The following is a 144179-nucleotide window of genomic DNA, read 5'->3' as shown; positions in this document are numbered from 1 at the left end:
TTTTGGGGGGTCGTGGTTGAGTTCCAGCATCTATTGTTTTTTTAGGTTTTTTAAAATAAAAAATAAAAATAAAAAATTGACACGGGGTTCCCCTTAATATCCATACCAGACCTGAAGGGCCTGGTAATTGAATTTGGGGGACCCCCACGCTTTTTTTTTTTTTTATCAATGACTTTCAATGAGTGTTCTCTGTATTACGGAGCCGACAATTCACAATAGCTGCGAAGGACTTTTTTTCCTGCATAAATGACACTTTGTGCAGGGACAGTTCTAAGCACCAGAAACATGCGCCCCCTTCACAGGCATACTATAGACACCAACCCCCCCCCCCCCCGTACAAAATTTTAAGGAATATTACACATTTATTGTTTCACTTTAATCATTATTAAAATCACTGCTCCCGAAAAAACTGCCGTTTTTAAAACTTTTTTTTGCATTGATACTTGTCCCCTGGGGCAGGACCCGGGTCCCCAAACACTTTTTAGGATAGTAACTTGCAGAATCTTTTCTCTCTGTCAAATCTTTTTTCTCTGTCGAATATTTTCTCTATATAATCTTGGACTAATAGAGGTAAGGTTAGGCACATTCGACCAGAGGTTCTATAGACACAGATTGTTATTGTCAGAGTCACGTCGAATCTCCTATTCTATATCGAACTGTTGTAACAACGAAAATGAAAATAAAGCATTTATTTATGTCGGATCTTTCATTTTTCGGATTCTGTGCTTTCGTTATCTTTTGTCAAAACGAAAACGAAAATAGCTGAAATTCGGACGAAAATGCATTCGGACGAAAACAAATGCACATGTCTAATATCAACATTTGTTTGATGATCTGAATCATTTAAGTGGGACAAATATGCAAAAAAAAAAAAACTGTAAGGGGGCAAATACTTTTTCACAGCACTGTAAAGCCCCATACACACTGCTGATTTTTTCCTTCAGATTTACCAAAACCATATAATATGAGGTCAAACCTTAGGAGTTTCAATTTGTATGCAATCAGGCAGGCCCTTGTACTACATGGTTTTGGTAAATCTGAAGACAAAAATAAGCAGAAAAACTGATAGTGTGTATGGGGTGTGGCAGAGCGTTGCCCTGCCAGGGTCTAGAAGGCGGATGTAACCCAGAATTCTCAACCAGACGGGTTGAGGGGCTCCAGGGAGCATGTAACATGAAGAGGAAACTGGCCTTTCAGTTTCCTCAGTGCTTTCTAAAGTCCACTTTGGGACCGGAGCTCAGGGATTTCTGAGAGATCCGGGTGGGATGGAATCCCTAGTCCTGGGTCCTGATTTTGAGAACAGCCAGCATACTGATTGGTCAGCTGTGTGTGGGGCTTTTGGTGGTGGCTTGACCATGGTTCTGGGCTCCACCCCAGCAGATAGGAAGTCTGAGTACCAGGAGTCAGGAGGGCTCCATGGGGGAGCCAGTGCAGCAAGAGGCTGCTAGCTGTGTGCACCAAGGTGGTTGGTGAAAAAGTCTGTATGAGACAGACAAGGGCCTGGAGGGTAAGGCCAGAGCTGCAGTGCTGCAAGTGAGAGCCAACTAGGCTGAATATAGTTTTGTTGATGAAAAGGAATGCTGAAACCCCTGCGAGGGAAACCTATCTTTGTTTGTTGGACTTTCTTTTAATAAAAATGGGCAAACAAAGCCCTTAAAAAGAACCAGTGAGTGGTGGTGTCATTCAAGCACTACATTTGATGCCAATCCTTTACAGGGGCTTTAGGCCTCTTTCACACTTGTGCGACTTCGCCGTGATTTTTGCTGCGATTTTGCCCCGATTTTGCTGCGATTTCAAGGAATGCCTGTGTAAGTGGCATCAAAATCGGACCAAAATAGTGCAGGGACTATTTTGAAGTCGGAACGACTTGAAGTCGTACTAATATGAATGTCTGTCTTTGAAAATAATGGGGAACGACCTGTCATGCTACTGTCATATAAGTGTGAAAGGGGCGTTAGTGTTTAAGGGGTAGTCTGGGTGGCACTACTACTTTATAGTTTTTTTTTGTTACCTTAATGCAGAGAATGTATTAAGGTAATAAAAACTTTTTGCCTTCACAATCATTTTAATCTAAAACAATTGTAGTTCCACATGTTGAGCTTCATGAGATAATCTAAAGTCTAAGCAATTAATTTATATGGATACACTGGTAGTTTTGAAAAAAAAAAATATTCCTGTAAAATTAAGTAAGATACAAGAACTCAGGAAGAAGGTATTTCAACAGATACAAATGCTTGCCAAATACTTCCTCCTCAGGAAACTTCCTTCTGAACCAACAAGTTACAATACAATAATTTCACAATCTAAATCTAGGTTATCCAAACACAGAATATTTTCAAATCATACATCATACTGATAAATGATCCAGATAAAGGTGAAGGTAAAAACACAGAGACAGAAAAGATTAACCTGCAGAAAAAGTCCATATAATAGCCTTACGCAATCTCTTGGAGCAGCAGTGTACATGTGCAGTGTGAAGAGACCATTTTTCAGAGGAAATGTTGTGTGGTTTGAAGCAGGGCCACACCGTGAAAATCACTGCATTGGCAAATAAAACCAAGTGGGCAATACTCAAGGCGGTTGGGTAATTACTTCAGACAAAATAAATTGTTTGCAAAACCACAGTTGTCTGTTAATGTTGTCGTTGAGACTGTATATATTACATTTTCTTTAGTCTTAATAATGAAAATTGTAGAAACCCACAGTAATAAGTCAGAACACAGATTTCACTGACTGCAGTGCTTTCACTAACTATTGCAAATGCATAAAAATACTTAGTGTAAATTGTTACAAAGTCAATTAAAAAAATAAAAGACACACATCCATCAAGTTCAACAAAAAGACAAAAATAAAATTTTAAACCTGAATGTATATCCTGTCTCTTTGGCGCTCCCCTAATCCCCCGACCATAACAAAATGGTTCAAACGTATACAACATTTTGCTGATATGGAGGAACTCATCCACCAAGCAAGAGACACTCCTGCTAAGTTCAGGAAAACTTGGTATTGTTGGCTGCATTTTAGAACGACAGATGACTAAATAAAACACTTAAATTAACCACTTTAGGACCGCCGCATGTAATTTATACGTCGGCACAATGGCACGGACAGGCACAATCACGTAACCGTGATTGTTTCGCTTCAGGAGCGATCCGGGATGAGGGGATGGCCGTTGGTTTCTGGCCATCCACTCTCGATCGCTCCTGGCGAATGAGAAGCTTCCCCTGCCTGTGTAAGTGTAAACACAGGCAGGAGGAAGTGATGTCACTCTCCTCGGGGCGGTCTTTTTGACCGGACAGCGAGGAGAGAAGACATCCTAGTAAGTGCACCAACACTACACTGACATGTAGGTACACATAGGCACACAAATCACCCCCAGTCACCCCCTGATCACCCCCCCCCCCCCCCGTCACAGTGTCACTGATTACAGTGATCATTTATTTACATTTAGTGTCAGTTGTGACTGTAAAAAGTGTCAGGGCAGTTAGTGTTAGGTCCAGGGTAGCCCCCTACCCCACTAATAAAGGTTTAACCCCTTGATTGCCCCCCCAGGTAACCCTTTCACCCCCTTTTGCCAGTGTCACTAAGCAATCGTTTTTCTGATCGCTGCATTAGTGTCACTGGTGCCGCTAGGTAGCTAGTTATTTTTTAGGTTCACCGCCAGGTTTTTATAGCGTTAGGTACCCCCATATACTACCTAATAAATGTTTTAACCCCCTGATTGCCCCTAGAGTCAACCCTTTCACCAGCGATCAATGGTGTCACTGGTGACAGTGGTTAGCCAGTTAGTTATTTAGTTATTTAGTTTCCCCGTCAGGTTTTTATATAGCATCAGGTACCCCCATATACTATCTAATAAAGGTTTTAACCCCCTGATTGCCCCCCAGGTAACCCTTTCACCCCCTTTTGCCAGTGTCACTAAGCAATCGTTTTTCTGATCGCTGCATTAGTGTCACTGGTGCCGCTAGGTAGCTAGTTATTTTTTAGGTTCACCGCCAGGTTTTTATAGTGTTAGGTACCCCAATATACTACCTAATAAAGATTTTAACCCCCTGATTGCCCCTAGAGTTAACCCTTTCACCAGCGATCACCGTATAAGTGCCACTGGTGACGCTGGTTAGCCAGTTAGTTATTTAGGTTCCACGTCAGGTTTTTATATAGCGTCAGGGACCCCCATATACTAAAAAAGAAAGAAAAAACTGCGCTAAGGTAAATTATAAAATATAAGTAATAATCCCAAAGACCTGGGTTCAGCTGCGGTTTAACTGTATCACATAATTACAGAAATAAAACAGAAAAAAGAAATAAGCTGCGCTAAAGTGCACTATATAATAAGGCAAGAGCCTACTATGTGGATGTAAATAGTGTTACAATACATATGATTCTATTACATCTCCAATCAATGAAACAAATACCAAAATACATAAACAAATAATGTAAATACTTTCTGTCCTACCCTTAGGTGGGCAGGAAACCACTTCATTGAAGAGTGATACAAACAACGTATTTAAATTAATGTAATAAATAAATAAAACACCCCGTGAAACACAAAAGAGTCTCTGAAAAAATAAATACACAGAGAAAAAGTCCTGCTGTGACCAATTAAACGAAATCCTCCATAGATGAACAGTGTTCAATCCACCACCAAATGTCTGAATTAGCTTCTTACCAGAAATTCATGACCCCCCAGCACAGAGGGTCACAATTAGGGATGAGCCGAACACCCCCCGGTTCGGTTCGCACTAGAACTTTCGAACGGACCCCAAATTCGTACGAACTTTAGAACCCCATTGAAGTCTATGGGACTCGAACGTTCGAAATTAAAAGTGCTAATTTTAACAGTATCTAATATGCAAGATACTGTCCTAAAAAGGGTTTGGGGACCTGGCTCCTGCCCCAGGGGACATGGGTAAATGCCTAAAATGTTTTTAAAAATGGCAGTTTTGGCGGGAGCACTGATTTTAATGATGATTAAAGTGAAAAAAAAGTGAAATATTCCTTTAAATATGGTGCCTGGGGGGTGTCTGTAGTATGCCTGTGAAGTGCCACGTGTTTCCCGTGTTTAGAACAGTCCCTGCACAAAATGACATTAAATGGAAATAACATCATTTAAAACTGCTTGCGGTTTTAATGTTATATCTGGTTCCTGCAATATGGTTGAAAATCATTGAGAAAAATGGCATGGGTAGCCCTCCCTGCCCATTACCAGCCCCTTTGGGTCTTGTACGCATATTAAGGGGAACCCCGTACCCATATTAAAAAAAGGAAATGCGTGTGGCCCCCAGGCCCTATATACTCAGAACAGCAGTATACAGGCGGTGCAAACAAGACAGGGACTGTGTAGGTTTGTTGTGTTAAGTTGAATCTGTTTGTAATTTTCAACTGGTACATTTTTAAAGTGTAGCTCCAGTCAAAAAAAACTATTTTTAAGCTTTTTGGAAAACATAGGGAAGGGTTATCACCCCTGTATAATTTGTTTTGTCGTCCATCTTTTTTCATCTCACTTGCTGTTGTCTCCTTCCGTTTGCAAGTAGGAGATGTTTGTAAGTTGCATGTTTGAAAGTAGGGGCCTGCCCTATATGCGCTGCAGAAATGGCGGAACAAGGTGTTGGCTTTGCCACAACATTGTAAGCCCTCAAAGTGACTCTTGGTGGGCGCTGGAGCGCCCTGCTGTGAACGATTATATCAAGAATTGTAATTACATGCCATTGTTGAACAGTGGTAGAAAAATTGACCTTTGGTGGTTGTGGTGCTGGTGCCACAACACTATAAGTCCTCACCGTTACTCTGGGTGGGCACAGGAACGGGCCCCCCTGTGAAATATTATATCAAGAATTGTAATTACATGTCCCTGTTAAACAGGGGCAGAAAAATTGGGCCTTAGGCACTGGTGCTGGTGCCACGACACTGCAACCTCTCCCATATACTCTAGTTTTATTGCAGGAATTAGCCCTGCTGCAAAGCATTGCATCAAAAATTGTAATTAAACGCCCCTGTTAAACAGGGGCAGAAAAATTGGGCCTTAGGCACTGGTGCTGGTGCCACCACACTGCAACCTCTCCCATATACTCTAGCTTTATTGCAGGAATTAGCCCTGCTGCAAAGCATTGCATCAAAAATTGTAATTAAACGCCCCTGTTAAACAGGGGCAGAACAATTGGGCCTTAGGCACTGGTGCTGGTGCCACAACACTGCAACCTCTCCCATATACTCTAGTTTTATTGCAGGAATTAGCCCTGCTGCAAAGCATTGCATCAAAAATTGTAATTAAACGCCCCTGTTAAACAGGGGCAGAAAAATTGGGCTGATGGCATCACCCAGAACCAGAAATGTTCTTACAACATATCAGCGGAGGAGGAAGAGGATAGACAATCAACATAACAGGACAGTCACTCAGCATCAGCATAGGCAGTCTTGAAGGGATGTGATATTTAAAAAAAAAATATTCGGTTACATCAGCTTCAGGTGCTTGGTAGTTGTGGGTGATCCAAGACTGATTCATCTTGATGAAGGTCAGTCGATCAACTGATTCGGTGGACATGCGCACCCTGTGATCGGTAACAAAGCCACCAGCAGCACTGAAGGCGCGTTCCGAAAGAACGCTGGATGCAGGACAGGCCAGTAGCTCAATTGCATACTGTGCAAGCTCTGGCCAGTGATCCATCCTCAAGACCCAGTAAGCCAGAGGATTTTCAGTGGGAAAGGTGTCCAAGTCTGACCTTGCCCCTAGGTATTCCTGCACCATGTAAATCAGACGCTGGCGATGGTTGCTGGAACCGATCATACCTTGGGGCTGTGGACTAAAAAATTGTCTGAAAGCATCAGTCAGGCGGCTACCTTCTCCACCACTCCTTCAGCAACACGTTGTCCAGGACCAGGAGTTTGTAACTTGTAACCTCCCAGTCTCTGGGAACGCGTTGCACAGACCTTTCTGCAAGGCCTCCCGGAGATGTCTCATCCTCTGCTCCCTCTGCGATGGCAAGATAAGGTCGGCAACCTTACCCTTGTACCGTGGATCAAGGAGAGTGGCCAGCCAGTAATGGTCCCTCTCCTTGATCCGAAGAATACGAGGATCCTTCCGCAGGCTTTGCAGGATCAGGGAGGCCATGCAGCGTAGGTTAGCTGAGGCATTCGGTCTGGAGTCCTCTGGGTCACTAAGGACAACGTGATCCGCAGCTACCTCCTCCCAGCCACGTACAAGTCCACGTGTTTCTTGGGACTGTAAATCATCCCTACAAGACTGCTGCTGCTGCTGCTGCTGATGCTGAGTGCCAGCCTCCACCTCCATGCTGACACAATCATCCTCCTCCTCCTCTTCCTCCTCCTCATCCTCTTCCTGTGTGATGGGTGGCACAGCAGGAACACTGTCTGGATAAAGGGGGCCTTGAGAGGCAAGGAAGTCCTCCTATTCCTGCCTCTGTTCTGCCTCAAGTGCCCTGTCCATTATTCCACGCAGCGTATGCTCCAAGAGGTGGACAAGAGGTACAGTGTCACTGATGCATGCACTGTCACTGCTCACCATCCTTGTGGCCTCCTCAAACGGTGACAGGACAGTGCATGCATCCCTGATCATGCCCCACTGGCGTGGTGAGAAAAAACCGAGCTCCCCTGACCCTGTCCTGGTGCCGTAGTCACACAGGTACTCATTGATGGCCCTCTGCTGTGTGTGCAGCCGCTGCAGCATGGCCAACGTTGAGTTCCACCTGGTGGGCATGTCACATATAAGGCGGTTCTTGGGCAGGTTCCACTCCTTTTGGAGCTCAGCCAGCCGAGCACAGGCATTAAATGATCGGCGGAAATGCGCACAGACTTTCCTGGCCTGCTTCAGGACATCCTGTAAGCCGGGGTACCTGCCCAAGAACCGCTGCACCACCAGGTTAAGGACGTGAGCTACACAGGGCACATGAGTCAGTTGTCCCTGTCGGAGGGCGGAGAGGAGGTTGGTGCCATTGTCGCAAACCACCATTCCTGGCTTAAGCTGGCGTGGCGTCAACCACCTCTCGGCCTGCCCCTGCAGAGCTGACAAAACATCCGCCCCAGTGTGGCTCCTGTCCCCCAAACAAACCAGCGTAAGCACGGCATGGCATTGTTTTGCCTGCGTACTTGTGTAGCCCCTGGAACGCCTACGGAGCACCGCTGGTTCTGAGGACAGAGCACTGGAAGAGGCCATGGAGGAAGAAGAAGAGGAGGGGGTGGAGGAGAGAGGTGTGTCACAACCAATAGTAGCATTTTGGAGGTGTGGTGGCGGAACAACCTCCAACACTACTGCACCTTGTCCTATATCCTTCCCAGCTGCCAGAAGAGTGACCCAAATGGGCCATGAAAGACATGCCCATGCCTGCTGGACCATGAGTCAGCGGTAATATGCACCTTACCGCTGACCGCCCTGTCCAGCGAGGCAAGGACATTGCCTTCCACATGCCGGTAGAGAGCCAGAATCGTCTTCCGTGAGAAAAAGTGGCGTTTGGGGACCTGCCACTGAGGAAACGCACATTGTACAAACTCACGGAAGGGGGCCGAGTCTACCAACTGAAAAGGCAGCAGTTGAAGTGCTAGCAATTTAGCCCAGCTAGCATTCAACCGCTGGGCATGTGGATGGCTGGGAGTGAACTTCTTTCGCCGGTCCAGCAGCTGGGGCAGGGACATTTGCCTGCTATAATTGGACGTGGGTGTACTGCTAGCAGAGTGCCCGGAAGCACTTGGCTGTGACACACTAGCGTCCCCAGCAGTTTAGGGTTTCAAAAAAAGTATTGTTAGTGGGATCAGCCCAGATATCTGATAGCACCTGCGTTTTGCCCCTCCGCCCAGCCTACCCAAGTGCAGTATCGATCGATCACTGTCACTTACAAAATACTAAACACATAACTGCAGCGTTCGCGGAGTCAGGCCTGATCCCTGCGATCGCTAACAGTTTTTTTGGTAGCGTTTTATATTTAAATCCTGAAGGCGGTGCTTGGTTTTCGGGGTCCCGTGTGCAGCTAGGCTCCCAAAAAGTCCCCCACATGTGGTATCCCCATACTCAGGAGAAGCAGCAGAATTTATTTTAGGGTGTAATTTCACATATGCCCATAGCATGTGTGAGCAATATATCATTTAGTGACAACTTTGTGCAAAAAAAAAAGTTTGTAATATTCCCGCAACTTGTGGCAAAAAATAAAATATTCCATGGACTCAACATGCCTCTCAGTAAATAGCTTGGGGTGTCTATTTTCCAAAATGGGGTCATTTGGGGGGGGGGGGGGGGTTTGTGCTATTTTGGTATTTTATGGCCTTCGAAACTGTGATAGGTAGTGAGGAGTGAAATCAAAAATTTGCACCCTTCGAAATCCTGAAGGCGGTGATTGGATTTTGGGGTGCCGTACGCGGCTAGACTCCCAAAGTCCCACACATGTGGTATCCCTGTACTCAGGAGAAGCAGCAGAATATATTTTGGGGTGCAATTCCAAATATAACTATGGCATGTGTGAGCAATATATCATTTAGTGACAACTTTTTGTAAACTTTTTTTTTTGTCATTATTAAATCACTTGGGACAAAAAAAAAATATTTAATGTGTTCAACATGCCCCTCAGCAATTTCCTTATATTTCCAATAAATATACCCTTATTGACATTTTTTTTTACTAAAGACATGTGGCTGAATAAATTTTGGCCTAAATGTATGACTAAAATTGAGTTTATTCGATTTTTCTTATAACAAAAAGTATCTTTTTTTTTCAAAATTTTCAGCCTTTTTCCATTTATATCGTAAAAAATAAAAATCGCAGAGGCAATCAAATACCATCAAAAGAAAGCTCTATTTGTGGGAAGAAAAGAACACAAATTTCGTTTGGGTACAACATTGTATGACCGCGCAATTACCGGTTAAACCAGTGGAGTGCGAAATTGTAAAAAGACCTCTGGTCCTTAGGCTGACAATTGGTCTGGGGCTTAAGTGGTTAAATGAATCTGCTTACACCCCTAACCAGAGGGCGAGGGAGAAGGCAGGAAATCCCGACCCTATACACCCTTATCATTTACCTCTTCCCACTTTTGGCAATTCTGTGCCCCCCTTCCAGTTCCAATTTCCTTGCCAACCCCCCAGCATAATTCCATCCTTGTGACTTAACTTTAACCTGTACCCCCATATATATCTTAACTTTTTGTATCCCTTGTGCGCTCTGACGCTCATACACTCCTAAACTATGCATACACCCCAGCTAATGTGTGATCCCACTTACCTTCAACCTGAGGACCCTTAAAACCATTTAACGACACCCAAGCACCAAAGCCTTACATGCCAATTATCCTTGAGCATTTGGTGACACCCCTCTTTTACACAACTATGTATTATAAAGTATTACCATGAGTACATGATGTGTTGAGTTCTAAGTGCTTGGTATGATATAGATCCACCCACGTCATTGGACGTAGGCATGGCATCTTCGGATCATTCCTTGTATACCGATATTTGACTTTATCTCTTTGATACAATGAGGAAACAGTAAATAATGTGTTTTTTTTGTAGTTGATACCATATGCTATATGATCGCTTATGTGACTGTGATATGCTCTAAAAGTTGTATTTGCATTTGACAAATAAAGCTTTTGGGGAAAAAAATAATAATTTTAAAACCTGCATCCTCAGAACCTTAAACTTAGTTTCTACTTGGGACAACAATCTACATTATTTTATATAAGTATTAAACAACCAATAATATTTTGTCAGGGCCAAGTAAAGCTGCACTTCAATGTCTTGCCACCAGGAAATAATGGGTCCTAGCTCAGAACCTGCCTCTGTTCACCTCTGCAGTAGTGTATGTAGAGCAATTCACAGATGAAATAAAGAAACATATATTGTAAAACCATTTATTAAAATGTCATAAAAAACTGCCACTCATAGGTGCTCAACATGTTTCTTCCCATAAAGACTTCATCAGGATTTGTGAATATAGAAACACACCCAACATGTTGTTGAAGCAATCTACAGGGTTGACTAAATATGTGTACTTTTTATCTACAGGAAAACTTGTTGTTTTAAAACTAACACTGGACAAACTTGAAAATAAATATCTTTTATCTTTTTTTCTATAGATTTCATAGACAATAACATACATTTTGAAAGAAAATATTGGCAATAAAAGAGAAAAAAATTATATCTGTATTACTTTGTTATCTTAAGTAATGGTAATGTTATCGCCAAATAAATAAGCTGAAATGTGACAATTGCTCTGGTCCTTAAGGGTATATATGAGTGTGGGAGCAGAAGTGGTTATTATAGTTGCTGTCTTCACTCATATTAATACCTTACTGAGTAAATTTAATATTGAGTTTAAGGCCTCATGCACACGGACGTTTTTACAGCCACTTTTTTGAGCTTTTTTTGCAGCTTAAAAACGGCTGTCCATGTTAGTCTATGGCTTCATGCCCACCTAGGCGTTTTTGAGCTGCAAATGGCATAGGCGTTTTTAAGCTGTAAAAAAAACCCAGGACCAGTGCGTTCCGTGGCGTGGAGCTAGAGCTGTAAAAATGCGAATCGCGGGAAAACGCGCAAAAACGCGCATAAACGCGCAAAAACGCCAATGCAAAACGCGGTAAAAATCACGTTTTTAACAACGATTTTTCCAGGCATCGGAGCTAGCTTTGCAGCCAGTTTTTTAAAACGTCCATGTGCATGAGCACTAAAAGATAAATGCACTTTTAGTGCAGATATACTTCTCAAGGGCCTTTCTTTTATTTTTTCATGTTTTTCTCTAATAGAAAACTCTCTGAATATGAAGAGGCTGCTAAAGATTAGGGATGGGCCAAATGAACCCCTGTTTGGTGCGCACCGAACACCACAAAAGTTGGGACCCAAATAATGAACCCCATTAAAGTCAATGAGACCCAAACGTCAAAAATCAAAAGTGCCCATTTTGAAGGCTTATATGTAAGTAATTGGGCATACAATAGTTATAGGGGTCCGGGTCCTGCCCTGGAGGACATGTATCAATAAAAAAAAGTTTGTGAAAAATGTAATTTTTAAATGAGCAGTGTTTTTTTGATTTTTAAAGTGAAAGCTTAAAAATGAAAAATTCCTTCCAGTATAGTGCCTGGGGGGTCCCCTTAGTCTACCTGTAAAGTGGTAGATCTGTACCATGTCTAGCCGCATGCTGACCAGCCGCCGCAGTTATCCTGCGGCAACATAGCTCGGCCGGTACCATAGACGGCCACTAGGGCCCCCTGCTTGCCCACGGAGACTATGCGAGTGCCCGGTGGTCGCGATCATCGCTGGGCTCCCACGATCGATTGGGGCACATGAAGAACCGGGATCTCTGTGTGTAAACCCACAGTTTCCAGTTCTCTGAGGGGAGAACAGACAGATCATCTGTTCATACAGAGTATGAACAGACGATCTGTTATCTTCCCTGCACAGCCCCAACCCCCCTTCAGTTAGAAAACACAATAGGACACACTTAACCCCTGCACTGCCCCCTAGTGGCGGGCGGCACAGTGGTGTAGTGGTTAGCACTCACACCTAGCAGTAATAAGGGTCGCTGATTCGAATCCCAACCACGGCACTACCTGGCTGGAGTTTGCATGTTCTCCCTGTGCCTGCGTGTGTTTCCTCCGGGTACTCCGGTTCCTCCCACACTCCAAAGACATGCAGGTAGGTTAATTGGCTTCTGTCCAAAATTGTCCCTAGTATATGAATGGGGACCTTGGCTTGTGGGCTCCTTGAGGGTAGGGACCGATGTGAGTGTGCAATGTACAGGGATAGGGACAGTTGTAGACACTCGCTCAGGTTGAACTGGATGGACTGGTGTCTTTATTCAACCTTACTAACTATGTAACCCCTTCACTGCCAGTGACATTTTTACAGTAATCGATGCCATTTTATAGCACTGATCTCTGTAAAAAGGACCATGGTCCCAAAAATGGGTCAAAATTGTCGACCATAATGTCGCAGTTCCGATAAATATCACAGATCACCGCCATTACTAGTAAAAAAAAAATAATAATAAAAAAGCCATAAAACTGTCCCCTATTTTGTAGATGCTATAACTTTTGCGCAAACCAATCAATATACATTTATTGAGATTTTTTACCAAAAATATGTAGAAGAATACATATCGGCCTAAACTGAAGAAAAAAATTATTTTTTTTATATATTTTTGGGGGACATTTATGATAGCAAAAAGTAAAAAATATTGAATTTGTTTCAAAATTGTCGCTGTTGTTTGTTTATTGCTCAAAAAATAAAAACTGCAGAGGTGATCAAATACCACCAAAAGAAAGCTCTATTTGTGGGAAAAAAAGGATGTCAATTTTGTTTGGGAGCAACGTCACACGACTGCTCAATTGTCAGTTAAAGCAACGCAGTGCCAAATCACAAAAAGTGCTCTGGTCTTTGGGCAACCAAATGGTCCGGGGCTGAAGTGGCTACAATCTTCAGCAGTAATAATTGTATTTATAAAGCCAACAACAATTATATTTTCCCTGCAATGCCTTTATTTTGCTCAGCAGCAGCTAGGGAGCCAGTGTGTATGATGAGGCCACAATGTAGTGCACTGGGAACAAGATTAGAGATTTTTTGGATACATTCTGGTGTCACTTTGACTTTGGATAGAAAGAAGCCGTGCGTAAAAATTGGTCTTTGGGTGACGGTTTCGCCTTCTCACAGTAACCCTATAGAGGTAATCTTGATGAAAGCAAGAATTGGCCTTGCTGTAAAAAATTGCAATGATATGCACCTGTCAAACAGGTGCAGAAAAATTGGTCTTTGGGTGTTAATTGTGCCCATGAAACCTATAACAAAAACATTCTTCCAGATGAAATGATTGAACACCCTCAAAGCTAGGCAGCCTCAAAGTCCTGCAGAGATTCCACATCCCAAAAAGACTTAATCAGTGACATCGACATCAGGGGCTTTATATCTGGTTATCCAGGACTGATTCATTTTTATAAAAGTCAAATGGTCCACGGAGTCTGTGGACAGACACGTTCTATGATCAGTAACGAAACCTCCTGCAGCACTGAATGCCTGTTCTGAAAGCACTCTGGGTTCAGGGCAGTCCAAGAACTCAATAGCATACTGGGCAAGTTCTGGCCAGTGGTCTATTCTCATGACCCAGTAAGTCAATGGATCGTCAGCTGGAAAGCTCTCAATCTCAGGCGGACAGGTGGTTTGAGCCAATCAGGGCTTGCAATGCACTGTTCAGAGCCACAAAGCATTGTGGTCAGTTTGGGGGGGGGAAACAAAAGTTTTTTCAGCTGTTCTCCATATGACCAACCAACAAAAGTTCGGCCCCAACTTATGCTCGGGCCGAACCGTTTGCCCATCCCTAATAAAGATCAACAGCACTAAAGCACAACAAAAGATGAGTACTTTTTAATTTCTTTTTTTAAGTCAGTTTTTATGATACCCAATTTGTTAGCAAACCAAGGGTCCCTTCACATTACAATGCAGTAGGCTGCACACATGCATGTTTGTGCATTGAGGCAATGTACCTCATGCTTCCTAAATTAATGGACTACAACCAAAATAGGGTCAACTGATGTCCAGGGCCGTCTTTAAGGCAGGGCAAAAGGGGCAGCTGCCCAGGGCCCTGTCATTGTTGTGGGGCCCAAAGCAGCTGCCTCATATTTTACAACTATCCCAGTTTACATTCCCTTGTCCCTTGAAGTTTTAGTCCTGTGCTGCTACTAATGCTACCCAGCTCTGCCCTATTGTTGTGTACAGATGACTCACCTGCAGACCTGTGTTTACCTATAAATACTGACATTCATATGTAAATAGCAGTAACATGCATATGTAAATAGCCGAGGCCAACGGCATTGATATGTAAATAAAGGCAGCATTCATAAGTATATTATACCCCACTGCAGTGAGAAGATGTGCTGTAACCTATTGCAACCAGTGAGCAGTATTACTGTACAGTAATCTCTAGCAGCCAATTAACAAGCAGAAATGTGCTGTAACCTCTAGCAACTAATCAGTGAGCCTTAAGGAGTGCTGTAACCTCTAGCAACCAGTCAGTAAGCAGTAATAATATGCTGTAACCTCTGGCAACCAATCGTAATCGCTGCCTGATCTGATACAGTAAAGTGATTTTAAGTCTTGCTGCTATTTATTGTATGTCTCAGAGAAGGTGGAGAGCGAAATTGCATGGGGGGGGGGGGGGGGGGGGGCTAAGAAAATGTTTGCCCAGGGTCCAATCAATATTAAAGACGGCCCTGCTGATGTCCTAAGCACAGCTCAACAATGATGACCCCCTCGGCCCCTCCATTACTTAACCACTTGAGATCCGCGCTATAGTCAAATGACGGCTACAGCGCGGATCTCAAATTCCGGGACTATGTCTATTGACGTCGTCCCCTTTAAGAGCTCCCCGCGCGCTCCCGGGAATGTGCATCGGGGAAAATCTGTGTTGCCCGTGTCCCCTGGACACAGCCAATCACAGATCGCTGTAAACGGCCAATCACAGCGGCCGTTTACAGCGCGATCGCCACCTCCAATGGGTGATGATCTCAAATGTAAACAAATTAGATCATCACCTATTGCCGAATCTGTCTCCTCACACAGGGATAGCGTGTGAGGAGAGAGATAGTGTGAGTTAAAAAAGTTGACTGTTTTGTGCCATCTGTTGCCATATATACCCTGCCAGTGCCCATATATATCCTGCCAGTGCTCAGATCTACCCTGCCAGTGCCCAGATCTACCCTGCCAGTGCCCATCTCTACCCCACCTGTGCCCACCTGTGCCCACCTGTGGCCACCTGTGCCCACCTGTGCACCGCCAGTGCCCCATCTGTGCACCGCCAGTGCCCGCCAGTGCACCGCCAGTGCCCGCCAGTGCCCGCCAGTGCCAATCGGTGCCCATCTGTACCAATTGGTGCCCATCTGTGCCTCAGCAGTGCCCATCTGTGCCGCCTCAGCAGTGCCCATCTGTGCCGCCTCAGCAGTTCCCATCTGTGCCACCTCAGCAGTGCCCATCTGTGCCCATCTGCTGCCTCATCAGTGCACACCCGTGCAATAAATCTGCACATCTGTGCAATAAATCAGTGCACATCTGTGCCGACCCATCAGTGCCCAGTTGTGCCACCTCAAAAGCGCCCATCTGTGCCACCTCAAAAGCGCCCATCTGTGCCACCTCATCAGTGCCCATCAGTGCTACCATGGCTAAACGTGTCTTTTCCGCTGAGGAGGCGTACCAAATTATTTCCACGGCCGACGAGAGCAACAGGGAGCTCTCCTCTTCAGATTCCTTTTCAGATTCGGATTCTGAAGCCGACGTAAATTATGAGCCAGTCGTCAGCAGTGAAACACTGACTGAATCCGAGGAGGAAGATTGATCCCATGAGGAAGTCTTGTGACGAAACATGTCGGGGGCGTGGCTATTTGGCAACTATTCTGTGACACACTAAGGAGCACAGCTGAGGCAGAGAGAGGAGGAGACACAGGAGAGAGGACTGGACGGAATTGTTTGGCGCTGACTTTAACTTGATGTTCTGCTGTCAGGTACCAAACAGCAATCATTAATAGAGACAGTGTTCATATTGCTAACCCTGCCAGTGCCTATTGTGCTTACCGATGCCTCTGAGGAAATAAAGCTGTTGTTGAGGAGTGGAGTGTTTTGAAGTGCTTTCATTCAAGTTTGGTTCATGTGAGTGTAATAATGATGGGTTTTTACTAAGATTAAAAGATTTTTACAGTGTTACACTATGAAAAGTCTTTTTTCTTCTTGAGGTACTTTGAGATGAAAATCTATTGATATCTGAAGGGAATCATACTGCAAGCGATTGCTGGATATTGAACAACACCATTCATAAGATCTTTAAATGCTTTGTGGCTCAACACGAGAGTGCTGAGCAGTACAGCTGGTGAGTGCTCCATACGAGGGGGGTCACGAACACCAAGGGTGTGGTGAAGGCTTTGTGTTATACGGACACTGAATTTGCACATAAAAGAAAAACTTTTTCGCATTTTGGATTTCTTTTTATGGACTCTATATTTATTCTTTGTTCTTTACACATTTGTTTATTCTATTTTTTCACATTTGTACTTTATTGTAGTAGAGTCTATCTTTATTGAGTCATCACTGACTATGCACATGTGAGTTTATATAATTGTGGGGTTAATATGGTTTCACTATTAATATGTGTAACTTTGACTATTTTTTGAGCGCTACTAGGTGATGTTTTGATTAATTATTTATTTTATTCTTGCATTTACCTTCTGATTTACACATATTCATTCATGGTGTATGAAGGGAAGGACACCCAGCTGCAGCCCCCTAATTGTCCGGACTACTTGGGATCCAGCGGAAAAATTGTTTGGGACCCATATACCCCCTACTGGATAAAGGCTACCACCTGTATGTAGATAACTTCTACACATCTCTGCCCCTGTTCCACAACCTTCACCGGAAGAAGACGCCAGCATGTGGCACCGTAAAAAAGAATCGGAAGGGCTTTCCTCAAAGTCTGGTGAACAAGAAGCTGCGAAAAAGAAGAAACCGCAAGTCTGAGAAACAAGGAGGTTCTGGCAGTGAAGTGGAGGGACAGAAGGGATATGTATATGTTATCTTCTATCCACAACGATACCTTCGTGGAAATCCCCAGAAGGAATGGCCCCGTAAAGAAACCCAAATGCATTTCCGAATACAATTTGTTCATGGGAGGAGTCGACTTCAACGACCAAATGATGGAACCATATCTTGTCACAAGACGGACATACCATTGGTACAAAAAAGTAGCAATTTATTTTTTTCAATTGGCCATTTATAATTCCTATGTCATTACCGCAACGCCACCCAAAACCCCAAACGTTTCTTTGGCTACCAGGAGGAAGTTTTCACTGCCCTTATTTTCCCAAACGGCACACCAGAAAATATCCGATCTGACGTTGTTAGTCGACTCTCCGAGCGCCACTTTCCCGATAAAATCCCCCCCAAACCAACAGGCCAAAGACGTCAAAAAAGATGTAAGGTGTGTACCAGAGCAGGAGTCAGAAGAGACACATCTTATTATTGTGCACAATGTCCTTCCCAACCAGGCCTCTGTATAGGCGACTGTTTTTGGCGTTACCATACTTCAATAAATTTTTAGTGAAGTATGGTAAACATAATCCTCAGTTCCTGCCTTCATACACCTTCACACCCCTTATGCCACTGCCTGCTCTGTAACTGACCCTGGCTTGTTATTTGACCACTCCTATGCCTGCCGATTCTGTACATACCGCTGCCTGATCTGGAACTGACCCTGGACTGTTATTCGACCATGCTTCTGCCTAACGATTCTGTACATACCTCTGCCTGATCTGGTACTGACCCTGGACTGTTATTCGACCATGCTTCTGTCTAACGATTCTGTACATATCTCTGCCTGATCTGGAACTGACCTTGGACTGTTTGACCACGATATTTACCTGCCTCTTGGACTGATCTTGTATTCTGCACCTGGACTAGTGGGATTCAACACGGGGTCTCACATATGTGAGGGGCTCCAGTATAGTTTTTCTGGAAGAAGAAAACAATTTTCTTTGTTTTCTTATTCCTAGATTAGGGTCTGGAGACTCGGAGGCTTCAAAGAGATTTGGGAGGGAGAAGCCTCTACCCCTATCCCCATTCTGTCCTGAACGAGGCTCTACTTCTGTCTGCTGCCTGTAGGACTTACTGCCATCATGCCGCACTGACCACACCACAAGGACCTGCCTACTACCAGGACCAATATTTTTGGCACTGCTGACATCTCTGCACTGACCCTGGACTGTAATATGGACAGTATCCCTGCCTGCTGCCTAAAGAACTGTGTTCGCTGTTGCTGACCAAGTCCCTGCCTGCTGCCTGGACCAGTGATATCCTCCTGTGGACAACTGCGCTTCTAAAACCACAGGTAATCTTTTCTTTACCCTTTGCTCAGCATAATGTATTTGGGGGTGTAATTCTTGGTATGTGCAGGCTATATGTCCCTGGAACGCCAACGGTGTTTCTTGCATGTTGCGCCTCTGTATGTGGCCAGGCTGTGAAAAAACGTCTCACACATGTGGTATTGCCATACTCAGGAGGAGTAGTAGAATGTATTTTGGGGTGTTATTTTTGCTATGTAAATGCTATGCGTTGGAAATATCTTATAAACGGACAACTTTGTGTAAAAAAAAAAATGCGTTTTCATTTTCTTCCACATTTTCCAAAAACTTCTGGAAAAAAATGAACCATTGAAAAGACTCATTATGCCTCATAGATTATACGTTGGGGTGTTAGCTTTCCAAAATGGGGTCATTTTCTGGACGTTTCCATTGCCCTGGTGTTCCAGGGCCTTCAAAACTGTAATAGGTGGTTGAGAAATGAAATGTGTAATTTATGCTCCTAGAATGCCTGAAGGTGCTACTTCAAAATTAGGCCTCTGTATGTGGTCAGGCTGTGTAAAAGTCTCACACATGTGGTATCGTTATACTCAGGAGGAGTAGGAGAATGTATTTTGGGGTGTTATTTTTGCTATGTAAATGCTATGCGTTGGAAATATCTTATAAACGGACAACTTTGTGTAAAAAAAAATGCGTTTTCATTTTTTTCCACATTTTCCGAAAACTTCTGGAAAAAAAATGAACCATTGAAAAGACTCATTATGCCTCATAGATTATACGTTGGGGTGTTAGCTTTCCAAAATGGGGTCATTTTCTGGACGTTTCCATTGCCCTGGTGTTCCAGGGCCTTCAAAACTGTAATAGGTGGTTGAGAAATGAAATGTGTAATTTATGCTCCTAGAATGCCTGAAGGTGCTACTTCAAAATTAGGCCTCTGTATGTGGTCAGGCTGTGCGAAAGTCTCACACATGTGGTATGGTTATACTCAGGAGGAGTAGGAGAATGTATTTTGGGGTGTTATTTGTGGTATGCACATTCCGTGTGGGAGAAATAAGCTATTACAATGAAAATTTTGTGGAAAAAAAATAAAAAATCTTAATTTTGCAAAGAATTGTGGGAAAAAATGACAACTTAAAGTGGAGTTGCCCCCCAAAAAATAAAACTACTTAAAATTCTTTAAAAAAATCAAAAAAAAATAATTGGCAAAAAAAAAAATTTTTACTCACCTCTAAATACCGGTTGCTAGGGGGTCCCTCGTAGTCTGCCTTCTTCATTGCCTGGGCTGGTGACATCACTTCCCCTCGCGCCGCACATTCACCTGGGACCTGTCACGTGTCCCAGGTGACTGTACGGCGTATCATGCGCAGTGGGTGCCCGGCTGTGAAGCCACAGCCGGGTGCCCACAGTATGCATGACGGCACCGCGAGCGGAGCGGGGAGCGAGGGGGGGGCTTCGTTCCCCCGCATCGCTGGAACCCGGGACAGGTAAGTGTCCGATTATTAAAAGCCTTTTAATTTTTTTTTTTTAGGGGGTACCCCACTTTAAAATAACTCACCATGCCTCTTACTAAATACATTTGAATGTCTACTTTCCAAAAAGGGGTCATTTGGGGGGCATTTGTACTTTCCTGGCTTGTTTCAAGAATGGAGATAGGCCTTAGTACATCAGATGTGATCTTTTTTTGCAAATCTTTATGATTTGCACCATAGCTTGTAGACTCTATAAATTTCACACAGATCATATAATATGCAAAAATTTGGGTTATTTTTACCAAAGATTTGTAGTAGTATAAATTGTGCCCAAAATTTATGAAGAAAAATTGCTAATTTGCTAAATTTTGTCACAGAAACGAACAAAAATTCATTTTTTTTCAACATTTTCGGTCTTTTTTCATTTATAGCGCAGAAAATAAAAAACCGAGAGGTGATCAAATACCACCAAAAGAAAGCTCTATTGGTATGAAGAAAAGGACAAAAAAATCATTTGGTTACAGTGTTGCATGACTGAGTAATTGTTATTCAAAATGTGAGAGCACTGAAAGCTGAAAATTGGTCTGGGACTGAGGGGGGTTTAAGTGCCCAGTAAGCAAGTGGTTAACAAACAATACATTAATCACCTCAGGACTGCCCACCACACTTAGACTACAATAGGCAGGTCCTAAAGCGCTGGATCAGATACGTGTACATGATTTTGTAGTTCCAGGCAGGGGGCGCACACACTGTACTGTCAATCACTACAGCACAAGCCGATCAGTGGGTCCCGGCCAATGATTTATGACCAGAATCCACTGATGGGCTGAGAAACTAACGGAAGAGAGCCCTATGTTGCTAAATAACATAGGGCTCTTTACAGACAGCAGCAATGTGCCGTTTTTTTCTCCCTGCCAATCAAGGATTAATTAATAATTTTTTTCGGTATCTTTTTTAATTTATAGCAGAAAAAAAAAACTCAGTGGTGATCAAATACCATCAAAAGAAAGGTCTATTTGTGTAAAAACATTATATACATTTCATTTGGGTATAGCGCTGCAGGACAGCACAATTGCCAGTTAAAGTTGTTCAAAAAATGCCCTGGTCGTGTAGGGGGTAATGTCTTCCGGAGCTGAAGTGGTTGAGACTCAAAAAGTGCTGAAAATGAATTCAAAGTTTGGAAATATTTAAACCTTCTTCAATTTTCTGTTAGGTAACCCCCAGCTCAGACCTCATTGAACAAAATCAAGCAGTTGACTGAGGTCTTTTATTTTGAAATGATGAGGGAGATTATTCCTTCAGTAGCAAATTTTATGAAAGTCCATGGGATGAAAAGGAATTACAGGATTTGGATGTAAATAAACAATGAAGGCTGGAGCAGTCAGATCTTGGTAAGTATAGATCTGTGTAAGGGGAGGGTAGAATCGTTTAGCTCAGGACAAAGCTGAAAAAAATGATAATTGCACTTTGTTTTATAGTGCACTTATCTTTGAAGGACATGATAGCTGGGCAAAAACTGTGTAGCACCCCCTTCTCTTAATGTGCTAAGCAGGGCGAATAAAAATAAATGATTTAAAAAAAATCTATTTTTTTTTATTTAAATCAGATTTTTTTGATTTAAATTGATTTTTTGGATTTTTATCAAATTTATTTGAATAAAATGCTTTTGGAGTAAAAATCTAAATATAATTTCTATTTAAGATACATTAATAATTTAGTTTATTCAGCATGAAATTGAGCTTAGTTGTGTAGCATGAGGCTGTACATTCTGCAATATTGAAATTTTTGGTAAACATATTCAATTAATACAAGCTCTGCAAGCTGAGATAACATGCACTGCATTGATGCATTTACACAATTTCACATTAACCATGAGATAAAACAAAGTTCAGGAATATTCCTTTATCCCATTGTTTTGCAAATCTGTGTACACTACAAACTGTATGATTCAATCAGTTCTGATATTGCTGTTTTACTAACCTGACAGCTTATTATTCCAAATAGGAAACCTTCATTTTGTTTGCAAATATTAAAGATGCTAACTACCAGCAAGAATAAGTTCTTACATTTAAAGAGCACCTGTCATTCCAGGTCTATCATGGCAGCGCCTGTTAGTGGGCATCCATTCACCTGCTGCCGCCACGTCCCTCACCTTGTTGTATTACTGCCGCATCACCAGCCATTCCATTAAAGTGAATGGGACTGAGTCAGCAGCGGGTCAGAGGAGGAACAGAGACGAAAATAGACTCTGGACTACCGCACTCTTCAGAAGAACCACCTTACACATTAAAACCCAGCAAACACAGCAGACAAAGAAAAATCTGACATTTCGCACTAGCAGTAGTGCTTAATCATGGGGGTGCCATCAATGCCAATGCTGCCTTTCTGTTAAAAGGAAACACATTTCTATGCATGATGGGAAAACTTGATTTTTCAGGGATGGGTCAATATTCTATCCGTTGTTGGGTACAACCAGCCTGTCTGATATTGTTCAGATGCTATTACTGTCTGGATAGAAGCTAGCAGTAATCATTGTGTTTTGCCAGCCATGAAGGCTCCCCACCAGCAGAACACAATAGCTCCATGGGGGGATTCTTCCGTAAACACTGACTGTGTTGATGGGGGAATCAACTGATTTTTTTCCTTCGACCCGTAGTGGAAGGAAAAAAAAATTACATAATCGATGCGCTGATTATCAGACACATATAATACTCAGCACAATCGTTAAAAAAAAAATGAAACTCTTCTCATTAAATATGCTTTTCACCATCCCTTACAGAAGAACTTCATAGACTACTTATCAACCTTCACATCAGAGTCCCCTTTCACTTCAGGAGTCCACCTTTACATCACACAGCAGTCCTCCTTTACATCAGAGTCCTTCCATACACCAGTGTGCCATCTCACAGTAAAGTCCCCCTTTACATCAGTGTCCCACTTTTTAATCAGTGTATAAATGAGGGGAATTTGTGGGACTTTGAATAGGGATGGAGGTGTATACTCCTTTCACCATCTACCTACTAAAGGGAGGGGGGATTTGGGACTTTGAGTGAGATGTGTGTTTGAACAAAAATAAATCTAAATAATAAATAATTTGCACAATAAAGAGGAATTGTATTCATATACATACACATGGGACATTGTAAATAGCAGATATGACAAGATGATGGGCATATAATAGACAAAAAATAAAAATTCCATTATTGCACATAATACGTAAAATCAAAAAACAGGGTATGATGTAAATGTATGATTGAATGAAAGAACTGCATTTAAAAGCTAGACGCCTTTCGTGGATGAAGTTCCACTTCTTCAGAAGCAAGTGCAGAGTGCCTATCTATAAAAAATATTCCAAATTACTCAAATGAAATTAAATAGGGATGTAAGGGGAGGAGAAAACCAAACACCCCAAAGTTACTTACATATCAGCTCTAAAGTTGGTCATAGGATGCTAAAACCTGATAGTTGAGGAAAACTGGGAAGTATCCCTGCCGGGAGCTGTGGGGGCGTGTGACTGCGAGCAGCCAAGGTGTCAAACACCACAATCGAGGGGAGAGATGGGAGGTGTCCATGTTGAGTTGCATAAAGATGCCTGCGAACAGTTTCAATCTGTATGAATGTAAAATTAATGTGGTCAATGGAAAGTGTAAGGTATAACTTACAAAGGGCATAGTGCCTGTATTAGTTTGGTGAATGTGAGAGTGATAGGGCAGAAAAAAGTGTAGTTAAGACCACCAGAGACCCTCACACCAGGACAAACAAAAAGTGATGGGGTACAACATCCTGAATTTCTAAACAGGAGTGGTCTATCGTGATCTCAGGACGTTATACTCCATCACAGCCTGAAGAGGGAGCACGCATGCTCCAAACGCGCGCCTGGCGGGCCCTGTACCCCACATTCAGTGACGTGACAGCCGACAGGGAGATGACTTGCCATCTTGACTTGGAGCCTTGGAAACACCTGCAGCTAGCGAGACAGCAGCAACACCCTACACCGTTGGCTACACAGTGAGCCTTCCCTTGTCACAAGCTATTTTAACCCTTACCCTATGAGTTAATTCTTGTTGAATTTTTTTATCTTAATAAATTCATCATTAATCATTTTAATATACTGCACTCAGATTAGTGCCGCTGTTCACTCCTGTCAATGAGGCAGTAGAGCCATGAAAGCTCCCAGTGTACCCCCTCACTGCATATTAGGATAGCGCCCAGGGCAGGTGTCCCTGCTGCCCACCCCTCCTCCCCGGCCTTGAGCATACTGCACCCTCTGGAAAAGTATCCTGATTTATTTCCTGGGACAGGTTGAGGTTGCTCCATAAGTTCATTTGGTAAATCTGCAGCTGGGAGTCATGGAGGTTTAGATTGTATATTTACCCTGGTTTATTAGGTTATTGAATCTCTATATTTTACTTTAGGTGCCTAGATGTTAGTCTAGCTTGGTGGCTCATTTATACACTCAGCATAAAGGTAAGTAATGCCATGTACACATGATCGGAAATCCCGCCAGCAAACGTCCGATGTGAGGTTTTGGTCAGAAAATGCAACCAAGTGTATGCTCCATTGGACTTTTGCTGGTGGAATTCCTGCCAGCAAAAGATTGAGTGCAGGCTCTCTATTTTTTGGATGGAAAAAGTTCCGATCGGAAATTCTGATCGTCTGTAGTAATTCCGCCGCGCAAAATTCCTACCCATGCTCAGAAACAATTTGACGCATGCGCGGAAGCATTTAACTTAATTTTCTCGGTTTGTCATAGTGTTGTACGTCACCATGTTCTTGATGATGGAAAGGTCAGAGAACTTTTGTGTGACCGTGTATATGCAAGCCAAGCTTGAGCGGATTTCCGTCGGAAAAACCATCCAAGATTTTTCGGACGGAAATTCTGCTAGTGTGTATGGGGCATAAGGGTTAGGATATATTCTACAAATCTCTCTTTTTATGTGTTCTATATAATTTGACAGAGTAGTCTGAATATAAGATACAAAATTATAACCATCACAGTTAAATCTTCAGAGATGCACCTGTTCTTGTATTTATTCAGCACTATGTATTTGGCTTTGAATGTATGTTCTCCAAAAACGCTGCCAGTGCAGATTTCAACATTATTGTAACATAACAGAAAGTACCAGGTTAGAAGAAAACACTATTACCAGGATATTTTGTAACAGAATTTCCCACTGAAGGTCAGCATTTACTATAAGATATATTATGTATTGTGACATCATGACATATAAGTATAAATAAAGGTATCTGAGGTTTCAGTGCACAGTTTTGTGTTCAAGGAACGTACAACGCTGCAGCATCACCCCCTGCTGAAGTAAGTCTCATTTGTTCTATTATAAATATTTGCTCTAAATTAATAATAGAGACTGTAATATTCTTGAGTTATATAATAGGCATATTAAACAGACAAATTGTCAAGGGAAGTGGCAGATTTTAATACAGAAAATTCAACCTGCTAACCATTGCCAAGTGCCTTAAACCTATCCCAGTATTAGATTAGATAAATAGAATTAAGAATGTTTTAATGAGCAAAGTTTATTATGTGATGCATGTGAATAAATGTACCTCAATAGGGATGATTTACTAATAGAAAATGTTCACTCAGTAAGCAAGAGTTTACATGCTTCTTAAATAACGTGTATTCACTTCTTCAAGTCATCTGCACAGAATTAAAAAACTCAATTTTGGCTTGCAACATGGTTGGAAGTCAATACAGCTTTATTCCCCTAGGAAAGTGAATTGTTAACTCTTTATTTTTCTTTTATTATTTTAGTTAATCAACTTCACAATGTTCAATTGTTTGTGATCTTACCCAAAGGTTCATTATGCTGCCGCACCTTTCATGAAATAGATTAGCCTAACATATTCTACTTTTTGGTCAATCTGTCTATTTGATAACAATTTGGCAAGTTAAAATGTTAGTGTCAGACTCTGATTCTGACCCAGGGAGCTGCCATCAAAGGAAGAGTATGAGGATTGTACTGAACAATTAAAAAAAATAGGTATATAGTACAGATAGCAATGACTGTGGAAAAGTTCAGTAACCCAATGGTAACTGATTTTCTATAGTTTGGTAAACTAAAATCTGATTGGCTGGACCTTGGTTGTACTGGTACTGTATTTATAACATCACTGTGACATAACTTTCTGAATGCTTGTCCCGGGTCATTGACTCAATGTATTTATGTCCAAAGAATTTCTAGAGGGAGGTCAGCATTAACAACTTCAGTATTTTTCTTAATACAAATTTCTTTCATTTTTTCAAGGTTAAATAATATATTCAGCATTCAAATTAAGTGTAAAGGTTTAGTTTTTAAGGATTAGAATCCAAATTAGTGTTAGGGTCATATGTTGGATTCATGTTAGGAACGACTGATATGTTAATACTCAGGATTTTCTATTTTTAGTGATTGCTTGATATCCGGAAACCGAAAATATTGCAATGGTCTGTTAGTTTTCGAATATCAAGCAATCATTAAAAATAGAAAATTCTGAGTATTAACATTTCAACCGCCCCAGTGTGAAAAGTCACACTTGAATGAATTGGAGGCAGTTTTCAGGTGCTTAACAGAGGCTATTTCCAGTGCTAAAACACCTGACAACCAACCCAGTGTGAAAGGGGTCTTAGGTAGCAGCAACCAGAAGAAGGGACACATCTCTTTATAGGTATGTACCATCCCTTGTGCTGATTTAAAATAAATTAACTAAACTTAGGCTTTAATATATCATTTAACATTAACCGACCATGATCACGTAACCCTAACTCTTCACATTAATCCCCTAGTGTCTCAACTTTTGGCATTAAATTTAACATTTCTGTGCTGAGAAGTCACAGTACCAAAAAGCACTATGAACCAGGCCCTTGATGGCTTATACCCACTAGGAATGGACAGAAAGCATAAGACTCAACCTGCAATGCAATAGGACTGTGATCCCTTTAATAAGTACAGAATCATACTGATAGCAATATATTTAGTGACATTTACAGTGGTGTGAAAAAGTGTTTGCCCCCTTCCTCATTTCCTGTTCCTTTGCATGTTTGTCACACTTAAGTGTTTCGGAACATCAAACCAATTTAAACAATAGTCAAGGACAACACAAGTAAACACAAAATGCAATTTGTAAATGAAGGTGTTTATTATTAAAGGTGAAAAAAAATCCAAACCATCATGGCCCTGTGTGAAAAAGTGATTGCCCCCCTTGTTAAAACATACTATAACTGTGGTTGTCCACACCTGAGTTCAATTTCTCTAGCCACACCCAGGCCTGATTATTGCCACACCTGTTCACAATCAAGGCATCACTTAAATAGGAGCTGCTTGACACAGTAAGGTCCACCAGAAGATCCTTAAAAGCTACACATCATGCCGAGACCCAAAGAAATTCAGGAACAATTGAGAAAGAAAGTAATTGAGATCTATCAGTCTGGAAAGGGTTATAAAGCCATTTCCAAAGCTTTGGGAATCCAGCGAACCACAGTGAGAGCCATTATCCACAAATGGCGAAGACATGGAACAGTGGTGAACCTTCCCAGGAGTGGCCGGCCGCCCAAAATTACCCCAAGAGCGCAGCGACGACTCATCCAAGAGGTTACAAAAGACCCCACAACAACGTCCAAGGAACTGCAGGCCTCACTTGCCTCAGTTAAGGTCAGCGTTCATGCCTCCACCATCAGGAAAAGACTGGGCAAAAATGGCCTGCATGGCAGAGTTCCAAGGAGAAAACCACTGCTGAGCAAAAAGAACATCAAAGCTCGTCTCAATTTCTCCACAACACATCTTGATGATCCCCAAGACTTTTGGGACAACATTCTGTGGACCGATGAGACAAAAGTGGAACTCTTTGGAAGGTGTGTGTCCAAGTATATCTGGCGTAGAAGGAACACTGCATTTCATAAAAAGAACATTATACCAACAGTAAAATATGGTGGTGGTAGTGTGATGGTCTGGGGCTGTTTTGCTGCTTCAGGACCTGGAAGACTTGCCGTGATAAAAGGAACTATGAATTCTGCTGTCTACCAAGAGATCCTGAAGGAGAATGTCCGACCATCTGTTCGTGTACTCAAGCTGAAACGAACTTGGGTTCTGCAGCAGGACAATGATCCTAAACACACCAGCAAGTCCACCGCCGAATGGCTGAAGAAAAACAAAATGAAGACTTTGGAGTGGCCTAGCCAAAGTCCTGACCTGAATCCTATTGAGATGTTGTGGTATGACCTTAAAAAGGCCGTTCATGCTCGAAAACCCTCTAATGTAACTGAATTAGGACAATTCTGCAAAGATGAGTGGGCCAAAATTCCTCCAGGACGCTGTAAAAGCCTCATTGCACGTTATCGCAAACGCTTGGTTGCAGTTGTTGCTGCTAAGGGTGGCACAACCAGTTATTAGGTTTAGGAGGCAATCACTTTTTCACACAGGGCCATGATGGTTTGGATTTTTTTTCACCTTTAATAATAAACACCTTCATTTACAAATTGCATTTTGTGTTTACTTGTGTTGTCCTTGACTATTGTTTAAATTGGTTTGATGTTCCGAAACACTTAAGTGTGACAAACATGCAAAGGAACAGGAAATGAGGAAGGGGGCAAACACTTTTTCACACCACTGTATTTCGGAGGTGTAAAGAAGGTTTGCCCCCCAAAATATATGTCATTTAAATAGAATCTGACAGATAGAATCTGTTGAAAAATATCAGATTCTATCTGTACTAAATAAACAGGGTCAAACTCCTATTGAGTCAGTGGGTGAATAGATACCACCATGGTTGGATCTGCCGATGGGAAATGTTTGATGGGAGCTTGTTGTCAGAAATTCTGACTGTGTGTAGGCTCCATCGGACATCTGGATCTCAAATTTTCCAACAACAAAATTCTTTGTTGTAAATTCCGATCGTGTGTACACAATTCCGACGCACACATTTCCACGCAGCTGCAGCGCTTCTCTCTAGTTCTAAGAGGGTGTCCATGGAGATCCTTCAAGAACCTCGCCCCCTATGGCATGCATCGGGCATGCACTGTGACCACTGTGTCCTTTAGACACAGCTAATTGCAGATTGCAGTAAGCCCTTTACCATGTTATCAGCTGTGTCCAGACTTGCTGGTTATTAGCAGTCCTTTCCTCACTGGCGATCCGTGTGAGAAAAGGAGAGTCAATAACTGACAAGGCTCTCAACATATTTTAGTCTTTTTTTGTTTGTTTAGCAAACAATAAAAACCCCAGTGGGTGAATAGATACCATCAAAGAAAGATCTATCTATCTAAAAAAAAAAAAAGTCATATGGGTACATTGTTTCATGACCACGCAATTGTCAATCAAAGAGCAAGAGCACTAAAAGCTGAAAATTGGCCTGGGCAGGCAAGGGGGTGAAAGTGCCCAGTATTGAAGGGGTAATAAAGTCTATGTGATATTAAAGCTTTAGGCTTCAGCTGGGATGAAGAGATCTCTGCATCTGGGTCCCCAGCACCACCTATCTGTGGCCATCATAAAAGGTTGCCCTCTCTCTGGAGTTCTTGTTGTAGGAATCAGGTTTCCAAAAAATATAAGTGGCCAGCTGGAAATTCAATTTATCAACATTTATCTATAACACGATTATAGCATTGGGTGTACTACTATTCCATAGAACCTACTGTAATCAAATAATTTATAGAAGAAACCTTGTTTAATCCATAGTCTATATAAAGAAAATGCCATTAATATAATATTGATTCCTTTCCAATTTTAACAATAACATTGGATTTATTTACAGACATATTGGCATGGAGTCCTTTCTAACAGTGTGGGCAGCTCTAACAATGACATTTGTAATAGTTTCATGTCAAACTGCAAAGGATCCTGTTGTCTGCACAGTTATCCAAGGGTTACAACCTCTACATGGCAAAGACGGGAGAGATGGAAGGGATGGCTGGCCCGGTCAGAAGGGTGAACCAGGTAAATAAAATGGATAAGAAAGACATGCCTTGTTTACAGATGTACCCTAAAGTAATGTAGGTGCCAGCGGATAGAACCATAGCACACGTTGGAGGACCATACATCTTTTGCCACGTACACACGTAGCAGACTACCCGGCGGACTTAGTCTGGCAGACTTTCCGCCGGACTTTCTGAATGAGCTACTTGCCCACACACAGCACTTTTTCAGCAGACTAATACAACGTACTAAGTCCACCGGACTGTCCGCTGTACTTTTGAAATGAAACACTAGAGCGGACATTGGGACTTTATATGAGGCGGTATACTATATATACATACACCTCCATCCCGGATATATTGAAAATGAAAAAAGGAGAAATGGTGGGACTTTATATGAAGCATGTCACTATATTAATTGAACCACTCGATTTACATGTCATTCCATTTATTAATACAAGCTATGCATATCATAAGTAAATAGTACATTATAAATTAATAAATAATTCAGCTAAAGGATCATAAACATAATATATAATTGATTCAAAGTATATAATAATCTCATAAAAAATTATATTAATTGTAAATTGATGATTATAAATCCATAAAAAATAAATACTTCATAATTCATAATATAACATAGATCATATTATAACATAGAGAGTTCAGTATGATATGCATAGCACTCGACCTCAGTATATAGACCTAAAATTGTAAATGGTAACCGCTTGTAGACCTCGGTAATAAAAAGGTTCGTTAAAAATAATAGATATTGGATAATAGATAGAAACACTGTGACAACGCATCAAGGGTAAGCTCTACGCGTTTCGTGGTTATATACCACTCATACGAAGGAGGCGTAGCTGGCCCCGGCTACCTGGAGACGCGCTCAAAATGAGCGGACTTTTCTCCGGGCGGGAAAAGTCCACTCATTTCAAAAGTACGGCGGACTAGCACACACACGGCCGTACTGTCCGCCGAAATGCGAATCCAGCAGACATATTGGAGTGCAAAAATACTTTCTTAGTCCGCCGGACTTTTGGGTCAAAAAAGTCCGCCGGAGCCTACACGCGGGCGGATTGTCCGGCGGACTTGAGTTTGCCGGACTTTTCCACCGGATTGTTTGATCGTGTGTACGAGACATTACACACATGAAGCTGGGTACAGGATGTGAAAAATCTGCTGGAGCTCTTGGACACAGCAGGTGGGTGCAGATCTCCTTCCATTGCTATGGGAGATAAATCACGGCCAAAGAAGTGCCAACAACACCCCCCCTCAATGCAAGAGGCCATCTCACCTGCCACAAGTACATGCTTAGTGGCAGGTTGCTAAAGAACCTCTTTTACCCCTGGTAACCACTTGTATCTTCACACTGTATGAACTTTTGTACTGTTGTCTTCATACACCATTCATGCTTTATCTGACCCATGATGTAGAGTATGTGTGTGGCGGTTGCTTGCATTACACCTTTTCCAGTTCCAGGCTGGGTTCACACTTATGCGAATTGGATGCAGGTTTCCACCGCATCCAATTCACATAGCAGGAGATTGTGACCAGCTCTCTCGGTGGAGCCGGTTCACACATCTCCGCAGCAGCTCAAGTGCAATTTGCGTAGGAGCCCTCTGCGTCCCCTGGTCTGTTTCAGGTCCGAATTCAGCCCAAAATTCAGGCTGAAATCGGACCTGAAACAGTGAATGGAGACACCCAGGACTCATGCTGTGAGCCTCTGCATGTTCAAGTGTTAACCCAGCCTCAAAGATTTCCTGAATAAATTAGCATTCTGACAATGACAGTCCAAAAATTAGTGCAAACACGTTTCTAATATCCTTAGTCCCTAACTAAGGCTTGCTACTGACCCAACATATCTGTTAAGTCCATACTTGGACGAGTCTATAGTGGGTTTAACTCCAATTTTGGCAATTCTCTGGTCCTCCAAGCTCTGATAGCAGCTCAGCAGTGTTCCAATCCTCACATTCCCAGGCTCTATCCAACTCCAGCTTTTAGATCTTTTATTTTCTTTCCCCCCATGGGCACAAACCTCCTGTTGGTTTTATAATAAACAAAACTAGTGGGCCAGGCCCAGCAAAAATCCACCAAGAAGAAAGCAATTAACTTTTAATTTCTCATCTGGGGTAGTGTAAACCTTTACCTGCCTACACATGCTTAGCTGTGTCATCAGAGAGGAAGAAAAAAACAACCATGTACAGAGCCCTGTTTTGTTAGTAGAAACAAAGATCTGTATTATAATTTACTAAGCTGATCAGCAGATACCAGCCATAAATCATTGGCCAGGACCCGCTGACCGACTTATGCTGTACTGAATTACAACGCAGATGCGAGGACAAGAATTTAAAATGTTGACCTTAAAGCATTATTAATAATCACTGCTCCCTACCAGATTTGAAAATATGTTTGTTTTTTGCTTTGGAACATGTCTTTCAGGGTAGTGCCCCCTCCCCTCCCCTCTCATGCCATATTAGCCTATTTAATAATATAGACATAAATGTTTTGTTTTTCTGTTTACTAATTGTTAAAAAAGACACAAGTCCATCAAGTCCAACCTATGTGTGTGATTATATGCCAGCATTGTATACCCCTGTATGTTGCGGTCGTTCAGGTGCTTATCTAAAGATTTTTTTAAACTATCGATGCTCCCCACTGATACCACTGCCTGTGGAAGGGAATTCCGCATCCTTGCCGCTCTTACAGTAAAGAACCCTCTACGTAGTTTAAGGTTAAGACCCTTTTCTTCAAATTTTAATGAGTGGCCACGTGTCTTGTTAAACTCACTTCCGCAAAAAAAGTTTTATCCCTATTGTGGGGTCACCAGTATAGTATTTGTAAATTGAAATCATATCCCCTCTCAAGTGTCTCTTCTCCAGAGAGAATAAGTTCAGTGCTCGCAACCTTTCCTCATAACTAATATCCTCCAGACTCTTTATTAGCTTTGTTACCCTTCTTTGTACTCGCTCCATTTCCAGTACATCCTTCCCGAGGAGAGGTGCCCAGAACTGGACAGCATACTCTAAGTGCTGCTGGACCAGAGTCTTGTAGAGCGGGAGGATTATCATTTTACCTCTGGAGTTGATCCCCTTTTTAATGCATGCCAATATTCTATTTTCTTAGTTAGCACCAGCATGGCATCCTAGATTCCCCCAGAGGTTCTCCCCCAGTGTATAGATTGCATTCATATTTTTTCCACCCAAATGCATTGAATTACATTTTTCTACAATAAAACTCATTTGCCATGTAGTTGCCCACCCCATGAATTTGTTCAGATTTTTTTGCAAGGTTTCCACATCCTGCAGAGAAGTTATTGCCCTGTTTAACTTAGTATCGTCTACAAATACAGAAATTTAACTGTTTACCCCATCCTCCAGGTTGTTTATGAACAACCTGAACGGCTGCACGGTACGGAGCTCTGCTGAATAACTTGCCTTTTATGCCTTTTATCCATTTCCCGGTGAGAAATACACTGCTGCTCAGGACTGTGACTGGCCCTGATGAGATGACGATTGGGAATATGAACCCCTGGCAGAGGTAAACAGCTCTGCTTCCCACTGATCAAGGAGATCCATCCTCCATCTCCTGTGGCCTGTGTGCTGCCTCATGGCAGCAGGTGCAGCAATATGGAGTCCCAGACGGACATGGCAGACAAAACCCTGTAGCCGCTGGGCTATGTGGCAGATATAATGATGGTGATTGCTGCATGTCAGGCTACCCTTACGACCAAGATAGAGGCAGCGCAGCACAAAATGGGCCTTGTGAGATAGGACATTGTCAAGCTCCACTCTCGGGTCTCCGAAACAGAGCAGTGCGTGGGTGCAGCTGAGGATACGGTGGGGGAGGATTTTTCTACCCTCCGCCCCATCCAGAATAAAATTAAGGCATTGGAATATAAAGTGGACAATGCCGAAAATCGCAATAGGAGGAATAACTTGTGCATCGTGGGTATGGCAGAGGGTTTGGAGGGCCCCAATCCCACGGTGTTTGTGGAGGACCTCCTGCGCAACTTGATACCTAATGCTCAATTCTCTCCTTATTACACAGTCGAGAGGGCGCATCGTGTCCCCCCCAAGCCGGGTCCTGTGGGATCCCCCCCACACTTTCATCCTTCGCCTTTTCGACTTTTGCGACGGGGATGAGGTGCTGAGGTCGGCAAGAGCACAAGGCGATTTACAGTTCCAGAACAAGTTACTCATCTTCCCGGACAATTCTATAGAGACCCAGAAGTTGAGGAAAGCATTTGATCCAGTAAAGGCGGTCTTGCGGGCTCGCAACATAAGGCATAGCATCCTATTTCCAGAACGTCTCCGGGTCCAGGATAGTGAGACGGTCCGTTTTTTTACATCTCCACGGGAAGCCTCCTCCTGGATTGACACCCTGCCCCTCCCCCCCCCCCCATCGCTGATCATGGAAGTAAAGGGGGTCTTGGTGGGGGAACGGAGGCCCTGTCTCTCCTTCTCTCATTGTGATCATTCAGAGTACTCTCCATTTATCACCACCCTCTAAACTAGCCCCTGTAGCCATTTTTCAATCCATGTACCCACCCTATGCCTATGTCTTTGTCTATAATAAAACATATTTTGTATATTTTTATATATTTGATTAGTTTCTCATTATTATCTGATGCAAGTTACAGTTAGGTTTGATGGTCCAGCATAGGAGGGGGAGAAAATATTGTGGGGTCTCTCATTGCAGTTAATTAAGCTACGTTGGAGGTATTGGTTATTGGCTCTTATCCTTAGCTGATCGAAGACATAAATGTGTTGATTTGGTTATTTGTTTTTGATTCTAAAAGTGATCTCTGATCTGTTGGAGCTTTAAGAAAAAAAAAAAAACATTTCATTTCTCCCCTCCATTCCCCTCCTGGTTTTTCCACCTATTCGAGAAGGAAAAAAAGGGAATTATCTGAATCTTTGGAATTTGTTATCGAGACTTTTAGCATCACACAGACCCCTTTTCCTGTGCTATCTTTGGACTAGTGGATATTTTATCCCCTTATTGATTACTCTTTGTTCTTCCCCCAATAGATTGACCATTAGTGGGCATTTGTTTATATATACATATCGCTCTCTATGGTTACACCAATTGATCCAAATTAATTCATCCCTATGACTCTGGAGCCTTCAATTTTTTTTTTACATTTCTTTGAATACACAGGTAATCCATTTGACCTAAGTTTTTGTTCTCACTTGATTTTTGCCAATCCAGGAAAATTTTATTTAATAATGTACAGTTATACATTTTGTATTTGTTATATCTTTTATCTTTCTCTAAAAAATATTTTTATATTTTTGACTCTATAGTAAACATTTGTACAGTGCCTGATAATAATTCTCCTGAAGAAGCCATTGTTTATGGCGATACATGTAAAGATTCAATCAGTTTGCACCTGTTTATGTATTGTATGATCATTTATTCATGTCTTCATACTGTTTTTAATGTTTTCTAAATAAATGTATATTTTTTTTACATTCCTGAGGTATTTGTGCACCTTTAAAATCCCCAAAACTCTTCTCGGATATGCTTTGATTATATAAGGGATGTGGTGCAGCTAGATGATTCTCAGATGCTCAGCAAAAAACTTCTTACTTACTTAATTACTAACTGTTGAGCTAAGGTAAAATCCACCCTGGGGCATAATTATAAAAGCAATCTAATCCAGCCAATTCCCATGCCTGGAGTCAACCTCATTAGTTGAAATTTACTGACGTTTTCAATGCAGTTATGAAGGTTATTTACAGCGCTCACACAACATGTATGCAATTCTCATATTCAGGCAGTCAAATATGCAGCAAATATGTACAATGAAAAATGAGCCAAGGAGAATGGAGTCTTCTATAGCAAACAATGGGGATGGGAATCAACAGAAAAACGAATTATTTACTATTTAAAACCACTGGGGTAGATTTACTAAAACTGGAGCACTCAGAATCTGGTGCAGCAGTGCATGATATCTAATCAACTTCTAACTTCAGCTTGTTCAATTAAGCTTTGGCAATAAAAATTGGAAGCTGATAGGTTTCTATGCAGTGTTACATCAGTTTTTGCACTTTCCAGTTTCAGTAAATAAATCCATTGAGTCATAGGAACAAGTAGAATTCCATATTTCAAATATCTGCATACAAGATCTAACTAGGGCACAAGCCAATCTGGCCATTAATTAAGCATTTTAAAAGGGGGTAAATATTTTGGCAGGTGTCCAATTCTAAGTCTATTATTTTTCAGTTGACAGGCCTGTCTGATAGGCATGCAATAAGAGAGAGGGTCAGCAAACCCGGCCATAGATGAATCAACATTTCTATTGAACAGGGAAATTGGAATATTTTCATTCAGTTAGTTGCTCCAGCACTAATCAATGTGTTCTGGCAGTGTAGGAGTCTCTGCTTTCATAATACTATAGCACAGCACAGATTGAGTATTCCTCTATCCACTTCGGCTGTGAAATGACCCATCTACTCTATGCCCAGCCTAAGGCAGAAGCAGAGCCTGCATATGCAATGAAAAAACATGGCTGCCCCATTGTGCAACTATATATATATTACTACAAATTACCCACACATAAAGTTGAATAGAAACTAGGCACCCAAAGGTGTATGCAGCAGCTTTTGATAATTTTGTCTACAGATAACAAATTAAGTTCATACAAAGCAGTTTGACTCTTGGATAATGGGTTAAGAGCTGTGATTGTTTAAGTGGTTAATGTTAGGATCACAAAATAAATTCATATACAGTATGTGTCCGTTTATGATCCAGAGGATCGCCGCTGATCACAGCCCATAAACAGTTTATGAACCAGAGATAATCGGGGGAGAAGTGTTTGAACATGTTCTCCCACCGATTATCTCCGCACACTGAGAATACTCATTGAATGACACAGTAACGGCCAGTTTATGAAGCTGCGATCTGAGCGCTTCACTGGCGATCTCTGTCAGAATTCATACTCCCCGATTCACCAGCTCAGAGGTGGAGAATCGGGGAGGGAAGAGGGAATGTGGGGGGATCTGAGGAGGAAAGAGGAAGATAATTAACTTCCTTATGCCCTGTTCCAACCCCCCCAACACTGTAACCATGTCCCCCTGTCATATTTATGTGTGTGTGTGTATATATATATATATATATATATATATGTATATGTATATATATATATATATATATATATATATATATATATATATATATATATATATATGTGTGTGTGTGTATATACATGTATATATAATGTGTGTGTGTGTGTATACATGTATATATTATGTAGGGGGACTCTTTATTTTACTAACATTAATCACACCGTGTGTCAGTGTACTGAGTGGTGATAATTTATCACTGCTTAATAAACTGACATCTCTGTGTATCAGTGAATTTCTAGTACTGTAATCTCGTAAAGTCTCACGAGATTGCAATATCAGGGGCCGTTCTCGAGTGTCAGAAGCATTTGTAGATTGCTTCACTCCTCCAAGGGTGAAGCGATCTACTCCGCTTCATAAACTGACACATAGGTGTCCTTTTATGAAGCAGTGAAATCTATTCACTGCTTCATTCTCCAGCATTCACAGAGGAAATCTTTCTCCTCTGTATGCCAGTTTATAAAGCGGAGTAGAGCGCTTCACCCTTGGAGGAGTGAAGCGATCTACAAACGCTTCTAACACTAGAGAACGGCCCCTAATACTGGAATCTCGTGAGACTTTACGAGGTTATAGTACTAGAAATTCACCTATACACAGAGATGTCAATTTATTAAGCAGTGATAAATTATCACAGCTCAATACACTGACACACGGTGCGATTAATGTTAGTTAAATAAAGCGTCCCCCTACATAATATATACATGTATACAAACACAGACATTATATATACATGTATATGCACACACATTATATATATATATATATATATATATATATATATATATATATATATATATATATATATATATATATATATATATATATATACATATACACATTATATATACACATTATATATATATATATATATATATATATATATATGTATACACATAAATATGACATGGGGAACATGGTTACAGTGTTGGGGGGTCTGAATGAGGCATAAGGAAGTTAATTATCTTCCTCTTTCCTCCTCAGATCCCCCCACATTCTCTCTTCACTCCCCGATTCTCCACCTCTGAGCTGGTGAATCGGGGAGTGTGGATTCTGACACAGATCGCCAGTGAAGCGCTCAGATCGCAGCTGGCCTTTACTGTGTCGTTCAATGAGTATTGTATTCTCAGTGTGTGGAGATAATCGGCGGGAGAACAAGTTCAAACACTTCTCCCCTGATTATCTCTGGTTTATAAACTGTTTATGGGCTGTGATCAGCGGCGATCCTCTGGATCTCCACTGATCACTGCTTCATAAACGGACACCATAGAGCAGAAAGATCTCCTCTGTGAATGTCAGAGAATGAAGCAGTGAATAGATTTCACTGCTTCATAAAAGGACACCATAATCTGTTAACAGCAGATAAAAAGTTATTTTTATCAGAACATCATTTGAAGGAACAAGTGTCCTCTATAACGACAGTTAAAGAATACGAGGAGCCTTCCCAGCTGGCAGAACACAATGGTTACTTCTAGTGGCTATGGATGCTGTCAGTAATTGCATGTAAAAAAAATCCAACTCCCAATCAGATTGGTAGATCAATTTGGGCAATCAGCCTGCCCTGCTGAACCGGACTCATTTTGACCCATGTATGGCCAGCTTTAGATATGGCGAATTTTCATTTATTTATTTTTTTAGGTGTTTTTTTTTGCTTTTATTTTCAACCAAGGCTAATGACACTTTCTCGCATAGGGTGACAACACTTACTTACTGAGCTGTAATTATAGTAGGACAGCATTGTCCAGATTTGGATGGATCTCCATTACACAAGTATGAGGGGTTTAGGGTTCACAGAAGATAGCTGAGAAAACTTATAACATTGTTTGAGATTTCAATTCAGTACCCAGGAATTTAGAAGGATACCGGATTTATATCAAGATCAGTAGGTCTTTTTCTGTGCTTGCAGAAAATACACTTAGCCTGAAAAAATAAAACTAAGGAAAGGAAAGCTACAATATAATATATTTTTGTTCTTTGGTTTGGATAGGTTTTAAGCTTTCATTTGACACGTACAGCATGCTGCTAACATATATCCCTTCAATGTTTATAAAAAATGTACAGAGATGGTAAATAAGTGAACCATTAATATCAATGTATAAAGATATATAACAGAAACAATGGTGTTGGCTTTTCCTAGGATCACCTGGAGAAGTGGGAAGCCCAGGATTAAAGGGAAATCCAGGCATGCCAGGCAAAGCTGGTCCACAAGGTCAGAAAGGAGATCTGGGCATTAAAGGAGCTGAGGGCAAATCAGGTAACACAAACCACTCTGCATGGCTGACGTTGGCTATATAACACTTTTGGAGTTTTAATTAGAATCCAATAAAAAAAACTTTTCATTTTGAGTAAAATGGTGAAGGGTTAGAACCTCTGTTAGTTGTGTATTGTTGTCTATATCCCTGTTATTAAGATTAATGTTCACCCTAATTTGTAGTGATGACTAAAATTAAGCGTAAATGTAAAATGTTACAATTATCCCTAAATATCAGTCTATTGTATGTTTACATGCATTATAAGGTCTACGGGTACATATACCACAACCATTTAAGATGAGGACCCCCCAGTTCCTTCCCAGAAAGTAAGGCAATTTATTGAGCTTCCAGAACCAAAGTATGCAAACAATGATAACAGGAATAATTGTCTACAGAGAGTCAGATCATGTATAATAGACTGTGGCAGACTATTCACAACTACACACAAATCTACCGATCATGGCATGTCAAGTTACAGATTTTAATTGCAATTACCATATGAGGGACAATGGTTGTTGCAGCTATTAAATCTAGTTTAATATTCAAGTTCTTTATATGTCAAACATATCTCCATCTATAAGAAATCACATTAGACAACATTGGTGACAGCAAAGAATTTGGATTCAAAGCCATGTAGGTTTGTGCATGCTGTAACTGAAAACTGAGAGGTGTCCACATGAACACTGAGACGTACCCACATGAAAACTGAAAGGTGCCCACATGAAAACTGAGAGGTGCTCACATGAAAACTGAGAAGTGCCCATGCCTTATAGATCGGGGACATACAATGCCTTAAAGTATTTATACCCCTTGAAATGTTCCGCATTTTGTCATTTTACAACATAAATGTATTTTAATGGGATTTTATGTGATAGGCCAACACAAAGTGGCACATAATTGTGAAGTGGGGGGAAAATGATAAATGGTTTTCCAATTTTTTCACAAATAAATATCTGAAAAGTGTGGCATGCATTTGTATTTAACCCCCTTTACTCTGATACCCCTACCTAAAATCTAATGGAACCAATCGCCTTCAGAAGTCATCTAGTTAGTAAATAGAGTCCACCTGTGTTTAATTTAATCTCACTATAAATACAGCTATTCTGTGGAACCCTCAGATGTTTGTTGAGATCCTTAGTGAACAAACAGCATCAAGAAGGCCAAGGAAAGCACCAGATAGGTCAGGGATAAAGTTGTGGAGAAGTTCAATGCAGGGTTAGGTTATAAAAAAATATTCAAAGGCTTTAAACAGCTCACAGCACTGTTCAATCCATCATCCAAAAATGGAAAGAGTATGGCACAAATGCAAATCTACCAAGACATGGCCGTCCACCAAAACTGACACGCCGGGCATGAAGAGTTTTAATCAGAGAAGCAGCCAAGAGGTCCATGGTAACTCTGGAGGCACCAGAGAGATCCACAGCTCAGGTGGGAGAATCTGTCCACAGGACAACTATAAGTTGTGCACTCCACAAATCTGGCCTTTATGGAAGAGTGGCAAGAAGAAAGCCATTGTTGAGAGAAAGCCCTCAAGAAGTCCTGTTTCTGGTTTGCGAGAAGCCATGTGGGAAAGAAGGTGCTCTGATCAGATGAGACCTAAATTGAACTTTTGTGTGGCAGAAAATTAACACTGCACATCACCCTGAACACACTATCCCTACAATGAAACATGGTTGTGGCAGCATGATGTTGTGGGGATGCTTTTTTCCAGCAGGGAGAGGGAAGCTGGTCAGAGTTGATGGAAATATGAATGGAGCTGAACACAGGGCAGTCCTAGAAGAAAACCCGTTAGAGTCTGCAAATGTCTTGAGACTGGGGCGGAGGTTCACTTTCCAGCAGAACAACAACCCTAAACATACAGCCAGAGCTACAATGGAATGGTTTAGCATATTCATGTGTTAGAATGGCCCAGTCAAAGTCCAGACCTAAATTAGACTTAATCTGTGGCAAGACTTAAAAATTACCATTCACAGATGCTCTCCATCCAATCTGACAGAGCTTGAGCTATTTTGCAGAGAAGAATGGACAAAAATGTCAATCTCTCAATGTCTAAAGCTGGTAGAGACATCCCCAAAAAGACTTGCAGCTGCAATTGCAGTGAAAGGTGGTTCTACAAAGTATTGACTCCGGGGGGCTGAATACAAATGCACACCACACTTTTCACATATTTATTTGTAAATAATTTGGAAAACCATTTATCATTTTCTTTCTACTTTACAATTATGTGCCACATTGTGTTGGTCTACCATATAAAATCCCAATAAAATACATTTATGTTTTTGGTTGTAACATGACAAAATGTGGAAAATGTCAAGGGGTATGAATACCTTTTCAAAGCACTGAAAAAAAGCTCATGACTTCCATAAACCAATAAATCATAATTTGGGTTGGGGGGGGGGGGGGGGGGGCTTATAGGAATCACTTAAACTATTTTGGGTCATAGAGGTCTGAGCATTACATGTTGACACTTTCTTACAAGTTGACTTAGAACAATAGCATAGCTGAATCAAATATAGTCAGTTTTAGGCAAGGAATGGAAACCTGTTCTGTTGGAGATACTCAGTCTGAGAAAGCCAGTTGTCTGAATGTTTCTGTTTTCACGACTTTTTGATTTACTGACCTGGAGCAAGCATGCAGATTGGAAGGTCAGAGTAAAGCTGGAACTCCTGATCTGCATACTTTTCTAGGTCAGAGACTCAGAAGTTATTGACGCCAATGAATCAGCATGACAGCCAAGCAGCTGCCATTTTGACATTTTAGCAATGACATCCTACATATTCTGTGGATATTTCCTGTAAAACGTATCTACAATAAAAATGTAATATCATTATAGTCATTTACATATAGGATTTCAATTAATTCTAGACTACTCCTATTAATCTGAATGAGCTTGAATGTTGTAAACATACTTTGTTAAGAATTCCACAAAATCTTTGAATTTTGATACACATAATCCCTAGACTTTGAGAATAGGCACTGCTATGTCACAGAATTCACAGATCTTTTCTTCTGAACTAAAGAACTGCTGAAAGGAGGATTTTAAGTAGGTGGAGTCAATACAGGAATCACTGTTTGCAGGCAACAAGGTACCATGGGATATGTAGTCCTTAGAAATCAAAAGTAAACTAAAGGAATGAGCAAAGAAGCTGCAAAGCATGCAGGGTATCCACACAATTGTGCAAAGAGATGGCCAGCAGACAGGCAGAACTCACAAAATGAAAGGAGATTATAGTGGATTGTCAAAAATAGCTATTTATGCTTTGATTTTGCATTTATTACTGATGTTATAAAATCAAAGTGTATCCCGTGATTACAGAACACCTTTAAACATTCCTTTTCATGAAACATATCCATGCATATTATCAAAGAGATGCTTTAGCGCACAAAAGAAAATCAATAAGACCAGAGGACAAAAGCATTACATGTTTTATGTTTTTTTACCAAACTTGGGTTTGGGTTTTAAATTCGCTTTTACAATTAGCAATTATTTACCCCACTATCTCTCACTTTAGGCCCACAAGGTCCAAAAGGTGAAAAGGGCATAATTGGTCCTGCAGGAGCAACAGGAGCTGTTGGAGCTCCAGGTGCTAAAGGTGCTCCAGGTGCAGCAGGACCCACTGGAAATCAAGGTGCTATTGGTGCTTCCGGAGCCAAGGGAGACAGAGGGACCATAGGTAACATAAACTGATTTATTGCTATTATTATTTTACAAAATATGTTATTTTTTTGTTGTCCATAAACTCAGATGAAATGATAAAAATATCTGCCATAAATGTATTGTTATTGTTTTATTGGGGATTTTTAGTTAGGGAAAGTTTGATATTTCCAACAATCAAAGCAATCTGTGACCCACAATAAATGCTTGGTGGCCCCCGCTCAGGTTAACAAGGTTTGATGAATCGTATGCTGCTGACTAGCAAGGGTACAGGCTGGGGAAAGGTTCATCCAGATCCAAAGTACGCTGTAGAAATAGAAAGCGATAGCCTGGCCGCAGCACACCTCACCTCTGGATGAATCGAACGGAGGCTACATTTACCCGCTATCCATTTGGGCTGGGCGAGGTGTACGGCAATCAAGGCAATCTGACTAAAACAACAAACCTTTATTGTACATGCAGGTGTTTGTAGATCATATCATCCCATGAAAGAATGGTAAAAGATCTGTACAAATTATATTCAATTATTTTCTGTCTGAAGAAAGTGCACAACTCTCGAATCATGCTAAATAGTAAGAACAATCACAGGCTACTTTTTGTTTTTTTTCCCAGCTGGTACAAGTTGTCTTGAGGGCCCAATTTTGACATTTCTATTCATCAATTCAAAATTATGAGATTCTCCTTAGTCCAAGATCACACCCAATTTCCAGGCAGCCCCATCCACATCACATCTGCTTTCTGGGCGTCCCAACCTCTGATTATGCAAGAACCAACAACTTGTGGCTGCAATCCCTTTAGTAATCTCCTTTTTTGAGTTAACCTGCATCTTCAGCAACTCAAACATGGGGGATGCCATGATCTTGTGAGGCAGCCTGGGATGATGAAGGAGTGTCCCAGGAAATCTGAAACAGTTGGCATGTATGCATTTTTTTGGAAACCTACACTCCATCCTTGAGATCCCTGGACCCCTTCTTTTATTTTGTAGTAGATGGAACAGCAGATGATGGTGTGGAATTAGCATTAGCATACCACATACAAGGACATACACTAGTCTTTGGGATTTGCTGCTGCTCACAGTTCTACCTCCCACTGTTGAGCATGCCTGGAGGGTTCAGCTACCTCCGGTTCTGTTCTATGAACTATCTAGGAACTGTGCAGCATTGTATTTCATGTAATTAAATGTGCACTGTTTCTTAATTTATTGTACAGTATGTGGTATATGTATTTGTGCTTTCTGCACTGTTTATGTTGTTTGAATTGGCTGGTTTTTCTCTAAACCATTTTTTGTGAGGGCTTCATGATTGTAACCACTAATAGTGCCTAACAAATCTTGAATACTCCTATATATACCATTATAAACATACTTTACATGTGGATTACACTCTAAGATATGCTGTTCTGTGAGGGGTTCATGCTTGCAACCACTAATAGTGTCTAACAAATCTCGGATACTCCTATATATATATATCATTATAAACATACTTTATATGTGGATTGCACTCAAAGATATGCTGTTTTGTGGTTTTATGGCAGTTATATTCTCTTACAACTGTTAACAATCCTTTGCAATTTATGGTTAAAGGCCCTCAAGGATTAAAAGGAGATAAAGGTGCAAATGGTACACCAGGGACAACAGGAACTCCAGGCACTCCAGGTGCTAAGGGTGCAATGGGACCTCCCGGCTTGTCAGTTACAGGAGCTGCTGGGGCAAAAGGAGGCAAAGGAGATCCAGGTATGTTGTGAAATGACTCCATACTAACTAAGACTAACTTTAAAGTGTATTTAAGCCAAAACATCTTTGCCCTTGAATTTTGAATAGAATGGAGAAGGGTTGGAACTACTGTCTTTTTCTGCTTTTACTGCAGTCTGTGTCTCCACTGGTGAGTTTCACCCTCTCAATTCAGCAAGGTGACCAATGTCCAAAGAAAGTGATAAATACGTTTTACAGTTATCATGGAACAATAACAGGGGGGTGTCTTCTTATGGGGACACCTGGTCCAGCAAAAACTGTGCAAACTCCTTGTTTACCAAGCTATTCTAAACATCCTGATAGTCGAGGTGTTAAAATACGCTTAGTGAGAGCAAGAGTAAAAGTAATAATTCTAGAACCATAATGCATTATTAACTCTAAACTCATAGTCTGTAAAGGCTTTTAAGGTGTTGCATATGGACAATTGTGTGTACCATAGGTCTGTGGAACTTCATGGGAGCTTGCAATTTTAAGACTTTACATCTTGATTCTGAAGATACACAATATTTCTAAGGCAATACATTTAAAATAGTAGTAAAGTATACATTTTACATATGGAATGGGAAAAGATTACATTGAAGTTGGATGTAATGTATAATTTTTTGTTTTTTTTGTTTTTTTGTTTTTTTGACGCATGTCAAATTACATCAACCCAAAATTGTTTGATTTATTTTGGTGGTGTTTAATGTCCTTATTTATGTGCAATTTTAATGCACAGAGCAACAGTGCAATCTAGGAGAATTCAGGCTGGCTTCACACAATTGAATTGTGGTTGCAGTAATGCACCTTATGTGTCCCGGTGCATTGCAGTGCCATGAAATTTGAATAGCACCCCTGCACACCGCCACAACACATCTGTGCTACAGCTAACTAAAATGCATGGTAATACATGACCCTGTATTGTAGTGAACTGTGTGAAAAAAAAAGGTACAGCTGTGTTATTTTATGCATTGGCAGCCCTTTTCAAATGAGTTAATGCATACCTAATGTAAACCTTTGCAGTCACTTTCTGCCTACATGCATGCACTCCAACAACTGCTGCATGTCTTTTCTCAGAGCAAGTTTCCTGACAACCGAGGATCACTCCTGTGCAATCTTCATCAGCATGGCCATTTGTAGTCTTTGTTAACCACTTACATACCACTTACCGCTGTTCATTTTGGAACGGCTAAGTGATGGACACTTATTTCTATAGTGCCGTTTATAACCGACACTGCAGAAATCACCCTCAGGCAGTTATTTGCTGTGAACTAAGCCATCAGCGAACACCTAAACACCCATTTACACCTAAATAAGGACATTAACCACTACCAAAATAAATCTAACAATTTTAGGTTGATGTATTTTGACTGCGTCAAAAAACCCCAAAAAACTATACATTACATCCAACTTCAATTTAATCTTTTTACCATTCCATATGTAAAATGTATACTGTACTATCCTTTTGGACTTATTGCCTTTGAAATCTTGTGTAACTTCAGAATCAAAGAGTCTTAAAATTACAAGCTCCCATGAAGTACCACAAACCTATGGTACACACAATTGTGCATATAGGACACCTTAAAAGCCTTTACAGATTATGAGTTTAGAGTTAATAATGCATTATCGTCATCAGCGAACAGCTCCGTTTACAGATACAGTATACAAAGCCAATTTGAGCAATACTGAACAATGTGATAGCTGTGGTGACCAATCACAAATGTAAATAGTGTAGTGTTTACCCTAGAAAGCCTACCTCTTCCTCTTATAATAGAGGAAAGGGTAGAAGGAGGAACCAATAAGTTGAGGTTTCATTCAGATCAGGGAATCCTAAGGTTGCAGGTTGATTTTTAATCCTTCTTCCCCCCCTTCTCACCTACTATATTTATCTCAGCTCCATATTGTCTCTGCATTGACCTGTATATTAATCCATTGACCTTCCCTATCCTGCACATCTGTACATTACCCCCTTTGTCTAAATCCTTTTGTGTATGACCTGTATATTTAATGTATCCAGTGCAGCATTACCAAGCCACACGGATTCAACCCCCTCAATACCAGCATGTTTCTTCATTTTTAAAAACATTTAACATAAAAAGAGATCACCTAATTTTCTTTTTTTTTCGTTCTGTCCTGGCATTTTTTATTGATATGTTTTATAGAATAAAGTATGTGCAATTGGCTATTTTTCAAAAATGTTGCTTTTTTTTCCCCTTTATGTAGTAAAAAAATAAAAAAGTGATAATTAAATACCAGGAAAAGAAAGCTCTATCTGTCCCAAATATTGCTATAAAATGCATTTGGGTACAAGGTTGCATGACAGAGTATTATCAGTCAGCAATCAAAGCACTGAAAACTGCAAACTGGTCTTGTAATGATGGGTTATTACAACTTAAGATGGGTTCACACTATGTGCAGATGCGGCTGGGGGTCCGGTGCGTTTCTGTTCTCCTTTTCAGGTGCGAATCAGTTCTGAATTTTTGCTTGAGTTTGGATCTGAAACTGAGCCAAAGACGCACAGGAACCTTCTGCTGTGCACTCTGCAGGCCCCGCAGAGATGTGTGAACCGGCTCCATTGAAAACGGGTCACAATCTCCTGTCATGCAAATTGGATGCAGAGAAATCCACATCCAATTCGCATAAGTTTGAACCCAGCCTTAGACATTTTTAAGAAAGCCTGTAACAGAGTGAGGTATAAAAGAGCAAGGTGTGTAATAGGAAATGCCTTAACAAGGACCTTCATAAAAGTATTGTTAGGTTTAATTTTGATCAATCTGCTGTATTTTCTATACCATTGTCTGCACCAGACATAGAATATTTGCTTTGGCTCTCTCTACCTGTTTCTTTCACCCCTCCCCCCTAACCCTTAGTTGCCCCCCCCCCCCTTTCTCATGCAGTTTTTTCACAGGCAGAAAGAGGCATGTGAGCAGTGAAGCATGTGATGTTTCTAGATTGAAAATGTAAACAATGCCTTTGTTAAAGTGTTAATAAATCCACAACAGTAAAATCTGTCTGTATATGCAGTAAAGCATGCTTATTATACTCACTGTGGAACCTAAGGGGTTAATCCTGCACATTGTGTAAAAAGGCTGTTTGATCCTGTCCTCTCTGATTCTCTCCATCTCTTACTGTCCGCAAGCTATCTGCTGATAGCACAGAACCTTGGGGGCACTCCACACATGCTGAATTTTGATCAATCTGCTGTATTTTCTATACCATTGTCTGCACCAGACATAGAATATTTGCTTTGGCTCTCTCTACCTGTTTCTTCCACCCCTCCCCCCTAACCCTTAGTTGCCCCCCCCCCCCCTTTCTCATGCAGTTTTTTCACAGGCAGAAAGAGGCATGTGAGCAGTGAAGCATGTGATGTTTCTAGATTGAAAATGTAAACAATGCCTTTGTTAAAGTGTTAATAAATCCACAACAGTAAAATCTGTCTGTATATGCAGTAAAGCATGCTTATTATACTCACTGTGGAACCTAAGGGGTTAATCCTGCACATTGTGTAAAAAGGCTGTTTGATCCTGTCCTCTCTGATTCTCTCCATCTCTTACTGTCCGCAAGCTATCTGCTGATAGCACTGAACCTTGGGGGCACTCCACACATGCTCAGTTTGGTGTGATTTGCTAGATAATGGTTGTTGTTTTATTTTATTTTGGGGGGAGTGCATGTGATCAGCACAGCACCAATCAGCACTGTCCAGTCAGAGGGTTAGGGGCCATGCAGCCTCATAGGACAGAATAAAAACTCCTCCTACAAGCTTTAACCAGACACTGATAGAAGTCAAGGGACTGCTATATACTGCTGATGAGAAATGGTATTTAACAATTTATATTTACTAAAATAATAATACTAAAATAATTGCATTTCCATGTTCTGTGTACTGTGGGAGACCAGATATAGTGAATGCAGGGTCTTGGGTTTAGTAACACTTTAATTAGGCATGAAATCCATGTCAGTTACTATTTAACTCTGAAACAGAAACTGGCATGGGTGGCCCAGAAAGACCTGAAATATCTGGTTAAAGTAGTACAAGCCATTCTGGGCAGTTTGGTCAATTCCCCACATGTGAACATGCAGCCCAGTCATTGTGAATAGGCTGTCAATGAACCTCAAAATTAACTTGCAATATTTTTCACACAAGTTTTTACCTGTGTACGTTGCAGTGCACTATAGCATTCTCCAGTACTCTATATGTGCATTCGTTTGGAATGGCATGTTGTACAACTTGTATGCTACTGAATGTTATCACAAAACATATTTGTGAATAGGCTTTATTAGCATTGGATGTAGATTTTTCTTTAAATTGAAACCCTTAAAATGCAGAAAATAGTAATGACCTATTATATATCTTTAAATTGTAGTAAATGGAATTTAGTCCCAATCAATATATTTATTTTAATAGCAGCAAGCGTTAAAAATGTCAAATCAAAGTGTAGCGCTTAACAGAGTGATGAATGATCTAATTAGTACATCATCATACAATTTAACCCAGACACCTTAAGTGTGAAATTTCTCAATAATATATAAACATAAAAATAAAATTACAAATTCGAAAAAACTATAAATGAATTAAAGTCTCTATATGAAAAATTGATCCAGTCCAAACGTGAAATACGGGTCACCATCCACCTTCTTAGATGAGACTAGCATGCAGACACCCTGTGATATTCCCGTCACCTTTAGAAATAAAGGCTTACCGGATATTATGGATCCAAACGAATATACATTCGAAGGATCATGCAGGCTTATACATTTAGAAACCAAGATCGTAGATGTAAATTTTCAGGGAAGTAACAGGTCCCCAGACATTATAGGGAACACCATAATAGTGACCCAACAGGGACCCAATTTCTAGCTATTGATAAGTATACACCTCCGTGGAGAGGTGGTGCTATGACTCGTGGTGTTTCCAGGCTAGAAACCTACTGGATATACATGATTCGCTCTTACTCGCCATTCGGCTTAAATATAGAATGGGATATTAATGCCTTCATTGATAATGGCTAGTATGTGCATTGACAATATTTTACTCCAGTGTTTTATTTTATTTTAATTTATTTTGTTTATTTGTCTCAAGTTTTTTATGTAAATGATAAGTTTTTTTACCATTGTTGTTTATGGTGTATTATTATTACCGATTTTGGGACAGAATTCTATCTGCCTTAGATGGTATCAGCATTTATCACAATACATGTTCGGACATGCGTTGTGCCGGTGCTGTTATATACTGTGTATTAAAAGAAAACTGTTTGAGATGTTTTTTCTTGTACATATATGGCTGCTCCCATTCCACTCCATATATGAATTTTTTCATTGGGTAATGGGGGTGCTTTTTGGTGCACAGCCTCTTTTGGTTGTGCGGTCCGGCGTATGTTTACATGCGTCCTTCTTGACACCTGGAAGTGATGTATTTTCATCACATCACTTCCTGTTGTCGGATATACCCTGGCCGGAAGTGACGTATTTTTTCTTTACGTCACTTCCGATGTCCGATGCTTTCTGATTGGTGTGACGTGTCTCCTTACACGCCGCCTCTCGCGTCGGACGTGCGTGCAGTGCCGATGCTTCCGGTACGCGGTGCGTTCCAGCACCGCTGGACGAAGGCATTGGTGGTCTTTGTATGACACGCCCACTATGTTAGTATTTCCCTGGAGTGTGGTTGGCTCTGTTGATAGTGGGATATCTATTGGATTTATATCCACGCCCCTTACGAGCTCAATCGTGACCCGGAAATGCTATCAATAATTATTATAGAGGGGAACATATTCCAATTTTTTACATGTGGTTAATTTTCAGTTTGGGCCAACCTAGCTTTCATTTATTGGTTTATTCCATATATGTTTTATAACGAGGCGTGGAACGCACGCCGGGCGCCATCTTAAACCGGAAATGACACGCGGTGACACAGGCAGATGGAATTTTTGCCCAAATTGATTGTTTGCTATAAAAGTGATGATGCTACAGTGTAGTGCTACCCCAGAAGACGTCTGTAGAGGACGAAACGCGTCAGGACTACTGCTGTAGCACTGTTTTTATGGATTAAGCGCTTGATTTCTTTGGTTTCATGTGAGTTCATTACTTTTTATTAAATTTTTTTTTTTTTTTTTTTTTTTTTTTTTTTTTTTCTTTTAAACAAATTTTTTTCTTTTTTTTTTTTTTTTTTTTTTTTTTTTTTTTTTTTTTTTTTCTTTTAAACGGATTTACACTATTGTGGCTCCTTATTTTCCTTTGTATGAGTTCAACATTTTGAGCTGGAGTGTACCGATGTGGATTTAACAACTAGTTGGGACAACCACATGAGGAGTCTGACCTGTTACTTCCCTGAAAATTTACATCTACGATCTTGGTTTCTAAATGTATAAGCCTGCATGATCCTTCGAATGTATATTCGTTTGGATCCATAATATCCGGTAAGCCTTTATTTCTAAAGGTGACGGGAATATCACAGGGTGTCTGCATGCTAGTCTCATCTAAGAAGGTGGATGGTGACCCGTATTTCACGTTTGGACTGGATCAATTTTTCATATAGAGACTTTAATTCATTTATAGTTTTTTCGAATTTGTAATTTTATTTTTATGTTTATATATTATTGAGAAATTTCACACTTAAGGTGTCTGGGTTAAATTGTATGATGATGTACTAATTAGATCATTCATCACTCTGTTAAGCGCTACACTTTGATTTGATATTTGTTTACTATTCACTGTTTTATCCTTGTGATTGTGTGAGCAGCTTTTTTCTGTTTTTTGGGATAGCGCAGTGTCACAGGGAACACTTTTAAGCGTTAAAAATGTGTTGGGATAAAATGCCTTTTTACTTGTGGTGTGTTTAATTGGTCATTGTATATATATATATATATATATATATATATATATATATATATATATATATATATATATATATATATATATATATATGTGAGGGCTAGGGAGGTACCTCATCCATATAACGATTGTTTAAAGAGATTTGAACAAATTGAACAGATTTTACCAGTATTAGAAAAGGACCAACATTACAAATTAATAAATGAATAATTGTTTTTATTACAAAAATATATTCTTTTACAAAAAAAGTCATTAATAAAATATATTTTTACAGGATAAAAACAAGAAAAAGTTGAGCTCTTATTGATATAGCCACTTGATATATATCTGTAGCACTAACGCCCGAAGGAGCTGCTGGTTTAATTTTGCTCAATTTTATCAATTTTCCTCAATTTTCCTCAATTCACGTCTAGGGGTGTCCCATGGTAGATGGCCCAGTAACTTGAGAGACTGACGACAGATCCGCATAAAGGTTTTTGAATTGCAAAAACAACGTAGACAATGAACAGTCTCTTAAAATGGGATCAGAGGGTTGGAAAGGAAGTTCAGGTACTCTTAGTGTCAAAGTCAATATTGAAGAACTTGCTTACTTTGACTGCATCCAGAGAATAGCCATTCACAACTGGATGTCCACTCAAGTTGGATAGTCCCTCTCTCACAAGGCCTAGCAGCCAACAAGGTTCTTAACTCAGGAACAAGTCTCTGCCACAGACGTTGTTGTAGAACATACAAGGATAAGTCTCTGCCACAGACATTGTTGTAGAACATACAAGATAAGTCTCTGCCACAGACGTTGTTGTAGAACATACAAGGATAAGTCTCTGCCACAGACATTGTTGTAGAACATACAAGATAAGTCTCTGCCACAGACGTTGTTGTAGAACATACAAGATAAGTCTCTGCCACAGACATTGTTGTAGAACATACAAGATAAGTCTCTGCCACAGACATTGTTGTAGAACACGTAGGAAAACTAAACTTGTAGAACACTCGTGTGATACCTGCATCTTTCAGCCAGCTTGACGATATCCACGAGACCAGATTCTCTTAGGTACTTCAGCTCCTCCAGGCTCTTGCTAAGAAACCAACCCGTACGTGGCCTTCTTCTGAAGAGTCCTCCCCTGGATAGCTTGATGTTACTGGTTCTCTCCCAAACCGGAGAGGACACCTCAGAATCCTCCTTTAGTTTCCTTGCCTCAGGCTAGCCAGCCCCAAGACAACAAGTCGGGTGGATCAGAACCCCAGGCCATAGCCTTCCTGGGGGCTGGTCAGGAGGACCAGGACCATGAAGTCAGCACATCCTTCTGGACCGGAACCCCGAACCACGTGACATCCGCATCTTAAGTACCCTCTCCCAGAAAGCACAGCAAGAGCGCCACTCCCACTGGGCAGGCTCCGAGAGAGAGTAATCTTAAAGCAGCCAACCAGACTGTAGTTCCATGCCTGCCAGAAGAGACAGTGCCCCCCTGTGGCCAAGGTGAACATCTCATAGTCCAGTCAGACTGATGCTGAGGTCCAAATTTAAACAATTGTACCCAAACCAAACTGCAGTTCAGATGTAACCTTAAATTTAGAAAAACTTAGCGTGTGCTCTTTAGGATTAGATCTCTGTTACTACTAGGTCAAAGAGGTCAATGTTTCGCTTTATGCTTCCTCAGGACCTTATTCACTTGACTACAAACAGATCCTGTATAGAAAAGAAAGGAGGAAAATATCACATTCTGATCAGATGAAAAATGCAGCATAACAATTTACCAGTATAATCCCCATATACATATATAGAGATAAAATGTGCCAAGCCTGCCACTTACAAATCAAGAAGAGCTTGTATATCATTGTAGATCTTCTAGATTGTAAGCTCTAATGAGCAGGGCCCTCAGACTGATCCCTTCTGTATTGATTTGTATTGTAAGTATACTGTCTGCCCTCATGTTGTAAAGTGCTGCTCTATATAAATCCTGTATAATAATAATACATCAATGTATATATTTATTTATTTTGTCAGGTTTGCAAGGTCTGAAGGGGGAAAAAGGGTCAGTAGGAGGTACAGGACCCACAGGTGTGACTGGAGCTGCTGGTATGAAGGGTGCTGCAGGTGCAACAGGACCACCAGGAGTTCAAGGAGTTAAAGGGGCTGCTGGTGCCAAAGGAGACAAAGGAGATCTAGGTATAGACATTATAGTAATAAATAGTTTTTAATAAAACAATGTAATGATACATCAGAGGAACAATCTACTGTACATCCACATTTACCATTACCTGACTCTCAGAGATGTAAGGATGTAACGATAAATCATAGGTAACATGTAATGCATTCGATAGAGACCCTATTTTTACCCCTTAAAGTGTACCCAGATCCAAAATCAAAATGTAATATATTGCAGCTTACTAGTCCTTAGATGTGATGTCTGCATTGGATTTAAAAGTACTTTACAGTTACCAGACGTCCAGTGCCCTCATGTCTATGTTTTTTTTCTTTCTCCACTGTATCTATTGAAGGGTCACACAGCCTACACCACAAACATATCTGTCTTTGTGCAACATACTGTACATCTCCCTTTCTTGCCAAATGATGGGACTAGTGGTGGCTTTTGTTTTTTTGGGGTGACAGCTCTAGGCCGGTCGGCAGCTCCTGTGTCCTCTTCTCCTCTGCCTCACGGTGGCTTCCGCCGTGCATCTCCTCCCTCCTCATAGGCATCCAATAGGATCACTTGTCCTTTCAGCCAATAGGGTGACAGGTCTCAAGACCTGCTTTCTAATTGGCTAGGAGGAGGATCAGTGTGGCAATAGCAAATATTAATTCGCTATGTCACCCAACTGGGTGGGCTTGGACAACCCAAACCCACCTTTTTTGAAGCCTATTAGAGCCTCTGGCTTTAATCATGTTCTTCAACCCCCCCCCCCCCCCATTGGACTCCATGGTCTAGCGGCCTGGATGCAGATCAGGGGGCCAGACACATAGATGGGGGGGGGGGGCAGCGTCCGTGTGCTTCTAATAGATGGGCTACTGCTAACTAGTAGTAAACACAATAAAAGATACACTTCTTCGTGCTTTCTTTCAAGCTCACAGGAATCGACAAGGACACTGCATTTCTAGCAAGATCAATAGATATTTTATGTAGACAATGCATCTAAGGACTGGCAAGCTTGCAAGCTGCAATATAAAAACTTTTTGCCTTTGGGTTTACTGTTTATAAACTTTAACACTGGAGGCCACTATAATTGAACAATTACAAGTTGTAGGTAGACAAAAGGAATTATGTGCGAGCAGGACTGCTAGGAGATTTAGCTTGCTTCTCATAAGTGGCTACTGTGTTATTTACCCAAGAAAAACAGATGGGACTGCAGTCGGTGCTTCCACCAGTTGAACAACAATCGCCCTGATCATCTCTATGGTGTAAGAGACCAGAAGCGACAAGTATTTTGTCACGTCCGGTTTCGTTAGTTATAAACAAACCATCAGTGGTTTGGGAAAAGCATTGGATCATAACGATCTTAAATTGATTCAATGCTTTTAAGGGCAGAGGAGATAGCTGGGGTCTAGTAGGCTCCAGATCTCTCAGTAAATAGTACCTGTCATTGACCATGCTTTCACAAGGAATGTTGCTCATCCCTTATGAACGCACGTATCAGTCCTGCGTCGGCGCATGAACAGTGATCACGCCACACATGTGAGTTATCACTGCAAATGTCAGATTGAGAGCAATAATTCTAGCACCAGACCTCCTGTGTAAATTAAAAGTGGTAAACTGTAATGGCATTTAAAGCATCGCCTATGGATAATATAATGTATGCACTGCAGTTTGTCACTGTTTCATGGACGTGCGCAATGTTAAAATGTGACATGTTTGGTATCTATTTATTTGGCATAACATTTCACAGTTCGGTATTATATTGTGTTTTTTCGCATTAAAATTCATTAACCTCCTGGCGGTATGATTTTGTCAGATTTTTGGATCTCAAAGCGGTTCATTGTTTTGCATAGAAATTTGGCGTTTTATATTGTAGGCCTGTAATTCTTAGTAATAACACACTTAAATTTGTCCAAACAAGGGTCTAGTAGACAGCCTGGGTATGATAAAGTTTGAAACACAAAATCATAAATTCTAATATAATAAATAACTATAAAAAATAATAATATAATAATAATAAAATACATTTCCCCATAGATCACTATTGCTCAATTCTGCAAGTGTTTTAATTTACTATCGCTGTTTTCTAGCTGGTCTTAAACCGCTATTGACGTAAAGGGACACTTTTTGGTTGCCAATCTCCAGTTTTCAGGCAGAAAATATAATATAAAAGTGCATGCAGGGCATTGGACTAACCACTAGGGCCAAAAGGGAGGTGAAATAATTTGATACAGTACACTGTAATCGTACAGATTACATTACTTTATGTGTTATGTTTTTTGCACTTTTTTAATTTGCATCGGGCTCTGACCACGTGTGTCACGACACTTGTAGGGAATGGAGCCTGGAAAACAGAGCATCAGGTGGAGGATCCGGCGGAGGACACAGCGGGGGGACATTGCAGGATCCTGGGGACAAGGTACGTTACCTGCACCAGGATACTGCGATGCAATCCCAAGTATGGCCCCGAGCCACACGGGGTTACCGCCAGGAGGGTTTAGGTGTATTTTATTTTAAAAAAATGCTTTTAAAAAAACGCTGTGCAAATATCGTCTGACATACATTGCAAAACCCACCATTTTATTCTCTGGGGCCTCTGCTTTAAAAACAAAAATAATGGTTGGGGAAGTAATTTTACAGCAAAAAATACAGATTTATACATGTGACCAACATGTGTAAGAAAAGAGCTGGTGTTCAAGTGGTTTTAAACAAAAATGTAAAATGGACCCCCTGCAGGTTTTTGCCATAATGTGCTAGTGTGCGCCGCAGACTTACCTTTCAAAGGGAACCCTCCCCCAGTGACCTGCCACTCTTGGTGCTTCTAGCTAATGACTATGCACAGGTGTGTGAAACAGGTTTGCTGAAGCCACTTGAGATGTGTGTGCAGGCTGTGGCCTTATTTTTAATGGATTTGAAATAAAACTACTATTTTTATGCTGATCAGTGCTGTCATTTGCTTTTTTCTTTCACATACTCTGGCTGCAGACCAAGGCTGGCACCCAGCAATCACCTTAGCAGGAGAGATCTCATATTTCATCTGGAGCGGTGCAACTTTTATGCTTCAATTTGCTTCTAACATTACCTCATCTTCTTTCTGGATTTGCACTCTCCAGCCATTTAACCACTTAAGGACCGCCTCACGCCGATGTACTTCGGGCACAAGCACATACCTGTACGTTGCTTTTTAAGTTCCCAGCCATGGGTCGGGAGTGCACCGGCGCGCTCCCGACCCGGTCCTGAGCTCCGTGACCATGGCCGCAGGACCAGCCGACCCGATCGCCGCCGGTGTCATGCGGTCAGGTCACAGACCTGAAGAACGAGGAGAGGTCTGTGTAAACAAACCTCTCCCCGTGCTTCCCTGTGTGGCTGTCACCGATCGTCTCTTCCCTTTTATAGGGAAGGACGATCAGTGACGTCACATGCCAGGCCATGCCCCCTATAATAAAAAAACACATAACGTCATACATAACACTACACTGCCCCCTAGTGGTTAACTCCTTCACTGCCAGTGTCATTTACACAGGAATCAGTGCATTTAAATAGCACTGATTGCTGACTGCATAAATGACAATGGTCCCAAAATGTGTCAAAAATGTCCGATGTGTCCCCCATAATGTTGCAGTCACAATAAAAATCTCTGATCGCCGCTATTATTAGTAAAAAAAAAAAATATTAATAAAAATGCTATAAAACTATCCCCTATTTTGTAAACACTATAACTTTTGCACAAACCAATCAATAATCGCTAATTGCGTTTTTTTTTACCAAAAATATGTAGAAGAATACGTATTGGCCTAAACTAGGAAAAAAATTTTTTTTAATATATTTTTTGGGGATATTTATTATAGCAAAAAGTACAAAATATTGAATTTTTTTAAAAATTGTCACTCTATTTTTGTTTATAGCACAAAAAATAAAAACCGCAGAGGTGATCAAATACCACCAAAAGAAAGCTCTATTTGTGGGAGAAAAAGTACGCCAATTTTGTTTGGGAGCCACGTCGCACGGCCGCGCAATTGTCAGTTAAAACGATGCAGTGCCGAACCGCAAAAAGGGGCTTGGTCTTTTGGCTGCAAATTGGTTCGGGGCTTAAGTGGTTAAACACATGGGCCGCAATGGCGTCACTGCTGCATCACAGCGCTCTCTGAATTGCATGCACCAGTGACATCATCAGCTAGAGTTAATAACCATGTGGTTCAGGCCATTTCAAAGGCACCTACAGGTAAGACTTTCTATAAGCTTACCTCTAGGGCAAATTTAAAAATTTCACTTTAATACTGCTTTAATGTGTAATAATGTACAAACAAGTAGTCTTATGTTTCCGAAACCCTGAGTCAAGAACTTTACATTTATTTTTCAGATATGGACCAGCAGTCATCAAACACCCCACTCCACTCTTTTTTACTACTGTAATTCCAAAGCAGCGATATTTGTTGCTATGACTGTAGTTACACCCTTGCTGACTTTGATATGTTAACTTATAGGAAAAAACATAAACTTCTACATCCACACCATTGACCAATTGGATCATTTACCATTTTTTATTTCTAGGACCACAGGGACTCAAAGGCAGTGCTGGAGCAACTGGTGCTACAGGAAGTAATGGGGCTCCTGGAGTTCCAGGTGCTAAAGGGGCTGCAGGTGCAAATGGAGGACCTGGAATCACAGGGCCAAGGGGATCTGATGGCACCAAGGGAGCCAAGGGAGAGCCAGGTAATAAAAAACAGCAATTTATGCCATGCACATATGTATTAAAAGTTAGTAGTATTTACACTTTACACATTTATTATAAATTATAATAATAGATTTTTGAGTTATGTAGGGAGATTTTTGGTGCCATATGTTATAACTTGTTGAGTTTTTTATACTGTCACTCATACATTGAAAACATAGCAGTTCCATGTATTGTGTCAGAAGCCCATGTTACCTTCTTCCTGATATTTTGGAGATACTCTAATGCCCCGTACACACGGTCGGAATTTCCGACCAAAAGCTCACATCAGACTTTTGCTGGCGGAATTTCCGATCGCGTGTACGGGGCATAAGACTTAATAGCAACATGGATAAAAGTCCAGTTTTATTTTATTTCAATGATCTAAATTAAGCCTAGGTTGATGTGATTCAAAATACTATAGGTCTTTAATTAGAAACGAATGCCATGTACACATGGTCAGACATTCCGACCACAAAATCCGTCTGATTTTTTCTGACGGATTTTGTCCGAAACTGGTGTTGCATACACACGGTCGGACAAAGTTGTCAGAAAATCCGATCGTTCAGAACGTGGTGATGTTTGTTGCATACAACGGGAGTACGTAGAGGCTAGTAGACAATAGCTTTGGTCTCGTAATTTGATATGAGCACGTGTGGCATCGGAATTCTCTGAAAACGATCGGAAAAAGTCTGATCTGATTTTTTTGTCTGAAAATTTTAGATTCTGCTCTCAAATTTTTTCGTCTGAATTTCTGACGGAAAAAGTCAGATAGAGCCCACACACGATTGGATTTTCAGACAATATAATCCGATCGGACCTTTTCTGTTGGAATTTCCGACCGTGTGTACAGGGCATAAGACTGAGAGCCCAAAGTGTTCTAAAATGCAACAGCTTTGAGTCCCAATGTTGTCCAGGCTATTGAAATAAAATATAAAATATATTTAGATTTGTATTAGAGCTTGATGCTGTAATTTTATGTTTGCCCTGTATTTATTAAAAGGTATTGCATATACGAACAATACAAAATAGAACATCCATTTAAAAGATGGATAACATAAGGCATGTAATGACCTATTAAAACAACATATGTATCCAAATCAAAGAGAGTGAACACAAGGTATATGTGTTGACATTTGAAGTAGATAACAAAAATAATGCCACTAATGTAGAAACATATTAATACAAATAATAAAGGTGACATATTATTTGTAGAATAATGAAGAACCAAACTTAAGATAATTAAAAGGTCTCCAAAGGAGTTAAGTTATAAAGCTTTTTTGGGAGAAATTTTTATGTTAGTTGTTGAGATATTAGAGGATTGTCTGGAATTGTTGTTGAAAGGGCTCAAGCTACAATGAGGTAGAGCATCACACATTTCCTTTTTTTTTGGCACAGTCTCAGTTTTTCAGCTCTTCAAAAAATGTATAATGATGGCTGGAAGGTAATAACAGTAAGATAAATGTTTAACCCCATTCCTAATTACCATGTAATTTTTTTGGGTATCTCTATTACATTGTTAGGCTTTTGATGTTGATTTGGTGTGCATGGAAACTGGTTAAATCTCACATGAGGGAAATCCAGTGTAACAATCTAATGATGTCATGTAGTTATTCTTTTACAATTTTCAGAATGATATACAGTAGTTATCTCTCTTTATATCATATTGCAGTATTCATGAAGGATATATACACGTTTATTTATTGACATCCGTAGACCATATTTGGTAATGATATACCTAAATTATGTTAACTTATCCTGATTATACAACCCCAGCAACTGACATCCAGGGGCGGACTGACAACTCATGGGGCCCCCAGGCAATAGGAGATTATGGGGCCCCCAGGCAATCAGACATTATGGGGCCACACAGTATACACAAACACACATGCACAGTATACAATCACACAGTATACACAGACATGTTTCTATTGGCTGAGAAGGTATTGGAGAAGTGGGGCTATAATCTCTGGATTTTTAGACCGAAAGAATGTCGGTAAGGGGCATTTCAGAGACAGATGTAAAAAAAAAACACAGATTTTTACATACTGTCCCTGGTTTTACTGAGGCTGGCAACCCTGATGGGGCCCCCTAGTGGCATAGGGCCCTCGGGCAGTGCCAGAGTGGCCCAATGATCAGTCCGCCCCTGCTGATATCACACTTGTATCCCCCACACGGTATGTGATGTGTATAAAACAGGTGCTAGTAGTTTAGTTTCCACCACATTTTTTACATGATGTTTAAAATGTTTTTTTTAAGGTGCTCAAGGTCTAAAAGGAGAAAGAGGACCACCTGGTGCCAATGGAGCTTCGGGTACTCCTGGGATTGCGGGGGCCAAAGGTGCTTCTGGTTCTCCAGGATCTCCAGGTGTTGCAGGAATAAAGGGAAGTGCTGGTGCCAAAGGAGATAAAGGAGATACAGGTATATGAGAAATATGAACCTTCTAAAGATGATGAATAAGGTCCATATGTAAATGGAAATTATATCTGAAAACTGAATCTTCTCTTAAAGGTACACAAGGCATAAAAGGAGACAGAGGACCAACAGGCCCAGCAGGAGCAGCAGGATCACCAGGATCAGCTGGTTTAAAAGGTGCCACAGGTCCTCCAGGGATTGCAGGAGCTAAAGGGGCTACTGGTGCAAAAGGAGACAAGGGAGTTCCAGGTACTATCTTTTACTTACACAGAAATGGTTTATATATATATATATATATATATATATATATATATATATGTTAACAGTTTGTCAAATATAAGATGACCTTGTAAAAGACATCTACTCTTAAAAATTATACTTACAGAATGCAACACCCCCAAAACACACACGCTGACACACACACACACTAATACTGGACGTTTAGAGACATTAATAAAATTGTTCTATTCTTCACAAAATGAATGAAAGGGAATTACTTAGGGCAGTCATACCTTTCTGGTAACAGATTACACAAGTGAAAGCCAAACACCTGAAAGACAGCATGTATAATGAATTCTTAAAGATATTTTAGCTCAGTCAGCTTGTCATGGAAAACTCCCAAATGCCCTACCTGTCCATGCAACTTTGGAAACACACCTCAAATTTCTTAACTGGATTCCATTGGGATATATATTTGAGACCAAACTGATAAGCACATTAATTTATAAGTTCTTAAATGTTCCAATGTCCCAAAATGTGTCTTTAAAATGTCTGACTGAAATAGCTAGCATTAGTGTCAGCCAGTGCGAGGAGCAGTTTGTAACACTTTTTCTTTTGACAATGACACCTTTCTGGAAAGAAGATCATGTTACAATTTAAACTCAGTTTTGCAAGAAAGCTAGGGTAATTTTCTAGGACACATGGATAAATATACTTTGAAAAAAAAGTCAATTTCTTCTTATAGTTTTCTATTTTTATTTTTTGGGGTAGGATAAATAAGTCAAGTGTTGGATGACACAATGGTCACTATGGGGGTTATTTACTAAAGGAAAATCCACCCTGCACTACAAGTGCACTTGGAAGTAAAGTCGCTGTAGATCTGAGGTGGACATGCAAGGAAAATAAAAAACAGTATTTTAGCTTGCACATGATTGGCTGATAAAATCAGCAGAGCTTCCACTCATTTCAGATCCCCTTAGATTTAGAGCGACTGCACCTCCAAGTTCACTTGCAGTGCAAAGTGGAGTTGCCTTTCGTAAATAACCCCCATATGTGTTATAATCTGATTATTATGTCTTTTGCTTGCCTCTGTGGTTGGGTGGGTGCTGTCCTGCTTGACCCCTCAGCCAAAGGTAAAAAGTTGGCGTGATGTAAGGCCCACGGGCTGTTTGGCTTATTAGTGGACTATAAACTAATATGTTTCTCAATATCAGTCTTCTTATAACTGACCGCTCTGTCGCAGTTCCTTATACCCATTGATGGATCTCCATGGATTTATGTCATAATTTCTTACCCTTAAATCATGTTATCATTGATGACTTCTTGTTTACTGTTTGTCGACAGAGCCATGTTGCACTCTTTTGTATTACATTATAACATTTTACTGTAATTCTGAAAATGTAATAAAAAGATTGAAACAGAAATAAATTCAATGTCACTGGTGAAAATGTATACCATTTAAGGAAAGCCCTATCAAACCAAAAACCAAATTGTAATTTATGGTGGCCTATTAATCCTTAGATGTGGTGGCTTAAGACCAGACCACTTTTTGCGATTCGGCACTGCATCGTTTTAACTGGCAATTGCGCGGTCGTGCCACGTGGCTCCCAAACAAAATTGACGTCCTTTTTTCCCACAAATAGAGCTTTCTTTTGGTGGTATTTTATCACCCCTGCGTTTTTATTTTTTGCGCTATAAAGAAAAACTGCTACAATTTTGAAAAAAAGGCATTACTTTTTACTTTTTGCTATAATAAATATCCCCCAAAAATATATAAAAAAAACATTATTTTTAATCAGTTTAGGCTGATACGTATTCTTCTACAAATTTTTGGTAAAAAAAATCGCAATAAGCGATTATTGATTGGTTTGCGCAAAATTTATAGCGTTTACAAAATAGGGGATAGTTTTATGGCATTTTTATTAATAATTGTGACTGCAACATTATGACTGCGACATTATGGCGGACACATCGGACATTTTTGACACATTTTTGGGATCATTGTCATTTTAAACAGCAATCAGTGCTATACAAATGCACTGATTCCTGTGTAAATGACACTGGCAGTGAAGGGGTTAACCAGGGGGTGGCAGTGTAGGGGTTAAGTGTGTCCTAGGGGTGTGTTACTAACTGTGGGGGGGGGGTGGCTGTGTGTTAGTGAACACTGATCTCTGCTCCAATCACAGGGAGCAGAGATCCGTGTCACTTGTTGCTAGGCAGAACGGGGAGATGCTGTTTACTTCCACATCTCCCCGTTCAGCCTCCCCATGAGTCGATCGCGGGTATCCCTGCTGCAATCGAGTCCGCGGGACCAGACTCACGGGGGTCCTGACCGACACGTGCGTTTGCCGCCACCGGTGCGCACGCGATGGCAGGGCAGCAATTTTCAAATGGACGTACCTGTACGCCAATTTGCCTGCCTGTGCCATTCTGCCGACGTACATCGTCGTGCACCGGTCGTGAAGTGGTTAATCATGTGTATGCCTATGACCAGCTCAAATCTTTTCATGAATATGTATTCAATATATATAAACAAAAAATATGATATTATTAACGATTGTGTCTGTTTTAGTTGTAATACACTAATGATTTTTAAATTGTTAATTTGTGATTTTCAGATCCTTCCCTTTCAACAAAAATTACAAATCTGGAAAACAAAGTAGCTGCTCTAGAAAAGAGCATTGCCTCTCTCAAGAAAGGTAAGTTAAAGTGAATGTAAATTTGATTCATGAAATGTGAGCTGGGCACATATATCTGCAGTGTTTTATTATCTCTCTCCCAAGCCCTATGTCCCATAGCTTTCTCCTGCTCTGTTCTTCTGTTATCAGCCTGATTCCATCACATATGATAAAAGCAGCCTGAAATTTGAGTTTTGATGCTATAAATAGATTAACACAGACCTGAACTATTCAACGAACAGCTCTGAAAGTCTCTACCTATGAGGCGAGGGGGGTGTGTGCCTTTCCTCCAATCAGCTGTCTTGGCTGTATGCCCAGGCTTCACTGCAGTGTTGAACAGGATGAGAAAATGTCCTAAAACTAATTGAACTTTCTAAAGAATATATAAAGCAGAAGACAGCAGATATACATGTAAAACTTTTATAGGGAGATATGTTTCATCTCTGTGTATCATCTGAGGCTGTTCACTTCACTGGGTATATGTGAGGATTTAAATCCACTTTAAGTCAACTATACAACTATATTTTTCATGGTGTACCATCTAAAAATAAATTAAATCAAATTTAAGAAATTGTATAAAAGGAGACAAGAGAGATTTAGGTATTGTCAATTTTCTTTGACAGATATAGAGCTATATTTACCACTAGGGATGAACTTCGTGTTCGAGTCGAACATACGTTCGACTCGAACATCCGCTGTTCGCCAAATTCGTGTGGCGCTCACGGCCCACAATGCACTGCGTCATTGCAGTGCATTGCTGGCTCATGATTGGCCAAGCATGCACTGTGACCCCGCATGCTTGGCCAATCACAGCGCCAGCAGCGAGGAGAGCCATGATTGGCCACAGGCAGGATGCCTGTGGCCAATCATAGCTCAGGCTGTGTAGTTCACGCCCCACACTATATAAGGCCGCCAGCGCGGTGGCCTAGTGTAGTGTGTTGGCGTCTGAAGCAGTTAGTGGGTGTTCTGTGTACCTTCAACACAGTACACACCGATCGTTTTTCGGCCGATTTTTGATCTTGCTGTTGTGTAGTGGTTGTTGTCTGTGTGCCCTGACCGCAGTATACACCGCTATATTCACCTCACCTATATAGCTAGTGATCTATCTTTTATAATAGAGCTTGCAGTCAGTAGTGTTAGGAGCTTGTGCGTGCTGTCTGCGTGCTCTGTACCCAGTACACACCGCTATATCCACCTACATAGCTCTTCTCTATTTGAGCCCACTTGCCTTCTGCAGGAGTTATTGGAAGTTGTGTGTGCCTCCAGCACAGCACAGTATACATCTGTATATACCCCTTTATCTCTGGTGTTCTATAAAAAAGGCATCTGCAGGAGTTAGTGGGTTTTTTGTGCCTCCAGCACAATATACATCTGTATCTACCCTTTATTGCTGTTCTCTAATAGAGGCATCTGCAGGGCTTAGTGGGTGTTGTGTGACTCAATTACAGTATACCCCTTTATCTCTGGTGTTCTATAATAAAGGCATCTGCAGGAGTTAGTGGGTGTTGTGTGACTCCAGCACAATATACACCTCTATCTACCCTTTATTGCTGTTCTCTAATAGAGCCATCTGCAGGGCTTAGTGGGTGTTGTGTGACTCAATTACAGTATACCCCTTTATCTCTGGTGTTCTATAATAAAGGCATCTGCAGGAGTTAGTGGGTGTTGTGTGACTCCAGCACAATATACACCTGTATCTACCGTTTATTGCTGTTCTCTAATAGAGCCATCTGCAGGGCTTAGTGGGTGTTGTGTGACTCCATTACACTGCTGTTTTACCCAACTCCCTTCAGGCCATTACCATGTCTGGAAGGCCAGCAAGGAGAGGCAGACAGGCGCGAGCCGATAAAAGAGGGCAAGCAGGCTCTGTGACTAGAGACAACAGTGCTGGTCGTGGACGCGGTGCATTGTCATCAGCACGTGGCCATGGGACACGCTTGTCCTTCTTTTCGGCAGCTGGACATGTTGAACCGCAACATGCCAACGACTTGGTAGAGTGGATGACCAAGCCCTCTTCATCCTCCTCATCCTCTCTCACCCAGTCTCAGGGTATTAGCAAAGCAGCTGCCAACGCATCGTCTTCCCTCCTCTCAATGTCATCATCAGTGACTCCTTCCCTAGACCCACCACGTCCTCCTGAGGAGTCTCCTGAATTCTTTGAGCACAGTGTTGGGTACATGCTCCAGGAGGATGCCCAGTGTTTTGTGGGCTCTGATGATGACACTCAGCTAGAGGAAGGCAGTAGTGTGAGCGCAGAGAGAGGGGATGCTCAAGAAGGACAGCAATCTGGCAGTCATGTTTCACAAGCTGCAGCATACTGCCAGGTTTGCTACAGCGATGAAGAGGGAGGGGATGATGAGGGCACTGACTCCACGTGGGTGCCTGGTAGGAGAGAGGAGGAGGAGGAGGAGGAGGAGGAGGAGGCACATGTCCAACGAGGCAGGATGCCTTCCGGGGGCCAGCTTAGGGGCAGCACACCGACTGAATCACACCGCAGAGCTCCGCCTGTGCAGAGCGCTGCCTCTGCGCGTTATTCTAAAAGTTCTTTGGTGTGGGCCTTTTTTGAGACGAGTGCATCAGATCGTACCGCTGCTATTTGCAACATATGTCTCAAGCGTATCTCGCGTGGCCAAAACATCAGCCGCTTGGGCACCACATGCTTGACCAGACATATGTTGACCTGCCATGCAGCTCGTTGGCAAGCGTACCTCAAAGACCCACACCAAAGAACAAAGCGGACCTCTCCTTGCTCCTCATCAGCTGGCATCTCCAACCCCACTAGACCTTCAGTCCTCTCTGAAACCTGCTCTGAGAGGAATGAAGGTGTATAATTAGGTGTGTCACAGCCAAGTGCTTCCAGGAACTCTGCTAGTGGTACACCCACGTCCGATTATAGCAGGCAAATGTCCCTGCCCCAGCTGCTGGAGCGGCAAAAGAAGTTCACTCCCAGCCATCCACATGCCCAGCGGCTGAATGCTAGCTTGGCTAAATTGCTAGCACTTCAACTGCTGCCTTTTCAGTTGGTAGACTCGGCCCCCTTCCGTGAGTTTGTACAATGTGCGGTTCCTCAGTGGCAGGTCCCCAAACGCCACTTTTTCTCACGGAAGGCGATTCCGGCTCTCTACCGGCATGTGGAAGGCAATGTCCTTGCCTCGCTGGACAGGGCGGTCAGCGGTAAGGTGCATATTACCGTTGACTCATGGTTCAGCAGGCATGGACAGGGACGTTACCTGTCTTTCACGGCCCATTGGGTCACTCTTCTGGCAGCTGGGAAGGATGCAGGACAAGGTGCAGTAGTGTTGGAGGTTGTTCCGCCACCACGCCTCCAAAATGCTACTATTGGTTGTGACACACCTCTCTCCTCCACCCCCTCCTCTTCTTCTTCCTCCATGGCCTCTTCCAGTGCTCTGTCCTCAGAACCAGCGGTGCTCCGTAGGCGTTCCAGGGGTTACGCAAGTACGCAGGCAAAACGATGCCATGACGTGCTTGCGCTGGTTTGTTTGGGGGACAGGAGCCACACTGGGGCGGATGTTTTGTCAGCTCTGCAGGGGCAGGCCGAGAGGTGGTTCACGCCACGCCAGCTTAAGCCAGGAATGGTAGTTTGTGACAATGGCACCAACCTCCTCTCCGCCCTCCGACAGGGACAACTGACCCATGTGCCCTGTGTAGCTCACGTCCTTAACCTGGTGGTGCAGCGGTTCTTGGGCAGGTACCCCGGCTTACAGGATGTACTGAAGCAGGCCAGGAAAGTATGTGTGCATTTCCGCTGATCATTTAATGCCTGTGCTCGGCTGGCTGAGCTCCAAAAGGAGTTGAACCTGCCCAAGAACCGCCTTATATGTGACATGCCCACCAGGTGGAACTCAATGTTGGCCATGCTGCAGCGGCTGCACACACAGCAGAGGGCCATCAATGAGTACCTGTGCGACTACGGCACCAGGACAGGGTCAGGGGAGCTCGGTTTTTTCTCACCACGCCAGTGGGGCATGATCAGGGATGCATGCACTGTCCTGTCACCGTTTGAGGAGGCCACAAGTATGGTGAGCAGTGACAGTGCATGCATCAGTGACACTGTACCTCTTGTCCACCTCTTGGAGCATACGCTGCGTGGAATAATGGACAGGGCACTTGAGGCAGAACAGAGGCAGGAAGAGGAGGACTTCCTTGCCTCTCAAGGCCCCCTTTATCTAGACAGTGTTCCTGCTGTGCCACCCATCACACAGGAAGAGGATGAGGAGGATGAAGAGGAGGATGATTGTGTCAGCATGGAAGTGGAGGCTGGCACTCAGCATCAGCAGCAGCAGCAGCAGTCTTGTAGGGATGATTTACAGTCCCAAGAAACACGTGGACTTGTACGTGGCTGGGAGGAGGTAGCTGCGGATCATGTTGCCCTTAGTGACCCAGAGGACTCCGGACCGAATGCCTCAGCTAACCTACGCTGCATGGCCTCCCTGATCCTGCAAAGCCTTCGGAAGGATCCTCGTATTCTTCGGATCAAGGAGAGGGACCATTACTGGCTGGCCACTCTCCTTGATCCACGGTACAAGGGTAAGGTTGCCGACCTTATCTTGCCATCGCAGAGGGAGCAGAGGATGAGACATCTCCGGGAGGCCTTGCAAAAAGGTCTGTGCAACGCGTTCCCAGAGACTGGGAGGTTACAAACTCCTGGTCCTGGACAACGTGTTGCTGAGGCATCGGTCAGAAGGAGCGGTGGAGAAGGTGGCCATCTGACTGATGCTTTCAGACAATTTTTTAGTCCGCAGACCCAAGGTATGATCGGTTCCAGCAACCATCGCCAGCGTCTGATTTACATGGTGCAGGAATACCTAGGGGCAAGGTCAGACTTGGACACCTTTCCCACCGAAAATCCTCTGGCTTACTTGAGGATGGATCACTGGCCAGAGCTTGCACAGTATGCAATTGAGCTACTGGCCTGTCCTGCATCCAGCGTTCTTTCGGAACGCACCTTCAGTGCTGCTGGTGGCTTTGTTACCGATCACAAGGTGCGCCTGTCCACCGAATCAGTTGATCGACTGACCTCCATCAAGATGAATCAGTCTTGGATCACCCACAGCTACCAAGCACCTGAAGCTGATGTAACCGAATAATTTTTTTTGAAATATCACATCCCTTCAAGACTGCCTATGCTGATGCTGAGTGACTGTCCTGTTATGTTGATTGTCTACCCTCTTCCTCCTCCGCTGATATGTTGGAAGAACATTTCTGGTTCTGGGTGATGCCATTAGCCCAATTTTTCTGCCCCTGTTTAACCCCCCTGACGGTATTCCCGAGTCTGACTCGGGGTGGATTTTTTATACCAAGAGCGGTATCCCCGAGTCAGACTCGGGACTGCATCGCTGGATCCAGGAGGAGGATTACTTACCTTCTCCCTCGGATCCAGCGTTGTCTCCCCGCTGTACGAGCGAGCCGTGTCTCGCTCGATGCATTACATCGCCGATCTCCGTGCCCTGCGAGCGTTGCGACGCACGGGCACGGAGATCGGCGCCAAATTCAAAAAGTGAAACAAACAGTAAACATACAGTATAATGTAATCTTACAGATTACATTGCTGTATGTAAATATTTCACCTCCCCGTTGTCCCTAGTGGTCTGCCCAGTGTCCTGCATGCAGTTTTATATAATAAAAACTGTTCTTTATGCCTGGAAACTGGAGATTGCCCATAGCAACCAAAACTGTCACTGTACATCAAAAATGATTTTAGACCAGCTAGAAAACAGCGATAATAAATTAGAATCACTCGCAGAATTGAGCGATAGCGATTTGTGGGGAGATCCGTCATCAAATACTGAAAAGTAATGACAGTGACAATTCTGCAACTGAGCAAATTTCAGTGTTTTTGATTTGATTACATTATTGAATAATTTTTATTATTGTTATATTATTATTTGGTACAATTATTTATAATTATTTATTATATTATAATTTATGATTTAATTTTTCAAACTTTATCATACCCGGGATGTCTGCTAGACTCTGGTTTGGACAGATTTAAGAGAGTTATTCCTAAGAATTGCAGGACTACAATATAAAACGCCAAATTTTCATGCAAAATAATGGTACCGCTTTTAGCACCTAAAATCCGAAATAATCGTACCGCCAGGGAGGTTAACAGGGGCGTTTAAGTACAATTTTTGATGCAATGCTTTGCAGCAGGGCTAATTCCTGCAATAAAACTAGAGTATATGGGAGAGGTTGCAGTGTCGTGGCACCAGCGCCAGTGCCTAAGGCCCAATTTTTCTGCCCCTGTTTAACAGGGGCGTTTAAGTACAATTTTTGATGCAATGCTTTGCAGCAGGGCTAATTCCTGCAATAAAACTAGAGTATATGGGAGAGGTTGCAGTGTCGTGGCACCAGTGCCTAAGGCCCAATTTTTCTGCCCCTGTTTAACAGGGGCGTTTAAGTACAATTTTTGATGCAATGCTTTGCAGCAGGGCTAATTCCTGCAATAAAAATAGAGTATATGGGAGAGGTTGCAGTGTCGTGGCACCAGCGCCAGTGCCTAAGGCCCAATTTTTCTGCCCCTGTTTAACAGGGGCGTTTAAGTACAATTTTTGATGCAATGCTTTGCAGCAGGGCTAATTCCTGCAATAAAACTAGAGTATATGGGAGAGGTTGCAGTGTCGTGGCACCAGTGCCTAAGGCCCAATTTTTCTGCCCCTGTTTAACAGGGGCGTTTAAGTACAATTTTTGATGCAATGCTTTGCAGCAGGGCTAATTCCTGCAATAAAAATAGAGTATATGGGAGAGGTTGCAGTGTCGTGGCACCAGCACCAGTGCCTAAGGCCCAATTTTTCTGCCCCTGTTTAACAGGGGCGTTTAAGTACAATTTTTGATGCAATGCTTTGCAGCAGGGCTAATTCCTGCAATAAAACTAGAGTATACGGGAGAGGTTGCAGTGTGGTGGCACCAGCACCAGTGCCTAAGGCCCAATTTTTCTGCCCCTGTTTAACAGGGGCGTTTAAGTACAATTTTTGATGCAATGCTTTGCAGCAGGGCTAATTCCGGCAATTAAACTAGAGTATATGGGAGAGGTTGCAGTGTCGTGGCACCAGCACCAGTGCCTAAGGCCCAATTTTTCTGCCCCTGTTTAACAGGGACATGTAATTACAATTCTTGATATAATATTTCACAGGAGGGCCCCTTCCTGTGCCCACCCAGAGTAACTGTGAGGACTTATAGTGTTGTGGCACCAGCACCACAACCACCAAAGGTCAATTTTTCTACCACTGTTCAACAATGGCATGTAATTACAATTCTTGATATAATCGTTCACAGCAGGGCGCTCCAGCGCCCACCAAGAGTCACTTTGAGGGCTTACAATGTTGTGGCAAAACCAACACTTTGTTCCGCCATTTCTGCAGAGCATATAGGGCAGGCCCCTACTTTTAAACATCCAACTTACAAACATCTCCTACTTGCAAACGGAAGGAGACAACAGCAAGTGAGATGAAAAAAGATGGACGACAAAACAAATTATACAGGGGTGATAACCCTTCCCTATGTTTTCCAAAAAGCTTAAAAATAGTTTTTTTGACTGGAGCTACACTTTAAAAATGTACCAGTTGAAAATTACAAACAGATTCAACTTAACACAACAAACCTACACAGTCCCTGTCTTGTTTGCACCGCCTGTATACTGCTGTTCTGAGTATATAGGGCCTGGGGGCCACACGCATTTCCTTTTTTTAATATGGGTACAGGGTTCCCCTTGATATGCGTACAAGACCCAAAGGGGCTGGTAATGGGCAGGGAGGGCTACCCATGCCATTTTTCTCAATGGTTTTCAACCATATTGCAGGAACCAGATATAACATTAAAACCGCAAGCAGTTTTCAATGATGTTATTTCTGTTTAATGTCATTTTGTGCAGGGACTGTTCTAAACACGGGAAACACGTGGCACTTCACAGGCATACTACAGATACCCCCAGGCACCATATTTAAAGGAATATTTCACTTTTTTTTTTCACTTTAATCATCATTAAAATCAGTGCTCCCGCCAAAACGGCCATTTTTAAAAACATTTTAGGCATTGACCCATGTCCCCTGGGGCAAGAGCCAGGTCCCCAAACCCTTTTTAGGACAGTATCTTGCATATTAGCCGTTAAAATTAGCACTTTTAATTTCGAACGTTCGAGTCCCATAGACGTCAATGGGGTTCTAAAGTTTGTTCGAATTTGGGGTCCGTTCGAAAGTTCTGGTGCGAACCGAACCAGGGCGGTGTTCGGCTCATCCCTATTTACCACTGTTTATAGTTTGTCAAATATAATAAGGCCTTATAAAAGACATCTACATTTAGAAAACATTCCTGAGAAATTTTACAACACCCCCAGTAAAAAAGCTATTATGTGCCATGAACTGATTCAATTGGAAGACTTTTTGGATTGCTTTAGTCCTTTCTCATCATAATGTATGGTTATATTGTCTCATTGAGGTTCATTTACTAAAGGCAAATAGGCTGTTCACTTTGCAAGGGTAGTTGTACTTTGCAAGGGAATTTTACCCAGAGCTTACTGAACTTGAAGAAATTCCACTTTGCAAAGAATACCCAATCACATGCAAGGAAAATTAAAAAAAAAAAAATTTTTGCTGGCACATGTCTAGATCAGGGGTCTCCAAACTGAGTCCCGAGGGCCAGATGTGGCCCTTTGCTAGCCTTTATCCGGCCCTTGGGGCACAAGTTCTTCCACTGACACCAACAAGGGGCACTATATCTTCCACTGATGCCAATGATGGGATACTATTCCTCCTACAGATGGGGCACTACTCCTCCTCCTACTGACCCCCAACCCTGAGGCCATATTTATTCTCACTGATGCTGGACCTTTTCTGTGCCCACTGGCCACAATCCGGCCCTCCTAAATTCTGAAGAACAATAAACTGGCCCTTTGAAAAGTTTGGAGACCCCTGGTCTAGATAATAGAAGTCAACGCATTCACTAAGCTCTAGGGAAAATTCCCTTGCAAAGTAAACAGTCTATTTGCCTTTAGTAAATAAACCCCATCAGCCTTACACCATAGAAGCCATGGTTTTCACAAACTGGTTTTCACACATCACTGTTTTTCACACATCATCATTTGCACTGATGATGAAAACAGCTGTAGGCAATTTAGAATAAATTTGCACTATACACTAGCAGTTCTGTGCATTTGGCGGTTGGAATATAAAGGATTTTGCTTTTTCTTTGCTACTCCTACTGTTCTGATATGAGAAATGTTCCTCTTATTTTTTAGATATGTAATGGATTGAAAGGTGAATACTTTCTGATTTAACCGTTTGCTGACCAGCTGCTATTTTACTGCGGCAGGTCGGCATGATCCCGCAAACCATCGTAGCTATATGTTGGCTTGTGGGACAGGCACAGCGGGGGTGACGATGTTCGTGGCTGACGATCGCGAGCAGGAGAGACAGAACAGAGACGAGTTCACACTTCCCTGTTCTGTTCTGAGAGGAGTGACAGATTGTGTGTTCCTATTAGCTAGGAACCACGACCCGTCAATTCATCTAGTCAGTCCCCTGCCCCTCACTTGTACCCATCATATGCAGCCACTTGTGCCCATCAAATGCCGCCACTTGTGGCCAAATGCCACCACTTGTGCCCATCAAATGCCACCACTGTGACCCCCGCCCACCCACTGTCTGCCCAGCACTTACTCCATCTTAATGGCGGGTCAGGCAGCGGGTGATGGCGGCGAGCTGTGTCCTCCATGCTTCCCCCTCCTCTCTTCTTTGGTCTGCTAGGCATCCAATCGGGCGCCTGTGCCTTCAGCCAATCAGGTGACGGATATTAAACCTGCGCTACCTGATTGGCAGAGACGCAGTTCAGTGTTAGAAAAGCAAATATTTATTTGCTTTTCTAACACATCTGGGCGGACTGCGAACGCAATGCTCTGCGTTCCAAGTCCACCTTTTTTAAGCCTATTAGAGCCTATGAGTCCAATCAGGTGCTTCAAAAAAACACCACCGCTGCGGGAATTCAAGCACCCGGTGTCCGAAAAGGGGCCAGATGCCTGAATAAGGGTTGGCAGTGGTGGCAATGGATAGATTTATGCACTGCATGAATCTATCCATTATTGATAGAGGGGGTGGCTGGAGAGAGGGAGAGGCGCCCTTAATGGATGGCCCGGGCCGCCTCTGGTATTGCATGTGGGAAGGTTGGAATAAAAGAAAGAGCTCGCTCCTGTGATGGTAAAAGTGAACAGTAATAGCTAGATCTCAAATAGCAACATCCTAGCAATGTCCTGGGAGTTTTCCGGTAAAGCTGAGGTATGTAAATGTTCTACACCCCTTTAACAAGCCAGTATTCAATTTTAGTCAAAGCTGCACAGTTTGTTTCTATCTACAGTCATCCTTTATCTACATAGGCAGTTATTTGGTAAAGGTGAACTAACCCTTTAAGGAGGCTTTACAATGCTATGCACTGATTCAGTTGGAGGGCATTTTTATTCCTTTAGTCCCTTCTTACCACAAATGTTATGGCTGTATTAATTTCTGACAATAAAGCCCGTTTCCACTCAAGCCTTTGATCAAAGGTATATGGACATTTCAAAACGACCCATCCTGAGGTGATAAGTTTGCCTGGAGTTCTTATCTTCTAGTCAATTAGCCTAATAACACTCGCAAACTCTAATTGCTATAGATAAATCTTATAATGGTTCTAAAGCCAAACTGTTTTTTTACCTTAATGCATTCCCTGCATTAGGGTAAAACATTTTTTTATTGCTTTCTGTACTTGTCCTTTCCTGTGTGAAGGAGAGAAGAGGGGAGGCTGCATCTCTTCTACCCTCTCTTCCTCTTCACACAGGACTCAAACAAAAGCAAGAGCCATTGGCTGCTGTCAATCAAATGCAGTGAGGAGGAAGTGGGGGCGGGGCTAAGCCCCACTGTGTGTCTATGGAGTTCGGGTTCATAGACACAACATAGCTCGGGAGTGAGCCCATACAAAGAAGTGGAGGAGCCAAGATCGCCAGCAGGGGAACCTAGAAGAGAAGTTTTGGGGTTGTTCTGTGCAAAGCCATTACCCAGAGCAGGTGAGTATGATACGTTTATTATTTTAATTAAAAAAAAAAATGTACCTTTAGTGTCACTATAACTGTATACAATAACCAATTTTTTCATAGTTACATAGTTAGTCTGGTTAAAAAAAAGACACAAGTCCACCCAGTTCAACCCACAGAGGAAAAAAAAACACACACACACACACACACAAATAGAAAACCTCCATATGCACAATCATATACCCTCAGTTGATCCAGAGGAAAGCAAAAAACCCTCCATGGCGTGATCCAATTATCTGCAGCAGGGGAAACAATTCCTTTCTGATCCCCAAGAGGCAATCAGATATTCCATAGATGGACTTATCTATAAATATTAATATTCAGCTATATTTTGTGCATTTAGGAAAGAATCCAGCTTTTTTTTAAACAATCCACTGAACCAGAACCACCTCTGGAGGGAGTCTATTCCACATTTTCACAGCTATTACTGTGAAGAAGCCTTTCCATATTTGGAGGTTAAATATCTTTTCCTCTAGATGTAAAGAGTGTCCCCTTGCCCTGTGATGACCTTAAAGTGAATAACGCAACACCAAGTTCACTATATGGACCACTTATGTATTTGTACATGTTGATCTTATCCCCCTTAATCTCCTCTTCTCAAGAGAATACATTCAGTTCCTCTGATCTTTCCTCATAGCTGAGCTCCTCCATGCCTCTTATCAGTTTGGTTGCTCTTCTCTGCACTTTCTCCAGTTCCCCCGATATCCTTTTTGAGAATCGGTGCCCAAAACTGAACTGCATATTCCATATGAGGTCTTACTAATGATTTGTACAGGGGCAAAATGATATCTCTCACTCTGCAGTCTATACCTTTTTAATATAAGAAAGTATTTTTTTAATAAAGTATGTCAAGAAAAATAGTTGTGTTTCATTATTGGCTTCATTTCATTGCTTCTATGGTGTATTGACATTTCAAAAGAACTCTCATGTGAGGAGAGGCTTGTGCCTGAATTTCTTATCTCCAAGTAAATTACAGAATAACACTTCAAAACTTTGATCTCTTACTCAATATAGATAGCTGGTCACAAATGCAGATAGATACAGCTGGTACCAATTAAGTGTGTCGAGAAACTATTTTTGTATTAGTATTTAGTCATTTTCCTTGAACGTCTGTGTTTAACCACTTCGGCCCCGGACCATTTGGCTGAGAGATCAGAGCACTTTTTGCTATTCGGCACTGTGTCGCTTTAACTGACAATTGCGCAGTCGTGCAACGTGGCTCCCAAACAAAATTGACGTCTTATTTTCCTCACAAATAGAGCTTTCTTTTGGTGGTATTTGATCACCCCTGCGGTTTTTATTTTTTGCGCTATAAACAAAAAAAAGCGGCAATTTAGAAAAAAACTAATTTTTCAAAAAGTTTTTTTTTTTTTTTTTTCACAATAAAGTTTATTAGAAAGAAATAAAGTAGATACAGAAAATAGGTTGTATCAAATGAAGAAAAACAATATGAAAATTATGGACATAGCTCTTGAACTTGTAATCACAAGAAAAGTATCTAAAAGCTGAAATCACGTAATGAGGCTGATACATTAACTATGACAGAAGAAAAAAGGTATAATGAGATTAATCATATCATTGCACAGTAATTCTCTTGGTAATGTTGTGGTGAGATAAAATTTTACCGGATACAAGTAATAAAGTGGATATAGCATTAGTAGAACAGTATCAATGGTCCTAGAAACACAGTCTCAGAAACATTCTAAAAGTAAGAAAATGGAAAGCTTGGGTTTATATATCATGTCGTAAGAGTATGGAATGTATTTGTTTTGGCAAAGTTCTGCCATGGTTCCCATATTTGCACGAATTGAGTAATAGAGCCCCGTTTGATGGCAATGATTTCTTCCATATCACAGATATGTTGAATTTTATGGAGCCATTCCCCAATGGAGGGTAAAGATCGTGAATTCCAGTGCAGTGGGATCAGGTGTTTAGCTGCATTAAGAAAATGTCTGATCAAGGATTTTTTATATGTTCTGTAGGAAAGGTCATTTATGTGTAACAAACACCAAGCCGCATCGAGGACCGCTTGAGAGCCTGAAATATAGTTGGTCCAATGTCGGACTTGGTTCCAGAAGGGTTTCAGTCTCTCACAGTTCCACCAAATGTGAAGGAAAGTGCCAATCTCTGATTCACATCTCCAACAAACCCTAGAATACTGGTGGGACCAGTTGTGTTTGATAAGTGGTGTAATATACCACTGCGTACGAACCTTATATGCAATTTCTTGCATACGTGTGCTGAGTGCACATTTGTGGGTGAAAATGTTTGCTTTTTCCCATTGGCTGGTGGAGATCTGAATGTTGAGATCCCTTTCCCATTTGGCTTTATATATATCTCTTCCATTTTTATTTTGGGTTAGTAACCATTTGTATAGGATAGAGGTTGTTTTTCTGATTGGGATTTTTTTTTGACAGATAAGTTCAAATGGGGTCATGGGCCTAAAAATTGCGTCTTTGTGTTTATTATTGGATATAAAATCATGCACTTGCATATATGACCATTTGGATAGGGAAAGGGAGGGGAAACTCCTATTTAAATCCTGTCTAGATCTCAGTTTATTATTTTGAGTGCAGTTTGTTATTAGTAGTGGGTCAGAGGGGAAGGTAGTGTACATCTTAGGGTTATTAAGGCCGGGGATAAAGTCTGGGTTGTTAGCTAGAGTCGAGAGGGGGCTCGGGCTTGAGGATAATCCTAGGGGGACTGCCACCTTATGAAAAATTTTGAGTGTGTTGTTAATAGTGGGATGTTGTTTAATTGAAAGCGGGAGGTTTAGATAGCTTGACCAGGGAAGGTGTGTTATGTCTAGGGTGGAATATGCTTTTTCCAGGTTAACCCAGTCTTTGTGAGAAGCATGGCAGTGCCAATCTATAATTCTGGATAATTGTGCGGCCTGGTAATATTTCCTGAAGTCCGGTAATCCAATCCCTCCCTCTTGTTTTAGTTTAAATAGGTAAGTGAGTTTAATGCGTGGTTTTTTGTTTGCCCATAGGAAGTTTCTTTGTATTCGGGAAAGTCTTGTAAAGAAAATTTCTGGTAATTCTATCGGGAGGGTGTGAAACAGGTATAGAAGTCTTGGCAGTATTGCCATTTTTAGGATCGCAGCCCTGCCAAACCAGGAAAACCTCCCTTTTGTCCATCTTTTTAGATCTGCTTCTATTTTTGTCAAGAGAGGTTGAAAGTTGGTTGAGTATAATGAATGCGGACTCTGGGAGAGATGGATCCCAAGGTATGTCAGGGAGTTTGGTTCCCATTTAAATGGGCAGTTGGACTTGGTCAGCTTCTCTGTTTTCGAGTCTAGGTTCAAACCCAAAGCCTCGCATTTTTTTTGGTTTATTTTGAAGTTGGAGAGGTGGGTAAAGTCTTGGAATGTTTTCAAAAGATTGGGGATTGATATGTGTGGCTGTGTAATGTAGAAAAGCAGATCATCCGCGTAAGCCGCGATTTTGTATTCTTTGTTATTCAGCTTAACTCCATGGATCGCTTCTTGTTTGTTTATCGTTCTTATTAGTGGTTCAATCGACAGGATAAAGAGCAAGGGTGAGAGCGGACATCCCTGTCTTGTGCCATTTTTGATTAAGACTTTGTTAGAAAGAGAGCCATTCACTTTAATATTAGCACTAGGATTTGCATATATGGCATGGATCCACTTCATTAGGTTTTGTCCGAATCCCACGTGTTCGCACACCCTAAACATGAAGTCCCAGGCGACGCGATCGAAGGCCCTCTCCGCGTCGGTGGACAGGAGAAGGCCTCCGATCCCCTCCCTCTCCATCCTGTGGATCAGGTTAATAGATTTTGTAGTATTATCTTTAGCCTCTCGGTTGGGCATAAAACCTACCTGCTCAGGTCCTATTAAATTGCCTAGGAGCGGTCTAAGTCTGTTGGCAATAATTTTGGTCAAAATTTTGAGGTCTAGGTTGAGGAGTGAAATGGGTCTATAGTTCGTGCATTCTGAGGGGTCTTTGTTGGGTTTGGGGATAATAGTTATGTGTGCTGCAAGAAATTCACTAGAAGGTCTGCTGCCCGAAATAATGGAGTTGAAAGCTGTGGCCAAGTGTTTTGCTAAAGTATGTTCAAAGGTTTTATAATATTGGGCTGTCAGACCGTCTGGGCCTGGGCTCTTCCCATTTGTGAGGTCGTGGATAGTTTTAGAAACTTCCGCTTTGGTGATCAATGATTCTAGAGATTCAGTATCTGCTGCTAGTATAGAAGGCATTGCGCAGTTAGTTAGGTAAGAGGAGATTGCTTGATCTCTAGTAGAGAAGCCTGGTTGTTTTCTTGTTTGTGCCGGGATATTATATAGGTTTGAGTAGTAGTTATAGAATGTTTCTGCTATTTTTCGTGTATCATGAGTAATGGAACCATTTCTAGTGCGAATCCTATGGATGTTGTTTGAGTTCAAGGTGTCTTTAAGTGCTCTAGCTAGGAGTTTCCCTCCTTTATCTCCGTGTTCATAATATAGGGATTTTTGGAAGTATAAGTTTCGTTTAGTTTTATTGTCAAGTAAGTCTTGAAGTTCCTTCCTGGCTGATGTAAGTTCTGCTAAGCTTGAAAGGGCCAGAGATCTTTTATGTACCATTTCGAGTCTGTTAATTTTTTGGGCTAGGTCAAATATTTTTTTTTCTTTCTCCTTCTTCTTTCTGGCTCCCCATCTGATCAGTTCTCCTCTCTCAGAGAAATAATCTTTTAGTGTTTTGAGAATTTGAGCCTGAACAACTGGATCAGCCAGAAGTGAAGGATTTAATCGCCAACTGAAGGAGGAGGGGCGGTTGTTGTATAGATTGAGTTTAATCGCTATTGGGGCATGGTCAGAAAGGCCAATTGAGCCGATTCTGGCCTTAGCTAAGTTTTGGAAGTCTCTTTGTGTTATGAAAAGGTGGTCTATTCTGGAGTATCTGTTGTGGACAGGAGAGAAAAACGTAAAATCTTTTCCTGAGGGATTTAGTGATCTCCATGTGTCAATGAGGGTGAGGGACTTTAAAAGACCTTTGATTTTTTTTAGTGTGGGATAAGCTATACTTGATTTGCCTGAAGAAGTGTCCAGGTGTGGTTCTAAGGGGATGTTGAAATCGCCTCCTAAAATGATGCAACCCTCTGCAAATCCCTTGAGCTCGTCTACTATCAGTTTGCAAAAGGTTACATGAGAGGAATTGGGGAAATAAACGTTTGCCAGTGTGATCGGTTTATTGCCTATAGTCCCCTTCAGAAATAGATACCTGCCTCCCGGGTCTATTAGTTGGTGTTGGATCTCTAAGTTAGAGTTCTTGTTTATGAGTATAGAGACTCCTTTAGTCTTGGCTTGGGGGTTTGTTGCATGGTAAGCTTGTGTGAAAAGGTTGTTTGTTAACTTGGGAACCTGTGTGCTGATAAAATGTGTTTCTTGTAAGAATACAATCTGAGGATTACTCTTTTGGAGTTCACGTAGTAATTTATGTCTTTTCGCAGGAATGTTTAAGCCATTCACATTGTGTGATATTATAGTAGGCGTTTTGCCTAGTTCTATGTATGCCATAATTAGAGTCTGGAATGAGAAGGGAAGAGAGAGAGGAGGGAAAGGATGAGAGATAGGATATTAGAAGAGCAAAGGTTGGGTGGGAGGAAAAAGAGTATTGAGCGAGAGAGAGGAAAGGAAAAGAAGAATTAATTGGAGAGAAAAAGTAGTAACGTATGTGACGTAAGTGTAGTATTAATCAACTTAACGTCTGTAAATCTATGAAGAATGTTTATGAAAGGAAATAATCCTTAGGCAAGTATGTGAAGAGAAATGTTGTTCTCTGTGGGGAACGTGGCGTGAACCCTCTGAGAACAATTACTTATACAACATCAATAAGTAAATAACAACAGTATGTAAAAGAAAAATCATTTAAACGCCATGAAAAAACCGGTAGAGCAACGGCTCTCTGAAAAAAGGAGAAAAAAACATGTTATGCAGTCCGGGTGGACAAAATGTTCAAAACTGTGGGCGTGCCCACTGGTCCTGAAGATAGGAGAGAGGCCTGTGTCTTAAGCCTGGTGTCTCTAGAGATTTGTAATAAAAAATGCTGGATAGAAGAAGTTTCCCCTCATGTTCCGTGTGGTAGGTTACACTTCTGACCAACCATAAGTGAAAGATTGCGGGGTTTTGTGTGCTCCAAAGATGTAGTAAATACTTTTCTTATGCATCCAAGTTATTGTGTCTCTCATCTGCAGAATGGTGACTTAGGTGAGGCCTGTGAGAATATAACTAAGGCCCTCTAAGATGGAAGCTTGGACCTTCAGTAGATTGAAAAAATAGAAAAGGGGTGGTTTGGGTTTTCTTAAGTTGAAAAAGGATACCTGAGTGGTCATGATCTGTAGCTTAATCGAGTGGGAGACGTTGATCTCAGATGTATGGTATGTTGCAACTCGATACAGGAATGAAAGATGGTGTGGAGGATAAACATAAGAGTTTTTACCTTGAAGTTCCATCTGAAGACACAGTCAGCACAGTGGAATACCTCAGTGAATCTTTGTTTAATCAAGCAAGTCTTCGATATGAAAGGCAGTGGTGGCCCTTGATCAGACATCATCTCTCCTGTGGTGTGAGGGAGGTCTCCCGATGTTTCATAGAGGGTCTTCAGTGTGTTGTTCCAGTATGGCTTGTAAGAAAAGAAAGGATTAGAATCGCCTGTACATGGGAGAAAGAATATGAGGGAAGTGCAGCTTCAAGAATTCTTCTGTGACCAAATGCTGCCATCTAGTGGTTAGAACTTAAAAAGTCATGTTGTATGTGAGGAATTAAGACAAGTTTTCAGGATTGCCTCGCTTATAGGAAAATATTAGATATCAGGTTATTGGAAAAAGTGTGTTATGAATAGATCTTCAGGCCAGTAGGATTAAGGGTAATTTAGCAGCTGTCTCTAATTTTGCTGGCTTTATGTGGAGGTGTGGAGAGGTTGAAGTTGTCATATAGCTTCTGTTTCTTTCCACCTAGCCCCTTAACAAATGGCGATTTGCTCGGCGAGATGTGAGAGGGGGAAGCCATGGCAGTGGCCGGAGGGGGAAGCTTAAATTCTTGATACCAGTCTGGAAGTTCAATGTGCTCAATTTGTAGGGAATTACAAAAAGTGGGTAGTTCATCCGGGGTGCGTAGCATGTGAACCTTCCCGTTGTGGGAGACCTGAATGGCGAAGGGGAATTTCCACCTGTATTGTATTCCCTTTTCCCTGAGTACATCGAGGAGTGGTTTGAGAGCTTTCCTATTTCTGAGGGTGATGGGGGAAAGGTCCTGGAATAGCTGAATAGAAGCGTCATTGAAAAATATCTGGTCATTTTGTCTCGCTTTTTGAAGGATTTCTTCTTTTAGGGTAAAACTTGTGAGACAACAGATAATGTCACGAGGAGGCGCAGGGTCGGGGGCTCTAGGCCTGAGTGCCCTGTGTGCTCTATCGAATTCAATAGGGGATTCTTGAGGCCTTTCCAGGAGCCTGTTGAATATTGAGCAGAGAGCAGGTTTAATTTGGTCAGGGGCGATCGTTTCAGGAATTCCTCTGACTCTGATATTTGATCTTCGTCCCCTGTTGTCCAAATCCTCTAAATGTCTGTTTACGTGAATTAAATGTAGGGAATGCTGATGTGAGACCTCCTCAAGCCTTTGGATGGCTCTGTCCCTCTGTCTGCCCGCTCTCTCCCCCGCTGCCATTTGCTCAGTCAGCATTATAATATCTGCTTTAAGGTCAGTGATGGCCGTGGAAAAAGAAGATTTAATGTCCGCAGCAATCTCCATCATTGCTGCATGTGTGAGAGGGTGGTCAGGTGGTAAAGAATGTCTTACCAGCTCCTCGGAGTTCGCTAAGGACTCTGTGTCAAAGTCTTCTTCCTCCTCCTCCCTCGTGCTCGCCTGCGCCATATTGGCCTCCGCCGGGCCTCTCCTTCCCTGTCCTTGGGACAGGAATATATCCGGGATCGCTTTGTTTTTAGACGTTCCCGGTGTCCGGGGATGGTTGTGATGGGTTCCCCCTTTGGAGAGTCTGCCCATGGTGCTTCGGTTTGTTTCGTCCCGGAAAGTTGCTAAAGCCGTTGCTCTACACCGGAGCTCCGTCTCAGGCTTCCATCGCTCTCGCGCGCCAGGCCACGCCCCCCAAAAAAAAGTTTTTTTTTGCGCAAAAGTTATAGATATGTCTACAAAATAGGGAATAGTTTTATGGCATTTTTTTTTTTTTTTTACTAGTAATGGCGGCAATCAGAGATTTTTATCATGACTGCGACATTACGGCAGACACATCGGACACTTTTGACGCTATTTTTGGACCATTCACATTTATACAGCGATCAGTGCGATTAAAAATGCACGGATAACTGTGTAAATGTGACTGGCAGCGAAGGTGTTAACTAGGAGGGGGCGCTGTAGGGGTTAAGTGTGTCCTAGGGAGTGATTCTAATGGGGGGGAAGGGCTGTGTGTGACACGACAATGATCACCGCTTTCAATTACAGGGAGCTGTGATCAGTGTCCTGTCACTAGGCAGAATGCGTAAATGCTTGTTTACATCAGCATTTCCCCCCGGTCTTCCGGTCTTTCAGTTTTTTGTTTTTTTGCTATCTGTGTTCCATTAGGGAGATTTCACTTTACTTCTTATTGCATAACCAAAACACGAAGTGAGAGAAAATCTCTCCAAAGTGAGGGAATCCCTGGTTGTCACCCAGGTCAACAGAACTAGTGTCCCCATCTGAACATTTCCCCTCTATTAAAAAATCAAAATTGGGGATTTTCTTTTACTTTTCCTTTCATTGATAATGGTAACCATGATAAATATAAAGATTTAATTGGTCTAAAGGCTTAATGGGGGCGCAGTCAGCAATAAAAACCTGACAGGTGTTCCAAACCCTCTCCACTCTATCCATAACTAAAAAAAAAGTTTTACCCTTAGTTCCAAACTTTCTGCATTAACCACTTCAGCCCCGGAAGATTTTACCCCCTTCCTGACCAGAGCAATTTTTACAATTTGGCACTGCATAACTTTAACTGACAATTGCGTGGTCGTTCAACTCTGTTCCTGAACAAAATTTGCATCCTTTTTTCCCCCAGAAATAGAGCTTTCTGTTGGTGATATTTGATCACCACCTGGTTTTTATTTTTTGCGCTATAAACAAAAAAAGAGCACCAATTTTGAAAATAAAATACAATATTTTTTACTTTTTGCTATAATATATACCCCCAAAAGATTTTTATTTTTTTTTTAAACAAATTTCTTCATCAGTTTAGGCCAATATATATTCTTTTACATATTTTTAATTTAAAAAAACGCAATAAGCGTATATTGATTGGTTCTCACAAAAGTTGAAGAGTCTCCAAACTATGGGAAAGATTTATAGCATTTTTATGGCATTTTTTTTTTACTAGTAATGCCATTTATCTGCAATTTTTTAGTGGTACTGCGACATTGCGATGGACAGATCGGAGACTTTTGACACTTTTTTGGGGCCATTAGCGTTTATACAGAGATTGGTGCTATAAAAATGCACTGATTACTGTGTAAATGTCACCCCCATTTTTTTTTTTAAAAAGCAAATTTTTTTCTCAGTTTAGACCGATATGTATTCTTCTACATATTTTTGGTAAATAAATCACAATAAGCCTATATTGATTGGTTTGCGCAAAATTTATGAGTCTACAAAATAGGGGATTGATTTATAGCATTTTTATTTAGTTTTTTACTAGTAATAGTGTTGATCTGCAATTTTTATCGGGACTGAAACATTATGGCGGACACATCGGACACTTTTGGCACATTTTAAAATCAATTTAAATTCTATAAAAATGCACTGATTACTGTGTGAATGTCACTGGCAGGGAAGGGGTTAACACTAGGGGGCGATCAAGGGGTTAAATGTGTGTTCCCTCAGCATGTTCTAACTGTGTTGGGATGTGAGTGACTAGGAGAGGAGCCATATCGCTTTTCCTATGGCTCCTCTCCCCTGACAGCACAGTGTGCATCTGTGCTGGCGGTCGGCACATGATTGTGTGTAGCCAGCAGTGATTGTGCCCGCCAGCCATGTGCATCGGGTCCCCCCACCGTGCAGCGGGCCCGCTGATGGTCAACACTGGGTAGTCCGTACTACGTATGGAATTTCGCCCAGGAGAGCCATTGTGCTGCAGTATATCTGCATGACACGGACGGCAAGTGTTTAATTGATGGCTAACACCAAAGAGTACCCTGTGACCCAAAAATACTAAATTTAGGTGTTGCCCAGGCAGAGAGGTAAATTCCAATTAGACCGCTGTGAGTGCAGGAAGGGACACAGACAGGGACGGGAAGCTCGCCTAGCTCTAAGCTGCATCAATGTCAAAGGAAAAGATCCATAAGCCACACATCATGAAGCAGATCCATGTGCATGAAGTGATATGAATGGCAGCTTCAGCCTGGACTCCAGCCAGGCCACGTCCAATTAATAAATCAATGCATTTTGAGAATTATTGACAGTTTTTAACCCCTGAGACACCAGTACATAGGAAAATTCTTATGGTAAAAATGTTTTGGAGGAAGTAGGAGGGTTACGGAGAATGGGTATAAGTTTATGTTACCCGTGGTCTCTCTGAAGCAAAATATAGTCAGAACCCCATCTGACCAAAATAAAAATGTCAGTTTCGAGAAGACTAAAGCCGCGTACACACGGGCGGACTGTCTGGCCAACTTAGTCTGTCAGACAATCCGACGGACAGTCCGTCATACTTTCGAATGAACGGACTTGCCCACACACGGCACTTTTTGAGCGGACTAATACGGCGGACTAAGTCCGCCATACTATCCGCCCTACTTTTGAAATGAACGGACTCGCCCACACACGCGGAGGAAAGTCCGCTCATTTGGAGCGCGTATCCAGGTAGGCAGGGCCCACGACGGAGACGTCGCTGACTCCGCCGCCTGGTATGGACTTAAAGGGGAACCCCAACGCCGAAAAAAATCGGCGTGGGGGTCCCCCCAAGTCCACAACAGACCCTTGTCCGAGCACGCTACCCGGCTGGCCAGGAAAGGGGGGCGAGCGAGCGCCCCCCCTCCTGAGCCGTACCAGGCCGCGTGCCCTCAACATAGGGGGGTGCCTTGGGGAAGGGGGGGCCACGCGGCCCCCCACCCCAAAGCACCTTTTCCCCATGTTGATGAGGACAAGGGCCTCTTCCCGACAACCCTGGCCGTTGGTTGTCGGGGTCTGCGGGCGGGGGGCTTATCGGAATCCGGGAGCCCCCTTTAATAAGGGGGCCCCCGGATACCGGCCCCCCACCCTATGTGAATGAGTATGGGGTACAATGTACCCCTACCCATTCACCTGTGAAAAAAAGTGCAAAAAAAACACAACACAGGGTTAAAATATTTTATTGCACAGCTCCGGGGGTCTTCCGTCTTCGGGGGTCTTCTCGCCGGACTCCTCCGCTATCTTCTTGTAGCTCTTTTGCTAGCGGAGGAGTCTGGCTTTCTTCCTCGCCGCCGGCCTCTTCTCCCGACTTCGGGGGTCTTGTCCCCCTCTTCGGTTCTTCTGCCGGGCTACCGCGCCTTCTTATAGCTCTTTTACAGGCGGTGGCCCGGTCTTCTGTCGCCGCTGCCGCCGCCTTCCGTTCTTCTTCTTCTTCTTCTCCAAGAGATGTTGGCTCGACGATCTCTCCGGCCGGAATGCCAGGGACGCACTGCGCGGCCACTTATATAGGGACAATGGGGCGGTGTCACATGGCTTTATGTCACTTGGGTTGGTCACATGGGTTGATGTCACATGGGGACTATGACATCGTAAGGGGGCGGGGTCACCATGTGACCAACCCATGTGACATAAAGCCATGTGACACCGCCCCATTGTCCCTATATAAGTGGCCGCGCAGTGCGTCCCTGGCATTCCAGCCGGAGAGATCGTCGAGGCAACATCTCCTGGAGAAGAAGAAGAAGAAGAAGAAGAAGAACGGAAGGTGGCGGCGACGGCGGCGACAGAAGACCGGGCCACCGCCTGTAAAAGAGCTATAAGAAGGCGCGGTGGCCCGGCAGAAGAACCGAAGAGGGGGACAAGACCCCCGAAGTCGGGAGAAGAGGCCGGCGGCGAGGAAGAAAGCCGGACTCCTCCGCTAGCAAAAGAGCTACAAGAAGATAGTGGAGGAGTCCGGCGAGAAGACCCCCGAAGACGGAAGACCCCCGGAGCTGTGCAATAAAATATTTTAACCCTGTGTTGTGTTTTTTTGTACTTTTTTTCACAGGTGAATGGGTAGGGGTACATTGTACCCCATACTCATTCACATAGGGTGGGGGGCCGGTATCCAGGGGCCCCCTTATTAAAGGGGGCTCCCGGATTCCGATAAGCCCCCCGCCCGCAGACCCCGACAACCAACGGCCAGGGTTGTCGGGAAGAGGCCCTTGTCCTCATCAACATAGGGACAAGGCACCCCCCCATGTTGAGGGCACGCGGCCTGGTACGGCTCAGGAGGGGGGCGCTCGCTCGCCCCCCTTTCCTGGCCGGCCAGGTAGCGTGCTCGGACAAGGGTCTGTTGTGGACTTGGGGGGACCCCCACGCCGATTTTTTTCAGCGTTGGGGTTCCCCTTTAAGTCCATACCAGGCGGCGGGGCCAGCGACGTCTCCGTCGCGGGCCCCGCCTACCTGGATACCCGCTCGAAATGAGCGGACTTTTCTCCGGGCGAGAAAAGTCCGCTCATTTCAAAAGTACGGCGAACTGGCACACACACGGGAGGATTGTCCGCCGAAATGCGAGTCCAGCGGACAGTATTTCCAACATTCCGAAATACTTAGTCCACCAGACTGTCCGCTGAAAAAGTCCGCTGAAGCCCACACACGAGCGGACTGTCCGCTGAAATGTGTTTCAGCGGACTAAGTTGGCCAGACAGTCCGCCCGTGTGTACGCGGCCTTAGCCTTTAAAATGTAAAATTTATATTTGTGTGCTTAAAGGTTTGAATTCCAGCAAGGCTTCCGTGCCTTCATATGATATACAAAAAAAGGCCAAAATAATTTATTTTCTTAAAGACACTAAAAAATCTGCATTGGTTGTTGTTTTTCAGCTCTCATTTGCCCAGATGCACATTCACCATATTATAAGAAATGGAACTAACATAAGTAAAACTGGAAAATGTGTAACAAAATAATCACTGCCAAAAGTGTCAGTCAATGTATCATACATACACCCCTAAGTTTTTGTTTTAGGTCTTGTTTTAGTTGCTTATGTTTATATATGTTTTGTAAAATAATAGAGATACAACAAAAATTTATAAAATAGTGCAGTATTTCATAATGACCAAACAAACAATGCTTCCTATTGGTTACTTTACCATTCACATTTTGTTGCCCTATTAAAGCCTGTGTACACATTTTTTTTTTTACACATTTTTTTTTGTGCTAAAGTGTTTGTGTAGCCAAACATATTTTATTTTGTTTTACCTTTGGATAGACTGGGTTAGAATCCATTCTGGATGTTTGGTGCTATCCCAGCTTAGTTAAAGAGATTTACCTTCACTTCCTGTCCAGGTGACAATATGTCACCACAGAGAAAGTGACAGAAAATCTGCAACAGTGGTACAGACAGAAATAAAACTTCTAAAAGGGGTTCAAGCTTCCCTCGCACTGTGCTTAACAAAATATTTTTTTTATTTCTGCATTAATTCTGAAATCTGATGATTAGATACAAACCTGCACATAATATGCATAGCCTGTGTATGCTCTAATTTATGTTTTTGAACTCATTATTATTGAACATCGTCATAAAATCCTATCTTTTTTCAACAGCATTCAATTTCCAAAGTGGAGCAGTGATATCGGGAAACAAAATGTATGTCGCTAATGGAAGAGATGGCAATTATGACATTGCCCAAACCACCTGCCAAGGGGCACAGGGCACGTTGCCAACTCCACTAAATAGTGCTGAAAATGCAGCCATGCTTCAGGTTGTTAAAGCAAGGAACCGAAGATTTTTCATTGGAATCAATGACAAAAAACAAGAAGGTGCTTTTGTATACCTCAATGGCAATCCAATTTCTTACAAGAATTGGCACACAAAGGAACCAAATGGAGGAAGAATTGAAAATTGTGGAGAAATAACTGAACAAGGAACATGGATTGATAGGAGCTGTGATTATAAAAATAGCATTGTTTGTGAATTTTCCTAATATTATTTGAAGCTTAAAAACGGAATTTAGAAAGATGGCTTTAAATGCATATAATTTGTTTGTGCTACACATTCACTTAAGATGGCATTTCAGAGCAACACAGTCCTAAAAATGATGGTGAAGGAGCTGGGTAACAGAATATACAATACTTCTGCAATTGGCATGGTTGTCAATTTCCCAAAAGAGGGACACATAGGCAGGCAAGATGATTGATCGCAGCGAACTGTAGGCAACTTGCAATGACATAATGGAGCTCAAAAAATGCTGTTAGTTTTTCTGTTTGCAAAACATCTGGTAAAAAAATAGAGCACTTTTCTCCTTTTGTGTAAATGTAAAATTCTTGAAAAATATTCCTAAAATGAAAAGTATGATAAAATTCCCAGTTAGAAAACATAATTTAATTCCAAATTCAAAATCTATTGTTCAAATATGCACCGAAGAAGTGAAATTTAAATATGTCATGGCTTTGCTCTTACTAGCCCAGTGCTATAGTGACTGTGGCACGATCACAACATGTTAACTTGAAATCTCTTGCTTGTCTTTTTGTTTAATGCAAAGGCTGTTCATGACACATTGCTTCAAACAAGTACAACTTTACTGTTACACTCAATTTGCTTACCATTGCAACATCTGTGACAGAGGGATGATATGTCCTCATCTAACGATACAGATAGCCTGTTTCAGCAGCAGGAGGGTCAGGTTTAAGACTCATTGGAGACAGGTAGGTGTTGCCCAGACAGGAGAATTAGTCTAGCTAGTCAGTGCCCTCTCCCCAGGAGACAGGTTGGCACATGAGAAGCATGTATGGGCACAAGAATCGTATGACCAGGCCTGTCTGGCCTTACAAACAAGCACTTTGACCAGGCCAACGCCAAAGGAATAAGTTCAGTACGTGCAAAAAACAGGCTGAGGATCTAAGCAGATCAAATAGCCAGGAGGCTGAATATTTACTTCGTATCGGTGTGTTTCTGAGACCCCTCCTGTAAAGATATTCCTAATGATAAATAAAAGGAGGGCAAGAACCCTAAAACAAACTTTTCTGATCGTTTTAAATCATGGAAAGTTCACCATTTGGAGTCAAAACTCACATAAGGCATTGAGAGTTGTAGACCTACCATAGAAGTGACCATCCAGCCTCAGTACAGAATGAGAAAAAATGTATACTAAGCACTGTGAACTTAGTGCCTACAAAATAAACAGCCTCCTCCCAAAGTTCTTTTACATGAGTGACTGCCTTTTCTTGTGTTTTTAGGATTCTAAAGCATTTCTTTTATATTGTATCAAGTGATTTATCTATAATCACCTGGTTGAATCCCAATCCAATTTCAAAGACTTTTTCCCCACTTACTGTCTATATGAAGGATGTCAGACAGATCAGGAATTTTGGAGAGGTGTCATTACTTATCAATGTGATAAATATCAGACAAAACTGGAAGTTAGGGGAAATGTCTTCAGAGGGGACACAGGCAGCATTTTATCTAAACACACTAAAATACATTTTGGCTGCATGTGGGCTTTAGGTTATAAGCTTTATTTTCTGACAAGTGGCTCTTCTGGTCTTATCAACTTCAGGGTCTGTTTAAACCAAAACTGGTTTGCTAAACTTGTTTAAAATGACCATTGACAATTTTTCTTCTGGCGAGTGCTTAGTCATAGCCGTGCAATCATCATAATTGCCCATAGCTGGATTTCAAGCAATTTAAAAGATTATCAGTATAACTGAAATAAGATGACTGTGCATGCCATTAGTTACAATATACTCAATAAAAATACTCATATTGCTATGGCAAATGTCTCTCCCACTGTAATGCCCTGTACACATGATTAGATTTTCCTACAACAAATGTTAGATGTGACCTTGTTGGTGGAAAGTCCAACCGTGTGCATGCTCCATCGAACATTTGTTGTCGGACTTTCCGATCGTGTGTACGCAAGTCCGTCGGACAAAAGTCCACGCATGCTCGGATTCAAGTATGAGCCGGAGATATAACTAGCGTATGTAATGGAGACATCACGTATGTCTTGTACGTCACTACGTTTGTAATTGTTGGCCAATATTTGTGTGACTGTATGTATGCAAGACAAGTTGGAGCCAACATCCTTCGAACAAAAATCCACAGTTTTGTTGTCGGAAAGTCCAATCTTGTGTACGGGGCATTAGAGCTTGTGCTCTGCTAACTCTAATTTTAAACTCAGTATAAAGAAATACCAAAGGGTTTTTCCAGGAAATGGGGAAGAAATGGGAAGTCATCCGCACCAATCAGATGTGTTGACGGGAGACCTGGTCACACACCTATATTGCCACATCTAATTCTTTACCTGTGTTTCTGAACATGCTACATATTAAGAATTAGCAAGTCATAATTGAATGTGATTGAATGTGATGAACTGTTGATTTACTATTTTTTTTCCAATATTTTCATTGGTTTCATGAGAAAAGAGAGAGGCCGCGTACACACGGGCGGACTGTTCGCCCAACTTTGTTCGTCAAACAGTACGACAAACAGTCCGCTCAAAATTAGCATGAGCGGACTTGACCACACACGATGAACGAACAGTCCGCTGAAACCGTGCGCGATGACGTGAACGGCACGTACGACGGGACGAAAAATACGACGTCCAATACACTGCAATGCAACCTTCGCCGTGTAAATACTTTCTGAGCATGCGCGGAACTTAGTTTGACGAACAAGCCTACACACGAGCGGACTGTCCGCTCAAACCAAGTTTCAGCGGACTGTCTTACGGGAATTCCGAAAAACTTTGTTCGTCAGACTGTCCGCTGAAACTGTCCGCTGAAGCCCACACACGAGCGGACTGTCCGCTGAAACACTGTTCAGCGGACAAAGTTGGGCGAACAGTCCGCCCGTGTGTACGCGGCCTTAGAGTGAGTACATTCAAATCCTGAGACCACTGGGACTTTCCTATCAAGTATGGTTATGCATCCACCTAGATATCAGATTTAACCTTCAACTACCTTTCCGCTCTAATTGTTCTCAAATATCACAGGTCAACATGAAGAGGTCCAATTGGGGATTGTGAATATTTTCAACAACTCTCCTCAAATACCTAACCACTTCCTCTTATAAATCTCTGTTAGGCCCAATGAGAGAACAGTAGTGATGCCAAGGGCATTGTCTAGGAGTATCTGTAACCTATAATGAATCATGTTAATAATTGGCAGTGTACAGTGTGCATAATAATGCAGTCAGACAAGAATAGAAAAGCAAAGAGTGAAGCAAAAGAAAGACAAGAAAATCAAGAGATGGATGAGGAGTGCATGACAGTTCCAGGAAGGTGAGACATATTGGATCCACTGACTCTATGTCACTTCACATTTAGCTTGCAAATCATTTCGTATGCTTGTTGATCTGTCATTAATCATAATCCAGTTCAATATGTTCTTGACCAGCTTAAAAGGAAAGAACGATTTATGCTAACATCTCTCTATCACAATTCTGGCAGCTAGAAATTTAAGAAGTCAATTGATTCACACATTTTTAACTTTAATGTAGATCTGTCTTGTTTGGTAAGAACTACAGAATCCAAATTCATGAATTATATGAGTCTTTTCAGATTGGACACATTTTGATGCACATATTCATGAAAATACAGACATTTTCAAATTGCTAATTCACCTGATTTGGGAATCAGTCTGCTCACCACTAATATGTAAATATTTGTAGATAAAATGTACATTTTGTGCCTGAATCCCCTCATGTAATCTGGGATTTTTAGTACTCCTTATATGTTATTATGTATTTCATAGTTTCATAGTTAGTAAGGTTGAATAAAGACACCAGTCCATCCAGTTCAACCTGTGTGAGTGTCTACAATTGTCGCTATCCCTGTACATTGCACACTCACATCGGTCGCTACCCTCAAGGAGCCCACAATCCAAGGTCCTTATTCATATACTAGGGCCAATTTTGGACAGAAGCCAATTAACCTACCTGCACATCTTTGGAGTGTGGGAGGAAACCAGAGCACCTGGAGGAAACCCACGCAGGCACAGGGAGAACATGCAAACTCCAGGCAGGTAGTGTCATGGTTGGGATTTGAACCAGCAGTCCCTTCTTACTGCTAGGTGAGAGTGCTAACCACTACACCACTGTTGGTGGCATTATGCCTATTACCTTGTGGGTGATTATCTGTTTATACTAGGATATTATGCATATTGCCTTACAAGGCTTGCTTGTTATAATACTCTAATTGTCTGCCTAAATATGTTGTTGAACCTTAGCTCCTGCATGATCTTGTTTGTTATACTTTACATTTTTTAATAAACAAATTTGACAAGAAAAATGTCAGCAGGAAGCTTTTGGTAAAGCGAAGGTTCCCTTTTAGCACATTCTTTACATTTCTTTTCTTGCATTTTGTTATAGTTATTAATTTCAAGAAAATGGGCAATAATGTTGTTGGTGTACATATGTATGACAGGTTGCCACCAATCCAGTTTTGAATCCACTTTTTATAATAAAAGTCCAATTTCCTAATCGCTGTGCCTGGTTTCAGTACTTTGCATAATAAACTGCACCTCTCAATGCCCACTAACAAATCACCGAATAAGACATGCACTTTGACAACAGAAAGATGAGAAGTTATAAATGACCTTAATTCCCAGAAAAATTTAATAAAATCAAAGTTAATCAAAGTTTTAGTTAACCACTTAAAGAATGCCCCATTTACTGCTAAAGAGCAAACCTCTAGTGCAGAATCACATATACGGTATATATAAATGTAAACATGTATGAATGTATATATACAGGAAAACCTTGTTTTATATATATATATATATATATATATATATATATATATATATAGAGAGAGAGAGAGAGAGTAACTTTTAAATTTTGACTTGATAAACAAGCAATGTCAAGCTATACAAGTAGCGTCACCTCACAGCTGAGTATAAAAGAGAAGAGAGGTGTAGCAATATGGTTACATTAATTGAAGGTACAAAATTTAGCAACTCACATAGCTGATGATTAAAACAGGCACATCTAGGTATGCAGGCATCTGGGGTAAAGCTGTCCACATAGACCATCCTCTGCACCTTCATCAACGCCATCCCGTCCATGCTCCACGAGCAATTCACTCCTAGCTTTCAGGGCGCTCTATTGCAAGGTAGTCGTCCCGGTCACGATTGCAGACTGACAGCGGTGAGAGCCAGTGGTGTGGGGGATGGTCTATGAGGACAGCATTACCCCAGATGTCTGCATACTTAGATGTGCCTGTTTTAATCATTAACCATGTGAGTTGCTAAATGTTGTACCTTCATTAAATGTAACCATATTGCTACACTTAGAGGCGCCTCTCTTCTCTTTTATACTCTGTAGCTCCTGCTGGATTTTGCTTCTAATTCCCTTGTGGAGGCTGCCATTTGTGGATGGATATTTTATGGTTACACAACCTATCACATTGCTATAATCTTTTTATATGGACTATAAACTGAAAGACTTATGAATAAATGGTTGTGGAATGAATCATCAAAGTTTCCATTATTTCTTATGGGGAAATTTGCTTTGATATACAAGTACTTTGGATTACAAGCATGTTTCCGGAATGAATTATGCTCACAATCCAAGGTTTTAATATATACCCCGTTTTCCCGAAAATAGCAGTGTCTTATATTAATTTTTGCTCCCAAAGATGTGCTAAGTCTTATTTTTCCATGAAGAATACACATTTATTGTTGAACAAAAAAAAGGTAATTTATTACCTGTATACAGTATGGTAGTACCAGTAGTTGGCATCACAAACCAGCATAACCAGACCATTATTTCCATGTACAACAATCTATGGTACATTTACTGATACCGTATTTACCGAAAGTAAAGTAAGATTTATTCAATGACAGTCATGTCATCATCTTCTGGAACATCATCATAACTAGGGATGAGCTTCGTTTTCGAGTCGAACGTACGTTCGACTCGAACATTGGCTGTTCGTCCGTTCGGCGAAGTCCGAACATTTTGGTCCGTTCGTGTCAAATTCGTGTGGCGCTCATGGCCCACAATGCACTGCGATGGCGCAGTGCATTGCTGGCTCATGATTGGCCAAGCATGCACTGTGACCCCGCATGCTTGGCCAATCGCAGCGCCATTCAACACAGTACACACCGATCGTTTTCGGCCGATTTTCGATCTTGCTGTTGTGTAGTGGTTATTGTCTGCGTGCCCTGACCGCAGTATACACCGCTATATTCACCTCACCTATATAGCTAGTGATCTATCTTTTATAATAGAGCTTGCAGTCAGTTGTGTTAGGAGATAGTGCGTGCTGTCTGCGTGCTCTGTACCCAGTACATACCGCTATATCCACCTACATAGCTGTTCTCTATTTGAGCCCACTTGCCATCTGAAGGAGTTATTGGAAGTTGTGTGTGCCTCCAGCACAGCACAGTATACATCTGTATATACCCCTTTATCTCTGGTGTTCTATAATAAAGGCATCTGCAGGAGTTAGTGGGTGTTGTGTGCCTCTAGCACAATATACACTACCCAACTGCTTTTTTACCCAACTCCTTTCAGGTCAATACCATGTCTGGAAGGCCAGCAAGGAGAGGCAGACAGGCGCGAGCCGATAAAAGAGGGCAAGCAGGCTCTGTGTCTAGAGACAACAGTGCTGGTCGTGGAAGCGGTGCATTGTCATCAGCACATGGCCATGGGACACGCTTGTCCTTCTTTTCGGCAGCTGGACATGTTGAACCGCAACATGCCAACGACTTGGTAGAGTGGATGACCAAGCCCTCTTCATCCTCCTCATCCTCTCTCACCCAGTCTCAGGGTACTAGCAAAGCAGCTGCCAACGCATCGTCTTCCCTCCTCTCAATGTCATCATCAGTGACTCCTTCCCTAGACCCACCACGTCCTCCTGAGGAGTCTCCTGAACTCTTTGAGCACAGTGTTGGGTACATGCTCCAGGAGGATGCCCAGTGTTTTGTGGGCTCTGATGATGACACTCAGCTAGAGGAAGGCAGTAGCGTGAGCGCAGAGAGAGGGGATGCTCAAGAAGGACAGCAATCTGGCAGTCATGTTCCACAAGCTGCAGCATACTGCCAGGTTTGCTACAGCGATGAAGAGGGAGGGGATGATGAGGGCACTGACTCCACGTGGGTGTCTGGAAAGAGGGAGGAGGAGGAGGAGGCACATGTCCAACGAGGCAGGATGCCCTCCGGGGGCCAGCTTAGGGGCAGCACACCGACTGAATCACACCGCAGAGCTCCGCCTGTGCAGAGCGCTGCCTCTGCGCGTTATTCTAAAAGTTCTTTGGTGTGGGCCCTTTTTGAGACGAGTGCATCAGATCGCACCGCTGCTATTTGCAACATATGTCTCAAGCGTATCTCACGTGGCCAAAACATCAGCCGCTTGGGCACCACATGCTTGACCAGACATATGTTGACCTGCCATGCAGCTCGTTGGCAAGCGTACCTCAAAGACCCACACCAAAGAACAAAGCGGACCTCTCCTTGCTCCTCATCAGCTGGCATCTCCAACCCCACTAGACCTTCAGTCCTCTCTGAAACCTGCTCTGAGAGGAATGAAGGTGTAGAATTAGGTGTGTCACAGCCAAGTGCTTCCGGGAACTCTGCTAGCGGTACACCCACGTCCGATTATAGCAGGCAAATGTCCCTGCCCCAGCTGCTGGACCGGCGGAAGAAGTTCACTCCCAGCCATCCACATGCCCAGCGGTTGAATGCTAGCTTGGCTAAATTGCTAGCACTTCAACTGCTGCCTTTTCAGTTGGTAGACTCGGCCCCCTTCCGTGAGTTTGTACAATGTGCGGTTCCTCAGTGGCAGGTCCCCAAACGCCACTTTTTCTCACAGAAGGCGATTCCGGCTCTCTACCGGCATGTGGAAGGCAATGTCCTTGCCTCGCTGGACAGGGCGGTCAGCGGTTAGGTGCATATTACCGCTGACTCATGGTCCAGCCGGCATGGACAGGGACGTTACCTGTCTTTCACGGCCCATTGGATCACTCTTCTGGCAGCTGGGAAGGATGCAGGACAAGGTGCAGTAGTGTTGGAGGTTGTTCCGCCACCACGCCTCCAAAATGCTACTATTGGTTGTGACACACCTCTCTCCTCCACCCCCTCCTCTTCTTCTTCCTTCATGGCCTCTTCCAGTACTCTGTCCTCAGAACCAGCGGTGCTCCATAGGCGTTCCAGGGGCTACGCAAGTACGCAGGCAAAGCGATGGCATGCCGTGCTTGCGCTGGTTTGTTTGGGGGACAGGAGCCACACTGGGGCGGATGTTTTGTCAGCTCTGCAGGGGCAGGCCGAGAGGTGGTTGACGCCACGCCAGCTTAAGCCAGGAATGGTGGTTTGCAACAATGGCACCAACCTCCTCTCCGCCCTCCGACAGGGACAACTGACCCATGTGCCCTTTGTAGCTCACGTCCTTAACCTGGTGGTGCAGCGGTTCTTGGGCAGGTACCCCGGCTTACAGGATGTCCTGAAGCAGGCCAGGAAAGTCTGTGTGCATTTCCGCCGATCATTTGATAAGAACCGCCTTATATGTGACATGCCCACCAGATGGAACTCAACATTGGCCATGCTGCAGCGGCTGCACACGCAGCAGAGGGCCATCAATGAGTACCTGTGCGACTACGGCACCAGGACAGGGTCAGGGGAGCTCGGTTTTTTCTCACCACGCCAGTGGGGCATGATCAGGGATGCATGCACTGTCCTGTCACCGTTTGGGGAGGCCACAAGGATGGTGAGCAGTGACAGTGCATGCATCAGTGACAGTGTACCTCTTGTCCACCTCTTGAAGCATACGCTGCGTGGAATAATGGACAGGGCACTTGAGGCAGAACAGAGACAGGAAGAGGAGGACTTCCTTGCCTCTCAAGGCCCCCTTTATCCAGACAGTGTTCCTGCTGTGCCACCCATCACACAGGAAGAGGATGAGGAGGAGGAAGAGGAGGAGGAGGATGATTGTGTCAGCATGGAGGTGGAGGCTGGCACTCAGCATCAGCAGCAGCAGCAGCAGTCTTGTAGGGATGATTTACAGTCCCAAGAAACACGTGGACTTGTACGTGGCTGGGAGGAGGTAGCTGCGGATCATGTTGTCCTTAGTGACCCAGAGGACTCCGGACCGAATGCCTCAGCTAACCTACGCTGAATGGCCTCCCTGATCCTGCAAAGCCTGCGGAAGGATCCTCGTATTCTTCGGATCAAGGAGAGGGACCATTACTGGCTGGCCACTCCTCTTTGATCCACGGTACAAGGGTAAGGTTGCCGACCTTATCTTGCCATCGCAGAGGGAGCAGAGGATGAGACATCTCCGGGAGGCCTTGCAGAAAGGTCTGTGCAACGCGTTCCCAGAGACTGGGAGGTTACAAACTCCTGGTCCTGGACAACGTGTTGCTGAGGCATCGGTCAGAAGGAGCGGTGGAGAAGGTGGCCGTCTGACTGATGCTTTCAGACAATTTTTTAGTCCGCAGACCCAAGGTATGATCGGTTCCAGCACCCATCGCCAGCGTCTGATTTACATGGTGCAGGGATACCTAGGGGAAAGGTCAGACTTGGACACCTTTCCCACCGAAAATCCTCTGGCTTACAGGGTCTTGAGGATGGATCACTGGCCAGAGCTTGCACAGTATGCAATTGAGCTACTGGCCTGTCCTGCATCCAGCGTTCTTTCAGAACACACCTTCAGTGCTGCTGGTGGCTTTGTTACCGATCACAGGATGCGCCTGTCCACCGAATCAGTTGATCGACTGACCTTCATCAAGATGAATCAGTCTTGGATCACCCACAGCTACCAAGCACCTGAAGCTGATGTAACAGAATAATTTTTTTTGAAATATCACATCCCTTCAAGGCTGCCTATGCTGATGCTGAGTGACTGTCCTGTTATGTTGATTGTCTATCCTCTTCCTCCTCCGCTGATATGTTGGAAGAACATTTCTGGTTCTGGTTGATGCCATTAGCCCAATTTTTCTGCCCCTGTTTAACAGGGGCGTTTAATTACAATTTTTGATGCAATGCTTTGCAGCAGGGCTTATTCCTGCAATAAAACTAGAGTATATGGCAGAGGTTGCAGTGTGGTGGCACCAGCACCAGTGCCTAAGGCCCAATTTTTCTGCCCCTGTTTAACAGGGGCGTTTAATTACAATTTTTTATGCAATGCTTTGCAGCAGGGCTAATTCCTGCAATAAAACTAGAGTATATGGCAGAGGTTGCAGTGTGGTGGCACCAGCACCAGTGCCTAAGGCCCAATTTTTCTGCCCCTGTTAAACAGGGGCGTTTAAGTACAATTTTTGATGCAATGCTTTGCAGCAGGGCTAATTCCTGCAATAAAACTAGAGTATATGGCAGAGGTTGCAGTGTGGTGGCACCAGCACCAGTGCCTAAGGCCCAATTTTTCTGCCCCTGTTTAACAGGGGCGTTTAAGTACAATTTTTGATGCAATGCTTTGCAGCAGGGCTAATTCCTGCAATAAAACTAGAGTATATGGCAGAGGTTGCAGTGTGGTGGCACCAGCAGCAGTGCCTAAGGCCAAATTTTTCTGCCCCTGTTTAACAGGGACATGTAATTACAATTCTTGATATAATATTTCACAGGAGGGCCCCTTCCTGTGCCCACCCAGAGTAACGGTGAGGACTTATAGTGTTGTGGCACCAGCACCACAACCACCAAAGGTCAATTTTTCTACCACTGTTCAACAATGGCATGTAATTACAATTCTTGATATAATCGTTCACAGCAGGGCGCTCCAGCGCCCACCAAGAGTCACTTTGAGGGCTTACAATGTTGTGGCAAAACCAACACCTTGTTCCGCCATTTCTGCAGAGCATATAGGGCAGGCCCCTACTTTCAAACATCTAATTTACAAACATCTCCTACTTGCAAACGGAAGGAGACAACAGCAAGTGAGATGAAAAAAGATGGACGACAAAACAAATTATACAGGGGTGATAACCCTTCCCTATGTTTTCCAAAAAGCTTAAAAATTGTTTTTTTGACTGGAGCTACACTTTAAAAATGTACCAGTTGAAAATTACAAACAGATTCAACTTAACACAACAAACCTACACAGTCCCTGTCTTGTTTGCACCGCCTGTATGCTGCTGTTCTGAGTATATAGGGCCTGGGGGCCACACGCATTTCCGTTTTTTAATATGGGTACGGGGTTCCCCTTAATATGCGTACAAGACCTAAAGGGGCTGGTAATGGGCAGGGAGGGCTACCCATGCCATTTTTCTCAATGATTTTCAACCATATTGCAGGAACCAGATATAACATTAAAACCGCAAGCAGTTTTGAATGGTGTTATTTCCGTTTAATGTCATTTTGTGCAGGGACTGTTCTAAACACGGGAAACACGTGGCACTTCACAGGCATACTACAGACACCCCCCAGGCACCATATTTAAAGGAATATTTCACTTTTTTTTTCACTTTAATCGTCATTAAAATCAGTGCTCCCGCCAAAACGGCCATTTTTAAAAACATTTTAGGCATTGACCCATGTCCCCTGGGGCAAGAGCCAGGTCCCCAAACCCTTTTTAGGACAGTATCTTGCATATTAGCCGTTAAAATTAGCACTTTTCATTTCAAACGTTCAAGTCCCATAGACTTCAATGGGGTTCTAACGTTCGTACGAATTTGGGGTCCGTTCGAAAGTTCTGGTGCGAACCGAACCGGGGGGTGTTCGGCTCATCCCTAATCATAACAATCCAAACCCTGAATTTCCTGGTGAATGTCTTGTGACTCCATTTCTTTCAGAATCAGTGGACCAAATCTCTCATGTTTAGCAATAGCACTGTCCTTAAATGAGTACTTCTTGTCAAGGTAGCCTGCTCGTAGTGCATTTACAATGCAACTGTCAGTGATTTTCTCAGATGAATTCTTCACCCAAGTCACAACCTCTTGCATTTTAGGTTTCACAAAGTTGCCACACTGATTTCTCTCCATTCTATTTTCAATGTAGTCATTAATTTCCATGCGCAAATTGTCCTTGAATGGCTTGTTTATTGCAATGTCAAGAGTCTGGAGATAGGCCGTTATTCCTGCGGGAATCATTATTTGATCTATTCTTCTTTTGTGAAGAAATTTCTTCATGTCTTTAGCGCGGTGAGTGCTTGCTGCATCCCAGACTAGCAGACCTCTTTGGCTCTCTCGCATAACAAGCGGCAGCATTAAATCGACTCACTTCCTTATAACTGCTTGTGTGGCCCAGGCCTTTTCAGTTTCAAGAATAAAAATGCCCGAAACACATTCAATCTTTTCCTTCTTGCCCTTAGAAATTATTAAAGGTGGTATTTTAGTGCCATCCAGACGAATTGCCAAAATACAGGTAACACGGGCACTTTCATAAGCAGTGGAGGGAATGTAGACTGAGGAGGCACCCCGCTGTTCAATTGTTGTTTGAGATGATTGGCCCATAAACACTGCAGTTTCATCCATAGCAATCATGTTGGAAAGATTGTATTTAGAGAAGTCAGCATCATCAATAAAGAAATGAATGCAAGTGCTCGCTTAATAAGCATCTTCCAGCCTAAACAGTGTTGTGGATCTTCTTAAAGACAGTTCACTTCGCTGAAGGAAATTATCCAGCCAGTGTTGTGATGCCTTGAAGTCTTCGGGGGCTATGTCAAACTGTGGTGCTATGGCAAGGGCAAATTCTTGAATCTGAGCCCTATTCACAACCAAAGCCTTTGTTCTCCTGTCAACAACCCATTCAAAGATCAGGTCTTCCAGCTTGGAAAATAATGGTTGCCGACCTGATCCACACTTGCGCTTTTTAGCATTTCCCTTGTCCACTTGTTCAATGAGGTTACCATACTCTGCTCGCCATTTTTGGACCAATCGGATATTCAACATCTTCTCTTTGCAGAAAGCATTAAGATTTTGGCCCCGAGAGTCTTCCACGATTCCTTTCTTGTACTCCATGGAGTAGCTCTTTCTTTTTGCGCTCATGTCTATGGGTAAAAATATACCAGCACTGTTTACCAGTTACCAGATTACCATTTTAGTACCCCTTCTAATCTACCTGTGCCATTTGGATTCCCCCTTCTGATCCTCCTGTGCCATTTTGATCCCCCCTTCTAATCCACCTGTGCCATCTTGATCCCCCCTTCTAATCCACCTGTGCCATTTTGACCCCCCCCTTCTAATCCACCTGTGCCATCTTGATCCCCCCTTCTAATCCACCTGTGCCATCTTGATCCCCCCTTCTAATCCACCTGCGCCATCTTGATCCCCCCTTCTAATCCACCTGTGCCATCTTGATCCCCCCCTTCTAATCCACCTGTGCCATCTTGATCCCCCCTTCTAATCCACCTGTGCCATCTTGACCCCCCCTTCTAATCCACCTATGCCATCTTGATCCCCCCCTTCTAATCCACCTGTGCCATCTTGACCCCCCCTTCTAATCCACCTGTGCCATCTTGATCCCCCCTTCTAATCCACCTGTGCCATCTTGATCCCCCTTCTAATCCACCTGTGCCATCTTGACCCCCCCCCTTCTAATCCACCTGTGCCATCTTGACCCCCCCCCTTCTAATCCACCTGTGCCATCTTGATCCCCCCCTTCTAATCCACCTGTGCCATCTTGATCCCCCCTTCTAATCCACCTGTGCCATCTTGACCCCCCTTCTAATCCACCTGTGCCATCTTGACCCCCCCTTCTAACCCACCCTGTGAGCCCCCCACCCCTGTGTGGATTATTTACCCTCTCTCCTTCAACGACTCCTGCCCCGCACGACTCACTGTCTTGTGAAGCAGACTCCGTCAGGTGGCAGAAGGCATCAGCATGTCATGGCCGCGGCGCAGGCTCTCTGATGACGATGACGTCACTCGCCACCGCTACGGTCCAGAGGAGTCAGACTCCTTATGGTACCGTAGCTTCAGATGGCTTTATTATCAGGGAGGCCTTATGTTCGGTGGAGGACTTATTATCGGGGATGCCTTATTATCGGTGGAGGACTTATTATCGGGGGGCCTTATTATCGGGGGGCCTTATTATCGGGGAGGCCTTATATTTCTGCAAAATGGAAACCTGGTGGGAGGTCTTACTTCCGGAGGATGTCTTACTTTCGGGGAAACATGGTATGTAAACAAGGCAGATCTCTGTTCTGACAGGAAGGAAGGGATAGATTCTGTGTCCCTAAAATCTCTCTTCCCCTAGTAAAAGCAGTACACACGTGTTACAAAAACACTGGATAGCTCACAGTTAACCCTTTGATTGCCCTAGATGTTTAACCCCATCCCAGCCAGTGGCATTAGTACAGTGACAGTGTATATGTTTAGCGCTGATCACTGTATTAACGTCACTGGTTCCCACAAAGTGTCAAACTGTTAGATTCTCTGCCGCAATATTAAAGTCCTACTATATGTCACTGATTTCCACCATTACTAGTATAAAAAAAAAAAAAAAAAAAAATTCCATAAATAAATACCAAAACTTGTAGACACTATAACATTCGCATAAACCAATCAATATATATGCTTATTTGGATTTTTTTTTTTTTTTTACCAAAAACAGAGAGCAGCAGAATACATATTGGCCTTAATATTATGAAAACATTTGATTTTTTTTTTATTATTGGATATGTTTTATAGTAGAAAGTAAAAAAATATTGTTTTGTTTTCAAAATTTTTTGTTTATAGTGCAAACAAATACCACCAAAAAGAAAGCTCTATTTGTGGGGGGAAAAAATACATAAATTGTATTTGGATACAGCATTGCATTACACACAGTTGTCAGTTAAGTGAAGGCAGTGCCGTATCGGAAAAAAATGGCCTGGTCACGGAGGGGGCTAAATCTTCGGGAGTGGATAAAATTTGTCTCAGTTTTACCATGCCCATTATAACTAAGCTGCACTAATGTAACCATGGCCATTGAGACATTACCACTTTAGATAAACCACATCTGCTTTTTGCAAATGGGTGACATAACAGTCTTCCTTCCCCTGCTCTGTTTTTATTGGGCAAAAGAGAGAATTGCCCCGACTAGGAAAGGTTGGCAATTCTTTTCAACCAGTTCTATTATGTGCGTGCGCCTGTAACCACAGAAAATCCAGTTCCTGACAATTCAGTACAAAGCTTTGCCAAGATAAAAACAAAACAGAAAAGCTGATAAGCAGGGTCAAATTGAAAGCTACTACAAAGACAGACTCAGATAATAATCAAAAGTAATTAAAATATTTTTAATTAAAACATAATTGGTCTTTTATATCTGCCTATGCTTACACCTTAAGCCTCCATTCACATTAACCTGTGTCCAAAGTCGCACGATTTCCAGACTTTGGAGCGCAATTTTGATGTGACTTTAATCTGAATTTTATTCTCTGGACCAAAGGTTGCATCAAAGTAGTGCAGGTACCTTTTCAAAGTCGCTGCAACTTTAAGTCGCACCGATTTGAAAGGGCGCCATTGAAAAGAATGGACTGCGACTCTTCATGTGACTTTGATGTCCAAAGTCGCATCGGCAAGTCAGACAAATGTGAATGAAGGGAAATACCTTCTGCAACTATTTCCAGTTCTGACAGCAGTCCACTTTTAATGTTTGTTGTTGTCTTTCTAGTACATACTATAAAATTTCTGCTGTGGTCAGTTTTTTCTTTCTTTGCTTGTTTAATAGCACGGAACACTTTATAATTTATTTAGCTTCCTCAATGATCATTTACTTGACTGAACAAGTGATTTTAAGAGGTCTTCTGGAAATAATGTTGCAATCGCTGTACTAAGTCCAGCGCAAACAAACTCTATCCTGAAGAGGATATGGATAGATTAGAAAACACTGCAAATTTTAAGTGAAAAATATTTAGACCAAAAAATAAAAAAATAAAATAAAATAAAAATGCATCCAATGTGCAGAAAGGGTTCAGTGACATGGACAATAGCAAGAGCTTCCAAACTGTTCTTTTTAAATTACACAAAGTTTGTAAAGTCTGTGTATTGCCCTTTGATCCATACCAATTAACCCTTGGTATCTGTGACATGCTTAGCAAAAGGGGTTGTAAAGTCAGGAGTTTTTTTTATCTTGATTAGTGATGGACGAACTTCCGACGGGACGTTTCGCGAACGCGGCTGATAGTTCGCGAACCATAACGTTCGCGGCAGGCCCCATTGACTTCAATGGGAGGCGAACTTTGCAAACCTACAGGTCAAATTTGCAGCCACAAAATAATTACTAGCTGTGCACACATAGTCCCACCACATGGCCAATGACATAACACATGTATGAGGTGAATCTGGGATCGACAACTACAAGCATTCTTTTTTTATATGTGAAATTGTGACAATTCAGGAATGTGGAGCGCATGAAGGCAATGGAGGAGAGGGAAGGTCAGGGTAGGCAAAGAAGAGGGTGCAGGTATGATCAACCGCACCGTGATAGAGAGCACTGACATCAGCAGCGTGACATACAGCAATGACACCAGCACCGTGATATACAGCACTGACACCAGCACCGTGATATACAGCACAGGGATGGTGGGAGCCCCTCATAATATGCACAGCAGAGGTACAGTCCCAGGAGGAAGTCAGCACAGCACAGGGATGGTGGGAGCTCCTCATAATATGCACAGCATAGGTACAGCCCCAGGAGGAAGTCAGCACAGCACAGGGATGGCGGAAGCCCCTCATAATAAGCAGCCCCAGGAGGAAGTCAGCACAGCACAGGGATGGTGGGAGCCCCTCATAATGAGCATAGCACAGGGATGGTGGGAACCCCTCATAATGAGCATAGCACAGGGATGGTGGGAGCCCCTCATAATGAGCATAGCACAGGGATGGTGGGAGCCACTCATAATATGCACAGCAGAGGTACAGCCCCAGGAGGAAGTCAGCACAGCACAGGGATGGTGGGAGCCCCTCATAATAAGCAGCCCCAGGAGGAAGTCAGCACAGCACAGGGATGGTGGGAGCCCCTCATAATGAGCATAGCACAGGGATGGTGGGAGCCCCTCATAATATGCACAGCAGAGGTACAGCCCCAGGAGGAAGTCAGCACAGCACAGGGATGGTGAACTTTACAAACCTACAGGTCATATTTGCAGCCACAAAATAATTACTAGCTATGCACACAGAGTCCCACCACATGGCCAATAACATAACACATGTATGAGGTGAATCTGGGATCGACAACTACAAGCATTCTTTTTTTATATGTGAAATTCTGACAATTCAGGACTCTTGAGACAATGGAGGCGAGGGAAGGTCAGGGTAGGCAAAGAAGAGGGTGCAGGAGATGATCACCAGCACCGTGATATACAGCACTGACACCTGCACCGTAAGCAGCCCCAGGAGGAAGTCAGCATAGCACAGGGATGGTGGGAGCCCCTCATAATGAGCATAGCACAGGGATGGTGGGAGCCCCTCATAATATGCACAGCAGAGGGTGCACAAGAGTAAGGCTGAGTGAGCCACTCAACCAATTCTAGTGCTTCCTTTGACGTAATCGCACGCACCTTCTGCAATTTCCCACTTTGGCTCAAGCCTGTTGCTCCTGCCCTACCCCTACCACCCCTGCGGAAGGGCCTGCCTCTTCCTCCGCCTGTCATTTTTTAAATGACCCTGTGACAAAACTCTCTACAGAAGTGCAGTATGTATGTGGAAGAAGGTATATAACACCCCGCTTCAATCTACTGTTTTTGGGGGCCACTGGTCTATCACACAATACTTTTTTTTTGGATTTCATTTGTCACTCTTTGTAGTATCGCTGCAGAGCCGCTCAGCAGTCACAATGCTGGACAGTGGAAACGCACTATACTATGCTTTCTATATGTGCAAGTATTTTATGCGTGTATTACACAACTATATACTGCACACCAAATAGTACACCTATACCAGTCCTTAAGGACCTTTGTGGAACTAGTAGGTTGTGATTAGCAGACTGTACCTCACTCAACCCTATATACTGTAGTACGCTATACCTTACCAGTCCTTATAATGACCTTTGTGGAACTAGTAGGTTGTGATTAGCAGACTGTACCTCCGTCCCTATACTGATAAAGGACTGCTGCAGAATAGGGCAGCAGTCAGCAGTAGTGCACCTCAACCCTATATATTGTGAACCTATACCAGTCCTTAAGGATTAGCAGACTGTACCTCACTCAACCCTATATACTGTAGTACACTATACCTTACCAGTCCTTAGAAGGACCTTTGTAGAACTAGTAGGTTGTGATTAGCAGACTGTACCTCAGTCCCTATACTGATAAAGGACTGCTGCAGTATAGGGCAGCAGTCAGCAGTAGTGCACCTCAACCCTATATATTGTGGACCTATACCAACCCATAAGGATTAGCAGACTGTACCTCACTCAACCCTATATACTGTAGTACACTATACCTTACCAGTCCTTATAAGGACCTTTGTGGAACTAGTAGGTTGTGATTGGAAGACTGTACCTCAGTCCCTATACTGATAAAGGACTGCTGCAGTATAGGGCAGCAGTCAGCAGTAGTGCACCTCGACCCTATATATTGTGGACCTATACCAATCCTTAAGGAATAGCAGACTGTACCTCACTCAACCCTATGTACTGTAGTACCCTATACCTTACCAGTCCTTATAAGGACCTTTGTGGAACTAGTAGCTTGTGAATGATTAGCAGACTATACCTCAGTCCCTATACTCATAAAGGACTACTGCAGCAGAAGGGCAGCAGTCAAGTATAATATTCTTTCTATATTTGGAAGAAAGAATATTATACGTGTACAAGCCTATTACCATACCAGTCCTGAAAAGAACCTTTGTGGACCTAATAGTAACAGCTACTGATTAAACTGGCTGTCCCTCACTGCCACACACAGCTTCCTGTCTGTCCCTATTTAAACTGACAAAACACAGGCTGCTGCAACAATAACTTGAATAGCACTCAAAACTATATCCTGTACTACTCTACCATACCAGTCCTGAAAAGGACTTTTGTGGACCTAATAGTAACAGTAAAAGACAGGCTGCTGCAACAATGACTTGAATAGCAGTGCCTAAAACCTATATCCTGAACTACACCTATACCATACCAGTCCTTAAAAGAACTTTTGTGGACCTAATAGCTAGCGATTTGGGTCACTGCAGTCTCTCCCTGCTCCACACAGCAACCTCTCCCTACAGTGACATACGAAAGAATGTAAAATGGCTGCCGGATCGGGTCTATTTATAAGTTAGGGGGAATGTCCAAGTGTCCATGTGCTGTAATGTCTCAATTGGCTGTCCTGTACCACATGATGGATGTGTCATCATAGGTCAAAGTTCTTTTACACAGTAAACACGTAAGTCCGCCAGGCGAACTGCGGCAATAGTCCGCCGATCGGGCGGACCGCAAACAGCCGAAATTCGCCGCGAACCGACCGCCGGACGAACCGTTCGGCCATCCCTAATCTTGATGTATTTTATGCATTAGGATAAAAAACCTTCTGTGTGCAGCAGCCTCCCTAATACTTACCTAAGGTCTCTCTCTGCCCAGCAATGTCCACGAGTGTCTCAGTCATCTGAGATTCTCCCTCCTGATTGGCTGAGATACAGAAGCAGGACCATTGGCTGTCACTGCTGTCAATCAAAGTCAGCTAACCAATCAGGAGAGTGGGAGCGCTGGGTTGGGCTCTGTGTCTGAATGGACACAGGGGCTGTGACTCGGTTTGAGTGCGCCCATAGCAAGCTCCTTGCTGTGAGGGCACTAAACAGGAGGGAGGTGCCAGGAGCACTGAAGAGGGACCCGAGAAGAGGAGGATCCAGGCAGCTCTGTGCAAATCTACTGCAACAGAGCAGGTAAGTATAACGTATAAGTTATAAGTAAGAACAATCTGTGAGTGCAATTTTACATACACTTTATTCATATGTGACCACACTCAAAGTCCATCCAGTTCAACCATAAAAATAAGTAAATGAAAAAATATCAAACAATCCCATATACCCAATCCTATACCCACAGTTGATCCAGAGGAAGGTGAAAAACCCCAGCAAAGCATGATCCAATTTGCTACAGCAGGGGAAAAAATTCCTTCCTGACCCCCAAGAGGCAATCTGATTTTCCCTGGATCAACTTTACCTATAAATGTTAGTACCCAGTTATATTGTGTGCATTTAGGAAAGAATCAAGACCTTTCTTAAAGCAATCTACTGAGCTGGCCAGAAGCACCTCTGGAGGGAGTTTATTCCACATTTACACAGCTCTTACTGTGAAGAAACCTTTCCGTATTCAGAGATGAAATCTCTTTTCCGCTAGGCGTAAAGAGTGCTCCCATGTCCTCTGTGTTGACCGTAAAGTGAATAAGGGTCCTTTCACACGGGGCGGATCAGTTCTGATCCGCCCCGTGGATGTCCGTTTGCTCAGCGGGGATCACTCCGCCGATCCCCGCTGAGCAGGGAGATGACAGGTCTGTCTCCGCACACTGTGCAGGGACGGACCTGTCACAGCGCCGCTCTCCCCTATGGGAGATCGGATGACGACGGACCGCAGTGCCCGTCGTCATCCGATCCGATCCGCAGACGGATGGAAAAATAGCTTTTTCCTCCGTCACACTTTTTCGGATCGGAGCGGGTCGGATGTCAGCGGACATGTCACCGCTGACATCCGACGCTCCATAGAGCTCTATGGAGCACCCGTTCAGGTCCGCCTGAAAAACTGACAGGCGGGCCTGAACGGGACGTTAGTGTGAAAGGGGCCTAACTCAATACCAAGTTCACTATATTGACCCCTTATATATTTATACATGTTGATCATATCCCCCTTTAATCTCCTCTTCTCAAGAAGAAGCCAACCCAATGTGCTTTTCTTACACTTACCTTACTTTACTTATCCACAGGAGATTTAAAATCTTGCCAGTTTATTTGAATTTTTTGAATGATTTTCAGATTCCATAACTTTCTGTAGATCATCTGTCAGCATTCAATTCCTGTAGCTCATCTCCCAGAAGCCTTCACTTCCTTGTTGCATCGCAGAGGAGAGGGTGATAGGGTGTGTTCACTACTCTGCACCATACCACCCTCATTTCAATACCACCTTCCACCCATTTTCTATAAAATCGTATCTCCTTTAGATCTCCCATCAGCTTTGTAGTACAAGGGCCTGTCTGATTTGATATATATTGATAGGATTGTTCAGGTGTTGCATAGTTGGTGTATCTTCCTATTCCAAAGTTCTGGTAAATCAAAAGAAATTGCACAGAGATTGTACAATCAGATTGCATAGTGTATGGCCATCTTTATACAAGTGTATAGGAGGGATTGGACAGAGACACTCAGTTGTCAGGCCCCATTCACATCTCCACATAGCAAAAATTAATATTCCCGCATATGTTTTTTTTTTTTTCAATCAGCATTTTCAATTATCACACATAGGGTTACACATTTTCTTGAATGGGCTGCCCTACGCATGACAATCACCCCAGAGACACTCCAGAACTTTTTTTCGAGCAGAGCATGGTACGTCACTGCAGTTTTTGTTGTGTTTGCTGTGCTTGGGGAGCCTTTAACTTGTAATGATAACAAAATCAAGATGCACATTTGCAGTGTTTCTGAGATGCAGTGTCAGTGACACACATAGGGAGGTTCATTGAATCCAATGGGCTGCACTACATGTTGCAAAGTAGATAATGGGACATTTTGGCGTGGTGCAAGTAGTACTTTTTTACTGCGCATTTTGCTGCATTTGCCACCCATTTTCATATGTGGGATAGTATGTGTTTGCTTCTGTGTTTGGTGTGCCAATGAATGACACTGGAATTGCAACTAGGCAATTTTAGGTGTATAAATGTGGCCTCACACAAACTCATTTAGATTTACCAAAACTCTATATAATAGGAAGACACACCATATATCCAATTACTCTGTGTCCAATCAGACAGTGTCTTCCTGTGTCTTACTGGTTTCTCTGTCCCAAATCTACAGTACCTCACAAAAGTGAGTACACCCCAAACATTTTTGTAAATATTTTTTTTTCTATCTTTTCATGTGCGAACACTGAAGAAATTACACTTTGCTACAATGTAGTGTCTTGGTTAATGGTATATGGTATATTGATACATAGGAGGGCTGGATTTTAGAAAAAAAAAAAGGTGAACTTAGCCTTTAATGCATTAGAAGTGCACCAGATGTCATGTTTTCTTGTTGAAAAGAGAGTATCAAAAATCTTAGGACATTGCATCACTTGCTGTGAGTGATGATAAGACTGATCATAAGTGTTTGTTTTACTAGCCACTCCCAACCAAAGGGAAAAAAAAACTAGACAAACACTGGCTTTTTTTCTCGCATGTTGACTTTTTGGGAAAAAAATATTAGTCCAAATTATATCAAAGGCCTTCATTTAATAGAAGATTGTTAATACTTGATATAAATAATAGTATATTTCAGTTCAAATAAACATTTCAGTTAAAGTCCATCTCATGCTACCAGGCTCTTCCCCACCCCTCATGGAGGCCCTTCAGGAAAAATGTTATGCATTTTGTTTTTCTATATATACAGTGTTGTTAGGATGGTCACATGATGCTGTCAGGCCCTCTTTTGGTTCTGGATTAAAGGTTAATATTGCAGCCTGAGGCTCTAACTGTCTTCAAAAATGGGGTGGACTCGGGGCTCAGAGCACTGCACCCTGAGCCTATGCAGTTGTGTGACAATAGAGAATATTCGCTATTGTCTACCTAAATCTCCTCCCGGACAATCAGGAAGCAGGTCTTAAAACCTGATTGGCCAAGAGGAGAAGCAAACGTATTGGCCGCCAAGGAGGAGACACAGGGGGATGCTGATGTGAAGCCGAGAAGGAGATGCAGGGTGAAGCAGAAAAGGAAAAGACTCAGGGTGAAGCCGCCGAGGAGGAAGCGCTGCCAGCAACCTAGATGGGGTAAGTATGGAGCTGATGGGCTGACGAGTTACTGATGGTGGTGGGGGGTTTGAATGATCGACCAACCGAACATCAGGAACATCAGGGCATGTGTCAGCATTACCAGATCGCATTATTATTTTGAGTAAAGTAAAGCACCCTTTTCTTACATATTATAAAAACACTGCTCACTGTCTTCCTTCACCTAGACTAAGATCAACATAATCACAAACACTGTAGGTGATTCATGTCCCTAAACGGCTATATAGAAGCTATTGTTTTTAATTAGATACATCCTGAATTCTAATATAGGTTCTAACCTCTCTGATCTCAGAAAATGTTAAAATGTTTCTTTTACTGATGTTGTCCGTGTCCTCTGATAGCCTCTCATGTCCTAATCTGCCTGATACCTGCCTTATAGACATTGATCTAGGACAAATAATATGTCTTCTGTTTTAAAGGAATTATAATTACCTGGATATTTTTTGCAAACATTTTAAAAAGCATGTTTTTTTAAAGATTTCAAAAATGTTCCTTTATAGTACACTAAATAAGTCTTTTTACCTGTTGTAAACTGCTATAAAACATGAAGGTCAGAGTAGTAAGGGAGGATATTTTAGCACTTTGGTTTGAATATGATAGCATCATCTCCTGGAGCTAGGAATTGGTCTTTACATACCCAAAGGCATACTTTTAATGTATGGGGATTTTTTTTTTTTTTAAATAAAGATTATACTTAAATATTTTATAATCCTTTCTTTTGGGATCTCATATAGCCTCACAGCCAGGTTATGTTTGCAATTGGCATTTTCCTCCAATACACTTACTTTTAATAGGCACAATGAGGACCCAGGGATTGGCTATGGTAAGATTGCATTGATTAGGCTAGTACACACTGGCAAAATGTCATGTGTAACATCATCCTGTTTGACAGAAGCCGGACTTATGGCTTCTGTTGAACGGGCATGCTGGTAAACCAACAGTTGATGGGCATTAGTGATGGACGAACTTCCAACAGGACGTTTTGCAAACGTGAACCGCCAATGCGGCCAAAAGTTCGCGGAGTGCTAAGTTTGCGGCAGACCCCATTGACTTTAATGGCAGGCGAACCTTAAAAACCTCCAGGTCGTATTTTGAGCCACAAAATACTTACTAGCTGTGCACACATAGTCCCACAACATGTACACTGACATAACAAAAGTATTAAGTCAATCTGGGATCGACAACGACAAGCATTCTTTTTTTATCTGTGAAATTTTGACAATTCAGGAGCGCATGAAGGCCATGGAGGAGAGGCAAGGTCAGGCCAGGCTATGAAGGGGGTGCAGGAGGTGATCAGTGCCACAGTCAGGGCAGTGCAGTCCTGTGCCAGTGTCCCAGTGTGCCAACCTGTGCTTGAGCCCCTCCCTCTGCCCGGCCCTTACCCCAACCTATGCAGGGCTCCACTGTGGTGGTCCGGAGGTGCCAGTCCAGTGCTGATCCTCAGCCATGGTGCTGGCACTGCCTGCTGATTGGCTTCTCCGCTGCTACTCCCTCACTGTCTGAAACCAGCACCGCAATAGAGACTGAGCACTGACACCAGCACCATGATAGAGACTGAGCACTGACACCAGCACCTAGATAGAGAGCACTGACACCAGCACCATGATAGAGAGCACTGACACCACCCCCGAGATAGAGAGCACTGACACCACACCAGCACTGTGATAGAGAGCACTGACACCAGCACTGTGATAGAGAGCACTGAGACCACACCAGCACAGAGATAGAGAGCACTGACACCACACCAGCACCGAGATAGAGAGCACAGACACCACACCAGCACCGAGATAGAGAGCACTGACACCACACCAGCACTGTGATAGAGAGCACTGACAACAGCACCGTGATAGAGAGCACTGAGACCACACCAGCACCGAGATAGAGAGCACTGACACCAGCACCAAGATAGAGAGAGAGCACTGACAGCAGCACTGATACCAACAACTCGCTGCGGGACCCAAAAATATGACACCGCTCAACCTCTTCAAACAGGAGGGTACGGGCATATAGTGCAGTGTGCTTTTTTTGTACAAGGAAGTAAGCCAAAGGTAGAAAAAAGGGCACTGACACCACACCAGCACCGTGATAGAGAGCACTGACACCACACCAGCACCGAGATAGAGAGCACTGACACCAGCACCAAGATAGAGAGAGAGCACTGACAGCAGCACTGATACCAACAACTCGCTGCGGGACCCAAAAATATGACACCGCTCAACCTCTTCAAACAGGAGGGTACGGGCATATAGTGCAGTGTGCTTTTTTTGTACAAGGAAGTAAGCCAAAGGTAGAAAAAAGGGCACTGACACCACACCAGCACCGTGATAGAGAGCACTGACACCACACCAGCACCGAGATAGAGAGCACTGACACCACACCAGCACCGTGATAGAGAGCACTGACACCAGCACCATGATAGAGAGCACTGACACCAAACCAGCACCGACATAGAGAGCACTGACACCACACCAGCACCAAGATAGAGAGCACTGACACCACACCAGCACCGTGATAGAGAGCACTGACACCACACCAGCACCGTGATAGAGAGCACTGACACCACACCAGCACCGTGATAGAGAGCACTGACACCAGCACCGTGATAGAGAGCACTGAGACCACACCAGCACTGAGATAGAGAGCACTGACACCACACCAGCACTGAGATATAGAGCACTGACACCAGCACCGTGATAGAAAGCACTGACACCACACCAGCACCGTGATAGAGAGCACTGACACCAGCACCAAGATAGAGAGAGAGCACTGACAGCAGCACCGTGATAGCACCGTGATAGAGAGCACTGACACCAGCACCAAGATAGAGAGAGAGCACTGACAGCAGCACTGATACCAACAACTCGCTGCGGGACCCAAAAATATGACACCGCTCAACCTCTTCAAACAGGAGGGTACGGGCATATAGTACAGTGTGCTTTTTTTGTACAAGGAAGTAAGCCAAAGGTAGAAAAAAGGTCCATGTGCTCAATGAAATAAATCGTTTATAGAGTTTTGCATATACATGGTCTACTGGTCACATGTGTTGAATTCCTCCGAGATCCATGCCTCATTCATTTTTATAAATGCGAGGTAGTCAACACTGTTGTAAGCTAGGCGAGTGTGCTTATCGGTCACGATCCCCCTGCTGCTCTGAATGTCCTTTCGGACAGGACACTGAACGAGGGGCAAGCCAACAGTTTCATTGCAAATTGGGCAAGCTCTGGCCAGAGGTCAAGCCTGCCCACCCAGTAGTCCAGGGGTTCATCACTTCTCAGAGCGTCCACATCGGCCGTTAACCCGATGTAGTCAGAGACCTGTCTGTCTAGGCGTTCCCTGATGCTGGATCTGGATGAGACCTGTCGATGGGTCGGCTGAAAGAATGACCTCATATCAGAAGTCACCAAAACATCTTCAAACTGCCCTCTTCTTGCAGGCGCTGTGGGATTGGTACCCGCAGCTCTTTCTCTGGGAGTGGGAATTCCTCCTCTGCCAGCACACGCAAAAGCAGAATGCAGCATTTCTCGAAGCAAGGTCTGTAAGTGCTCCTTTCTGACAGCCCTTTGTGATGGTGGTAACATTTCCGCCATTTTGTGTTTGTACCGGGGGTCTAAGTATGTTGCCACCCAGTACTGTTCCTTGACCTTTATGCTTTTTATAAGGGGTCTATGTTAAAACACTGTAGCATGAAGGCCCCCATTTGCACTAAACTGGAAGCGGTGTGGTGGCCTGGCTCCTGCTCATCATCCAGGATAATGTCATCCTCCTCATTCTCCTCTCCTCATCCACGCACAACAACAGGGATCCCAGAAAGGTTTAAAGCATGCTCTTCTTGCTCCTCCTCATCCGCCCCGGCACCTTCCTCCTCTGACTCCTCTTCAGACTCCTGTTGTTGACTTGTCTCAGATAGAGTAGCCCCCCGGCAATTCATCCAGCATTGCGACTTCCTCATCTTCCTGCTCCTGCTCCTCCTCGGCTTGATCAATGCACGCTCCATAAAGAAGGCATGAGGTACGATGTCACTGATGGCACCATGGCTGCGACTGGCCAGTTTGGTGATCTCATCAAATGGCTGCAGAAGTCTGCATGCGTCGCGCTTGAGCAGCCACTGGCACGGTGAAAAAAAACAAGCTCCCCAGAACCTGTTCTGCCGCAGAGTTCGTACAGGTAGTCGTTAACTGCACGTTTCTGCTGGAGCAGCCTATCAAGCATATTGAAGGTTGAGTTCCATCGCGTCGGGCAATCGCAAATAAGACGTCTGACTGGCAGATTATGTCACCACTGAATGTCAGCAAGGCGAGCCATGGCCGTTTAAGATTTTCTGAAATGGGCCGAGATTTTCCTTGCCTACCAAAAGATGTCCTGAACCCCAGGGTATTTGACAACAAATCGCTGCAGACCAAGTTTAAGACATGTGCCATGCATAGCACGTGCGTAATTTTTCCCTGTTTCAATGCGCTAAGCAGATTGGCAACGTTGTCACACACCACTTTACCAACTGTCAAATTGAGCGGTGTTAGCCACTAGGGATGAGCCGAACACCCCCCGGTTCGGTTCGCACCAGAACTTTCGAACGGACCCCAAATTCGTACGAACGTTAGAACCCCATTGAAGTCTATGGGACTCAAACGTTCGAAATTAAAAGTGCTAATTTTAACGGCTAATATGCAAGATACTGTCCTAAAAAGGGTTTGGGGACCTGGCTCCTGCCCCAGGGGACATGGTTCAATGCAAAAAAAAGTTTTAAAAACGGCCGTTTTGGTGGGAGCACTGATTTTAATGACGATTAAAGTGGAAAAAAAAAGTGAAATATTCCTTTAAATATGGTGCCTGGGGGGTGTCTGTAGTATGCCTGTGAAGTGCCACGTGTTTCCCCTGTTTAGAACAGTCCCTGCACAAAATGACATTTAACGGAAATAACGTCATTTAAAGCTGCTTGCGGTATTAATGTTATATCTGGTTCCTGCAATATGGTTGAAAATCATTGAGAAAAATGGCATGGGTTGCCCTCCCTGCCATTACCAGCCCCTTTGGGTCTTGTACGCATATTAAGGGGAACCCCGTACCCATATTAAAAAAAGGAAATGCGTGTGCCCCCAGGCCCTATATACTCAGAACAGCAGTATACAGGCGGTGCAAACAAGACAGGGACTGTGTAGGTTTGTTGTGTTAAGTTGAATCTGTTTGTAATATTCAACTGGTACATATTTAACCACTTGCTTACTGGGCACTTAAACCCCCCTCAGTCCCAGACCAATTTTCAGCTTTCAGCGCTGATGCCCTTTGAATGACAATTGCGCGGGCATACAACACTGTACCCAAATGAAATTGTTATCATTTTTTTCCCACAAATAGAGCTTTCTTTTGGTGGTATTTAATCATAGCTGGAAGTTTTATTTTTTTGCTAAAGAAACAAAAAAAGATGCAAAAAAAATAAAAAAAATCATGTTTAATAGTTTGTTATAAAATTTTGCAAACAGGTCATTTTTCTCCTTCATTGAAGTGCGCTGATGAGGCGGCACTGATAGGCTGCACTGGTGGGCACTGATAGGCTGCACTGGTGGGCACTGATAGGCTGCATTGGTGGGCACTGATAGGCTGCACTGGTGGGCACTGATAGGCACTGATAGTTAAGGCGGCACTAATAGGCACAGATAAGGCGGCACCGATGGGCACAGATAAGGCGGCACTGATGGGCAAAGACGGGCACAGATAAGATGGCACAGATGGGTGGCACAGATGGGTGGCACTAAGGGGCACTGATAGGTACCACTGATAGATGGGACTGCTGGGCACTGATAGGTGGCACTGATAGGTGGCTCTCACTAGCTATATAGGTGAGGTGAATATAGCGGTGTATACTGCGGTCAGGGCACGCAGACAACAACCACTACACAACAGCAAGATCGAAAATCGTCCGAAAACAATCGGTGTGTACTGTGTTGAAGGTACACAGAACACCCACTAACTCCTGCAGATGCCTTTATTATAGAACACTAGAGATAAAGGGGTATATACAGATGTATACTGTGCTGTGCTGGAGGCACACACAACTTCCAATAACTCCTGCAGATGGCAAGTGGGCTTAAATAGAGAAGAGCTATGTAGGTGGATATAGCGGTATGTACTGGGTACAGAGCACACAGACAGCACGCACTAGCTCCTAACACTACTGACTGCAAGCTCTATTATAATAGATCACTAGCTATATAGGTGAGGTGAATATAGCTGTGTATACTGCGGTCAGGGCACGCACACAACAACCACTACACAACAGCAAGATCGAAAATTGGCCGAAACCGATCGGTGTGTACTGTGTTGAAGGTACACAGAACAGCCACTGCTTCAGACGCCAGCACACTACACAAGGCTGCCGCGCTGGCGGCCTTATATAGTGTGGGGCGTGCACTACACAGCCTGAGCTATGATTGGCCACAGGCATCCTGCCTGTGGCCAATCATAGCTCTCCTCGCTGCTGGCGCTGCGATTGGCAAAGCATGCGGGGTCGCAGTGCATGCTTGGCCAATCATGAGCCAGCAATGCACTGCGCCATCGCAGTGCATTGTGGGCCGTGAGCGCCACACCTATTTGCCGCGAACGGACCAAAACGTTCGGACTTCGCCGGACGAGCGAACAGCCGATGTTCGAGTCGAACGTATGTTCGACTCGAACACGAAGCTCATCCCTATTAGCCACTGATTTGCCTGTGAATGCAAAGCTGAAAGGAGTGCAGGGCCAGTGTGGCTCTTGGCTTCCAGGCACAACAGACGCAGCACAGCATGGCAACGTCTCACCTGGCATGTCGAATAGGTTTTGGGGAGCTTTGGTGGCGCAGCGGAAGGGACGCTAGCAGCAGAAAAGGAGGAGTCAACCGAGGAGGAGAGGGAGGAGGATGGAGTAGGAGGAGGAGAAGAAGAGGCAGGCCTGCATGCAATCCGTGGCGGTAAAACCAAATCTACACGGGTGCCACGGGTTACATGCTTGACGGCCATCAGAAGGTTCACCCAGTGGGCAGTAAAATTTATATACCTTCCCTGCCCATGTTTGCTAGACCACGTGTCTGTGGTCAGATATATCTTGGCACCCACACTGTGTGCCAGAGATACATTCACTTGCCGCTGAACATGGCCATATAGCTCTGGGATGCCCTTCTGTGAGAAATACTTCCTTCCTGGGACCTTCCATTGTGGTGTTCCAATGGCCACAAATTTTCAAAAGGCCTCCGAGACCACCAGTTTAAAATGGCAGTAGTTGACGGGCTATCAGTTCTGACAAGCCAGCCATCAACCGTCGGGCAAGAGGGTTATCCGGCGTCATAATTTTTTTTTACGCTCGAACATTTGTCCCACGGAAGCCTGCCTTTTTCCAGAAAAACGTAAGGATGGCATGATGGAAGAAGTGGAGGACAATTGTGAGGAGAGAGGAGAAGGAGAAGTAGAAGACAAGGCTGGATGGTGAGAGCCTGGAGTGTGGCTTTGTGGGTTCTATTGCTCCCACTGTGCTCGGTGATGGCCGCTCATGTGCCTTCTTAAGGCGGTCGTCCCTAGGTGAGTGTTGGGCCTACCGCGACTTATGCGTTGACTGCAATGGCTGCAGATGGCAACACTATTGTCAGCAGCGGACACGTTAAAAAAAAAACACACTGCAGAGCCATGTGCTGGCGTCCTGGGAGCGCCAGATGTGACCGGACATGGTTGATGCCTCGCTCCTGATACATTAGCAGTCTGCTTTGTCCCTCCTGTGCAATCTAAGTTCTACCTGCTTCTCCTCCCTATCTGCTGGTCCATATCTCCCTCTGAACTCCCCTCCTCTTCCTCTCTTGTGGGCACCCATGTGACATCACTAGACACGTCATTATCGACGTCACCTTCCCACCGCTATAATTAGAGATCTCGGAGTAGGCAGCAACACCGGGGACCAACCTCCTCCTTGGGCTGATCTGGTTACTGTTGTCAGACTGCTGAGTGGCGGTTGTTGCTACCTCCTCTTCCTAATCCAATGCCAAGAGTGGCTGCGCATCGGAAATGTCTTGATATGGATCGGAAAATAATTCCTGTGACTCAAGCGGAAGGTATATGGTGGTGCTGTTGGTGACAGTGTCTTTGGGGGTGCACACAGCAGAGAGTGAATAAGAGGGTGCAGATCGAGAGGATGAGGAGGGTGCAGAAGAGTAAGGCTGAGTGAGCCACTCAACCAAGTCTGGTGTGTCCTTTGATGTAATTGCACGCACCTTCTGCAGTTTGCCACTTTGGCTCAAGCCTGTTGCTCCTGCCCTACCCCTACCACCCCTGCGGAAGGGCCTGCCTCTTCCTCTGCCTATCATTTTTTAAATGACTCTGTGACAAAAGTCTCTAGAGAAGTGCAGTATGTATGTGGAAGAAAGTATATAACACCCCGCTTCAATCTGTCGTTTTTGGGGGCCACTGGTCTATCATACTAGTTATAATACTTTTTTTTTATTGCGTTTGTCACTCTTTGTAGTATCGCTGCAGAACCGCTCAGCAATCACAATGCTGCACAGTGGAAATGCACTATACTATGCTTTCTATATGTGCAAGTATTTTATACGTGTATTACACCACTATATACTGCACACCAAATAGTACACCTATACCAGTCCTTAAAGCGGGAGTCCGCCGGGAGTTCCGCGTTTTTTTTTTTTTTTTTAAAGCCAGCAGCTACAAATACTGCAGCTGCTGACTTTTAAAATAAGGACACTTACCCGCCCAGCGCGCCCACGATGTCGGCACCCGAAGCCGATCTCTCGATCGGCTCTCGGGTGCTGCCGCCGCCATCTTGGGTATGGGAATCAGGAAGTGGAGCCTTTCGGCTTCATTTCCCGTTTCCCTACTGCGCATGCGCGAGTCGCGCTGCGCAATAAGGATGGTCCCGCTGCCTCTGGGATCTGTGTGTTTCCCAACAGGCAGCGGGGGACTTTCGGAAAGGGGTGTAGATCTACGCCCCTTTCCGCAGATAGCTATGCCGGAAGTGGGTGCAGATACCTGTACTGTACAGGTACCTGCACCCCCCTCCCCCCTGAAAGGTGCCAATTGTGGCGCCGGAGGGGGGGAGGATTCCAATGAGCGGAAGGTCCACTTTAGGGTGGACCTCCGCTTTAAAGGGAATTGCATTGTCCCTGCTCCAAAAACCAAACTGTCCCTCCCTACACTGAGAAACGACAGCTGGACCCCAAAGCATCCTCCCAATGTTGAGGGCATGTGGCCTGGTAAGGTTCAGGAGGGGGGGCGCTCTTTTGTGCCCCCCTCTTTTCCTGCGGCCTGCCAGGTTGCGTGTTCGGATAAAGGGTCTGGTATGGATTTTTAGGGGGACCCCCACGTCAATTTTTTTTTATTTGACGCGGGTTTCCCCTTAATATCCATACCAGACCTGAATAATTGGTAATTAAATTTGGGGGAACACCACACTTTATTTTTTTATTTTTTTTATCAATGACTTTCAATGAGTGTTCTCTGTATTACAGGAGCCGACAATTCATTATAGCTTTGAGTGATTTTAAAGGACTTTTTTTCCTGCAGAAATTACACTTTGTGCAGGGACAGTTCTAAGCATGGGAAACATGCGTCCCTTTACAGGAATACTATAGACACCCCCCAGGTACAAAATTTAAAGGAATATTACACTTTTATGGTTTCACTTTAATCATTATTAAAATCACTGCTCCCGAAAAAACGTCTGTTTTTAAAAAAAAATGTTGCATTGATACATGTCCCCTGGGGCAGGACCCAGGTCCCCAGACGCTTTTTAGGACAGTAAATTGCATATTAGCCTTTAAAATTAAAATCTGTCAAATCTTTTCTCTCTATGTCCAATATTTTCTCTCTGTCGAATATTTTCTCTATATAATCTTGGACTAATAGAGGTAAGGTTAGGCACATTCGACCACAGGTTCAATAGACACAGATTGTTATTGTCAAGAGTCACGTCAAATCTCCTATTCTATATTGAACTGTTGTAACAACGAAAACGAAAATAAAGCATTTATTTATGTCGGATCCTTCGTTTTTCGGATTCATTATCGTTTGTCAAAATGAAAACGAAAATACCTGAAATTCGGACGAAAATGCATTCGGGCGAAAACAAATGCACATGTCTACTTGGGACCCATATAGTGGGAAACCCCTATATCAGGTAACAATACTGTCAAAAGGCACCCAAACAGATATGTATAAGGAAAAGAACATGTATATTAGGCTTGTGCAATTAGTTTCGAAACAAATCGAAATTTGGACAAATTTTGCATCTTTTGGACATTCGGATGCATCCGAATGTCCGAATAAAAAAATAACGAATTACAACGAATACGAAAGAAATATAACGAATGAATTTGACATGATTCGGTAATTCTTTAAAGATCTAATGAAACAAAAAGGTCAGCTCAAAGTAAATCTTATAGTCCAATCAGCTAATTCATTTTGTGCCGGAAGATGGATTACTGGCAAAGTGCACTCCTGAGAACTGAGTTAGAAGGATGTTGTATTGTATTTGAGCCAAGGAGAAGAGACGTTGTCATTGTGTGGCCGCGTACACACGGGCGGACTGTTCGCCCAACTTAGTTCGTCAAACAATCCGACAAACAGTCCGCTCAAAATTTGCATGAACGGACTTGACCACACACGATGAACGAACAGTCCGCTGAAAGCGTGCGCGATGACGTGAACGGCACGTACGACGGGACGAGAAATACGACGTCCAATACACTGCAATGCAACCTTCGCCGTGTAAATCCTTTCTGAGCATGCGCGAAACTTAGTTTGTCGAACAAGCCTACACACGAGCGGACTGTCCGCTGAAACCAAGTTTCAGCGGACTGTCTTACGGAAATTCCGAAAAACTTTGTTCGTCAGACTGTCCGCTGAAACTGTCCGCTGAAGCCCACACACGAGCGGACTGTCCGCTGAAACACTGTTCAGCGGACAAAGTTGGGCGAACAGTCCGCCCGTGTGTACGCGGCCTGTGTGTTAAAAGATTCAATAAACAATAGACTTTCCAAACTACAAATCATTATCACGAATGTCTATACATACATAAATAGCGAATTTCAACGAATATGAACAAATGAATTTGACACTCTACGAATAATAACAAATTATCCGAAAACGTATTAACGTAACATAACGAATATAACAGAACCAAATGATGTATTTTACGAATGACAACGAACCGAAACTAAACAAAATTTTCCGTTGTGCATAAGTCTAATGTATATAAACATGTTGTAATATCGACAAGTGCTTTTGCCAAGCCAACCCAAATAGATGGCCATACAGTATCAACAAAAAATAATAATATGTGTGAATTACCCGAACGACTAAGGTCCCAAACACAGACTTCACCAGCATCTCCAAGAGACATTGAAACATACGACAACAAAGGTTCATATTGGGTATCCAAATCAAACAAAAAAAAAATGTTTTGGCTAGTTAGTGTTCCATTTAAACAAGATAATATGATATACTGAAAAATAGGAAAAAATACTGCGCTGTGACTATAATTTAAAAGCAGCAAACATTCCCGAAAGACTGACGGTTAATAAAGAATAAAAAGAAAAATGATGTTGCACTAAAGTGCTGATGTGCATGAATTATGAAAATCTATTAATACCCACAATAACTATCAATAGTCAAATTCATACCAATAAACATATGGATATAAGTCAAAACCTATATATCATAAGTGCTGATTATGAAAAAAATGATAATATGCAATCTTATTACAGAAAAAGTGAAAAATCCCCCAAAAAAGTGTGAAGAATATAAAATTGGTACTCAATAATATAAATGAACAAGTGAAGAGTCCAATAAATTATAAATTATATCCAATAAGTGTCCTTATTATAGATCATAGATAGACCAAAGAATATACGTGTTGGCTTTATCCAAAAAACACGCTTTTGAAATTGATTGTGGGTATTAATAGATTTTCATAATTCATACACATTAGCACTTTAGCGCAACATAATTTTTCTTAATATAATATACAGATTTTTTTTTTAACACAGAGCTAATCTTAACATGTTACAGAAAATGTAGACATGTAACTTAATTTTGATGATGAATTCTATCATTGCTCTTATTGTTTTAAATAAATATTTGATTAACTGATTGTCATGGTCTAGTATAACACTTACATTTCTTGGAATTTTTTTTTACGCAAATATGTTATTTTGTAATGACATTAGTCAGAGCACTTACAGAAGGGTGTTGCCAAAGAAGTGACTGATAAGGCAGCAATAAAAGGTTAACTTGATGAGGTTCTTATACAGCCAATAAAGGTATCATCTTTAAAGCCAAGGCATTGCTCATCTTAGACAGGTACCGTATATCTTTTTTTGATACATCAACATTTTATGCACAAAATATTATTTGGTGCTTTTAAAATATTGTCAAATGCACTATATGACCTTTCTTGTTTTCAATATTGCAGACAATACTATTCAATAATGACTCCACACGGCATGCTATTTTTTTATAGGTTGCCCAAATGGTATATCTCGGGGAGTTATTCTGCTTATTTGCTGCAGTTACTTTAGCAGTATGCCAAGTTGAATCCTCTGATATATGTGCGGGAACTCCCGGAATTCCCGGTACCCCAGGACAGAATGGTCTTCCAGGAAGGGATGGAAGAGATGGCATGAGGGGAGAACCGGGTATACCTGGTATGAATATTTTTATTATTATAACAATGTGACATATGACTCTTCATTACATTGAGAATCAGCAGAATAATGTTTCATAGTTATAAATAGCAGTACAGCATGTCCCTTATTTGACAAGTGAATATATGCCAATATATAACTTGTGGAATGGAAGTTAACAATACATAGCAGGTACGTATATTTACATAATGTCTTTGCCCATTGACTTACACCTATAGTACAGTAAATTGGTTTGTTTGGTCAGCAAATCATAAAAAGCATTTCTCTTCATTTATTAAAGTGGATGTCATAATGTAGAGTATAAGATTTCCTATCATTTGAGCCCAGTCTTGCCACAAAAAGTTAATCCAGCTCTGAGCAATCCTCTTTTATTGTTCAGTGAGATAAATCTTGACAAACAGAGAAAAACGTTTTCAAATCCTCCCCCTTGCTGTGAGTGACAGGTGATTTACATATCTTGTGCACTAGCCTAAGAGACATGCATTATTTTTTAATTTCCTCCCACTCCTTTCTTCTGCTGCTCTGCAAGGATTGGCTGTTCCACACCTCAGCATGATTTGGCATGCTGAATAATGTGGGGACTTTTCTGGGCTTTGACTGGATGTTAGTGATCATAGCAGAAGTGTAAGAAATACACAGGAGAAAATGCATGTTGATAAGGGGAGTGTAGAGGTGGGCAGGGAGTCTACTGACATCACAACTCCACCCACTGAGCTCTGGGAAAACAGACCCACCCACAAAATCTCCAGTTTTTCGGGTCTCATAACAGACAGAGGGGAGACATTTGACAGATAAGTATACATGCAGGAAGCGTGTATATCCTTCTAGATAACCAATATTGCAGTAGTTTAGAAAGGATGAGAGTGGGTTTACATCCATTTTAAGCACTACAGCAACTGCACTTTGCAGAGTGCAGTCTAATTGCCTTTAGTAAATTAACCCCCAATGTCTGTTTAAGACACTTTGAAGAACGTTCCCATCCCAGGAATTGTGTATTTTAGTTTGGTTATTGAATCTCTTGTAAATGTGAATATCATGTCGTTTGTAGCCAATGCATAGCTACATACCTTGGTTTTGAGGTTTATGCCTGAAATCTTAAATTTAGTTTCTTCATTTGCCCCTTCAAAATCTATGCTGAGAAGTTTTAACATTTGCTTCATATAATAGTTTAAGATTCAAAAGCTCTAACCACTAGGCCAGAAAGTACCTATACTTTAGGTTACAAAGCTATATGTGATATAATTAAATAGTCTCTGTTGCAAAAACAATTTATCCAAAAAGTCACATACGCCAGTAAGATAATAATTTAATTAAAAAGATTGCAAATTATTTCCTGCAGCAGTCACTAACAACAGTCCCTTTACATGTTGTAACTCCAAAAGTACCTTTTATTGCTCTCAGCCACCTCCAAATTCCCAGATTGCTTTTTTGGCTGCTGGGTACAGACTTCCTGTTAGTGGGGGGCTACATTTGTTTTCCATGACCCCACTATACCCACCCTCTCTTGCTTGTTGTAGAGATTGAATAGGGACAACGCAGTGAACATAACTGTAACTAAGGTACACTACCCATTTTAACGAAACATAATTGGGGGGGGTAAAATGAAAGGTTCATGCACTCACTATGGATTTTACAAGGAGATACAAAAACACAGCAAGAAACATTTTCATGAAAAATAGATTACATGGCCAGTAAGTGGTAGATGTGTTATTTTTGTAGAATAAGATTATAATTTAAGCAGCCCATAGACAATGCAATTTTCTTTCCTTACACCATACCTTACACTAACTGTGGAATTCCTCCCTTACCAGCCTTACTGTGTTCTGCCAGCAAGGAGCCATCCCTACCAGCAGAATACCATGCTTACTGCTGGTGGCTATAGGCACTGCCAGGGATTGCATGCAAAAAAATCTGACAGGATTGGATTGATGGATTGACTTCAGTACAATTTGCCCATCCATAGATTAATCAAATCTTGGTTGTTCCTTGTTAAACTGGCTAAGATTCAATCCATCTATGACTGCCTAATGTATAAACTCTAACTGATAATTTGCCTTTCAGGGCCAATGGGTCCTCCAGGAGGACAACAAGGACCACCAGGAAGAGATGGTCTTCCAGGCCCATTGGGACCACCTGGTTCACCAGGAATAAAAGGAGAAACTGGAGAAATTGGGCTTCCAGGTAAATAAATGCCAACATATATATTATGTTTTATGTTTGTAAATGGTTAGTGCTCAGCTAAATAAATATTTTTTTAAATAGCGTGAAACTTTTCCATATACAGTAATTTTCCTTTTAGTTTGTTTTGTTAAAGGCGGACTCCAGGCAAACACCTAAAACATAGCAGAACTATTTATAAATGTGAACTGTTTTAACTGCCAAAATGTAAAAGCTAAGTTCACCTTTGAAATATGTTACACCCATATTTGGGGCGGTGAGGAAGTCCTTGTCCTCATCAACTTGGAGACAAGATGCTTTTCGAAGGGGGTCCCTCCTGACAAGGTACTCTTATGTTGAGGACATGTGGCCTTGTATGGCTTGTGGGGGTGGGACTTGCTAATTTTCCCCCTTTTCCAGGCTAATGAGAGTTCGGTATGCATTTTGGCAGGGATATCACACCATTTTTTGTTTTCTTTTACATGGTTGTACCCTTTTACAATCCATAATTGGCCCATAATAGACCCTGTTATTTACAAATCACTTCTGATTTCCTGTTTTTGTAAAAAAAAAAATCCATGCGGACCCCTCCAAAGATCCTCACCAAACATATATCAGACCTGAATTTTTTGTTGCACTAAACTTTTTATCCAACCTCTATATTACTGCATTTCAGTGGCATAACTAGAACCTTCAGGGCCCCGGTACAAGTATGAAGGGCTCCCCTGATCCTCAGCTGGGGCCCTTCCCTCCGAGCCTAGTGACGGAACACCAGGGCCCAAGCACAAGCATGACCTTTGTGACCCTGGTAGTTCTGCCACTGGTGTCAGTGTTTTTTTTTATTGGGGGGCTTTGGTGAGATATCAGGGGTCTAAATAGACCTCTGATGCTCCCCCTTTGAGACAGAGAAAGGAGATTGAGGACACAACCCTCAGTCTCCTTCTCTGCAGTCTCAGCTGCACTGAATGAATGGGCCAGAATAGCTGTAAGGCGAAGTGAGCCTGATTTTGCACTTTTCAGCGTTAGTAAATAAACCCCATTGTGTACTTAAAAGTGGGGTATGCCAGTATAACTATTGCTGTTTTATACTTGGAATAAAAAATATAAATTATTTTTGGTAAAGCACTAGGTCGAGGCAGCAGAAAGAAGCTGGATAGGATAAGTGGTGGTGGGGGGGGGGGGGGGGGGCAGTTGCATGTAGATGTAGGTGATCAAAGATCACCTGGGGGTTGCAGCGCCCACCCCCTTTTTTTAAAAAGACGTTTCATAGTATGCCCCCCAATTAAAAGTAAAGATGGTATGAAGAAATCCTAGAATAATCTAGTAAAACTAATGTCATTTTAAATTCAGTAGCATGTAGGGCAGCGTACAGAGGTCAGAAGTAGGTAGGGCAGTGTACAGAGGTCAGTAGTATGTAGGTCAGTTCACAGAGGTCAGTAGAATGTAAGGCAGCATACAGATGTCAGCGTATAGAGGTAGCGAAGCATACAGAGGTCAGTAGTAGGTAGTACTGGGTCAGGAGGGCAAGGTAAAGGGTGGTCAGGGGTGCGCGGTGCAGGGGGGGTCAGGAGAGCTCAGTGCTGAAAGGTCAGGTGGGATCAGGACAGCTAGGCATGGTGCTGGGGCATTAGAAGGGCTGGTGTGTCAGGAGGGCATGGTGCTGGGGCATCAGGAGTGCTGGGTGTCAGGAGGGTATTAGGGGGGCTGGGTGTTAGGAGGGCTTTAGGAAGCCTGGGTGTCAGGAGGGCTGGGCATTAGGAGGGCTGAGGTGTCAGGAGGGCTGGAGTGTATGGAGAGCACAGATGTTTTTTTTTTATGTAGAGTGGCGCGGGTAAGGTGCAGTTGAATACCTATATGTCCTGGAGGAAATTCGCTCTCACCTTCCAACCTGGTATAACCCACGCCCTTGGATCGAGGAGGACGGCCGGTGGGGATGACCGTGGCAGAGCAAGAGCTCGGGCGTGCTTGAAGAAGAGCTTAAACCCACCCTAGTGATTCTGAAGGCTTCCCCTGCAGGTGCATGTATGCGAGGGGCGCATATTAGGTGCCCGTGCACCTGCTCAGCACAAGCACAGAGCTCATGAAAAGACGGGACATTACTGGGACGTCTTTGCGAGCTACCTGTCACCTGTCAGCGGATTGCTGACCCCTAAAATAGAGGAACCAGTATCTTAATTTTCCTCCTAAAGCCGCTGAATGCCCACTTCTCCTACTCTTCCTCCCGGAGGTATTTAGCCTTGGTTTCTTTATATGCAGCCGCCCTCACCGTTCCTCCTATCCAGGTGTACAGGGGGGCTGCATGGGCCCCCTGCAGCATGGGGATGGGTCGCAATTGTGATCCCTGTAGGTATGCCTCTGCTGCATTTGTTATTTTGAAAAGCCAAGATTAAAAAAAAAAAAAGTTTAAAAAAGTGTGGTTTAGCCAATCCTTTTCTGCATATTATATTGATGTGGTCTGTGTAACTGGGGCTGTGGCAGGAACGTGTCATTCGCCTGCATACTGTGTACTAAGAAGCTTCCCTCTTTATTCCTTCAGAAACTTGGGAGGTATGCATACATTAGTAGAATTTTGTTAGACAATTTTCATTTGTAGGAACATTCATTTGATGTTATACATGTGAGATTTAATAATTTTGAAACATTCCAACATCATCTAAAATTGGAAAATTATGCGCATTGTGTACACAGTTTAATCTATGATAATATAAATTTTTTTTTATCATTGTCAGGAACTCCTGCATCACTGGATCCAGAAGTACTTTTTCAGTTAGAAAATATAAACAATCGCATCGCCAAACTGGAAGGAGGTATGTATCATAATTAACTATTTTAAAGACTGAAGAAATGAGTATTGTAAAATGTAAAAGTAATAGTAGCTTTGCATGTAGTGTGAATAATGGTTTTATTGATCCTTCCCAACAGATAAACTGCCAGTCAGTTGCCCTTATGCAGTATAGATCCCCCTCCTTCAGTACAAACACTCCCTCAGTGCAGACCCCTCTATCAGTATAGACCCTCCTCAGTACAGAATCCCCTCCATCGGTATAGACCCTCCTCCATCAGTATAGACCCCCTCAGTGCAGACTCCATCCAGTGCAGACCCCCCTCTATCAGTATATTCCCCCTCAGTGCAGACTCCCTCCAGTGCAGACCCCCTCTATCATTATAGACTTCCTCAGTGCAGACCCCCTCCAGTGCAGATGCCCCCCAGTGCAGACCCCCTCCAGTGCAGACCCCCTCCATGCAGACAACCTCCAGTGCAGATCCCCTTAGTGCAGACCCCTCTCCAGTGCAGACCCCCTCAGTGCAGACCCCCTCCAGTGCAGACCCCCTCTATCATTATAGACTTCCTCAGTGCAGACCCCCTCCAGTGCAGATGCCCCCCAGTGCAGACCCCCTCCAGTGCAGACCCCCTCCATGCAGACAACCTCCAGTGCAGATCCCCTTAGTGCAGACCCCTCTCCAGTGCAGACCCCCTCAGTGCAGACCCCCTCCAGTGCAGATCCCCTCCATGCAGACAACCTCCATGCAGACAACCTCCAGTACAGATCCCCTTAGTGCAGATCCCTCTCCAGTGCAGACCCCCTCAGTGCAGACCACCCTCCAGTGCAGACCCTCTCAGTGCAGACCTCCCTCCAGTGCAGACCCCTCTGTGCAGATCCCCCTCTATCAGTATAGTCCCCTTAGTGCAGACCCTCTCCAGTGCAGACCCCCTCAGTGCAGACCCCCTCCAGTGCAGACCCTCCTCCAGTGCTGACCCCCTCTATCAGTATAGACCCCCTCCAGTGCAAACCCCCCTCCATTGCAGACCCCCTCAGTGCAGACCCCACTTTATCAGTATAAACCCCCTCAGTGCAGACCCCCTCAGTACAGATCCCCTCCAGTGCAGACCTCCTCAGTGCAGACCCCCCCTCCAGTGCAGATCTCCCTCTATCAGTATAGACCCCCTCCAGGCAGACCTCCCTCCAGTGTAGACCCGCTCAGTGCAGACCCCTCTCCAGTGCAGATCCACTCAGTGCAGACCCCCCTCTATCAGTATAGCCCCCCTCAGTGCAGACTCCCTCCAGTGCAGACCCCCTTCCATCAGTATAGACCCCCCTCTCCCCTCGCACATGTCCATCTGCATTACAATACACTGTACAGACCTCAGAACAGCACGGGATAGGCATTGGATAGGCACAGCGGTGTGTCCCTCAGACTCCCTCCTCCTGTGTAGATGTAAACAGAGAGGAGGGGGAGGTAGCTTCGATCCGCTCCGCTGAGGGATACAGCCGGCTGGACGCAGATCAGTGTAGGGGTGCGGACCATGCAGTGCTAGCGGTGCCACTGGCCGGGTGTCAACCCCCCCCCCCAGTGATGCCACTGACCCAATATTCAGCATGGAAAAATCATAATCATAATGAAACCCAGTAATTTTAGTAGGGCCTGTTTACACCAAAAGCTTTGGGGTTGCTTTACTGATAGGAGATAGGATATTCAAGTTGCAAGGGAATTTTCCCTAAGCTTAGTGAGTGGGGTGAAGCTCTGCTGACTTCCATCATCCAATCATGAGCAAGCAAAAATGCAGCTTTTTCTATTTTTTCTTGCACATGAATGGTATTCCTTGCACGGTAAATTTTTAATATTTTTTACTACATTTACTAAGTGGAAAAAAAATTCCCTTGTAAAGTAAAATGCCTGCTTGCCTTTAATAAGTTAACTTTTTGTTAAGAAGTGTTTTAAAGTTCTACAAGCTTAATTTTAGGTGCATTGATCTGTGTGTTTCCAGTGAGGGTAAGCGAATAGAATGCTCTCAACTGTAAACATTCACATGCAATGAGGCTGTTTTACTAAAAGTGTTGAGAATCTTTACATCAATCAACTTTGTGAATATTTACTTCAATTATGCAATCACGTGAAAAGCAAATTCCTGTTCAAGCAATTCCAATACCCAATCATTGCTGGATAACTAAAGTGAATGTATACACAATTAACTGTGGGAAGATTCTCAACTCCCTTAGTAATGGCTCATTTACACCGCAATCTGTACATTCACTGCGTGTTTTCTTCTACATATTTTTGGTAAAAAAAAATCACAATAAGCGATTATTGATTGGTTTGCGCAAAATTCATAGCATTTACAAAATAGGTGATAGATTTATGGCATTTTTATTATTCTTTTTTTTTACTATTAATGGCGGCGATCAGCGATTTTTATTGTGACTGCGACATTATGGCGGACACATCAGACATTTTTGACACATTTTTGGGACCTGTCACGTACCTGGTGTTGGAGCCCAGAATGCAGGGAGCGGCCTTTCGTAAGCCTCGAAAACCCCTGGTAGAGGAGACAGGGACTCAAGAGTTCAGAGGGCACAAGTGCCCGATAGATGGCAGGTGTGGGACTGGTCCGGACCTCTGAAGTAGCAGTAGAAAGGCAGTCAGGAACAGCAAGCTAGAACTGGTGACCGGAACACCGCAGACCACTGGGAGGAGTTCTGTAGTGGAGTAGGTGCGCAGGATCTGCAGGCTGCAAGTGGTGCACAGAAACTTGGCAAGAACACTGGAACAGCGGAAGTATGGAGATGCCTGAGCTTGGCAGGAACTCTGAAACAGCTGACAGCGAGGATGTGTCCTGTAGTATGTCAGGAGGCTGGAACAGCAGGTAGCAGGAAGGTACTCAGAGGTCAGGCAGGAACACAGGCAGGGTCAGACAGGCCGGATCAATACTAGCGGGCAGAGCAGGTACCACACAAAGGCAGAAGGGTAGTCGAGGTACAGCCCGGGTCGGTAACAGGTGGGCAGCGATCAATCCAAAGGAAGAGGCAGAAGCATAGTCAGGCAGGCTGGAGTCGGAGGCAGACAGCAAACAGATCAGTCAGGAGCAGGCCGGGTAGACAGGAATCAAGTCAACTGGTAACAGGTAGCAGGATCACAGGAAAGGCTGTGGAATGGACAGCAAGGAGGCGCAGTGACAGATTCCCTTAAACAGCCTTCTGGGCGCCAAAAACAGTCACACAGCGCGTCTGCGTGTACCCGCACCCGTTCACGTCATCGCGCACCCGCGTGCGCCCATTTGCGGCATCACGCACCTGCGTGCGGCCGTTCGTGCCATAGTGCACCCGCGTCATCGCGCACCCACGTGCTGCGCCCGTTAGCGCCATCACGCACCCGCGTGCGCCCATTCGCGCTAACGCACACCCTTGTGTACCGGATAGCTCTTAGGATAGGGATTCTGCGGGCAGGTCTTCCATATACCGCTAGATTACCGGGACATCCTTGACAGGACCATTATCATTTATACAGCAATCAGTGCTATATACATGCACTGATTCCTGTGTAAATAACACTGGCAGTAAAGGGGTTAACCAGAGTTTGGCAGCGTAGGGGTTAGGTATGTCCTAGGGGCGTGTTACTAACTGTGGGGGGCGTGGCTGTGTGTTAGTAAATACTGATCTCTGCTCCAATCACAGGGAACAGAGATCAGTGTCACTTGTTGCTAGGCAGAATGGGGAGATGCTGTTTACTTCTGCATCTCCCCATTCAGCCTCCCTGTATCGTTGGTATCCCCGCGGCGATCGAGTCTGCAGGACCTGCGACCGGACTCACAGGGGTGCCGACCGGCACGCGTGTGATGGCACCGCGGCATTCTTAAAGGGATGTGCCTGTCTTAAAGGGATGTGCCTGTATACCTATATGCCTGTCCGTGCCATTCTGCCGATGTACATCATTGTACATCGGTTGAGAAGTGGTTAATGACCATGCCATTGTATGAGATAAGGCATTGCGTCACTTTAACTGACAATTGCGCAGTCGTACTATAATGTACCCAAACAAAATTGATGTCCGTTTTTTCCCCACAAATAGAGCTTTCTTTTGGTGGTATTTAATCTCCTCTGCAATTAAATTTTTTTTGCGCTATAAAAAAAGAAATATCGACAATTTGGAAAAAAAACGATATTTTTTACTTTTTGCTATAATAAATATCCCAAAAAAATAAATAAAAAATTCTTCATCCATTTAGGCCAATATGTGTTCTTCTACATATTTTTGGTAAAAAAAATTGAAATAAGTGTGTATTGATTGGTTTGTTATTTACACAATAACAGTGTAATATTCCTTTAAATTTCGTACGGGGGGGGGGTGTCTATAGTATGCCTGTGAAGGGGCGCATGTTTCCCGTGCTTAGAACTGTCCCTGCACAAAGTGTCATTTTGCAAGGAAAAAAAGTCTTTTAAAATCACTTTGAATTATCGGCTCCCATAATACAGAGAACACTCAGTGAGTGTTCTCTGTATTACGGAGCCGACAATTCATTCATTGATAAAAAAAAAGCATGGGATTCCCCTCAATTCAATTACCAGGCCCTTCAGGTCTGGTATGGATATTAAGAGGAACCCAACCGAGCACACAACCTGGCAGGCCGCAGGAAAAGAAGGGGGATGAGAGAGCGCCCCCCCCTGCGTTACATCAGAGTGAGGCGGGGTCACCCATACGTCATTGGGGAACCCCTGGCTTCCCTCACCAGCGTCAGAGGGGCAGGGTCAGGTGACAGGTGGTCCCGCCCTCATAATATAAGAAACGTCAGGTGCTGGGATCCCTGCAGTGTCTCCTCAGTGGAGACAGAAGACGAATGCATGGATGGACTGCGTTGGACTGAAAATCACCCGTCGCTGGATCAGATCAGCCATTGCTGGACCCCGGAGAGATGATCATCCATCGCTGGATAGCAAGAGCGGATTAGCACCGCTGGAATCTTTTTTTAATCTTTTTTATTTTTAATAAAGTAATTTTTCAAAAGTGTGTTTGTCTTATTTAACCATTTTTTACACTTTCTTTGTGAAATGGTAGGGGTACTTTTGTACCCCCTTACCATTTCAAACAGGGGGGGGCTGGGATCTGGGGGTCCCCTAGTTAAAGGGGGCTTCCAGATTCTGATAAGCGCCCTGCCCGCAGACCCCCGCAACCACCGGCCAGGGTTGTGGGGATGTGGCCCTTGTCCCCATCATGGTGCTTTGAGGGGTCACAGACCCCCAAAGCATCCTCCCAATGTTGAGGGCATGTGGCCTGGTATGGTTCAGGAGATCTCTCGCCCCCCTCTCTTTTCCTGCCAGGTTGCATGCTCGGATAAAGGGTCTGGTAGGGATTTTTAGGGGGACCCCACTTCAATTTTTTTTTAAATTTGACACGGGGTTCCCCTTAATATCCATACCAGACCTGAAGGGCCTCTCATTGAGTGTTCTCTGTATTACGGGAGCAGACAATTCAAAGTGATTTTAAAGACTTATTTCCTTGCGAAATGACACTTTGTGCAGGGACAGTTCTAGGCATGGGAAACATGCGCCCCTTCACAGGCATACTATAGACACCCCCCAGGTACGAAATTTAAAGGAATATTACACTTTTATTGTTTAACTTTAATCATTATTAAAATCACTGCTCCTGAAAAAACGGCTGTTTTTAAAAAGTTTTTTTGCATTGATCCAGATCCCCTGGGGCAGGGCCCAGGTCCCCAAACACTTTTTAGGACAGAAACTTGCATATTAGCCTTTAAAATGAGCACTTTAGATTTCTCCCATAGACTTGTACAGGGTGTTCCGGCTTTTCGAATTTGCCGCGAACAGCCCAAATTGTTCACTTATCGCTGAACAGGCGAACAGGCAATGTTCGAGTCTAACATGAGTTCGACTCGAACTCGAAGCTCATCCCTACCAGTGACATATATACATCGATCAGAGCTAAACATAGCCAATGATTACTGTATAAATGTCACTGGCAGGGAAGGGATTAAGACTAGGGGGGCAATCAAAGGGTTAAGTGTTCCCTAGGGAGGTGTTGCTAAGTGCAGAACAGTGGTGTAGTGGTTAGCACTCTCGCCTAGCAGTAAGAAGGGTCTGCTGGTTCAAATCCCAACCACGACACTACCTGCCTGGAGTTTGCATGTTCTCCCTGTGACTGCATGGGTTTCCTCCCCCACTCCAAAGACATGCAGGTAGGTTAATTGGCTTCTGTCCAAAATTGACCCTAGTATATGAATGGGGACCTGGGATTGTGGGCTCCTTGAGGGTTAGGGACTGATGTGAGTGTGCAATGTACAGGGATAGGGACAATTGTAGACACTCACTCAGGTTGAACTGGAGGGACTGGTGTCTTTATTTACCCTTACTAACTATGTAACTGTGGGGGGGGGAGTGTAGTGACTGGAGGAGGAGACAGATCGCTGTTCCTAATCACTAGGAACAGTAGATCTCTTTCTACTCCCCTGTCAGAATGGGAATCTGTTTACATTGACAGATCCCTTGTTTGGCTCTCTGTGGAGCGATTGTGGGTGGCCGGTGGACATTGTGCCCGCAGCTGCAGGCATCAGCTCCGGGCATCATGCCGCAGCCAATGTACACCTACGGCGATTTTGTGCAGCCGTGCCAACCTGCTGCAGTATAATGATGGCGGCTGGTCAGCAAGTGGTTAAGGTGTGTTTTCTTTTTTATTATTTTAATCTATTTATTTTACTAAGTTGCATTTCCACACATTTATGCATATTTGTGGTACATTTGCACTTGTTCATGCACATTTGCAGTGCATTTGTGTTTGTTTTTGTGGTGCATTCTGATGCTGAAAAATTTAGCATTCTGTACTTTTTTTTTAACTAAACATGAAAGCACTACAATAGTGTAAACTAGGCTCATTAGAATGCATTCATTTCTCTTGCATAGACATTTGTACAGCAATTTTGCTTGATTTTTAAAACACCCCTGGCTGTATCTGGTGTAAATGAGCCCTAAATCAGCATCCCTGCATGTAAATGTGGATAGCAATGCAAGTTACGGTGTGTCTACATTTATTTTTTCAGCTTTGAGAAAATGAGGGAAGGAATTGCTTTTTTTTCTTTATTTTCCTGTCACTGTCCAGATAGGGAGAAATAACTTTATAACTATCCCAGAGACACATCTGAAAAAGAAAAGGATGTCTCACCAAATTGAGAAAATCAGGTGTTTCCTTTGAAAGTAGACAACCCATTGTCACCCATTATTTTTGTGACAACTGTTGCATTCTACCCTAGTGACAAGGACAAGGTGATACACCTTGATATAAAATTTGGTAATACATTTATTTAAATGCTAAAATATATATTATTACAGAGTCTGTAATATGTAAAATAATTTATCATAGACAAATTTTAATTTTTATATTAAACAGTATAACTGACATTTTGGGCCATGTGATTGTTATGAACTGCAAGTGATCTTTTTAAAAAGTTTACATTTTCCAATTAAATTAAATATTTTGAACATTTTAAAACAATGTTATACAACATTTACTTTAAATGAAGTTACCCCTCGATATATAATATACTGTATATAATATACCATATTTTTAATATTTCAGTTCTCCTCCTGCAAGGAAAAATACAACAAGTGAATCATAAAATACTAGCTACCAATGGTAATGAGGTCGATTTTGAAACTTCTAAAACCACCTGTAAGAATGTTGGTGGATTCATTGCTACTCCGATGGATGAAGCTGAAAACAATGCATTATTAAAAATCCTCAAAGAATTTAACAGATATACATACCTGGGAATACTGGAGGGGCCAACTGCTGGAGAATTCCATTATTTGGATGAATACCCTTATTTAGGTGGAAATCATTTAAACTACACCCACTGGAGAAGAAGTGAACCAAGTGGAAAAGGAAAGGAAAATTGTGTTGAAATGTACACGGATGGAACCTGGAATGACAAGGCATGCAACCAGAAGAGGCTCACAGTTTGTGAATTTTAAATCTTCATGATCATAATGTTCACACTTAAAGAGCCACTCCATTTTCATAAAAAAAAATAAAATATATATATATATATATGTATATATATATACAGACATACCCCACTTTTAGGTACGCAATGGGGTTTATTTACTAAAGCCGGAAAGTGCAAAATCAGGCTCACTTCTGCATAGAAACCAATGAGCTTCTAACCCCAGCTTGTTCAATTAAGCTTTGGTAATAAAACCTGGAAGCTTATTTGGTTTCTATGTAGAAGTGAACCTTTGAGAAGTGAACCTGATTTTGCACTATCCAGCTTTAGTAAATAAAACCCATTGTGTACTTAAAAGTGCGGTATGCCTGTATATGTGTGTACAATTTACGATGCATATAACTGCTACAGAAGTCTTTTTTTTAACTTAATGTTAAGCTGAAATCTAGCCAGATATAAAAGACACAGATTAATGCAGCTTTGTGATAAAGAATACATCATTAAATGCATTTTTAAATGACAACACTCTGCTGCTTCTCTTTCACTGTCCAATTACAGGGCGGGGCAGGTCCAGAATGACATGGGCTTAGAGGAAGAGAATTTAATGCTGGCCATCAGACTGTTTGCTAATTTATGTTTTAATGAGCTATTCAATTGATGTTTTTGGTTGGAGCTTTGCGTTTATTTAAAAAAAAAATAATAATTCCAATTTGATCTGCACCCAGCAATAAAGTTCTGAAATGGTAAACAAAGCCAAACATATCTTCCAATTTTCATGAGGGCATTCTATGCAATGTTGCTGTATGTAAATCCCCCACTAATATAATTTAGGTTTGAGTGATTAGCTCATTGCAGTTTCAGCAGTTGTTCTACTATTACATCACTGTGACAGATCATGTGAGTATGCTGACACCCTCATCAGCAGCACTACCAATGTAGAAAGTTGCTTCACAAAGAAGGAAATGAAAGAAAAACCATGGGAGAGTTCTAGCCAAAACACAGTAATGTATAATGCATTTGATGAATCTCTGCAATGCATAGAATTCACCAGGGGACGGCTGTTCTTTTTAGAAAATAGATTTAGACAATATACTGTAGGTAGACATTTTAAACTAAAATAAACGCAGAACACTAAGCAACCTTGTATTATAATATAAAAATTAAAGCATTACCAAACATAATGCTCTGCTATATTAACAAAAGTCTATGTGCAACAAAACTGACTGTACATCAATAGAAATATGCAAACTTGAAGGTAAAGGAATCTTTTTAAATAAACATATAAAAAGTCCAGTGATGAATGTCCAAAACAAAATAAATGAACCTCTTCCAATGTTCTGTCAATTAGTAATCCACTCAGTATAATGCACATTTTAACAATGGGGGTTATTTACTAAAGGAAAATCCACTTTGCACTGAAAGTGCACTTGGAAGTGCAGTTGCTATAGAACCAAAGGGGACATGCAAGGAAAATAAAAAGCAGAATTTTAGCTTGCACATGATTGGATGATAAAATCAGCAGAGCTTCCCCTCACTTCAGATCTACCCCTTAGATTTAGGGTGACTCCACTTCCAAGTGCACATTTAGTGCAAAGTGGATTTGCCTTTTGTAAATAACCCCCAATGTGTTGTCTTTATCCTTGAAGGTCATATGAATGCAGGTAAGCTTATTGGTGATACAAAACACCCACAGCCTCGGTGCTGCAAATACAAGTTATATTTTTCAGTGCTCCACCACACAGTGAGTTTAGGATGTACCTGTATAACATTATTTCTTTAAAGCAGAATCAGCCCCCTACTGCAGACTCACAAATACATTCAGAAGGGAACAATTTAGCATTATACAACACAATAAACACCAGTGGAAATTATATTCTGAGGTCTTTATTGTGTACCTGGTTGGTTATTCTCTGTGTTTCTAGTAACAAACCATTATATATGAACAGATAGGGCACAATAACAATCCTGAAGAAATTAGGAGTGTACGGGGTAAAATGGCTCATCTGTGTTCCAAAACTGCTGTTTATCAGGTAATTAAAAAAATATATAAAATTCACAAAACTTCAAACACTTAAAAAAAAAAAAAAAAAAAAAAAAAATATATATATATATATATATATATATATATATATATATATATATATATATATTGTGAAATAAATCATGAGCTTATTTGTTAGCAGTACAACTAATGCCACGTACACACGACCGGACTTTCGGCAGAATTACGATGGACTTCCGAACGAACGAACTTGCCCACACACGAACAAACTAAAATCCATTCGAAAGTCCATTCGTTTTGAATGTGATGATGGGACTAGAAATGGAAGTTCAATATCCAGTAGCCAATAGCTGCCCTTGCGTCGTATTTGATCCATCATACCAGCATACAGACGAACAGTAGAAATTGAGTCCATCGGACAGATTTGAAACATGTTCTATTTCTAGGTTCATTGGAATTTTTTATAGAAAAACGATCAGACTATCCCACACACGATCGGACTATCTGAAAGAATGATTCCGTCAGACCTATTCTGCAGTATTCTAAAGTCCAGTCGCGTGTACGCGGCATAAGACTCCATACACACTATACAGCTTTTGTTGTCAGATTATCTTTAGATTTACCAAAACCATGTAGTGCAAGGGCCTGCCTGCTTGCATACAAATTGAAACTCTTATGCCGCATACACACGATCGGATCAGAAAAAGACAGATGAGAGCTTTTCATCGGAAAATGCGACTGTGTGTATGCTCCATCAGAATTTAGCTGTCCGAATTCCCGCCAGGCAAAAATTGATAACATGTTCTCAATTTTCCCGATGGAAAGACTTTCTAACGGTAATTCCGATCGTGTTTGCAATTCCGACACGCCAAAAATCATGCATGCTCAGATTCAACTACGAGACAGAAGCTATTGGCTACTGGCGATTGAATTTCCTTTTTCTAGTCACGTCATACGTGTTGTACGTCACCGCGTTATAAACTATCGGAATTTGGTGTGACCGTGTGTAGGCAAGACAGCTTGAGCCGAATTCCGTCGGAATTACGTTGGGAAAATCATCAACGCTTTTTCCGACGAGAATTCCGATCGTGTGTACGCGACATTAAGGTTTGACATCGTATTATATGGTTTTGGTAAATCTGAAGGAAAAAATTCTACAGAAAATTGTATGGTGTGTATACAGCTTTAGTCTTCTTATTTTGTCAGTGATATTTTTCCAGGATTGTTCCCATTATATCAGTATCAAAGAACAGTATCATTAGTAGTAATGAGCATGGATTTATGAAAGGTCAATCTTGCCAAACCAATCTGTTAAGATTCTACAAGGAAGTGAGCTGCCATCTAGATAAAGGTAGGCTGGCAGGTGGAGTGTATCTGGATTTTGCAAAAGCATTTAACATAAACACTTAATTTACAAACTGAGGCATGGACCACAGTGTTTTTTTTTTTGTACATGTATAGAAAACTGGTTACAGGGGTGTGTTCAAAGGGTGGTAATAAACAGCAAGCACTCAGATTGGTCTGAAGTGGTAAGTGGGGTAATCCAAAACTCTGTCCTGGGACCAAGTCTGTTAATTTTTTTCATAAATGATATAGAGGTTGGTATAAATAGTTCAATCTCTGTGTTTGCTGACAATATAGAACTCAGTAGGGCAATAACCTCACAGCAAGATATATAAACCGTACAAGAAGACTTCAATCAAATAATGGGGTGGGCAACTACATAGCAAATGAGATTTAATGTTGAAAAATGTAAAGTAATGCACTTGGGGGCTAAAAATTTTAAAGCAAGTTTCTCACTGGGGGGATCTCTGGGGGAATCCAGGAAAAATATCTTGGGGTCCTAGCAGATCACAGGCTCAGCAATGGCATGCAATGCCAAGCTGCAGAAAGCAAAGCTATCAGAATATTAGCAGACATAAAAAGGGGAATTTACTCCAGAGATAAAATGATAATCCTGCCACTTTATAAAACTCTAGTTTGGCCACATCTGGAGTATGCTGTCCAGTTTTAGTCACCGATTCAGGAGGGAGGTGTGGGAACTAGAGAGAGTGCAGAGATGGACAATAAAGTTAACAAGGGGACTGGCGGACCTCAGCTATGAGAATCAACTACAAACATTAAACTTATTCTCCCTGGAGAAGAGACTCTTAAGAGGAGATATGATTTTAGCATTGGGAATGAACTATTCAGTCCCAGGGAGTGTAAGACATGGGGCCAATTAATGAAATTGAAGGAGAAGCGGTTTAATCTTAAACTGCGTAGGGGGTTTTCACTGCCAGGGCAGTAAGGATATGAAATCCACTTCCACAATTGTAGGTGTCCTATGAAAGTATTGTTATTTTGAAAAATATATTAAATGAGTATATTAGCGAACACAGTATACAGGGATCTGCAAAATTATTTTTGACACACACACCCACACAGGTTGAACTGGTGTCTTTATTCAACCTTACCAACTATATACTATACTATACTATACTATATATATATATATATATATATATATGTATATATATATATGTATATATATATATATATATATATATATATATATATATATATATATATATATATATATATATATATATATATATATGTATATATATATATATATACATATATATGTATATATATATATATATATATATATATATATATATATATATATATATATATATATATATATACTATATCCTTGTAACTATCATATGAATTTTGCCTATATTTTCCAAAATTATAAACTGACCAGCTTAGAACAGGGCTGACAATCATTATACCTGTAGCATAACATCCTTTTGTCTGCCAATATTCTAATTTATACAGTTCATGGTATCTAGTAGTTAATCAATTCCATCAGGATTTCCTGACAAGTAAAGTTTAAAGGGGAAGTAAAGTTCCACACATTGCTTTAACCTATAGGTAAGCCTATAATAAGGCTTACCCATAGGTAGTGTAAATAAGATATTTACACTACACTACTAAAGGGCTCTAAAGAGCCTGAAGAAGAAGCACGCAAGCTTCGAACGCGCGCACCCTCCCACTGACCTTGCATCCTGGAAGTGACGATACCACAGCGCTACATTCCGGCGTCTGCATATCCTCTTCCCCCAGATACCAACAGCGTTGGACTCCACCTCTGCAGTCGCTGCAAGGGATAGTTTCATGCCACACACCGGTCAAAGCCTGCTCCTCCCCAACAAGTGCAGATGATTCCTATGTTATAGGCTGGTTCCCATCATCTGTTTGTGAGTGTATTTGCTACTTTTATACACCAAACCCATTAAAGAACTTTTATTTACTACACTTAGAAGGCGCCTCTTTATTTCCTGTCCACATACCTTCAAATGAGGGGGTACCTTGCCAGGGGGACTCACTGGGCAAAGCACCTTGTGCCCATGTTGTAAAGAACAAGGGCCTATTCCAAAACCTTGGCCCAGTGGTTGTGGAGGTCTGTGGATGGAGAGTCTATTGGAATCTGGAAAGCTCCCTTTAACAATAAGTTGGCAAGTCCTTTATTTAAAAAAAGAAAAATCTTCAAAAGAAAAAAATTGCCAATGATTTTTTTTCTTGCAAAAAAAAAGGACACAGACCCTTCCAAAATACATTGAAGACCCTTGGAAGAGTTTTTTTGTTTTGTTTTTTGTTTTCTTTCAACAAAATGCCATTTTCCAGCAATTTTAAACATGTTTTTCCTTTGTAAATGGCAGTTAGACATGTGCAACTTGTTTCGGAAGGCAACATTTCTAATAATTAGAAAATTTTAGGCATGAGGTTTGGGTTCACCACTACCAAGAGTTTGAGCTGAACACTGCATGTTCAGATTAATGTGGAAAATCCCCAGACTAATTTCTTTGTAACCATAATTCATTGCTTAGCCTTTACATTTAAGTCAGCTGGCTTAGAAGGGCCAAAAAGGGAACTTTAGGGAGCTGTGGCCACTAGATTCCGAACAACCATGGCTCATTCTCCTCACCCATATTTGGTCAATGGCCATGGCAATATTTGGTGAATGAAATAGATCAAATATGGCCATGTCTGTATTTGGCCAATGACATCAGCAATCATCCCCACACCTTTGTTGACACTTCAGCTGTGTTGACAATTGTAGAAACAGGGAGTAGATGAGTAACGTGAGTCTCTCCATGTTATTGGTTCAGTGGGCAACAGGTGTCTTTCATCATGATTGATGAGGATCTGTGATCGATGAGGATTTGTATCTCTGGATGATGTGATGGATGATGTGATGGATGATGGATGTAATTTTTTTTTTTTTTGTTTTTAATATAGAACTTGTCAAAAAGTGTGCATGTTCATTTACTACTCAATTTTTTATGGTGAATGAGGAGTTGCAGAACAAAAAATTCAACAAAGTGGGGCTCAGACCCCCCAGACTTAAGGGTAGTTACGGTGTAGCTTCATTGCAGCTCTAAATGGCAACCGATGCCTGCTACCGCACGCAAATTCAATGTACAGCCAATGCACAATATTAGGGATGAGCTTCGTGTTCGAGTCGAACATACGTTCGACTCGAACATCGGCTGTTCGTCCGTTCGGCGAAGTCCGAACATTTTGGTCCGTTCGCGCCAAACTCGTGTGGCGCTCACGGCCCACAATGCACTGCGATGGCGCAGTGCATTGCTGGCTCATGATTGGCCAAGCA

General features: G+C 42.6%; 1 protein-coding gene across 1 annotated transcript; it reads left to right on the top strand.

Moving 5' to 3' along the window:
• The first annotated feature begins 25507 nt into the window (after positions 1-25507).
• On the top strand, positions 25508-138037 carry LOC143929784 (uncharacterized). Its single transcript, XM_077453761.1, has 16 exons — positions 25508-25607; positions 30038-30219; positions 39462-39578; positions 43089-43250; positions 44814-44963; positions 53794-53955; positions 58472-58633; positions 60891-61052; positions 61143-61295; positions 63884-63964; positions 88751-89123; positions 90383-90494; positions 124442-124625; positions 126687-126806; positions 129512-129589; positions 137148-138037. Exons 2-16 carry the CDS (start codon positions 30048-30050, stop codon positions 137540-137542), a joined length of 2583 nt encoding a protein of 860 aa, XP_077309887.1. The 5' UTR covers positions 25508-25607; positions 30038-30047; the 3' UTR covers positions 137543-138037.
• Positions 138038-144179: the final 6142 nt, after the last annotated feature.

This window comes from Lithobates pipiens, unplaced genomic scaffold (assembly GCF_037356315.1).
Source record: "Lithobates pipiens isolate NorthernLeopardFrog02 unplaced genomic scaffold, aLitPip1_a1.2 Scaffold_25, whole genome shotgun sequence".
Taxonomy (NCBI): Eukaryota; Metazoa; Chordata; class Amphibia; order Anura; family Ranidae; genus Lithobates; species Lithobates pipiens.
Note: the sequence above shows the minus strand (reverse complement) of the source record. Positions and strands in the feature narration are given on the sequence as shown.

Coding starts and splice junctions, on each gene's coding strand:
- LOC143929784 (XM_077453761.1), top strand. CDS start 30,048: ATGGAGTCCTTTCTAACAGTGTGGGCAGCTCTAACAATGACATTTGTA. Junction 30,220..39,461: donor CGGTCAGAAGGGTGAACCAG/GTAAATAAAATG, acceptor GGCTTTTCCTAG/GATCACCTGGAGAAGTGGGA. Junction 43,251..44,813: donor GGGAGACAGAGGGACCATAG/GTAACATAAACT, acceptor TTATGGTTAAAG/GCCCTCAAGGATTAAAAGGA.